General features: G+C 59.4%; 1 protein-coding gene across 6 annotated transcripts; it reads left to right on the forward strand.

Moving 5' to 3' along the window:
• The first annotated feature begins 14,867 nt into the window (after positions 1–14,867).
• Positions 14,868–115,853, forward strand: FGFR2 (fibroblast growth factor receptor 2). 6 transcript variants are annotated; one of them, XM_055118759.1, is made up of 18 exons: positions 14,868–15,336; positions 19,073–19,332; positions 38,996–39,262; positions 40,412–40,486; positions 53,166–53,335; positions 63,454–63,577; positions 82,063–82,253; positions 85,171–85,315; positions 87,442–87,644; positions 95,807–95,958; positions 99,091–99,212; positions 100,577–100,687; positions 102,013–102,203; positions 106,683–106,805; positions 107,212–107,282; positions 108,771–108,908; positions 110,310–110,415; positions 114,238–115,853. In XM_055118759.1, the coding sequence occupies exons 2-18, from the start codon at positions 19,167–19,169 to the stop codon at positions 114,400–114,402; spliced, it is 2,520 nt and encodes an 839-aa protein (XP_054974734.1). In that variant the 5' UTR covers positions 14,868–15,336; positions 19,073–19,166; the 3' UTR covers positions 114,403–115,853. The 6 variants fall into 6 exon arrangements, with proteins under 6 accessions (XP_054974734.1, XP_054974735.1, XP_054974736.1 ...); XM_055118760.1 differs by having other exon boundaries at positions 87,442–87,638; XM_055118761.1 differs by having other exon boundaries at positions 114,148–114,282.
• Positions 115,854–131,616: the final 15,763 nt, after the last annotated feature.

Genomic DNA, 131,616 nt, shown 5'->3' on the forward strand with positions numbered 1-131,616 from the left:
TGATCCCCCAGCCCAGAGCTGAGATTAGCCTCTGAGCGCCAGAAGCAAACAAATCACAAGAAACCCCCCGAACCAGTCGGGTGGGAACGGAATCCTGCAAGCCGGCATTCCCCCAGAAGGAGACCCTCCCTCAGGGCCAGGGTCTCTCTCTCTGCCAGACGGTTTTTGTTTGGTCTCGCTTTGTGTTTGGACCACCCCTGATGGGGTGCTCATGGCCCACTCCCGAATCCGCTCCCAGAGATCACTCCTGGGGGGCTCGTGCCAGGGATCCAACCCGGGTTGGCCACGTGCAAGGCAAGCGCCCCCTCGCCTGCCCTGCGGGATTCTCCCTCCAGCCCGCGCTGCCGCTCCGGGGCTGCTTCTCCCGGAGGTGGCACGGACGCGTCTCACTTGCGACCCTCCGCATAGACCTGAGCCTGTCCACAGACCCCCTGCGTCTCTCTCCCGGGCCCCTCTGAGTGGACGTGGCGTGGGCCCTGGACCAGGGAGGAAGGAAGGAAGGAAGGAAGGAAGGAAGGAAGGAAGGAAGGAAGGAAGGAAGGAAGGAAGGAAGGAAGGAAGGAAGGAAGGAAGGAAGGGAGGGAGGGAGGGAGGGAGGGAGGGAGGGAGGGAGGGAGAGAGGGAGGGAGGGCCTGTACTCAGGCCAGAGAAATGGCTAGTAGAGTTCGGTGATCTCCTCGCCCGTTCCCAGGAGTGAGCCCTGAGCACTACCGGGAGTGGCCCGCTCCCCTGTCACCCCTGTAGTGACTAGTGGAACGGGGGGGCACCTCTATTCCCTGGACCACTTGGGAGCGGCTGGATTCCGATCAGGCGTCTGTGCACACCTGGCACTGACGAGGTGGCATCTCTGGACCCTGGCACCTGCCCCGAGCAGAGGAAGGGTGGGCGGATGCGTGAGCCGCTGACCTCCCCGTGCATCCTGTGTCTCTTTCCTCAGCGGAGAGAGAAGCCGCCTGCCCCTGCTGCCCGTCCCAGCACCCACTGCTGTGTGTCCTCGGGCGAGTTCCTTAACTTCTCTGAGCTCTGTGGGAGTTCCTGTGCACAACGGGAGTTGGCGGCACCACTGTGAGAGAAGCCCCCTCGGCCCTCAGCAGAGACCTGGAAATGGGGTCTGGGCCAGTGTGACCCCAGCCCTGCGGAGTAGCAGAGACCTGAGCCCTCGGGTCCCTGTGTTAGGTTGGACAGGCGGGATCTGGTGACGGCGTGGGGCGTCCTTGCTGGACCGTGACAGCTAAGGGACCTCACGCCTCCTCTTTCCTGGCAGCTGCTGCGCCGAGGGATGATTCAGCACCCTGTTGGCCGCCCCCGGTGCCCCCCATTCCGCTAGCAGCATGTGGGGTCTCCAGTAGTCGCTACGGGTGACAGGGAAGTGGGCCACTCCCGGTAGTGCGCAGGGCTCACTCCTGGGAACGGGCGAGGCGGGTCACCGAACTCTACTAGCCGTTTCTCTGGCCTGAGTGCAGGCCCTCCCTCCCTCCTCCTCCCTCCTCCCTCTCTCCCTCCCTCCCTCTCTCCCTCCCTCCCTCCCTCGCTCCCTCCCTCCCTCCCTCCTCCCTCCCTCCCTCCTCCCCTCCTCCCTCTCTCCCTCCCTCCTCCCTCCCTCCCTTCTCTCCTTCCTTCCTTCCTTCCTTCCTTCCTTCCTTCCTTCCTTCCTTCCTTCCTTCCTTCCTTCCTTCCTTCCTTCCTTCCTTCCTTCCTTCCTTCCTTCCTTCCTTCCTTCCTCCCTTTCCCCTCCCTTCCTTCCTGAGCTGGCAATGCTCAGGGATTACTCCTGCACTCAGGAATCACTGCTGGTGGTGCTCAGGGGACCCTCTGGCAGGCCGGGGGTGAAATTCCGGTCAGCTGTGTGCAGGGCAAGTGCCCTCCCCGCCGGACTCCCTCTCCAGTCCCCTGCTCTCACCTCCGCCTCCCTGCCTGCCAGAGTCTGCACATTACAAATAGGATTTCACTGCCTCACGCCACTGTGGTTTAAGCTTTTAAGCTGATGAAGATATTAGCCAGGGGAGTTAGGTCGTGGGAGCGGGGGTCCGGGGCCCTAGGCCTGTCTCAAGTCCCCCAGTGCGGCCTGCCCTTCTCCCTGGCCCCGGGTTCTGGAGGTCCAGAAAGAGGGTTACAGCGCGTGGCCGGGCCGCCGGCTGGACAGCTGATGTGGGGACCCCGAGGGGCCAGTGGGCTCCCAGGGCGGCCCCTGCGTGCCCACGCGTGTGTGCGTGCGTGGTGCATACGTGCCTGTGCGCCATGCGTCTGTGTTCCCGGGAGACACACCCAGGCCCCGGAACCCCAGGCCCGCAGCACCGTCTCCGCCCGACTCGGGGACCCCACTCCTGTGAAGCACTCGCTAGGTGAAGCGCCAGTTAAGCCGGTGCGCACAGCGCGGGCATGTCCCGTCTTGATCACTGCTCTTCCCCATCCACAGATGTGGGTCGGGTTCCCAGGGGCCCAGCCCTGCCCGAAAAGCCGGCGGGAGGCCGGGCGGGGGCTTAAAGAGACAGCAGGGCCTCCGGGGGCAGAGGCCTCGGGGACGGGGTGCCGGGGGTGAGAGCGAGGAGGCCCCCCCACCCCACTGCTTCCTTCAGCCCCACTAAGCGTCTAGTGTAGGAGGGGCCTGGTCAGGGCATCTGGTGGCCGGGGCTGGCCTGACATCCGTCCCAGCCTGCACTCTCTCTGCAGCTGGAAAAGGGAGACAGAGGGGCCACAAAGAAGCTTCTCGCGGCTCTGGCCACGCAAGCCCCCCCCACCACCCACCTTCCTCTTTTCAGCCGTTTGACCGCACCACATTTCCCGCTGGAAAAGAATTTCATTATTTCCCGCAGAACCACAAGTTAAAAAAAAAAAAAAAGTATTATCGGGGCTGGATAGTCTAGTGGGTGGAGCGCTGGCCTTGCCATGTGGCAGACCCAGGTTCGCTTCCCAGCACCCCGCCTGGTCCCCCGAGCACGCCAGGAGTGATCCCTGGGAGCAGGGCGGGAGGCAGCCCTGGGCACCACCGGGTAATGACCCCAGAGAAAAGAAGAAGCGAAGTGACACTTTCTGGATAAATAAAGATACCGCTTTCTATTGGTCAAAAAAATGTATTTCATTATTTTCTTTTGTTATGGGGGCCACACCCTGCAGTGTTTGGGGCCCCTGAGGTCTTGCTGGGGGCCGGGGGGTCGGGGATGCGCAGCTATCAAACCGGGACTTTGCACGTGCCTGCGCCCAGCCCCAGGGGGCGGGAGGGGGGCGGAGGGGGGATCTTTTCCAGAAAAAGGAACGAAGTTTCTCTGCTTGTTCCCCCCAGTCTCGGTACCGAGTCAGGATGCTCAGGGGGAGGTTACGGGAGCCCAGGAGTGTATCCACTTCTCCCGCCTCTTCCATCTTGCAGCGTAAAGATGTTCAAACTCATCCCTGACGATCCTTTGAATTTCTTCAGTGTCCGTTGGGACGCCTCCCCTTTCATTTCCAGTTCTGTTTACGAGAGTTTTCTCTCTTCCACGAGTCTAGCTGACGGTCTGGGAATCCTGTTTATTCTTTCAAAGCTCTTGGTCGAGCTGGTCTTGGGATGATAGTTTTGGCTTCCGGTTCCCCGACTCCTGCTCTAAGTCTGAGGATTTCCTTCCGCTTACCTTGGTGCCTTGGGTCGGCCCCTTTCTACCTACTTAAACTGTTGTTGTTGTTAAGTTACATATGTGAGCCTTTCTTTTTTTTTTAATATATTTTTTATTCTTTTATAGAATCACCATGTGGAAAGTTACAAAGCTTTCAGGTTTAAGTCTCAGTTATACAATGCTCGAACACCCATCCCTTCACCAGTGCACATATTCCACCACCAAGAATCACAGTATACCTCCCCGCTTCCCCCCACCTCCCCAGCCCCCCACCCCGCCTGTGTAACTGGTAAATTTCACTTTACTTTCACTTTACTTTGATTACATTCAATATTTCAACCAAAAATTCACTATTATTGATTTGGAGTTTCTCCCCCCTAAAGTCGGACCTGCTGAAAAGGAAGCATTTGATAATTTGTTTTCCATTGCTGAGAATGAAGAGATATGAGGTCGAGAGGCCGCACTAGCAGCCCCATGGGTTTGGGATTTCTGTATTTTAGTATTTTAGTAACTAAGTCCAGAGAAATATCTGCCAGAAATCGCAACATTGTAAGCTTGTACCTCTCAGCTACACATATGTGAGTCTTTCTTTCTTTTTAATTATTTTTGTTGTTGTTACTGGGCTGGAGCGATAGCACAGCAGGTAGGGCGTTCGCCTTGCACGAGGCCGACCTGGGTTCGATTCCTCCACCCCTCTCGGAGAGCCCGGCAAGCTACCGAGAGTACCCGTGGCGTATTCGATATGCCAAAAACAGTAACAACAAGTCTCACAATGGAGACGTTACTGGTGCCCGCTTGAGCAAATCGATGAGCAACAGGATGACAGTGGCAGTGACAGTTGTTGTTACTGTTTTCGGCCATACCTGGTGATGCTCAGGAGTGACTCCTGGCTCTGTGCTCAGGAATTACTGCAGGCGGGGGTCAGCGGATGGAAGTCGGGTTGGCCCCGTGCAAGGCAAGTGCCCCGCTACGAACTTTCCTCTCAACTCTGCCTCTGCCGTTTCCTGTGTCCTGAACCTTTTGATTGCTTCTCGGATCCCCTCTCGGACCCGGGAGCGAGCTGTTTAACGTCCAGTCAACATTTCTGTTGGTGATTAACTTCCACTCCAGTGCATCTTGGTCTGAGAGGAGAGTTAACCCCGTCTTAGCCTCTCGGCGTTCTGGAGGTACGAGGCGTGGCCCGGCGTGGTCTGTCTTGGGGAGTGTCGCGAGAGAGGTGCCTCCCCCTCCCCGGCTCTCCTCTCCTCTCTCCCGCTCCCCACTCTGAACACTGAGCCCCACGCCCTGCGGGGGGCCGGAGTGCAGGGCGTGTGGGCCGCTGCCCCGCCAAGTTCCGTGCCCCGAGTCCGCTGCTTCTGCACTTTGCAGGCACGTCTCAGTCTCGGCCTCCCCTTCCAGGTGTCCTCTGGAGCCGGGTCCTGAGCCCCGACTTCCGTGTCTCTGCGCCGTAAGCCCCCGCAGGTGGCCATCAGCTCGCCCACTGCCGAGTGTCGGACACAGGCTGAGGGTGGGTGAGCTGGTGCCGTCCCCAGTGACCCGAGTCCTGGGTCCTCTCCGTAACCTGCGTGAGTATGTGAGCGGAGCAATGAGCAAAGATCCACATGGGGGTCCTAGGGGCCCGCCTGGGACGGAAGAGTGAGCGAGGGGGAGAGTGATGGGGTTCCTGGGCCCCGGCACCTCCTCCCACCGTCCACGTGCCCCGGAAGGTGGCAGGACCACCTCTCCAGGGGGACTCGGAAGCGCAGTAAGGAGGGCGCCCCTGCTAGGAGCCGGGGCAGGGACTCCCTAGCTCACCTGCCGTGGGCTGAGCAGAGGCAGGGAGGCTGCCTGGTGCGCCAGATTGTTCCAGAATCACCTGGAAGGGTCAGCGGCGAGAGTCCCCTCCACGCTATGGGGGATCAGGTCCCCGAGCGGAGTCCCGCCAGGCTGCAGGCGGGGAGCGGGCGGGCTCGGAGGGGCCGAGCCACTGGCTCACGTCCTACCAGCAGTACCACCTGCCCTGTCCGGCCGCCCCGGAGTTCTGGGACCCAGGGCGTGCAGAGAGCAAAGTGGGACTGCAAGTGGGGAGTGTCCAGAATCTTCTATGGAGGCCTCTGATCACATCCAGGTCCCCATCACTTTGTTCATCGAGCAAACGGCTATTGATGTCCCCGTAGCCCCGCGCTAGACCCTGGTCCTGCGAAAGTGATGGTCAGGGTCCCCGGGGTGGGGGGTGGGAGACTGGACGGGCGTGTCCAGAGGGGGCTTGAGGCTCTGCCCAAGGGCATCCTTGGCCCCAAATAAGTCAATACCACCCCCCTGCCCCCGCTGCAGCCACAGCCCACCTTGTCCTCCAAGCTCTGTTGTCCTGGAAGTTTCTGGAAGTGAGGCGAGATTGAGGAGATTGGGGAGTTGTACTCAGGACCCACCTCTGAGCATCTGCACCCCCCAAGCCTGGCGCTAGGGGAGGGGCTCCCTCCGGGCTTCCTCCTGCTGCTCAGGGGAGAGGGGGTGGGATGCTGGGACACAGGCCCCAGAGCCCTGACAACGGGCTCAGCGAGAGGGTCCCCGAGGCCGCAGTGTTCGCTGTGGGGACGGACAGAAGGTGCCGCCGGCCTGGCCTCGGTCTCCTCCTCTCTCCCCGTTTGTCTCCCCGGGCCGAGCTTTTTCCACCTGCCTTTCCCGAATCCCTGGATGGCTCCAATGCCCCGTCTCCGATCTTTCACTGGGGGAGCACGGCCCAAGAGGCACCTTTCAGAACGGGGGTGTCTCTGAAGAGCCGCCAGCAGGAGCCCCTCGGAGGGAGAGGGCGTTGGAGGGGGGGTGAGTGAGGGGCTGGAGGGGAGAGGCAGCTGGGGACGGGAGAGGGTTGGGGTGCAGGGCTGGTGCAGTCACCCCAGCTCCTGCTAGGCGACTCTTTGTCTGTCCTGTGTTCAGGACCACACCCAGCCATGCTCAGGGGCTCCTTGTGGCTCAGTGCTCAGAAGACTCACCCGGGACAACATGGGCACCGCCCCCGCCCCCCACTCCCTGCACCGTCTCCCCAGCCGCACCCCTACCCTGCCGGTGGCTTGCCCACAGACCAGAGGGCACACTGCCCGCCTGCTCAGTGCCAGCGGCCTCTGCTGACTGGCCCTGGCCGGGGCCAGCCTGTGCTGGTGTTGGCTGGGGCTGGACTCCGGCCCCACCGATGAATGTCCAGCTCCGACCTCAGCACCCTGGGATCGCCATCTCTCTAGGGCCTGGGCACGGGGCACCGGTTAAGATGATGTCAGGAGGGCCCCCTTCAGGGCGTCTTGGAAGGGAGGCAGGTTTGGACACAGAGCCAGAGGGACAAGGCCGGGGAGGACAGGGGTCAGCGGGGGTGGCTGCCAGCCCCGGGGTGCCGGTGCCAGCGGCTTGGACCCCCTGACCTGAGGGAAGCTTCCAGACATGGGGTTGGGACCCTGTGCGGCTGTTGCATGGCACGATCTCACGGCCCTGAATGTCAGCACCCTGGGCAAGGTTCTTCACGGCACAGCATCCCTGTCCCCGGGGCTGGCAGGAGGACTCGGAGGGTGGAGATGGGGCTCAGGATGTCAATATCAGGAGGTTACATTACAGCCCGGAAGGCACGGGGGTCCGTACCCCCCACACACACTCCCTGTTCCCTCTGCACACGGGCACCTGCGTGGCTGCTGTGAGCAGGAGCCGTGGGGGAGGCAGGTGGGGCTCAGGTAGAGCCTGATCAAGTCCCGCAGGGGGCGGGCTCTGGCCCGCAGAGCCCAGGAGCCTGGAGCAGCCCCTCCCCTCACCCCTTCCCCTGACTCTCGGGTCTGGGGCCCCCTTGCCCCTAAGGGCAAAGCACCCCGATGCCCCCGCCCAGGACTGCCCGCCCTGGGGAATGTTCTCGCCGTTCCCACTGCCTGGTCTGCAGAGTGGGGGCCCGGGCCCCTCCCTCCCGGTGCCAGCGTCCCCAGGTTCTTCTCCAGCAGTGGCCACAGTCACAGCTGCCCGGAGCAGAAGGGCACCCGAGGGGCAGCCCCAAGCGCCCCCTCTGTGCCTCGGGCCCTGCCATGATCCATCCTGGGGGGGGCTCCAGGGAAGAGCAGACGGACCTCGACTCCTCCCGGTCCCGCACAGCTGCCCTGACCCTGGGAAAAAGCAGACCCCCTCCTGCCCCCCCCCCCCCCCATTTAAAGGACTGAAACGGCCAGGTTGTGGTCGCAACGCCTGAGGGACGTTGACCTAACTGGACTCTGGGTCAGAAGCCCGAAGTCCGGGTCTAAGTGGGGGCTGGCTTAAGGGGGAGGCGGCAGGGGGTGCCCGGGCTGATGGTCTACCCAGATGGAGCGATGCCCCCGCGAGCTAGGAGTGGGGGGTCAGGGAGGTGTGGTGCACAGTTAGCAAGGTGCTGACCCTCCCTGGGGGGCGGGGAACTGCCCCCTCCCGCGCTGCCCCCTCCTCAGGCAGGTCGCCCCCTCCCAGCCCTGCCCGGCAAGAGCTCCAGCCGCAGGCGCGGGTCCCTCCGCGGGTCCCTGCGCCCCGCCGGGCGGGCGCCCCTCACTCACCCGCAGGGGCGCCCGCAGCCACACGGGGGCGCTGTCCCCCGCCGCGCGCCCGGGAGCGGCGCCCCGGGAACAAAGGCAGCGCGGGGGGCGGGCGGGGGGCGGGTCTCACCTGGAGCCACCTGCTCCCCTCCAGGGCGCCGCTTAGAGATCTGCTAAGCAAACGGTTCCCCGCCCCCCACGCCCACCCCGGCGGCCTGAGCGCGGGCACCCCGGGGCCTCTTCTGGGTTGGCCCCGCTGTGAGCTGGGGCAAAGCCCACCCCGGCCCTGGGAGGGGGAGGAAGAAACGGCGGAGGGGGGGAGCAAATAGACGCAGAACTTTCGAGAAAAGAGAGAGCAGCGCCGGGAGGACAGGGCCGGGACCCCGCCAGGTGCCGGGGGAGAAGCTGTGCTTATTTCCTAACTCCTGACTGCCCGGGGGGCTGGGGGCAGCCGTGCCAGGGTGCCCGACGTCTTAATTAGGAGCCCCCAAAGAGCCCAGTTACAGCCCCCATCAGTCAACAAGCAGCTATTGAGGGCCCGGCTCTGCGGGCACAAAGACGGCCCAGTTGCCGCCAAGGGGCGGCCAGGCAGGGTGCCAGCCTGGAACCCGGAGACGGCAGAGGCAGGCCCGGCTTTACTGGGTGTCAGAACTTAGGGGCCCCAATTAGCCCGTTTCCCACCCAGTTATGGCAGGGGGCCAGTTTCCACTGGGCTGTGTCCAAAGGCATGGCCGGCGTCTCGGGCCGCTCAGCCCTTGGCCCTCTGAGGGCGGGAGCGTGGCCCCCAGGTGGGTTCGAGAGGGCCGAGAGGGCTCCCGAGCAGAGAGGGGGCCCGAACCCCAGGACATCGACCGGCTCTGGCGCCTGCACGCGGTGCACTGCGTTTGTCCAGAGAAGCCGTGGACGTGTCCAGTTGGGTCCAGTATGGGTCCAGTAAGGGAGGAAGGGCCCGGGCCAGCCGTCCCAGTGAATTCTCCCCCCTGGCTAAGACAGTCCCAGAGGCGGATGGGATGGCGGGAAAGGTGTCCCCAACAACTGTGCTGTCCACTGTGGTGGCCTTGCTTGACCACACGTGGCTGCTGAGAGCCTCACAGGGCACGGACACACTGACGGGCAGGCGTGCACGTTTGCTTTTCACTTTAATGAACAGACCTCAGAGGGGGTCACCGTGGATCCCAGTGGTGGCCTCAGCCCTCGGCAGTGACGGGAGACGGAGGGGAAGCGGCAGGAGGCGTCACGCAGACGTCACAGCATCACTTCCTAGTGGCCCCACCAAACCTTGGTCCACTGGAACACCCCTTCTCCGTTGACAGCTGCCAGGGGTGATGCTAGGGGGCGGTGTTGAGGCCAAAGGCCAAGTTCCCCTCGTCCTTCCTGAGCCCTCATCCCCCTCTTAGGGAAAGTTTTGCTTTTCTTTTTTCTCTTTTTTTTGGATTTTGGGTCACACCTGGCGATGCACAGGGGTTACTCCTGGCTCTGCACTCAGGAATCACCCCTGACGGTGCTCAGGGGACCATATGGGATGCTGGGAATTGAACCCGGGTCGGCCACGTGCAAGGCAAACGCCCTACCCGCTGTGCTATTGCTCCAGCCCCCAATTTTTGCTTTTCTTGAAGCAGAATGCCAAGTCCCTAAATCATCCTTGCATGGAACTGTCCTTATATGGAATCTCAGACTCTGCTACCAGGTATAAAGAGCGAATCTATGGCAGGCTTTTAGTCTGATGTCTCAAAGACGAGTCAGTGGTTTTTGAGAATATTTCACTTCATCCCAAAAGGAGAGAGGGTGGGGGTAGGGGGTAGGGGGGTGGTGAGAGGGGAACTGGGGACATAGGTGGTGGGAAATAAACACAGATGGGTGTTAGAACATTGTATGACTGAAACCCGATCGCAGACAACTTTGTAACTGTTGTTACATGTACATATTTAATTGTATCTCATGGTGATTCAATTAAAAAAAAAAGGAATTTTCATTTCAGGCCTGAAGCCATAAGCCGGTTGGCTGCTGGGGCGCGGCTCTGCACGCGGGCGGCCTGGGTTGAATTCCGAGCACTGCCAGGAGTGAGCCCTCAGCACCGGGAGTCACCCCCTGGACATAACTGGGTCGGTCGGGCCATTTCAGATTCATTTCCTGTGCTCCGTTGGTCCTTCAACCTCCCTGTTCTGAAGTTTGTGCAAGCGCAGCTGGTAAACCCCTAGGTGTGAGAGAGGTGCCACGGAAGGCACACTCTCCCGGCAGTGCTCGGAGCGCTCAGGACCCGACACCTGTTCCCGGGGAACGTCGGGCCCCGTCACAGGAGGGGCAGGTGGGTGTGGGCTCATTCTCCGCTTGCCCACTTGCTGGCGACCACACGTTCTCCTCAAAACGTCCCATTCTCAGCAGAGTCGAGGAGCAAGCTGGAGGGCGTGGAGGGGCGAGTCCGAGACTCATGCGGGTGAGCTCAGCCTGGCCGGAGACAGATGTCTGGGTGTCCCGCCATGAGCCCAGTGGGGTGGCCTTGCATGGGCCACTCTCCCTCCATAAATCCCTAGTGCTGCGCACACGTATAAGACCCACTCTCTTACCCTGGGGCCCAGTCTCCTTGGGAAGAGCTTCCACGGTACGCAGGCCACGGGAACCCACGGCACACAGGCCACGGAAACCCATGGCACACAGGCCACGGAAACCCACGGCACACAGGCCACGGAAACCCATGGCACACAGGCCACGGAAACCCGCGGGCAGAGCCAGCAGTGAGTGTTTGTTTGCAGACGCTCCTGGGTTTGTAGAGAAACTCTTTTGGGGGATGAATTGCCGCCAGTGCTAAGGTGCCCTCGGCCAGTGCCCCCTCCCCGCCACCACCGGGAGTGCTTTTGGGGAGCAGCGGGACCGTGGCACTGCCTTCCATGTGGGTGGGCGTCTGTGTGACTGAGGCAGCCTTCCCAGGTGACCTGACCGCGGGGGGCTGGGCTTGGGGGTCCCTGCAGGCTTGTGGGGGCTCAGGCCTGTTGTATCTGGGTTCGTAATGGTGCCAGGAGCCCCCCGTCATGGTGTGCAAGCAGCCGCTCCCTGCCATTGGCTAGGGTCCCAGCCCCGAGACCCCACTGTGCTTTTGTGGTGCTCCTGGCTCTGCACTCAGGGGTCACTCCTGGCAGGGACTGGGGGGTCAGAGGGGTGTTGGGAATTGAACCCTGGGTGGATTGTGTGCAAGGCAAACACCGTCCCTGCTGTATTCTCACTCTGTGCCCCCCCCCCCACACACACACACTGCCTAAAGGAATTCTTTTGGAACCAACATCATGGCAGCCAGTGGCCCTCAGAGACAAATGGCATTTCCCCAGGGCTTCCTTCCTGGAGGACCTTGTGCCGGTGACATCTTGACCCACTCCATCCTCTTTGTGGCACTATTGAGTCTCTACCAGAAGGTGCCGTTCTTTTCCCCGTTGAGCCGTTCTGAGCAAGGAAAGGCTCAGAGAGATCAAGTCACTTGCCCAAGGTCACACAGCATGGAGTGGGGGGCTGGGAACCCAAGCCCTTCCCCGCCAAGTGAGGCGGGGTTCCCAGTGGGCCTTTGGCTCATGGTGAGTCTTGCTTCGAAGTTTCAGATCACGGAGAAGGTGGGAATGCCGGGTTTGCTTCACGTAGACCGCCCCCCTGAGCTGCAGGCTGCCCACCCGGAGTCATGTCCAGCCCACAGAGGGTGTCTGTGAGACCCCTCTGCCACCAACACCAGGAGTGGGGGCACTGCCAGGGACACCTGACTTGTGGGATGGTGCCTCAGCCCCCACGCCAGTGGCTTTGCCCATCTGCCCGCCAGGGCCTGGCACAGCCCCCCCCGTGAGAACCCCAAAGTATCATTGCTAGTTTTAGGACCACACTCAATGGTGCTCAGGGCTTACTCCTGGCTCTGTGCTCAGGGATCACTCCTGGTGGGGTGCCGGGGTGCTTACTCCTGGCTCTGTGCTCAGGGATCACTCCTGGTGGGTTGGCCGCGTGCAAGGCAAGTGCCACTGTCCTATCTCCAGCATCCCCCAAGGGCACCGGATTATTGAGAAATTCAGGCAGCCCCTAGCTACCCACCCCCGGGCTGTCTACAACTGGCTTCCAGAAGCTTCCAGAAGCTGGCGGACCTCAGGGCTCTGGTAGTTTTCTTCTTCCACTGATGTATCATGACCAGGGTGAAAAAAAGAAGGGCATCGGGAGGGCCTTGGGGGAAAGGCGGGGAGTGGGGGGGGGGGAGGCTGCTCCAGGCTTTCTGTAAAGAGGGGGGATTGTGAAGAAAAGGGGGCCTCAGCAGGGCGCAGGGCTCTGAATGTGCCTTGTCTGGGGGCCTTTCAGCTGAAACCTGGTGCTGGGGGGTGGCGTTCAGATCAAACTGTCACCTTCAGCTCTGCCTGCCTTTTCTGCCCCCGGTCCTGAACCTCAACAGACTGGGGCTTATTTACCTATTCACACTCGGCCGTGGAAGCTCATTAACAGGCTTATTAGCAACACCATTCACGGGAGGCCATTGACAAAAGGGGTTCCAGCCACTTGAAGAGGAAAGGGGGGGGAGAAAAAAAACTATAAAGAGATTATTTTCTCATTCAGAAGCCTCGCTGGTGTGAAAGCTTTCCTGGACCCTCTGAGGTCACTTGAAGCCTAAATATGATGACAGAATGAGTTTGCAAAAAAAAAAAAAAATTCCAAACATGCTTTTTTTGCTTTTCTGCAAAACGGGAGCCTTGGCCGCTGCGGGCTCGGAGCACTTAGCAAGTGGTCCTCTGGGGGAAGGAGGGCGCTTTTGATGGATGGGTGTCTTTTCATCCCCGTCTAGAATACATTCCGCGCGCTGTGGGGACATGAAAGTCGATGTCCTTATTTGTCATGTGCGTGGAAGGCTTCCTTTTCATTCAGCCCCCATCAGGCTGGTGATGAATGGCGTCAGGGACACCCTCTTCCTGAAGCGGTAATTTATGTGGGAATGTGTGCCCGGTGTTTTCAATGGCTGATGGATATGGGCCCGTCCCGAGACCCCCGGACTCCCCATTGGTGGGGAATATAACGATGGAAGTGCCACCCCCCAGGCAGGCCACTCAACCACCCCCTTTTTTTTTAGGGACCCGAGGTCTGGGAACTTGGAAAACTCCTGACAGGATCTGTACCCCCGGGTGCAAGGAGGGCCAAGGGTCACCTGGCTGGCTCTCAGCTCATTGAAGAGGTCCTGGGACCGGTCCAGGTTGGAGGCTGGATCCAGACTCTTTTCTTTCCTTCTTTTCTTCTTTTGGGGGGAGGTGGCACACCCCGTGATGCTCAGGGCCTACCAATGGCTCAGTGCTCAGGGCGTCTGTGGGCGATGATCAGGGGTGGAACCCGGGCCTCCTGCGGTGGTGCCAAGCCTGTGCCCCAGACTCTTTCGCTCTTTCTGGCCCTGGATGCCAAGTTCACCTGAGACTGTGTCCCAAGGCTGGGCAGGAGAACCCGACTGTGATTTGGCTGTTGATTTCCAAAATCTCCTTCCGGAAGCCTGGGTTCTAGTCCTTTCAAGTCCTTTGCCGCAAGTTTCCTAGGGTGAAGAAAAGGGATCTTCTGGGGCACCCTGAGAAAATATTTTCGGAAATGTTAGAAAGTGTGCCATGCCCGTGACCCGTGAACAGCGGCATTTCTCCAAAGCGGGAAAGCGGATTTTCCAGGCCGGGTTCGAGCTGACCGACCGCTCCAGGCCTTGAAAGCACTGAACGGCTCTGGTGGATTTAATGACCTTTTCTAAGGGAAAACAATGAAGGTGTTTATACTGTCTGTGCCTCAAGCATGACCGCTTAGGGGTGGATGAGTGAGGAGGCAGAGAACATGTATTAAAAAATAAATTATGCCGTAGACACAGCCCAGTGCAAAAGATAGCCGGGAAGCCGGGCTGGCGGGGGCTCTGACGAATCTGATTTTGCAGGTGAGGAAGCCAGAGAGAAGAATCGATTTGCGGAATGTCATGCAGCTATTTTTAAGAGTGGAGGAGTTAAACTATTCCTTTGGGGGGTTGGGGGGTGAGGGGGCGCATCAGGGCAAGACGTCTGGGGTTCAGGGGTGCTCTGGAGGGTGCTGGGGGTGGAATATGCCAAGCAAGGTCACTCACCCACCCAGAAGTGCTTCTCATGGACCCCAATGTTTGTAACCAAGTAACCATCTTGTCATTGTTGCAAGTTTTTTGCTTTTTTGTTTGCTGGTTTGGTTTTTGGGCCACACCCCGCCAAGCGATGCTCAGGGGTCCCTCCTGGCTCCGCACTCAGGACTCACTCCTGGCGGTGCTCAGGGGGCCACGGGGGCTCCTGGGCAACCGAACCTGGGTGAGCTGCGTGCCAGGCACCCCCCGCTGTGCTCTCTCCTGTCCTCCCCCCGACCCCCCCAGCTTTTCTGCAAGGAGAGCCAGATTCAAACTCTCCCAGTTTCCTGCCGCGTGACCCCGGGGAACCGACTTCACCCCTCTCGCTCGGTCCCCGCCGGAGGCCCGGGAAAACGTCCCCGGGCGGGGTGGTGGGCCCCGTCCCACCGAGGCGCCCGGTCGCCGGCGGGGGTCGGGGTGGGTGGGTGCGGGGGGCGGCCGGGAGGTCGTCGGGCCCGCGGCCGGCTGGCCGGGGAGCCGCGCGCGCGGCGGCCGGGGCGCGGCCGCGGGCCCGCGGGGTCCCCGCCGGGGGGTCGGGCCGGCCGCGGCGCGGCGCTGATTGGCCGCGCGGGCGCCGCCGTCCAGGAAACGGCTCGGGTTTCGGCGGGGGCGTGGCGGGCGGGCGCGGCGGGGAGCGCCCGGAGAGCGGCGCGGGCGGCCGGCGGGTGCGGAGCGGGCTCGGGCGCCGCGGGGTCTGCGCGCGCGGCGACTCCTCTGCAGGCGGCGGGGCCCGCGCGCCCGAGCCTCGGCGGGTGGCCGGCCCAGTCCGGGCGGGGGGCAGCGCCCGGCCCGCGTCCTTTCTTCCTCCGGCTCCCGGGGCCCCGGGGCAGCCGGCGGGCGACGTGCCCGCGCTCCTCCGCGGCGCGGGGTGCGCGTGAGGCCGCGGCGCCCGCCGGAGCAGCCCGCGAGCTCTTGGCTGTTCATCATCATCATCATCATCATCATCATCATCATCATCATCATCATCATCATCATCACCACCACCACTATTGGACCTTGGTTTTATTTTTGGGGTTTTGTTTTCCCCCCACTTCGTCTTTGGAGTTTGCCCCGGACCGGGTCCGCCTGCTGCATCCCCGCCGGGCGCGGGGACAGAACTGCGCGCCCAGGACTATTGCCATTCAAGGTAATCTCCGGGGAGCGTCGCCAGCCGGGACCGCGGGCACCGGCGCGGGCCCCCCGCCGCCGGGGAGCCGGGCGCGCGCCAGCCTCGGGGGTCGCGTCTGCGGCCGGCACCCCCTGCCAGAGGCTGACATCTGCCGCCGCCGCTGCCGCCCCCTTCCCGCCCCGCTGTCAAGCTCCGGCCGGCTCGGTGCGGGGGGCGCGATGCCCGGGCCCCGGGGCGGACGGCGAGTGGCGGGGACTGCCCGGCCGGGGTGTGTGTGTGTGTGTGTGTGTATGTGCGCGTGTCTGTGTGCGCGTGTGTGTGTGTGGGTGGGCGGGCACGGCCCCCGCGCAGGGCGCTGGGCTTCCTTCCCCGGGGGGGCTCCGGATCGCTGCCCCGGCCGGGGCGCCGCTGGGGTGGGGCCGCTCGGCGCCTGGTCCGCGGAGACTGCGCGTCCCGGCTTGGCACGGCGGGGCCCGCGGCGTGTGCGCGCGCGAGTGTGGACGCCCGGGTCCCGAGTCCAGAGCCGGGCGCCCGCCCGTCGGCGCCGGAGCCAGCGCCGCGCGCCTGGGGCTAGGGGGCGAGCTGGACCGACTTTTCCGAGGTGTCCGCCTGCCTGCTTCCCCGGCGGCCGCGCGGGGATGTCGAAAGCGCCGGCGAGTTGGAACTTGCGCGCTCATTCTTTCTGGCGGCCGGCCGGCGCGGGAGACGCGGGCGCAGGGCCCCGCGGGGCGCGGGCCCCCACCCTCGCCGTCGCCCCCCCGCTGCCCCCGCAGGGCCAGAGCCCGGGCGCCGAGCTCCCGGCTGCCCGCGAAGCCCGTGGCCGTGTAGCCAAGCCGCCTTCCCCTCCGGGTCTGCCTTCCTCGGGCCCGGCTCGGTGCGATCCAGCCTCCGGGGCCGACCTGCTTTCTCTCCGCGGCGGGGCGGGGGGTGGGGGGGGCGCACTTTAGGTGCTGGGCGTGAAGCATTATCAACATTTAAAACCCCGTTGGTGGCCCCCCCCCCCGCCCCGTCCCCATCTCAAATCCCTGTAAATCTTCCCCTGGCGTCGGCTCATTTTCATCTGAAAAGCCTGTTTAGTTTGAATAGAAAAGCAATCGGGCGCCCCTCTCCCTCTCCCGGGAATGTCAATTAAAATGCAGATTTTCTCCCCCCTGAGCTCTTTAGAGCCCGAGAAGGACATAAAACTAGGATATTTCAGGCCTGCAAATGAAAGAAAGAAGTGCCCCAGTGAAACCCGCTGCAGCGGGGAACGTGCGCCCCAAGCTGCAAGTTCTCACTTTCTTGCAAACTCTAAGTGGCTGTGAACCGGGGCTGTGGTCCCGGCCAGCCTGTACACGGTGTATATATTTATCACTTAAAAAGAAATTTTCATGTTGAGGAATCCCCTTTGGGGGGGAAGAGTGCTCCTCAAAGTAAATGCTGGACCCCTGCTTCAACTTGTTGATGGCTCTCTGCACCATCTCAGCCTTGGGGACCAGGGAGGCCTTTTGGGGTGAGGGTCCCTGGGCATTCCCTCCTCGCTGGCACTGCGAGGACTCCGGCTGAGACACGGAGCCCAAGTGCTGGATGCGGGGCGCCCCCCCCCCCCCCCCCGGGGTGGTCCCGAGAGCCTCAGAAGCTTGTCTCTGCAGGCTCAGTGTTGGCGTGCCTCCGGGTGGTGTGGGAGCGTTGTGAAGGTTCTGGTAAACTGAGGAGCCTGCTGTGGAGCGGGTGGGGGAACTGCACTGTCTTGCAGCCCGGCACTGTCACTTGTCACTGCTGACTTGCCCCGGGGTGAAGCCGGAGCCCAGGAGCTCCGTCCCCGGCCGGGGCCCGGAGGAGAGCTCCCTTTCAAGGTGAACACGCTTGAGCTAGGGCTGGTTCCGGGAAGGGTTGTGGTGTTGCCGGCAGGAAGCCGCGGTGTGCCGGGCCTGTGTTTCCAGCGCCCAGCCCGGCGGCACCTGATTATCCCGCCTCGCTGCTGTCCAGGCCCTTCCGAGATGGGAGGTGACCGCGGCAGGGTCTGGGGCTGGACGTGGCTGGCTTGAGAGTTTCTGACGCTAGTGGATGAGTGGAATGAAAGGCTTGTAGGTCACTGTCCACGTTTCTCAGCCTGGGGCAGGAGCAGGGGCCTCCGAAATGCTTGGGCAGGTGAGGGGAGCAAGTGCAGGGTGGCATCACCTCGCCAGGACTTCAGATCGCCCTGAAGTACCAGCCGAGGCCAGAGAGTCTCATGCATTCATGCATTCTGGAAATGCTTAAAATCTATGGGGGGGTGTGCGCACCTCCCCACCCTGTGTGTGGAGGACTTGCACGGAATTCTCTTCTGAGGAGTTTAACTTGGGGGGGTAATAAAAGTCAGGAGGGAAATCCTTCGAGCAGCTTGAGGACAGGACTTTGCCTGTGCATGTGCACACTCGTGTGTACACACACACACACACACACACACACACACACACACCACACACACGGCCTTTGCTGTGCATCGCGCCTGTTCCCATGGGCCTGGTGCGGAGCCCAGACTGTCCTTATTCCTGTTTTGGGAATGGGGCAATATGCTCCCGCACCCAGTTTATTCCTCAGTCAAAGCTGAAGGGAGGGACATTTCTTCCATGGCTTTGGGGGGGCTCAGGCGGTGTTGAAATCCTGCGTCATCGTCTGGAACGAGAAGCCAGCAAGTAAAGCAGCACTTTCAGAGATGTCTTACATGAAAGGGGCCCACCCCAGCCTCATAAAATGTGGTTCGTGCGTCTCGTTCCCAGATTGTAACATTCTCGAGTCCGTGCACCTCCGCTCTTAGTAACCGAGGCGACTGAGCAAATGCAAAGTTGCTTGGCGTATTTTCAGCTTGGAAAATTCTCTTTGCCTTTTGGAGCAAAGGGGGACAGAGAGTCATGAGTCGAGCGCCCCCTGGTACAGTTTCTCCTCTGATCCATCAGCCAATAGGTCGGCGCGGGGAAGAATCCCGACCCAATCATGGCTGGTGACAGGCCCCATCCCCTCCTTATGTAAATCATCATCATTCATAAGCAGCGCCGCTCAGCCAGGTCCGGAGAGGTCTGGACCGGCCGGGGTGGGCGCACCAGACCGGAGCTGTCGGTCCCCTGCCCCCACCCCCTCCACCCCGTTCCCCCCACTTTGGATCAGCTGCTTTGAATGCATTGCAGTTCTGTCCAGGCCTCGTAAGTGGCTGCTTGGCAAAAGATTGAAATACATTTCTGCGTCTGACAATGAATCTTGACAAGTGTAAACTGGCGGGAGTGTTGCCGAGCCTTCCCGGGCTTCTCTGCCTTTTGCTCGGCTCCCGGCTTTCCCGAGGGCTCCAGCGAGGGTGGAGCCACCCCCCTGGGCTCCATCTGTAAGCAGCCGCTCTCCCGGGCAGCCTGCTAAAGTCTCGGTGGCCTGGGAGACGCGAGCAAGGAGTCGGGCTGCGTGGCTTCGCTCTCGCCCTTGAAACTAAGGTCATGTCGCCTCCGGGGTGAGAGCGGAGAGAAGAGCCTGCGCTTGGCCGGACTCAAGTGGCCGCGCGTCCCCGTCCCCGAGCTGCCTCTTTATCTGTTGCTCGGAAATCTACCTCTGCGAAGATCAGCCCCGCACGTTTGGCCGAGGGTCCCCCCCGGACACACCTGGGCGCCCCCCCTCGCACACCCCGAGCTGCCGATGGGGGCTGTTCGTGTGTCTGCCACGGCCGCCGAGTGGCCCCGAGTGTCCCTCGGGGGCTGGACGGTGCTGCTTTGGGGAAGATCCCACTGACTCGCCCATCTCTCTCCTCCAGAGGCTGCAGCTGGGCGCCGGCCGCACCTTCTGCCTTGTGAGCCCCCCGCAGGCTGACGCTTGCTGCCGGCCAATGCTGTAGAGCCAGTGCGCAGATGGGATTTCCGTCCACATGGAGATATGGAAGAGGACGGGGGATCGGCACCGTGACCATGGTCAGCTGGGGGCGCGTCCTCTGCCTGGTTGTGGTCACCATGGCAACTCTGTCCCTGGCCCGGCCCTCCTTCAATTTAGTTGAGGGCACCACCTCCGAGCCAGAAGGTAAGTGACTGCGTGACCGTCTTCACGGGGGACCGAGTTTGTTTGGGGGACGGGCTTGGGGAGGGGGCAGCGGCGGGGGTCTGGCCTGTGTGCCCGTCAGCTGTTCGGACATTCAGGCTCCTGAGAGCAAGTGGGGTGCTGGGGGCTCGGGCACGGGGGCCGGGCGAGAAGGGCCTGGGCTGGCCCAGTGCCGGCCGAGCGGCGAGTTTGTGGTTCTGGTGTGTGTGTCTCTGTGTGCTGGGAGAGAGGCAGTGGGGGGCCTCTGGGGAGTCCAGGAGAGCAGGGGGGCACCTCAGAGGGGGCCGCCGTGCTCCCCGCCAGCTCCGTGCACCGCGGGAGGGCTTGTTCACCGAGTCCAGAACCGCTTTTTTTTTTTTTTTTTTTCTTTTCCCCTTTTCTACCCAAGGAACCCGTGGCGGGAATGTGAAATGCTGACATTTTGTTTTCATTGTGTCAGGAGGAAAAGCCTCTTCTGAAGTTCAGGGCTGGAGTCTTTTATTTAAAAAAAAAAAAAAAAGTTTTTTTTTTTTTTTTAAAGCCCTTGTCATTCATAATTCTTCAGTGCTCCGTCACCGGGCGGCAGATACTATTTTAGGTAAAATGGAGAGGGAGCGGCGCCCCCCACAGCTCTGAGGGCTTCCAGACCCCGAGAGGCAGGCCCGGGTGTTTGGGTTTGGAAAGCAGCCTCAGAGGGAGGGGGGGCGCCGGGGTCGGGGGTGGGGGGGTGCCTGAGTTTTCAGCAGGGCCGGCCGGGACCCTCGCCCAAGCCCGTCGGAGCTGGTGCTGCAGGAAGCTCTGTCTGTCGTCGGCCGGGAATATGGGACCCGCCGTAATCTGAGAGCTGACGGCAGAAGCCGCCTCTCAGCACCAGCCAATGAACCTGAGGGCCTGGCGCCCACCTGGTACCCCTGGCTGGGCTGGGGGGCCTCTGAGCCAGAGGAGCAGGCCGGGGTCAGCCCCGCTGCTGTGCTCCCTCACCTGGAGGGGCGCTGGCACAGAGCAGAAAGGCGGGTCCCCGCTGCGTCTGTACGTGCCGTGGTCTCGCGGGGAGTGGGGGGGTTCCCTCAGAAACGCCTCAGAGCAGGCGAAGGCAGATCTTTTCTGCTCGGGACTCTGGGTCCCAGAAGCCCCCAGGGGCTGGGGTGATGGGGCTGGGAACCTCCCCTGGCAGGGGAGGGGGTGTGGGCGTTCTGTCCTGACGAGACGCCAGGAAGGGGCTGGGGTCCGAGGCCACGGCCGGGTTGGGCACCTCGTTGGGGCAGAATGAAGGGAAACAGGTGGCCAGAGATGTTGGTCAGAGGCTCTGCGGGAAGGGACAGTCCCCCCAACCTCCCCCCCCGCTGGTTCTGAGCGTCCGCCTCTACTTCTTGCATTTTGAGGATCGTGAAAATGGTGCTCCCCTAATTGCTGGTTGTCCCTGGCCTGTACGGCAGCCGGGGTGAGAGAAAACTGTCATTTGTCACTTAGACGGACGCTGAGTGGAGCTTTGCTGGGAGTGGGTCTCAGGGCAGCGTGGGGAAGGGGCTGGAGGACGCTTGTGCCCACCGAGTTGCTGAGTGTGTTTCAGTCCGTGACGGCGGAGGGCGGGAGCGGGGAGGGGCAGGTTACCGGCAGCTGAGCCTGCGCAGGGGGCTTGCGGGGACGTCCCCGAATTCCTTCCAATTGCACGTGACGTTTTTCTGAGGGTCCTTTTGTGCTTTTTTGGGTTTGTTTTCTGGGCTCCTAGTTTCAAGTGGGGCTTCCATCCAAGTTTTGAGATACTATCAGATAAATAAATAGGTTTAGAGGGAGATCAAAAGCCTGCCAAGAGGAGACTCTGAAAACATAGCCACACCCCTGGACCCCGGCATCCCCGTGTGTCACTGGAGGGTCTGACAGAGATGGTCTTTGGAGGGTCTTTGTTGAAAGTGCGCGGGTGTGAATCACCTCAGAAGCCTCCGACTCGGCCCACGGGTGGGGTTTAGATGGGACCTGGCGGCTCCTCAGTGCTCAGGAGTCAGGATGCTTGTTTCCTGGGAGTGTGGTGCTTGCCCGTCCTGTGGGCAGGCCCGTCGGTTCCCATGATGCCAGGAAGCAGCGCGGCTCGGGAGGCCGTCGGAGAAAGGTGTTATCCGCTCTCCAGGCCACTGGCGTCGCTTTCTGGCGTCGCGGTTTTGTGTTCCCAGGCGGTGCTCTGGGTTGAGTCCTGGCTCCGCGTGTGGGTCGGAGCTACTCAGCTCACGGATGGAGAGAACGGACGTTCGAAGGTTCCAGAGGTTGTTCAGCTGCAGGTGACAGGGGAATCTTTTTCAGTAGGGCACGGCTGGGCGCAGGGCCCCGAGGAAGGGGGTCCACTCGTGCGGGTTAGTCCTGATTAATATTCATCACTCCCTCCTGACCCGACGGGATGCCAGGGAATGAACCGGGCTTGGCCATGTGCAAGGCAGACGCCCTCCCCGTCGTGCTATCTCTCCAGCCCCCGTGCGTGCGTGCGTGCGTGCATTCTCTGGGGTCTCCGCTTCCCTTGTCCAGCCCTGGCAGCTGATTGGGCCCTCAGGGGCTTCCCTTGCTGCACTTTAGCTTTGGGGCCCACAGTGTCCAGCACGGTAAGGGAGTAGAGAGGAGAGGGGAGATCTGTGCGCCCAGGGGTCTCTGCCCAGGGGCAGCTCTGTTTGGGCGTTGCGCCTGCCGGGGGGAGCTGTGTCTCCCCAGGCGTGCCCCTGTCCCTACCCCCAGCTTGGTTGGATGAGAGCTATGGTGGAATGTTGGCCCCTCCAGGAGCACACGGGATCATGTGGGTTTGCTCTGTGGAAGCTCAGTTTAGAGCAGGCCCCTGGGCCGGGCCAGAAGGGAGCCTGGCCCTCACCCACACTGGTGCGCTCGCTCGAGGCCCAGGGGTTGGGCTTTGGACGACGCTCCACCCCGCATCACCATATCCTGTCACCTGCCACCTAGCCTCGACTTCCCAGATTCCTCCCCCAGGGTCCCAGTGGGGTCGGGTCTCCTCAGCTCACGTATGAAGAAAACATACTGTGGGGGACTTCCGAGGCTGTGTGTGTGCAGCCTGCAGGTGACAGGTGAACCGTTTCAGCAGGGCACGGCCGGTTGCAGGACCCAGCTCGAGTGGGTTCACTCAGCTCTGGCTGGGCTCAGCCCTCAATGCCAACTGCTGCCCTGTGGGTTAGTAGTCGCGATGAATATTCATGAGTTCCAGTACTCGTGATTTAAAGCAGGGTGGAGATGGATCACCCTGGGGAGAGACAAGGGTCTCGCTTTCAAGTTCTGCCTGGCGTTGTCACCTTCTCTGGTCAGGCCGTTGTTGACATTAGTACCATCTTTGTTTATACCAGCCCAGTGGGAGCTCAAATGAAAGGGCCTTTCCAACCCCAAACACTTAATTACTTTCCCACCCTCCACAAAGTGTGATTCTGAAAAAGTGCAACCTGGGAAAATGCAGTTTGCGTGTTTTTTTTTTTTTTTGTAAACTGGTTCTGGGGAACCTTCCGAGAGAAGATGAGGCATTGGGCGATGTGGAGGGTCCCGAGCTTCCTAGCAGACTGAGAAGGCATTTGGGCCCCGGCCTCCGTCTCATTTCCCCTCGAAGGCTGAGGCCTTTTGTTGGAAGTATCATAAATGCCATAATATCAGCCATACGCATTTAATTGCAAGTTAAAAGCAACGAAAAAAAAAAAAAGAATATATCCGCATACCATGAGCGAATGATTTAAACTAATCCTCTGTTTTGTATTATCTGCATCTTTGTTCCCCAATATGAGTGTTAATATTTAAGAGTTGACTGTAACTTGATAGTTAGCTTAGGAACAAGGACTTATTCTTGAACAATTAGGCCAAATGCAGGCTTATGCAGTTACATACACAATGAAGTACACATTCCTTATTAGTATATAAAGCATTTCACAATTCATAGACAAAGAGCTGTGTTTAATAGTACTTTTTTTTTTTTTCCAAGCAAAAACCTGGCAAGCCCAAAGAATTGGTACTTGTGTCCTTTCTATACTGGCTGCCTGTGGCCCAGACAGAGTGAGAGAGTGTGAGTGAGTGTGGCATCTGTTACTCGGGTATTTGAACCAGAGTTGAAACAGTGAGCGTTCCCTCGGCCAGAAGGTCCCACCTGGGCAGAACTGAAACTTGTTTCTTTCCAACCAGATGAAGGTGAGAATTCAAACAAGCAGAGCGATTCAGCAGGAGATGTTTCCAATATCAGATTTAATGAATAATTACATGGTTATGAAATAACTAAGGGAGTGTTTAAACAGGAAGGGTTTTGTTTAATGTTCACATTCTCAATAAAACGGGTCCAGTAGCCCTTTAGCTTGTGTACTTGTCTGGGTGCTGACTCAGCCAGGGTGCTTGTCTTGCTTTGTTTTGGTCCAGTGCTGACTTAGCTCGGGCCTTTGCTAAAAGCCTGCTGACCCTCTTTCCTGAATCTGGCTTAGTTTTGGGTGTCCATTTCAGCTGATTTTTCTTGTCTTTTTCTTCTCTTTTTTTGAGGAGGGGCACACCTGGCTCAGAGGTTGCTTCTGGCTCTGGCCTCAGGAATCACTCCTGGTGATGCCAGGATCGAACCCACGTCGGCTATGTGCAAGGCAAGCACCTTACCTGCTATGCTATATCTCCAGCCCCTGATTTTTCTTTTCTCTTCTTTTCTTTTCTTTTTTTTTTTTTTTAAAAGCAGGGGACTTGGGGCAGGAGCAATAGCACAGCGGGTAGGGCGTTTGCCTTGCACATGACTGACCCGGGTTCAATTCCCAGCATCCCACATGGTCCCCCGAGCACTGCCAGGAATTATTCCTGAGTGCAGAGCCAGGAGTTAACCCCTGTGCATCACTTGGGTGTGACCCAAAAAGCCAAAAAAAAATAAAAAATAAAAAAGCAGGGGACTTGATTTGGGGCTGACTTTAGAAACCACAGCTGGGATGTCAGTCGCCTGGGTGCTGGCTTGGTTCATTCTAGGTTTAATAAACGGCCTGAACAGGCAGTTCAGAAATTGTTGTTCGAAGTTTTTCAGGTGCTGGTACAAGTGATTTGGACCCAGTAGCTTATTACAATTATTATTATTTACCTTTCGTTCCTTGCAGGATGTTAACCTTCAGTTTTGCTTAATCTTTTTTTTTTTTCCCAATATCCCTGGTCCTCGGTTAAGGGCTGGTGCTGCCTTTACAGCTTTCCTGGCTTTGAAGCCCTGGGTGTTGCTCACCCTAGTGTTTCTCCCGTGTGGTGGCTTTTCTGTGGCCAGGTAGGGCCTTAGCAGAGGGACCGCGTCTGGGTTTCTGAGTGCTCCAGGCTGCAGACCCACAGAGCTCTCCTTTGACCTGGCCGGGACTCTTGAACTTGAGCTTTTAAAGATCTTGGTGTCTTTTGGGGTCAGTGTTAATCTTTCTGGGAAGCCCAGGAGAATGCATGCAGGAGGGACCACTTCCTCCTGCTGGCCCCAGCCACCCCCTGGCCTTAGGATTAGGGAAGAGAGTGGCTGGGAAGCCCCAGGCGAGGTTCCCTGATGCTGCTGGTCGGAGGAGCGTTTGGCCATAGCACCGTGTTGGCCCGACATGTCTTGGACTTGCCTCCTGCGACTTCCCCAGCTCCGGGATTTCCTGATAAGAAGATCCAAGATGGTAGCCACACCCTTGGAGCTCTCTGGGCACCCCTCACTGGCCTCCGTCCCTTTGCCTTGACCTTCATTCCACTTAGCCCCTCACACCCCAGGATTCTTATCTGGGGGAGGGCTGAGCCCAGTTTGGTGTCCTGTCGCGATGGAGCGGACGGGCACCTTGAACTTGGAGGGTAGCGGAGGTGCACGTTGTGGGGAGTTGCCCTTGATTCCACGTGGGGATCCGAGACCCTCTCGGCCCCTCTCTGGACGCGGCGGTGTTTCCCGTGGGTCTTCCACCCTCAGTCCGGGGGCCGAGTGGCGGCGTCTCCTTTGCCGCCTCGTCCGACGCAGGAGACGGAGATTTCCAAGTCGTTTCCGAGAGGAACGCCCGGGTACAGCCTCTCAGGTGCTGGTGACGATGATGTTTTACGAGGAGGTTAAAATAGCTTAGAAGGAAAATGTGGACACATCCAGCAAGGAGGACAAAGGTCGTATTGATTTGTGTGATGGATGGCGGGCTTCTCCTGGAGAGAAAACTCAATGCCGAGCTCTGGCTTGGGTAAACTATAAATTGTCGTGGCGGCCTGCAGACACTGGGAGTCTGTGTTGCCTCGATGTGTGGCCTCTTTTCACACCAGATCCACCGTTAAGATTTTCCATACATGCCTGGTTGTCATGTCCTGACAGTGAGAAACTGGGGAGTCCACCTCTGAGCGTGGGGGGGAGGGGGGCGTCCTGTGTAATGAATGTAGCGGTCTTTGTAGGAGGTAAGTTTGGGGTTTAAACTCTTCGAAGACCCTTTCACTTCAGATTCACTTGGCCGTGAACTTGCCTCAGGGGGGCCTGGTCGCCTTGGGGTGGGCTCACCCCCCCTCCACACTGAAGTATGCGTTCATGCTGGGTGAACAATTAAGTATATGTATCCGAGGAGGCACATGGTTCATGTTGAAAATGACTTATGATGTTAAAAAGACCAAGAATCCCTTCTTTAATGAACCTGGATTCTACATCCTCAGTTTTCCTTTTTCCCCCTGATAGAGTTGGGGTCGTGGGGGGTTTGGGCCACATCCAGCTGTGCTCAGGGCTGGCTCTGTGCCTCCATCAGAATCACCCTTGGCAGGGCCTGGCAGGGTGGGGGTAGGCACACAATATTCTTATTTATTCCTATTATTATTTTTTAAATTAATTTTTATATTGGATCACTGGAAGATGCACAGTTACAAAGCTGTTCGTGGTTGAGTTTCAGTCAGACAGTTCCATCCCCTGCCCTGGGGGGACAATATTCTATACCAGGGATCGAACCAGGGTCAGCCACATGCAAGTACCTTAGTCCCTCTGGTACCTCTCTAGCCCCTCCCTCCCGTTCCCCCGCCCCCGCCAAAATAAATCCAACCCTTTTTTTCTGTTTGTTTTATGTTTGGATCCCACTGACCAATGATGGTTAGTGCCCAGGGGTCACTCCTGGGGGTGCTGGGGGCTTGTAGCATCACGGTCGAGCCCAGGCTGTCTCCTGCAAAGCAAATGCTCCTCCCCATCGCGCCCTTCCCCGGCCCCGAGCCCACTCAGTGTTGCTGTGCTCTTGGACACAGAAGCTTCCAGAAGGGGCTCGTCCTTGGAGAACTCAGCCAGTTGGGTTTGAAGCGCGCTCTGCACCGGTTCCGTGACCTTGGAGAAGTTAGATAACCTCCCTGCGTCTCCCTTTCTTTATCTCCCTCTCCTGGATGAGGGAATCTGGGGATTAATGGAAATAGCTCCCAGCCCTGCGCCCGGGCCTCCGGCCCCATTGTTGCTGCTGGGAAAGGCCGGTTTCCTCTCCGCCCCACCCCACTTCCTTGTCAAAGTAAAGGATTTGGAACCAATATTTCAGGGGCGTTTCCCCTAAAACGCCGCAGTGATAAATCCAGAAGGCATCGCCGCTCATTAGAATAGAAAGGAGTCCGAGCCTTCTCGCTATCTTGGCCTTGGCGGATCCTTCACCTTGGGGGGCTCCAGCTTCTTGCAGCCTCAAGAGTTCCGGGTTGATGTGGACACCTCCCCCCCCACCCCGCCCCCTGACCTTCTTCCCGGGCCCCACTGAACCCAGGGTGTTGTAGCTACACCGTGGCTGGGCTGGGCGGCCCTGAGGTGATGGGGCACGGAGCGTCGTGGCACGGGGTCTGCTGTGAGGTTTCTGAAGGGTGTTTCGGGGGGCTGGGGGGGTGCAGGGAGGCAGCTGGCCCCCATGGCAGCCAGCTTGCACCCCCGGGCACCGCACAGGGCCCCGACACCCTGCCAGGAGTCATCACCCAAGTGGAGAGCCAGGAGGGAGCCCCGGGCCCCAGCGGGCGTGGCCCTCAGACAAAACCCAGGTGTGAGGGTGCAGGGGGAGCGAGGGCAGGGCGGGCTCGGGCGTGCAGGGGCGGGGGCCGTGCCAGGCGGGCCCTGAGGTGTCGAGGCGGGAGCCCGAGCACGTCACGCCTTGGTTCTGTCCACTGCAGCCCGCTTCCCTGGTCGGACCGATGGGTGTCCGGCCTGCACGGTGCTGCCGGGCCCCGTGGAAGGGCGCCCTGAAACTTGCGAGAGACACCCCAGGCCGGACCACTGAGAGGCTGGCGGTCACAGGCAGGTGCGGCCCCCCGTGGGGTCATTTCATTCTGTGTGTTAGGTGCCCACGGTGGCTGCAGGGACCTGGACATGGATCGATTTATTTTATCTTTTTCGTGTTTGTTTTGGGCCACACTAGGTGGTACTCGGGGCCCCCAGGGGATACGCCTGGCTGGGTGCTGGGAGGTCGCCTAGCGGGCTGTGGCGTGGGGATGGCGCGGGCTGCCCGCACGGAAGGCCTCTAGGCAGCTCGCTGACCTTCTCTGTACTCCTCTTATCGCTGATCTGAAGATCCAGTGGCCCCCGGGCCCGCCATGCTCCTCCGGGGCTCCTGGGCCATGAAATGGTCCCTGCAGGACCCTAAAGTGAGGACCCGGGCCCCCCCGGGCAGAGGGTGGGTTTATTGGTCCATGCTTGCTGCCTGTCTCCTGAGAGAGGGACGTCAGCGGACTCCTGCTGGCCCTGTCACACGGCCAGTCCTGGGCCTGGCCCCGCTCGCCACACCCCTTCCCCTCCAGCTGTTTGTAGACGCAGCATGTCCTGTAAAAGCTGTTCCCACAGGCGCCTCTGTGAACATTCCAGAATGACCTCTGGAAGGTAGTGTACCGGGGTGGGTGCTCACCTCTGCCTGCCGCCCCAGGTGGTGACCCGCTCAGCAGGTGGCCGGTGTCCAGGAGTGGACGGCCGCCCTGCCCGCTGCTCCCCGCCCCCCGCCGGCTCGTGGTACGTGCTTCCGCCCCTGCCCAGGGCGCGCCTCCTGAGTGGTCCCCTGGACTTAGCGCCCACCTTATCTCCCCAGCTCATGGAGGACTGGGCTGCTGACCCCCAGACCTCTCGTGGTCGTGAAAACGGCCAAGATCAAGGCGTTTGTACAAAGACTTCCTGGTCTTTGTACCACCTGAGATGAGGACAGCCAAAAAAAAAAAAAAAAAGGAAAGAAATAATAGAAAAGGAAAAAGCATCCGAAGAATGAAAGGGCAGAACAGTCCACCCACGCTTCTCTCTGCTCGGCCCCGGCAGGGTGTCCCCAGGGGAACCAGGCCCGTCTGTAAAGCAAAGTTCAGTTCCGTGGTTTGCATGCGCCAGTGCCCTCCGGAGCGGAGCCGGGCTCCCTGGCTGCCCTCTGCACCGGGCACTGCATGGGGAAGGCAGAGCACCCAGGGGCCAGTGGCAGGGAGGGGCCTGGGGAGGGCAGAGGTCGGGAGCAGGACGCAGCTTCCCTCCTCCAGTGTCTGAGTGTCGGGCCACCCCCAGTGATGCTGGCGGCTCCTCCCAGCTCAGTGCTCAGGTGCCACCTCCACCACCCCAGGCGGTGCCCAAGGACCATGCGGGGTCGGGACTGGGCCCGGGCCTCCCGCGTGTGGCCCTTTGCTCCCGCTGCTGAGCCCTCTTGGGGGGTTGCCGGCCGGCCGGGGAGTGGGTCTGGGGCGCATTCCCGGGTGCTCCCGCTCTGATTTTGACCCCCCCACCGCCCCGATCGGTTGCGGGAGACTCCTGTGCCCGCCAGGTTCTGTGGGGCAGGCAAAAACAGTTCCAGGTCTTGTCTGCGAGCAGCGTTTGGCACATGCTCGCAGAAACGGGGGGCTGCTCCTGATGTGGGGTGAAGGTCCTGGCGGGGAGAGGCAGGCTTGTCTCAAGGCTCCCGGGGACCCTCGCTCCCGAGGACGCCAGTTTGCTGGGGGCGCAGGGCCAGGGCAGAGGGGCGCGAGGTGAGATCGGGGACACTGGTGGGACATACCGGGGATATATGGGGGGCAGGTCCTCCATCTGGGTCTCTCGGTCCAGGCTGGGCCTGGGGTGGGGGTTCCCCACTTGACCAGCAAGGACCGGCGGCCTGCGGCTTCCTTTCTGCTGCCTGCTCTCTGCTGTCACCTGTAGCTCCTGCCCCAGAGACCTTTCGAACCAGGGGACAGTCGGGGGGCAGCGCCCAGCTTGCACTAGGCGGGCGGCGGGGGGTGGTGGTGGTGGTGTCTCAGGGACATGAGCCAGGCAGCGAGTGGGGGTCCCCCCCCCAGCCCTGGGAGCTCTCAGCTGGGACCCCGAAACGCTTCTCCCTAAAGGGACACAGCTTGGGTTTAAAAGCGGGCCGGGCGGGCTGTGGTTCCCTTGTGGGCGCCTGCGCCTGGCCTTCCTCCCCGCCGACGGGGTCCTCCGGGGAGGCCGGACCTGGTGTCCAGGAGAGTTTACCTCTGTGCGAGTCGGGGCTGAGGGCCGCCGAGAAGGTTAACCGCGTGTCGCCTGTCTTGATTTGGAATTTCCGGAAGCAACATGGTTCCTCTCCTGCAGCCCAGACTCTCCTGCCTGCCTCAGCTCCTCTCTCTCTGCAAGCCACAGAGGGGAGGCAAGCATGGGGGGCCCCCAACACATAGGCCTCCCTGGGTCCCGCGGGCTCAAACCAGCTGGGAATGTGACCACCCCTGCGGGCCCGACAGCAGACCCTTCTCCGGGGCCACCCCCAGCCAGCTGCTCGCTGAAGGGCCTGGCGGCCAGGAATCCGCCTGCAGCCTGGGCCCGACTGCCTGCCGAGGCCAGGCCTGAACTCGCAGAGGCCGGCAGCCACATCAAACCCATTCAAATGAGGAGCACCATCTGTTCCCCACACCCAGCTGCTGGCCCTTCATTTGCAAATGGCTGCGCTGGGGCTCGGAGGGGCCACGGGGGTCACATCTGCAGGCCCGGGGGCTGCAGAGGAGCTGGGTCCTGCAGAGAGAAGAACGAACGACCCTTTAAGTAAACTTGCTGAACAATGACCCCCGAAGGGCCAGAGTTGAAAAAGCAGTAGGCTGCCTCGCCCTCCTAGAATAATGCTCAAGCCCCCCTTCCGGGGTCCCCCTTTTCTTCTGTCCAGGGTGTGTGTATGTGGGGGGGTGTCACTTTCATGCCTGATGGAGAGGAGTCAGGCCCCTAGGCTGGGGGTGGGGGGGGAGGGTTGGCGGCCGGGGGTGAGGCCATCACTCTAACCTTGCAGGGGCAGCTGGACCCAAGTAGGGAGTGTCCGGCCATGGTGCTGGGAGCCTCCGGGAGGTTCCTTGTGGCTCTCGCCCTCCAGGCCCTGGACGCTTGTGCCTGGAGTGTCCACTGACCTTGGGCTTGGGGCATGCTTGCCCTCTGATAGGCAATCTGGCGACTCTTCCTAAAACCCCAGTTCTCAGGCCTTGGGCCCCCCTGCCTGCGGGTATGCGGGTTTCCTGGCCCCCCCAAGGCCCCACCAGGAACCTTTTCCCCAAGGGATTTCTGGGGCGTGGGGGTTCCTGACGCCCACCGGTATCTCCTGGGGCTCCCGCACGGGCCGGGTCGATGGGAGACGGTGCCTCCGGCGCCAGCCCGCCTTCCCTTGAAGCCGACAGGACCCAGCAGGCACCCCGGGCCCCTGATGGTCCTTCAGGCCCCGGGGCCTTGATGAACTTTCCAGAAATCCCGGCTGGGGGAGCTTCCCTGGCCGTGACGTGACTGGCCTGCCGCAGTCAGGAGCGGGAACGGAGGGCCCCTGGGCAGAAGGACGAGCAGACACAGCTGGCCGGGCGGGCCCTGCGGGGAGGAGGGCTGTCTCCCGGGGGTGCGCCCCCCGGAGGGGCTCCCCGGAGACGTCCGGTGTTTTCTCTCCTTGGGGTGACCTTGATCCGCAGCTGGCCAGAAGGGGCTGCTTTCCTGTTCGTTCCTCGGGGTCGGGGAGGGAGGCTGGGCTACACGAGGGGGCTGCTGGCCTGGGCCGGCACATCAGTGGCCCCCAAACCCGGGACGGCCCGCGCCTCGGCCCCACCCAGGGCACCCAGAGACGTCAGACAGGGCCTCAGGCCGCCCTATGTGCTGGATCCTGCACCCCGCCAGGCCGAGATGGATGGGGGTGGGGGCATTGGTCTGTGCGGGCAGATAGTGGACAAAGGCGGGGTAAAGAGGGGGTGGACTGGACTTGGCCAGGCAGAGGAGCAGGATGGAAAGAATAGGTCCCTTTGCTGGGGGCGAGGGGAGGGCTGCCGGGGGCTCTGAAGTGGGGCTGTTAGTGGGGTGACATTCTCTGGGTCTGACCCCAGCAGGGGAAAGGTTGGTTTGGGTCCCCTCCCCCCTTTAGAAAAAGAGCAAACCAGAACCCAGTCCTGCTTCTCAGGATACCGGTCTGGTAGGGTCTGGGGGCTGCGGGATCCATGTTAGGGGGCTGGGCCTGGCCTCCGACCCGGGTTCCACCCCCGGCATCCCATAGAGTCCCCTGTGCCCCACCGGGACTGATTCCTGAGTGCAGAGCCAGGAGGAGCCCCTGAACATCTCTGCCAAACAAGCAGAAAACCAAGAAGCCACCCAGCCAAGGAAGCCAAGCTCAGGAGAGTGACAGGCGGCCGGATGGCGGTGGGAGTGAGGTCCTGCCTCGGAGGGGGGATTCACGGCGGAGGGGCGTGGGGGTGGTGTGGTGAGAGGCTGGGGGGGAGGGCGGGGGAGAGGGGCTGAGGGGCGGCCGTGAGCTGGGTTGATGGTCTGTGGCCAGTGAACAAGATGCCAGCTGAGGGGGAGGGGGAGGAGGAGGTGGAAGGTCACCTGCTTGTTTTTGGGCCTCTGCAGACATCCAGGTAACGTGTCCCTGGGGCAGGTAGGAATCTGAGCCTGCAAGCAGAGACTTGAGTGGCTGACTTGAGGGGGCGGGAACGCTGGAATCCGGAGCTCAGGCCGGGAGGGGGCGGGGGTGGCGGCGGAGAGGAGTTTCCTCGAAGGACCTCCCGTAGCATGTTGCGGGTAGGAAGGGCTGCACACACTCAGACACGTGCACACACGTGTGTACGCACAGGTTATGTGCCAACACGTCTGCACATAAGTCACGTGCACACACATGTCACGTGTGCGGACACGCACACATAGCTTGTGTGCGAACAGTGCGCTCAAGCCATGTAGACACACACGTCACAGACATGCAGACATGCATGCATGTACAGGTTACGTGCCAACACACGCACACAGGTCATGTCTGCATGCATTCATACATAGGTCAGATGCAGACACACATGAAGCGGGCGGCACTAGAGACGGCGGTGGAGAGACTCTCTCTTTCCCCCCTTCCCGTGTGTCCAGGCTGAGAGGACCTGGCTAGCCGCGTTTCCTCCCCTGCTGCTTAGTCTGCGGCCACAGACTAAGTTCTTCACCGAGAAGTTTCTGTCCATCTCTTCTCACTTTTTGACGGGGTTGGGTGGTGTGTTTTTCTTGCCGGGTTCTACTGGTGCTTCGTCCACCTTGGGTGTTGACCCTTGATGAGGTGAGTTAGTGAATAATAGTGTGTCCAGGGGCTGGAGCAATAGCACAGCGGGGAGGGCGTTTGCCTTGCACACGGCCGATCCGGGTTCGATTCCCAGCATCCCATAGGGTCCCCTGAGCACTGCCAGGAGTAATTCCTGAGTGCAGAGTCAGGAGGAACCTCTGTGCATTGCCGGTGTGACCCAAAAAAGCAAAGAAAAAAAAAAAAGGTGTGTCCCAGGCCGGGGGCTCTTTGTCCCCTGGTCTTCGGTGTCTTTGGGCCGTGGAAGCGTCGTGGCTTCCCGTAGTCCGGTTTGCGTGTCTTTGCCTCGCTTGCCTGCTCAGTGGCGGTGCTCATCCTTGCTGCCCGTGGCGCCCGCGTCACGGAGAGCCCAGCCGCGTTCCTTCCGTGTTCCCTCTGGATCCAGTCACTTCCTTTCTGGAGGGGTGTGCTTAGGGCTCGGATCCCCGGACTTTCCTTGAGGGGTGTGTGTGTGTGTGTGGGCGGGGGGGGGGGTATTCCAGAGAGATCCTGTGACTCCGTGATTCTGGGGTTCCTGTTTCTCCCCTGAGCTGATTAGTGTGTTTGCCTTCAGGCCACACCCGGTGAGTTCAGGGGCTCCGTGTGGTGCTTGAGGGTCTCGCCCTGCAGACCAGGCGGTGCTGGGGCTCGAACCCAGGCCTCCTGCCTGCAAAGCCTGTGCTCAGTCCACGGATTCCTCGCCTGGCTCCTAGCAGGGACAGTCGTGAGGTGGAGAAGTTCTGTCCCTCCCGAGGCGGCTCCGGCCAGTTGTGCTGGGCAGGGTCAGGAGTGCTGTGGCTTGGCGGCTGCATGGTGTGATGGTTGCATAGCTCTGTGGCTGTGTGGTACGGTGGCTGGCTTGGTGGTTCTGTGACCGTGTGGCTCCGTGGCTGCATGACCCTGTGACTGTGTGGCTCCGTGGCTGCGTGGCTGTGTGGCTGTGTGGCTCCATGGCTCTGTAGCTGTGTGGCTCCGTGGCTGCGTGACCCTATGGCTCTGTGGCTCTGTGGCTCCGTGGCCCTGCGTCTCTGTGGCTGCATGGATCTGTGGCTGCGTGACCCTGTGGCTGTGTGGTTCTGTCTGTGGCTCCATGGCTCCGTGGCTACATGGGTCTGTGGCTGCGTGACTCTGTGGCTGTGTGGTTCCGTGGCTCCGTGGCTGCATGGGTCTGTGGCTGCATGGCTCTGTAGCTGTGTGGTGCAGGGGCGCGGTGGCTAGGTGGTGGCACCTTTTCCTTCCCTGGCTCTCCCAGCCCGTCCCCCGCTCTCCACAGAGCCAGAGGACAGGGCACCACGCGGGCCTCCCATCTGGTCTCTGTTTGCATTTGGGCGTCATTTCAGAAACCACAGAGGGAGGTTTATAGGCAAACAGTATAAAAAGTGACAGTCTGAAGTGTGGCCGCGGCGGGCTGGCAGCGTCTGTGCTACCTGAAGCCCTGGGCGGCCACTCCCCCCACTGTCTGTCTCCAGGGGTGTCTCGGGCCCACCAGGTTCCTGAGCCCGAGATGCTTCCTTATGCTTGTGTCCCGAGAGGTGGCGGGTGACATCAGCCCGAGTCACACCTGGAGGTGGTGACCTCACCGGGGTTTGCAGAGTGACACAGGGGCCAGGGCACCTTCCTCAGTTTCCTTCCCATGTGTCCCTGATGAGCATCATGTGTGTGTACGTGCATGCATGTGCGTGCATGTTTGGAGTAGGCCTGGGCCCGCTTTCTTCCTTTTTGGAGAATTTTAATTTATAGTTGAAAGCCGCACAAAAACCGATTTCCTCTCTCTCTCTGGAAGCCTCTGAAAGGGCATTTGGTGGTGGTAGACGTGTTTCTAGAAGCTTCCTTAGGACCTTCCCTCTGTGCTTTGACAGGAGGGAGGAAGGGGGAGGGGGCGGAGGAGCTTTCTGGGCAGGGAAGGGGCCCCCTGCCAGGCTGTCGGAGTCCCTCGGCGTGGCCATGTGTGGAGCGGTTTATTGACCATTTATTGACCAGAAGCCTCTGATAACAGGCCCGGGTGCTTCCCAGGTGCTGGGAACCTCTGGGAGAAGGTTCACGTGAATGCAGTTTGCACCCCACTGCGAGCCGTCCGCACCCACTGCACGGTGCCTGCCAGCAGAAACACGGGGCCGGCCCGCCCGCAAAGTAAACGCCTCGCCCCGTCCGCCTCGCAGATGCGGGTCACATGGACCAGCAGTGGCCAGCCCTGGAAAGTGTGTGTGTGTGTGTGTGTGTGTGTGTGTGTGTGTGTGTATGTGTGTGTGTGTGTGTGAGAGAGAGAGAGAGAGAGAGAGAGAGAGAGAGAGAGACAGAGAGAGACAGAGAGAGACAGAGAGAGAGACAGAGAGAGACAGAGAGACAGAGAGAGATAGAGGGAGAGAGACAGAGAGAGAGACAGAGAGATCTCGAGAGAGAGAGAGACAGATAGACAGAGAGACAGAGAGAGAGATCTCGAGAGAGAGAGAGACAGATAGACAGAGAGACAGAGAGAGATCTCGAGAGAGACAGAGAGACAGAGAGAGACAGAGACAGAGACAGAGAGAGAGACAGAGAGAGACACAGAGACACAGACACAGAGAGACAGAGAGACAGAGACTTTCTTGCTTCCTGAATTCACTTTATATCCTGAAAGTTAGGAAGTTAGGGGGACCTTCCTTTCTCCTTGGGGTATTCCCGGAAAGAGCATTTGGTGTGTAGTGACTCGGCTTCCGGAGTTTCCCTCCATGGTGTGCTTTGCCCAGAAAGCACGAGGGACCCGTTGGCCTGTGCACTGGCCAGACCCTCCCCTCCCGCGTGCAGTGGGCCGGGAGGGGTCCCCCCGGGAAGGGCTGCATGACTATAAAAGGCAGCCCTGCCGTCTCCCGAGGAATCCTCTGCGTCTCCACTGTCATATTTCACGGGTCAGCGTGGGGCGGGAGGGGGGCCGGCCTGTGTCCGTGGGAGGAGATGCAGCTGGGGGCGGGGGGAGGCAGTTCGGGGACCACTTCCGGGTATCCTGGCCCTGCGGCCTGTCCGGGCTCGCGGAGAGCACTGCTGAGTGCAGGTGCACGGGGCTGAGTGTCCTCGGAGTCCCCCGGAGAACCCAGCATGGAGGAGCAAGCACACTCCAGCCCCTGGGCCCGCGTTCCCGCCGCTTCAGAGTTAACACCAGCTTTCCGCTCCGGGCTCCGGAGAGCGGATGGAGCAGCCCCCGGGGCTGGGGGCTGGGGGCTGGGGGCTGGCCCCCCACCACACACCTCCCCAGGCCCCTCCTTGTCTTCTTGGTTTGCTTCTCCCCGGCTGTTTCATCCTTCATCCCTTTCTGTCACCCGAAGGACACTCTTTGCTCCTCCTGGCAGGCTCGGGGAACTGCCTGACTTTGGGGGGGCTTCGCCAGGTGTCTGGGACCTGGTTGTCCAGGGCAGGGCGGGGGTGGGGGGGGAGCAGCCCGCGTCCTGAACCCACCGGGTGGTGTAGATGGGGGATGCTTCGGTGTTGCGCTCTGCCTGCGTGAGGGCATTGCCCGGTCTCGTTGCATCTGGCAGGCGGGGGCCTGACTGCAGAAATGGCCTTGCTGCCCCGGGGGTGGCGCTGGGCTCAAACCGGAAGCCTGTCCGGGCCCTGCAGCTCCAGAGTGGACGGTGGGATTGTCCTTGGCAAACAGGCGTGGGTGCGACCGTAGGGGTGCCCTGCACCCACAGTGGGGGCGTTCTGCAAGATGAGGTCACTGAGCGCCGCCTCGCTCTGCGGCAGTGCAGACAGAGTGAGTGAGGGGCAGGCAGTGTGGCCGGCGCTGGGTCCCCTCCTGCCTCTGCCCCGGCAGGCGCTGGTGCCCCGTGGCCCCTCCCAGGAGCTGTGGGACCCGGTGACGGGCCGGGGGCTGGAGAAGACCCGGGAAGGGGCCTTCCTTGCAAAGCGGGCGTCACGTCTCGTCCCGGTGCAGAGGCCCCAGCCTGACTGCGAGCGTGTCCGGGGAGAGGCTTGCAACTGTCCACGTGTGCCCCCACCCGCCCTGAGGCCGTGAGCCCAGACAGGGGTCCCAGACCCCCGCCAAGGGGTGGGCTGGGGGGAGTGCTGCCGTGTGCGCGCCCGCTTCCTGCTCAGTCATGCTGGAGTGCTAACGTAGCGCAGAGGGAAGCACATTCTAGAACATTCCGAGCGATGGTGGTCATCTGAAGTGTGCCTTGTTATATGAGCCTAGCGCACCCCGGCCGGTTCATTCTGGCCTTGAGGTTTATGAAGAGACTGGGTGGGGTCCTGTAGTCCCCCTCACCTCACTCCCCGCCCGGCTTTGCCCCCTTGCGGGCCCTTCGAGTCCCCTGTGGGATGGAGTGGCCGCCTGCCCTCAGAGCCACGCTGTGTGGGCTCAGCCTCGGGGTGCCGGCCGCGGTCTGCGGGCTGGCCAGCACGGTCCGGCTCCGGCAGGTCGTGGCTCTGGGCGTCGGGGATGGAGCTGGGGAGGTTTAATCCCCGTGGCTGCTGTCTTGCCAGATGCTTCCGTGGCCCCGCCCCCACCATGCTGTGTTACTGTCCAGCTGTTTTGTTGGCGCCTGTGGTGACAGGTCCCCCCTGCCCGGGACTTGCATGGCTGCGTCCCTCCCGCTGTCCCCTGGGGGGCCTGAGAGCGTCTGGAGGCCACGTCGGGGGGGGGGGTGTTTGTGTCTGTGTCTATGGGGGCGTCAGCCTCTGGGGGAGTCGCTGGCGCTGCCCTGCCCCCGCCCCCGCGTGGGCTGGTGGTCATGGGGAGACGAGCCCCAGCACGGCCGCTTCTCCCTCCGCACGAGCTTTGTCCTGGGTGCCCGACAGTGCTGGGGGTGGTGCTCCCCAGAGTGGGGAAGCCCAGTGGTTGGCGCCTGGGGTATCGTTCACGCCTCGGAGAGGGAGGGGTGGGTGAGGGGCACAGCACAAGGGGCTGCTGCGGTTCCTTAGAGCTGGGGCTACCGATGCCCCATCCCTGGGGCCAACACAGACTGGACGCCCCGGGGTCTCCCTGCACGGTGTCTCCGGAGCCTGCGGTCAGGTTTGACCTGGGCCACCTGCCACGCCGAGGGGCTCCCCGGAGCCTGAGACCCCCTCCCTCTCCGGTGCCGCCTGGACCTGGGCCTGCTGGCCAGAGGGTGGCGGGGGTGGCCGACGTGAGGAGGTGATGGGGGTCCCCGACTTCAGTGATGGAGGGTAGCGGGTCTCAGGGCAGGGGGGCAGGGAGGCCAGCGGAGGAAGGGGTCGCTGTCCGGGAAGCAGGCAGAGGCCTGGCGAAGCTGGCACCCGGGTGGGTGGGCGGGGCCAGCCCGAGGCCCCGCCCTCGGCTAGTTGTGGTCTCTGCAGTTTGTTACTGTCTGTTGTTTGGTTTTTTGGGGGGAGGGGTGTGGAAGGGTTCTTCAGCCTCCAGACTGTTTCACACAAAAAATGGCGCGTCCCAGTTCACCCCAGCACAGAGCCAAGTGCCCAGGTCAGCACGAGGCTGAGGGACAGGCAGGTGGCACGTGGCGCTGTTGAAGGGTCCACTCGCTCTCCTTGGGTTGGGACGTTTGGCTGGAGCAAGCTTGGCTTAGCGACAACCGGCCCCCTCTGGCACAGATAGGGGTGAGCGTGTGTCCACGCATGTGCGCACCTGTCCACGGCGTGTGTCCACGCGTGTGTGTACCTGTCCATGGCGTGTGTCCACGCGTGCACGCACCTGTCCACAGCGTGTGTCCACACGTGCGTGCGCCTCTCCACAGTGTGTCCATGCATGCACGCACCTGTCCACAGCGTGTGTCCACACGTGCGTGCGCCTCTCCACAGTGTGTCCACGCGTGCACGCACCTGTCCACAGCGTGTGTCCATGCGTGCATGCACCTGTCCACAGCATGTGTCCACACGTGCGTGCGCCTCTTCACGGCGTGTGTCCACACGTGTGCGCATCTGTCCACACAGCCACGGGGCGATGCCAAATGCCAGCCTGGGTTACGCGCACACTCTTGCACCACGTTAGTAGAATTTCTGGGCATTCCAAGCAGGCTTGGGGCCGGCAGCGGGCTGACGGGTGTCTGGTGTGTGGGTGCAGCCCCCCCCCCAGTGCCACGTGGGGCAGCTTTGCCGGGCGCCTCTTCCTCCAGCCGGTACTTCAGGTGCGCGGGCCGCTTCCTGGGGTGCGGGAGAGGCCAGCCACCCCCTGCCAGGGGCCGTGCGCCAAGGCCAGGGCTGTCTCTGCTGCGGATCCATGGGCCTCCACTGACCTTTGTCGGACCTTCTCTCCTCTTCCTCCTTTCCCATCTGTCTCCGTCTTCTTCTCTCCCACCTCTCTGCAGAGCCACCAACCAAATACCAAATCTCCCAGCCGGAAGTTTACGCGGCGGCGCCCGGGGAGTCGCTAGAGTTGCGCTGTCTGTTAGGAGACGTCGGCATGATCAGTTGGACTAAGGATGGGGTCCCCCTGGGGCGCGACAATAGGACAGTGCTTATTGGGGAACACTTGCAGATAAAAGGTGCCACGTCTAGAGACTCCGGCCTCTATGCTTGCACCGCCGCTAGGACCCTAGACAGCGCCACTGTCTATTTCGTGGTCAATGTCACAGGTGAGTGGGGCGCGCCCCCTGCTTCCCCTTCTCTGTCGCGCTTCTCGGGACACTTTCTGTTGGACGGGTGAGCTCCCAGTGGGACCCGGGCACTGGCCGCCACCGAGCGTCGCCGTTTGGTTTTGATTGGCATTTGAGGTTCTGGAGAGGCCGGCTGTTACAGACGGCCGACGCCCCCTCCGCCCCCGACATCTGCCCTCCCCACACACCCCGAACACCCCCGCCCCGCAGCCCCCTGCACCACCGGCACCTTTAGCATCTCGGACATAGGACTGAGAGGCGGGGGCTGGGGGTTTGTGACCCTCTGTTCAAGGGTGTGACTCTAGAGCACTTGCCCCGCACGCCTGAGGCCCTGGATTCGATCCTGCACCACCAAGGCCACCCCCCTAAATCACCAGTCGAGTCAAACTGGAGTTTCTCGGGCTGGAGCGACAGCACAGCGGGGAGGGCGTTTGCCTTGCACGCAGCCGACCCGGGTTCGATTCCCAGCATCCCATAGGGTCCCCTGAGCACTGCCAGGGGTAATTCCTGAGTGCAGAGCCAGGAGAAGCCCCTGTGAATCGCTCTGGGTGTGACCCTCAAAAATGCAAAAAAAAAACCAAACCAAAACAAAAAAAAAAACCCACACTGGAGTTTCTCTCCTTAATTTTTTTCCTCCCTTGTGGTTGAGGGGGGCGGGGGAGGGGGACTGCCTGTCCCTGTCTGTGGCCGCGTTGAAAGTGTTGGTTCCCGAGTGTTAGTAAACAGTCTGAGACCACACACACACACACACACACACACACACACACACACACACACACACACACACGCAGAGCTCAATCTTCCTGGGCTCTCATTCCTGCCTCCAAGGGGACCCCCAGCCGAGAGGGGGCACGGGAAGGAGTTTCCAGGAGAGGACTGGGATCTGGGGGGCACTTGGATATTGTTTGGGTTCTGTCCAGCTTCCTGGCCTGCTTGAAGTCACGTGCCTGCCCCAAGCCCACGGCAGGGAGAGAAAATGGGGTAACTCCCGTCTCCCCAAAACACAGACTCTGTGTGGGTTTCTGGGCGGCCGAGCCCCTTGCCCCCAGGACTGCGCTGACGCTGATGACAGCCCCTGGCCCCCCTCTGCTCCCCCCCACAACGCTGGCTGTGTTGTCTTGAATACAGATGCCATCTCGTCCGGAGATGACGAGGACGACTCGGACCCGGAAGATGCGCTCAGTGAGAACACTAACAGCAAGAGTAAGTAGAGGCCAAGCGCCCAGGAGAGCCGCCGGGCGGCCCGGGCCCTCCCCGTCTCCCTGTGGACCCCCCGGCGCCCGCGCTCCCGACTCTCAGATCTGGAATAAACTCTGCTCGCTGCACACCTCTGCCGCCTGTCTTTCTTCCTGTGTCTGTTGTCTCTTTCCGTGGGCCTCTCCCTCTCTCTGGCGTCTGGATGTGGGGGGGTGGTTTGATGCGCCACACGCCACCCTGATTTTCTCTGTAGCTATTGTGGGTTCTTTCCCCTGACCCTTCGGTTTAAATTCCGAGGCTTGCAAAGCTGTTCATGATGATTTGTTGCAGACACCTTGTCACCCTGTGTCCCAACCCCAAGCCCACCACCACTGTCGCCTTCCCGACACCCCGTCTCTATTTTCTCGACCACCCCTCAAGTCTGCCCCCGTAACAGGCCTGTGATCAATTTATTTGACATTGCTTGTTACCACTAAATGGCTAATGGGACTATCAAAAAAATAGTTTTGTAGAAGGAAATTTGTGAAAATTGTCATCTGCCAAAACCAGTAACCATGCTGGGTCTCATTCCCCTGACCTTGAGAGAGCCTCCAATGCGGCACCGTTGGGAAGGATGAGTAGAGAGAGGCTTCTAAAATCTCAGGGCTAGGACGGATGGAGATGTTACTGAGACCGCTCGAGAAAATCGACGATCAATGGGATGATGATGATGATGATGATGATGATGTTGTTGTTTCTCACCACAGGGACATAAAGTCCTCCTCTGAGGGTTAACTAAGCTGTTGTGGCAAGTTGAGCCTTGTGTGTCCATGTTAGTCGAGATTGGTTGGCCTCTACATTACATCCCATCCAGTCTGGCGACTCCTACGGGATTGTCAGTGTTGGAGAGTTTGGGGGTGTTGCTCCAGAAAACCCAGAATATTTAACTGGGCAGTCCAGCTGGGGACACGGTGGCAGCTTTGGGGTGTGGGAGTGAGAACACCTCGGAGGTCTCGGCCGGGACTGGGGAGTGAGAAATGTTGGTGGGTAGTCGATCTCTTTGGAGGCTTCCTGACGAGTCTCTGGGACACAGCCAAGGGGAGCTTATAAGGCCACAGCGGTGGGACGTGGGTCCCACCCAGGGGTTCTTAAAGGTGGTGTCTCCTGCTCTCCGTCCTTCCGGGGGTCCTGAGGACGCTGGGAGACGCTCTCAGTGAGACGGTAGCACAGCCCGCGACAGTGAAACAGCTGCTTCAGGAGGCTCAATGGGCAGCGTTTGAGACTCCGGCACCCTTTCATTTTGTTCAGGTCTTTTGTTTTTTGGGCCACAAAAGGAAGTGCTCAAAGCTTACTCCTGGCTCTGTTCAGGGGTCACTCGTGGCAGTAGTGGGGGGGTGTTGGGCCTTTATGGGGGGGCCGGGATTGATGCTAGGCCATCGCCCTCCCCATTCCCATCTCTCCGGCCCTTCGGAAACCCTTTAAGATGTTGCAGCATTTTAGAAGCTGTCGAAGGGGGTCAGCACTGCAGTTTGTGGACAGTGGTTAAAAGGACATCGGGGGCGTCGTAGAAGTCCCCCTGAGTGGGCCTGCTCTGGGTGGGAAGGTGGTTGTCTCGTGGCGATGGCAGACTGGGTTCTGGTCTGTCTCCTTTTTTGTGAGTGGGGGAGGTCTGGGGCAGGCCAGCGGTCCTGCAGGGCTCTTGCCTCTATTTCCTTAGCTGTGAAATGGGCACGCTGACAGTATCTGACAGTGACCCCGGCTGGTTGGGATCGGATGGCCAGTCTCTGCACAGCTCAGGTGCGTGCTTGAGGGTGTTTGTTCAATAAGGAGATCAAGCATCACCTCCGCTGTGTGTCCGCGCCCCCCTGCCGTGGCTGCAGTGCTCCCAGAGGGCCTGCACGTCGCGCGCTGGACTTCTTCGCCCGAGTTTTATCTTCTCCATTTCCTCAAAAGGGGCTTTCGCTGCCTTGATTTCAACAAGGCCTGAACATGAGGGCAGTTCGTTATTGACACAGGCCCCAGGGGTTGTTTTCCAAGGAAAAAGGGAGAATCCATGTGTTGGGGCTTCGGGGGGTAACGTGTCCTCACCTGGGGGGATTGATATTTGTCCCTGAGTCTCCGAGCAGCTGGGAGCAGAACGGGAAATCTTTTGACTTGTGGAGTGTTCAGAGGCGGCAAGAGGAAACTCGGGGGCTTGACTTCATGGGTCAGTCAGTCTCCTTTGGACATGTAGAAATGAAACTCCCTCAGGCCTCGTCCACAGCCCCTGGGGGTGTGCTGAGCGCCGGCCTCCGGGGGGCTGACCCACGGCTCCGGGTTGCAGGGCTCCACACCAAGGGTGGGAAGGAGGCGGGGACGGTGCCTCCTGCTGGGGGTTCCGGCTCCGTGGCGGGGGGCGTATGATTCCGTCACAGTCTGCCCGTGGTGTGTGCCCACGTCGCCCTGTGGTCAGCTGCCCAGTTGTTCTTTGGCGTGGCAGGGATGGGCCTGGCCACCCCCCGGGGCTCTGCGTGGGCTCCCCGCTCCTCTTCCTTCCTTGCTGGGGAACTGGTGATTCTGCCCCGGCAGCGCGTGGCTTGTGCTTGCGGGGTGGGGTGGGGGGCGGGCGGGAGCTGGTGATGGTGAGGGGCAGGGGGAGCGAGGGTACTGGGATACCCAGTCCTGCCAACTCGGCCTGGTGGCCAGTGCCACGCCGGGCCAGGAGGCGACGGGGCTCAGCCTGTGAGGGTACCGGGAGTGGCCCGCCACCCACCCACCAGGCTGCGTCGTCCTGCGGGTCCACCTGAGGCCCGGGAGCCCGGCGGCCGCCTGGCCAGGCCTTCCCCCTCGCCACCGGGGTTCTTTGTAATTAGCTCTCGAATGACACCAGCTCTGCCCCGAAACGGGTGCCCTGCAGCGATTAAGGGCTGGAGTTAACTGTACCGGCCAGATACGGCCATCGGAGCGGCCTCTGCGTGGTGCCTGTGAAACCTTAGACGCGATTTAAAGTGATCGCAGCTCTCAGCCGGCTGCGTGGCCGGTGCCATCTGTCGCGTGATTAGGCCGGTCTGATTCACAGCTGCAGCCCGGGGCGGCCGGGGCGGGCGGAGGAATGCCAGCGCCGAGGAGATGGGCAAGGCGGGCCAGGGGCTTCCCCACCGCCGTTCCTCGGCCACCTCGAGTGTCACATGCCTGCCCCGACTCACGGGGACAATTGCAGGAACCTCAACTTCTCTTGCGTTTTCTGCCTACCTGCCTGGCAAACACGTGTGTGCCAGGGTGATTGTTCGGACCCGCCTCTGTCTGGGTGGGGTCGGCACGTATCCCTGCGGTGACGCTAATGGAGCTCACTCCGTGGCCCCGGGTGACGTGACGTTGCTGAGGGGGGGTGGTGGGAGAGGTTAGGGCCACAACTTTGGACTTGCCAGAGGCGTTGCCGGACCTTTGCTCTGGCGACGTTTCTGTCCAGTGCCTTTAGGGGTGGCCGCTGGCCAGGAGCCAGACGGCCAGAGATCAGTCAACAGTTGAGGCAGGACTGTTGACTAGTGTCTGTAAACATAGTGGGTTGACTTGATTTTTATAAAATAATTTATTTTGGGGGCCACAGCTGGGCAGGTGCCTTGGGGTCACTCCTGGTTCTGTGTTCACAGGTGCCAGCGTTGAAGCCAGACCCAGTGGTTCTCCTGTCTGCTTGGACTATGTTGGCTCCTGATTTTTTTGGGGCGTGGGGTGGAGTGGGGGGCTGGGTTTGGGGGCACACCCAGCTGTGCTCAGGGCTTACTCCTGACTTTGTGCTCAGGGATCACTCCTGGGAGGTACTTGAGGGTCCATACGCAGTGCCAGAGGGTCCATTACACCTTGCCCACTGTGCTACCTTTCTGGCCCCTGGTTCAAATTCTCTAACAATGTCTGCAGTGTTGGGAGGGATCTGGGCTCTTGATCATCCCAGACCCAGGTCCCCTAGCGACTGTGTCCTGTGGCCCGGGCAGATGGACCCTTTGCGTGGTCAGCCTGGCTGGCTACACTTGGGGGGGTGCCTTAGACTAGTGTTTTTTCCAAGCTCCGTCTACAGACCGGTGCTGCCCCACTGGCAGAACGTCGCAAACAGTGTCTCGGGACCCCCTTTCCCAGGGGTGTTTGTGAAGGCGAAGGCCTGCCGGGATGTCTGGGCGTCCAGAGGGCCCGAATGTCCGATTGGTGCAATTCCAGCCCTCCTACGCTCCTCATTTTGTGAGTCCCATCACGCCTCACCACGCCAAGGCAGATTCCCAGGAATCCTAGTCTGGAATGGCTCTGCCCAACTGGTTTGTCTTTTGTCCTTTTAAAAAATTTTTAAAAATTAAAAAAAAAAAAAATCTGGGGCCACAGCCTTTTCCTGCCTCTGCTCAGGGATCGCTCCCGGCAGTGCTGGGAGACCAGCTACGGTGCTGGGGATTGAACCCGGACCGGCCGTGTGCAGGGCAAGCCCTGTGCCCCCTGCGCTAGCCCCCCCCACCCCCCCCCCCCGCCCCGGCCCCGCACGTGTCCCGTTCTATCTTTTCCCCTTTCAAACCGCGGCCCTTTGTGAAGCATGTGCTCCTGCCTGAGCCAGTCCCTGCGATGGGCCGATGTGTCTGATCGGCTTCCCCCGTGCTTTGACTCTGGTTCCAGCCCTCGCCCTGGTCATATCCTAGCAGCCGACTGACCTCACTCGCGCCTCGCCAGGGCTACACGTTTCCCAGATCGGAACGATCCTGTGACGTCACGGCAGCCGTGGAGCTGCTTGTGCCCTTTCAAGGAGCAGACAGATCTCGTGGGCCAGCGCGTGGCCATTTATTTCTAAGGGGGCTCATGCGGTGTGTGAGGTGGGTGGGGGGGGGGGCTTCGTGAGGCGTCCGGCGTACGCGCTAGCCTCCCAGAGCATCACTCGCCGCTTCCCGCCTTTCCGAGGGGCGCCCCCCCCCGTTCTTCCAGGCTGCTGGGAGCCAGGCAGGGGTTGTAGATGGCCGTCGTCTGCAGTGCCCCCACCCCCACCCCGCCCCCTTAGCTTGGGCCTAAGTGATTAATGATTAATGTTTCTGACCTGCTCGTGACTGAGTTCACGGGGAGACCGTGGTTGATGCATGGAGGTTCAGCCCGGGGAGGAGCCTGAGCAGACGGCATCGGGATTCCTCTGCTCTCTCCAGGAGAACAAAGTCAGCCCGTTGACCGCCACAGGGGTGGAACTAGGGGATCCCCGGCTGAGGGAAGTCAGCCAGGAGGAGAGGGGGAGCTGCAGAAGGGTCTCGTGTGGGGGACTTGAAGGTGCCCAGTGTGGGAGCGGCAGGGGCCAAAGGCAGCACAGCGGGAGGACTGAGCCCCACGGCGGGGGGCTATGATGGGTGTGGCTGTTGGGGTGGTGTGCAGGAAAACCCTCTTTATTTATTATTATTATTATTATTATTATTATTTTTTTGGGGTCATACCCGGCGATGCTCAGGGGTTCCTCCTGGCTCTGCACTCAGGAATTACTCCTGGCGGTGCTTGGGGGACCCTATGGGATGCTGGGAATCGAACCTGGGTCGGCTGTGTGCAAGGCAAATGCCCTCCCCGCTGTGCTATCACTCCAGCCCAGAAAACCCTCTTTAACAGTATTGTAAATAGAGGACCTTAAGTGATTAAAAAAAAAAAAGGTTTAAAAAAGTGAAAATACAAAAAAATAAACAAAGTCTTGCTGCTGGTGTAGTTCCATGTAGAGGAGAGCGAGAGTGAGTGAGCGAGAGAGATTTAGAGAGAGAGAGATTTAGAGAGAGAGGAGGGAGAGAGAGAGGGGAGGGAGAGGGAGGGAGAGAGAGGGAGAGAGAGAGAGAGAGAGAGAGAGAGGAGGGAGGGAGGGAGAAGGAGAGGGAGAGAGAGAGAGAGAGAGAGAGAGAGAGAGGAGGGAGGGAGGGAGAGGGAGAGGGAGAGAGAGAGCAAAGGAAAGGAGTTTGGGACTAGCAAGGGAGCAAGAGAGCAAGAGAGGGAGGGCGGGAGAGACTCTGGATGTTTATGCCTGTCGGAACCTGCAGATGCCCGTAGTCTCTAGCAGGCGAAAAGGCATTTTTTTTTTTTTTAAGTCACTAGGGAACATGCAGGTACTTGGCTTCGGCCTCCCGGCTCCTTTCATTGTGAACCTGGTCGCTTTGCTGTAATTGGGATCTTTTTCTCTCCCCCGGTGGGTAGAGATTCTATCTAAGTGGGTAAACTGTTGGTTTCATAGTCGTGCGGAAGGTTCCAGGAAATGAAAACAAACAAGCAAACAGAAACACAGTGCCTAGGTTCCCAAATGGTTTTGAAATTCCTTCGTGATGAAAACCTCATGCAAAGCCAGTTCGGGATCTTTACAGGGAGCCCAGCTCGGGGCTCGACTGAGGCTTGCTTGGGCCTCTCCTGGAGGGGTCCTGACCCACCCTGGGAACCCCTCCGGGGCCTCGGGGCCCCACAGTTGATCCAAGCCTTTCACTCCCTAAATGACTCGCTTGCCGGGTCTTTGTTTTGGGGCCACACCCGGTGGTGCTCGGGGCTGACGCTGTTCTCAGGAGTCACTCCTGGACCAGAGGGGGTCCTGGGGACCGAGTCCGGGCTGGCGGTGTGCAAGGCCAGTGCCCCCCCCCCACCCCCCCCCCCTGAACCAGCGCTCCAGCCCCTGCCTGGCGTTTTAAATGTGTTTCTTCCCACAATGCTTTGCCGGCGCAGCACGCTGTTTGCAGTGAGACTTTTCCAATAAAGCCCCGGCCTGCCCCCGTCATCACGCCCTCACTCGCATCTCCGTGGTGTGTGAGATTTGTTTTCTGCAAAACTGAAAACAGATGAATTGCGTTGTGCTGGGGGGCGGGGGGCTGGTAGTCTGAGCTGGCGGAGACCTCCCACCCCCCCCCCCACCCAGCCAGGGGCGAAATATTCAAATGTCATGATTAGTGATATTTTTAAATGCCCTAATTATAGACTTAAGGCAGAGGCCTTAGCGGGGCATTAGGGAGTTAGTTTGGGAGACTTCATCTAGGAGCTGAAACAGGGTTTGGGTTGTTGGTTTTTTTTTTTCTTTTGCATCAATAAAAATACAGTTGGCCGTCATTGCCGGGTTCAGTGCGCACATAAATCTTGAGCTTTTGACTTAATTGCCCCGGGAGTTCAAAGGGCAGTGTGGTGTGGTGGAAAGAGCACTGCCCAGGGATTTGGGGAAGGGGTTGAGCCTCGGCCCAGCCTCTGGCCGTGTGACCTTGATCAATATCTATTTTTCTTTTTTTTTCTTTTTTTTTTTTTTTTTGCTTTTTGAGTCACACCCAGTGAGGCTCAGGGGTTCCTCCTGGCTCAGCACTCAGGAATCACTCCTGGCAGTGCTTGGGGGACCATATGGGATGCCGGGGATCGAACCCGGGTCGGCCGCGTGCAAGGCAAACGCCCTACCCGCTATGCTATCGCTCCGGCCCCCGTGTGACCTTGATCAAATCACTGACCCTTTCCGACTGACCAGATCACCTCAGCCCTGGCCCAGATGGTCATCCAAGTGTCTTCTGCAACCGGGGTAACATGATTCCGCGGCTTCTCCGGGTTGCCTTCTCCGACTCTCTGGCTTGCGGAGAGGAGCGTGAGAACCGACTGCTGGAAGCCGTGTTCTCCGTGGGGGCAGCTCAGCGCTGCCCGCTTTCTCGTCAGGCCTCAGTGCCAGGATGCAAAGAGGCCCAACGGGCCGGTTGCCGGTGACGGTATCAGTATCGGCCTAGAACACACAGACGTGGCAGGTCCGGTGGGGAGGGACCTTATCACCGCACCCAGTTCAGTGCCTTAAGCGTTGAACAGCCGCCCACTGGGACCCTCCGTCTCTCCGGCCAGCTTGAGTGCCGACCTCCTAGGCAAAGACGATTCAGAGTGCACCCCCCCACCCCGGCTCCGGGGCTCCGCTCTTGTGCATCGGACACGGGAGGGAATCTCTTTCAGCACAGACACCTGGCCAGGAAGCACGTCATCGGCCCAACTAGAGGAAGCTGATGCCTGTTTCCGGGGATCCGTGGTGGGAGGGCGGGCGGGGAATGATTGGCAGGTGGGCCTGGAGGCTGGATTTCATTCCTTTCCTCATTCCAGCGGGGTCTTCTTGTCCTTTTCCCGGGGCTTGTGCGTGATCTGTGTTTTATGGTTAAGAAAACATGGGTTTGAGGGTCACTGGGTAGCCTCAGAGATCGAGAGTGGGTTGAGGAGAAAGGGCCAGCGCCATAGTATAGCGGGGAGGGCGTTTGCCTTGCACACGACTGGTCCGGGTTCGATCCCTGGCATCCCGTATGGTCTCCCCGAGCACCGCCAGGAGTGATTCCTGAGTGCAGAGCCAGGAGGAACCCCTGAGCATCACTGGGTGTGACCCAAAAAGCAAGACAAAAATAAAACAATCAAAGCAAGAGCCAGAGCTGTCATCGAGATCCCTGTTTACTCCTGGTTTGGGCGAATTCCTTTCCCCGTGTGCCATCAGAGGTGCCCTCCCCCCGACTCTTGTCAGCCCACTCCTCCCTGACCCCAGCGGTAGGGCAGGGAAGACGGATCCAAGGTCGCACTCGTGGACGGCTTCCCCTCAGCCCCCCTGTGGCCTGGGCTGCAGAGACCTTTCGGATAAAGGTGTTCCATCTACACTGTGCCGGGCACCGATGTCCGTCTACACGGTGGACACCATCTACAGGGCGCTGCTGGTGGGCGTGCTGTCTCTGCTCCTGTGTCCATCTGCCCTTGGAGATGGGGTTTGGTCTCCTGCTGGGAGCCCACCGGTGCCGAACCTTGCTGGGGAGGGGCTCCTTGAGGGGGATGCGGCCTGCCAGGAGCTTCCCATCCGTTGCCTGCTAGCCCTTGGGGGCCCGGGGGACGGGCTGGTCATTCTGTGCGTCCAGGCTGCAGAGGATGCGAGGCTGCCGGTGCAGGGAAGACCAGCAGTCGGCAGAGCCATGGCCTTCCCTTTCTGGTTGAGTTTTGGGGCCACCCCCAGTGGTGATGCTCAGGGCGTCCTCCTGGCTCTGTGCTCAGGGGTCCCTCTTGGTGGTGCGCGGGGGGAACTCTGTGGGATGCTGGGAATCGAACCCGGGTCAGCTGCTGCGTGCGAAGCAAACGCCCCATCTGCTCGCCTCTCTCTCTCTCTCTCTCCAGCCCAGGGTGTAATTATTTCTCTAGGCCTTACAGGTTCCGCAGGCTTTGCCTGGACGAAATGCACCGTGGCTGGATTGGGAAATCCTCCCTCCTCCCATGTCTGAGCAGAGCCCGTGAGCAGGCCACGCCAGAGGCAGGCAGGCCTGGTGGCAGAAGCAGGCCAGGGTGGGCCGTGAGTGGCCACCAGAGCCGGGGGCGGGAGGTGGGGGATGGGGGCGCAGGGATACAGGCTGTGGAGGGGGTCTCCTTGCCCCTCCCCTGCCCCCGGCGCACCTCTCCTGCTCCCCTCGGCGGCTTTTCCCGTGGAGCCGAGAGTCAGGAGCCTCTTCTTGTGATGGCGGATGCCTCTCCGCCTTGCCCGTCTGCTCCCGCCTGGTCATTGGATTTATGGGGCCCCCGTCCACCCCGCGTCCCTGAGACACGAGATAAGGAGCCCAGCGCCCAGCCCCTGCCCCCTGGCTGCATGTCTGCTGTGGCGTTTTTTATAGCCGTCGTGTGGAGGATTGCAGTTCCCCCCCCGGGGGGATTGGCTCTCTGCCAGGAATTCCCACGGAATTCTTTCACTCTTGTCTCGACATTGATGCCCAGGTGCCAAGACAAGGTGCCGGCTGCCCTGGTGTGGGGCGCCCGGGCCCGGGGTTCCTAGGGAACCTCAGCCACGGTTGAAACCAGTGAGTGGGACTTCGAGCGACAGATCTAGTCTTTAGCTAATGTCAACTTTCTTCTCCTCCTCCTCCTCCTCCTCCTCCTCCTCCTCCTCCTCCTTCTCCTCCTCCTCCTCCTCCTCTTCCTCTTCTTCTTCTTCTTCTTTCTAAGCACATATCTGTTGATTTTGTTTGTTTGCTGAATTTTGGGTCTGGGGCCATCCCCTGTCACGTGCTGCTCCCAGTGATGGGTCCAGAGGGACTCCAGGCTGCGCCAGGGGTTCCGGTGAGGTGCCCGGGCTGGAATCTGGCCTCCAGCATGTACTGGACCCAAGAGCCATCTCCCGGCTCTCTGCTGATTTCTTGGGACAAAAGGAAAGACATTCCAGAGGGTCGGCGTGGCGGTAATTGATGCTCTCTGAAAGAGTCGTTACATGAATATTTAGCTAAGTCACATGAATAGGCCATTGTGTGTACTGAAACCCACACCTGACCGCGTGAGGTATGCTTTTCATGTAGGTTGATTTGTAAGTCATTGTGCTTGGGCCACAGAGCTATTTATTTTGTGCCCCTAATGGTTTCTTTTTAGTGGCCGTGACGGTGAAGGGATTTTTCTAAGTGGCAAAGTTTTGCTTTTGTTTGGGGCCACAGCCAGCTGTGCCCGGGACTTACTTCTGGCGGTGCTCAGGCATCGTGCCCTGCAGACTGACTGACCATCTGTGGTGCTGGGGATCGAACCCAGGTCAGCCGTGAGCAAGGCAAGTGCCCTCCTCGGATGTTACTATGTCCCCGTTAGCAGCTTTTCAGATGAAAGGTGATGAGATCATTTCTCTGGCTGCCGGACCCTTCAAGGCTGGGGGTAGTGGATGGGGGGGGGGCATGGCAGCGGGGAGACACTCCCTGGGGAACCCTGCGGAGAAAGGCGTGTGTGTGTGTGGGTGTTTGGTACCCAAACGGGTGCTTCCCAAGTTGCCTACTCATTGCTGAAGCAACTGGACGCAGAGGCAAGAAACAGTCTCCTGTCTTCACCCCCTCCCCTCCGGCCTCTCTCTCCGGTGTTGGAGACTAATCTCGTGGGGTTGCTCTGTGCACTGTCTGGCATCTCGTCAGCATCCCTCTTCCCCTGCCTCCTCGGTACCCAGATGAGTAGAAGGATGAAGATGCACTTGCCTTTGTTAAGAAGTCTCGGGCCGGAGAGATGAGATAGTACAGCAGCGAAGGAACTTGCCTTGCATGAGGCCAATCCTGGTTCCACCCCAGCACCACATATGGTCCCGCGTGTAGCATAAAGTATGCTTCCCCCGCGCCTCCCCCTTTGGAAAACTCCCAGTTCCAATTCTAGTGCGAGGTTTCAGAACATAGAACATGGGCAGATGTGGGAGATGTTTCACCCCTGTCCCTCATTCTAGTGTGAAAACCTCACAGTCATTACTTTCCAGAGCATGATTTTAGCAGTCTAGAATGTTCTAGTCTTCGATGGGTGCTTCAGAGATTTTAGTCATCTCTTTGCTGCGACAAACAGCATACATTATGTGTTGAAAGTTGTCGGACAGACTTCAGTGGGTGTTCTGGGCTGTAGTAAGGTTGCTGTGTACTTTGGGTCCGGGCCAGCTCTGCGGGGCTCCGGCTTACACTCTGAGTAGTGGAAGGTACCGATTCCAGCCGTTAGCAGAACCGGCTCCTCCTGGCTGGGGAGGGCAGGGGTGTAGACAATGGGCTCTGGCTCTAACCCTGGGTTTCAATCCCAGCTGCGCCTCTTTCTAGTTCTGTAGTGTGAGGCAGGTTATGTACCTTCTGTGCCTTGGTTCCCCCATCTGCGAACAGGAGTTAGAACTGTGCTTTCTGGTTTGGACTCTCGTCAGGATTAGTGTGTTAAACGTACAAGGGCCTTTGGTGTTGTTTGGCAGAGTGGCATGAACGAAGATGCGCCATTACTGTGAATTGATGACTGCTGTTTTATTTAGGCAAAACCTTCCTTCCTCGACTATTTGAAACCATCTCTTTTTTTGGGGGAGAGGGGTGGTCACACCTGGCGATGCACAGGGGTTACTCCTGGCTTTGCACTCAGGACTTACTCCTGGTGGTGCTCAGGGAACCATATGAGATGCCAGGAATCGAACCCAGGTCGGCCGCATGCCAGGCAAACGCCCTCCCCGCTGTGCTATCGCTCCAGCGCACCATCTCTTTTCTTGAGCTTAAAAATTTGCTTCTGTCTCCTAACTTGGAGGATACTGTTCAGCGAAGTACACTTCTCTGTAATGAAGTAGCGTTTCACTGGTGAGAATGGTGGTAGACGTACTGGTAGAATGAAGGCCTAAACAACCACTAAAAGATTTTTTTTCCTAATTAAAAAAAAAAAAAGGTCAGTGACCATGGCTTTTGGACTTTGTTCTATAAAGTGTTGGGAAAGAACGTGAAGGACTTAATCCTATCGGGATGTGCCCGTTGTTCTGGTTGGGAGGGGGCATGGGGGTCCTCAGAAGGGGGCGGGGTACACTGGTGATGGGTGCGGTGTTGGAGTCATGTGCATGAGACATGATTAATCGCATGGTTAACCGCAGAATTTCAGTTGAACGCATTTAAGAAAAGCAATACAGTGAGGCACTGGTGGCTGAGGTGGTGGGCTTTCGAGCATGGCTTGTTTTTATTGGCACTTCCGTGCCGACGTGCCCCGTTTGGGGAGGACCCAGTTGGAATGGGGCTAGTGTTGGACTTCAAGTTGCGTCGTAGACTGTGATTGCACCCACTCTAGACCCGAGCCCGGTAAACAGGGGGGCAGAGGTGCCCCCGACAGCCGGAAGAGGCTGCAGGAGTTTGCCCCCAGCCCGATGCACGTTGCACCCCAAGAGTCTGAAAAATGTCGACTTGCTCCCAGGTGCCGCGGAAGGGCCTTACCTGCCGGGAGCTCAGTGGAGGGGTCCGGGCCGGGCATCTGTTCATGCCATTGCTTCCTCCCCACACAGGAGCGCCCTACTGGACCAACACGGAGAAGATGGAGAAGAGGCTGCACGCGGTCCCCGCCGCCAACACGGTCAAATTTCGCTGCCCCGCGGGGGGCAACCCGACTCCCACCATGAGATGGTTGAAGAACGGGAAGGAATTCAAGCAGGAGCATCGCATCGGCGGCTATAAGGTAGAAGGAACCTTCTGTTTCTTTCCCCCTCTCTCTCCAGCAATACCCAGAAGAGGTCATTCATACATGCATTTTTTTATTGGGTCCCCATGAATTTTTATTTGCTTTATTTTCCCTTGTTCTCTTTGTTTGGGGGCCGCACTTGGCTGTACTCCGGACTTCCTCCTCGTGCTGGCGTCTTCCTCAGGGGACTGTCGGGGGCCGGGGAGTGAACCTGAGTTGGCCAATGCAAGGTTTGCGCCCCACCCCCTCTGTGCTGTGGCCCCAGCTCCTGTTTCTTACATTTTTGTTTTGGTTTGGGGCCACACCCAGTGGTGCTTAGGGACGGTGTCAAGGGTCACTGCTGGGGGGGGTCCTGTGGGCTGCCAGGATTGAACCCAGGTTGGCTGCATGCAAGGCAAGTGCTTTAATCCCTGTCCTGTCTCTCAGCGCCTCCTTCTTACACTTTATTTATTTTTTTTTCTTTTTTCTTTTTTTTTTTTGGTCACACCCAGCAATGCACAGGGGTTACTCCTGGCTCTGCACTCAGGAATCACCCCTGGCGGTGCTCAGGGGACCATATGGGATGCTGGGATTTGAACCCAGGTCGGCCGCGTGCAAGGCAAACGCCCTCCCCGCTGTGCTATCACTCCACCTCCTTCTTACACTGTGTCAGTTCTTTACATGGTCAGAAGTCTATAGGAACTAGAAGAGGTTTTTTTTTTTTTTTTTTTTAGAAAAAGAAGTATAATTATCATAATCGATCGCTTCCATGTTTGATACCTTAAAAAAGGTGAATGACCCTAGACTTAACTATCATTTGAAAGCCTAATCCCCCTTCCCATTGTTCTTTGTGTAAGGAGAGTTTAATAACAGAAGGGTCGAAAGTTGAGAGTCTGTTTTCTGTACGCTTTATGGTCTGTAAAACTGAAACCGGAGCGGAATCTGAGAAGTGTAAGCGCGGAAGCTGCGTGCCAGCAGGGGCGGGGGGCTGGGGGGAGGGGGCCTGCCCAGGAGGTGGGGATTCAGCGGGGAAGCCCCCCACTGCCCTCCCGCTCCCTTCTGCTGGGGAGGGGTCTGCTCCTGGGTCATCTCGGTTCCTCAGTCGCCTGCCACAAGGGCCTGTCCCCAGGGTCCCTTCCTCCCCGTGGGTGACCGGGAAAAGCCAGAGACCCGGGGGGGTCGGAAGACGAGTCACGCCACTGTCACATTTCCTGGAAAGTGGCAGCTAGTGCTCCCGGTCACAAAGCAACTCGCCAGGAGCTGATTAGCCAAAGGTGGGGGGACTGGCAGGAGAATGGGGGTCCCGGGAGTTCTCAGTCCCTTAGGCTGGCTTCTTCCCAGTGCCCAGCAGACCTTGGCAGCTCTGCCCTCTACTTTATATTATTTTATTTTATTTTTGTTGCTTTTGGGTCACACCCGGCAATGCTTAGGGGATACTCCTGGCTCTGCGCTCAGGAATTACTCCTGGCAGTGCTCGAGGGACCCTATGGGATGCTGGGAATTGAACCCGGGTCGGCCGCATGCAAGGCAAATGCCCTACCCGCCGTGCTATCACTCCAGCCCCCTCTCTCTTTATTTTTTGATTTTGGGCCACTCCCAGTGGTTCTCAGGGCTCACTCCTGGGGGTGCTCAGGGGTCACCATATGGGTGCCGGGGTCAGTTCCAGGTTGTCACCGAACTGTCTCGGATCCCAGCCCTCACTTGTGAGGGGGTGGGGGGTCCCCGGAGGGCTCCCTTTGGCACCATGCAGGTCACGTGAGTCTTGGGGGGCCCCCCCCGCCAGTGCTCTGGGGCCTTGGCTGACGCCCACCGCCATGCGTCATCTTTAGAGGATGGTTTGCTTTGGAGAACAGACTCTAGTGAGTGTAGAGCCCAGACCCCGGGGGGCTGGCAGGGAAGGCCCCGAGGACGTTTTTTCGAGCCCATGGGGGCCGGGTTGTGTCTGAGACAGATGCGGGCCCCCGGGAAGCTGGAGAGACGCCGCTCCTGGGGGAGTCACCGTCTCTGCCTGGGTGTTGCCCCTCCGATGTCCTGGCAGGCCGGCCCTGACTGCTGACGCTCTCGGGTCAGCCCCCCTGCCCGGCCGGACCTTGCACACGGCACAGCCGCCTGCCCGGGAGAGCCGCGCCCCGGGCCGCTTCCTTTTTCCTACTTATTTTTGATTCGGGATCACACCCAGCAGTGCCCAGCGCTTACTCCCGGCGCTGCTCTCAGCGGGAGGCTGGGATCGAACCCGTGTTGGTCGTGTGCAAGGCAGGCGCCCTCCCCGCTGTGCTGTCCCTCCGGCCCCTGGCCTGGCTGCTGTGCGGGGAATGGAGGGCCCGGAGGTCGGGGTCCTGGGTCGCTCAGCCTCCAGAACGCCCTGTTCCCCAGCCCCGGACCCAGCGCCAGGGCAGCCGTGGGGAGCGCACTCGGGTTGGCACCTAGGTAGCTGCCCGTGTGCGGGAGAGCACTGGCTTCCGAGCAGGCACGGTGCCGAGCCCCCAGGCCTCCCCGCTGGTGCTGGGGGAAGACACTCGGGTTCCAGAAGCCGCCCGGAGCCCGCAGCCGGCACCCCGCGCGCGCCTGGAGTGCGACAGGCGGGGATTTGGAGCGCGTGGGAATATAAATCTGAATTTTTTTTTAATCTGATTTTTTTTTTTTTGATGGGGGTGCAAGAGAGAGCTGGTCGCCCCCGGGTATGTGCCGGGCGGGCCCTGGGGGCCATGCTGGCTCTTCGGGAAGGGCACTGTGGCCTGGGCGTGGGGCGGCAGCCTCACCCCACCTGGTGTCTCGGGAGTGACCCTGGACAGTCCTGGTTGTCAGTAAATGTGTCCTTGGACGTTCAGTGGGGGACTCAGAAGTTCCAAGCACCCGCAGGACTGGGCCAGGCCAACCAGGGTCAGACAGGGCGTCCAGCGAGCATGGGGCCATGGGGTCACCTCAGTGCCAGCCTCAGCAGGCAGCTGCTGGCCGCCCAGTCACTGGGTCCTGGGGCTCCCGGCAACCGTCCCCCGCTCCCCCCACAGGCCTGACTGGACCCGTGTTGGGGGCAGGGCCACTGCCTGGGCTGGGGTCTTCCTGTGCTCAGGGATCACTCCTGATTCTGTGCTCAGGACTTAGGCCTGGCCCTGTGCTCAGGGTCACTCCTGGCTCTGTGGTGAGAATTTAGTCCTGGTTTTGTGCTCAGGGATCACTGTTGGCTCTGTGGTCAGGACTGACTTCTGGCTCTCCTGGCTCAGTGCTCAGGGCTGGCTCCCGGCTCTGTGCTCAGGGCTCACTCCCAGCTCAGTGCTCAGGGCTCATTCCCAGCTCAGTGCTCAGGGCTCACTCCTGGCTCTGTGTTTAGGGTTCGCTCCTAGCTCTGTGCTCAGGGCTCACTCCTAGCTCAGAGCTTACTCCTGGCTCTGTGCTCAGGGCTCACTCCTGGCTCTGTGCTCAGGACTGACTCCTAGCTCTGTGCTCAGGGCTCATTCCTAGCTCTGCTCAGAGCTACTCCTGGCTCTGTGCTCAGGGCTCACTCCTGGCTCTGTGCTCAGGGCTCACTCCCGGCTCAGTGCTCAGGGCTGGCTCCTGGCTCTGTGCTCAGGGCTCACTCCTAGGACAAAAAGCCCAGCTCAGCCCTTGCAAGGCTGGGCCCCTGCGAGCCATCCTACCTCCCGGCCCTCTGTGATGAGTTCTGACCCAGGTAGACCAGGGTCGGGAGAGCAGACAGGGAGCTGATGGCGGCATCCAGTTTCCATGGCCCGTGTGAGGTTCATGTTGTCAAACATAACTGCAACTGTAATAGGAAATCTGCCATTTCTTTCCAAACCTTTCTCCTTTCCCTAAACAGAAACTGTATCCGTTAGGCAGTAGCCCCGCCCTCCTCCTTCCCCAGGTCCTGGAAGCCTCTCGTCTCTTCCCCAGGTCCTGGAAGCGTTTCCCTCTTTCCTTTCTCTATGTTTGCTTGCTTGGTGCCTCCTCCGTGGAACCACGAGCCTCGCCTGTGAGTTTTTCCCTCCTGTGTGCGGGACGCATTCCCAGTAGAAGCCCGGAGCAGTTCCAGGGCTCCCACGCTGCCCCATTCTGCTTGTCCGGCTTCTGGTACTGGACGCTCCAGTTCTGGGGGCAGAGGTGGCCGTGCACACAGGTGGCCACACAGTCCTTTCTGTGCCCTTGGGTCCATGCCTCACAGCCGGGCACCAGGTCCCGTGCTAGCTGAGGGCATGAGGAAGGCGATGCGCCTTCTAGAGCCTTCAGTCCAGCAGGCGGTGGACACCGTCCTCACGTCCTCAGAGTCTCACCCTGGTGCCTTGTGGGGAGGGGGTCCCTGATGTTGGTCTGGTGCTTGGGGAACAGGCGTTGGGATGAGCAGCTGCCCTTTTAGCATCCGCTTGGTACCCCTGGGGGGGCCCACTGGGCTTGGCTTCGGGGAGGGCATGTTTCTGCCCGAGTCCATGGTCCCTTGTCCGGTTGTCCTGCCTGAGAAGCAGCTGCTTGGAGTGTGCTCAAGCTGGTGTTTGTCCACACATCTGTTTTTGTTTGTTTGTTTTTGCTTTTTGGGTCACACCCAGCAATGCACAGGGGTTACTCCTGGCTCTGCACTCAAGAATTACCCTTGGCAGTGCTCAGGGGACCCTATGGGATGCTGGGATTCGAACCCGGGTTGGCCGCGTGCAAGGCAAACGCCCTACCCGCTGTGCTATCTCCCCAGCCCCATTGTCCACACGTCTGTGGGGCAGTGACTCCTCAGGGGGACGCCCAGGTGCGTCACGTTCTAAAGGGAGCTCTGGTCCCCAGACTGCAAGCACTGTTCCTGCATCCTCCAGGCCCAGGACGTCTTGAGTGGGGGTCGTGGGGCCAGGGCCCGTTATGCAGGCCGGGGTCCGAGTCAGTGTTTCCCAAAGCTGATGATCTGACACGCAGAGGGTCACCGGGGCTGTGGGCGGGAGGGGCCTGGGAGCAGTGGGCCAGCTCAGTTGGGGAAGCTCGGACTGAAGGGATTGCTGCCTTCTGGGGTTGGTTCCTGGGCGCTGGGGCGTCTTGGGAGCTCTTCTTTCCCCCCCCCCCCCGGGACACAGCGTTTATCCGAGTTTTATCCTTCGACTGGGTGTTTATTTCGCTTGTTCCTGAACACCTGTGTCTTTGGACATGTCCCGGGAGTTTTTTTGTGCAATGTGGAACCCAAATATGCAGGGAACAGGCTGGGGTGTGACCCTTGCCCTCTGCCTCGGCGTGCTGGCCTCTTGCCATCTAAGTCTCCATTCCCACTGGCCGCCAGGAGAGGTGGAGGGCCGACCTGCCCCCGGGGAGATCTAGGTAACAGGAATTCTGAAAAAACGAAACAAAACAAAACAAAAACCAAAAAACAAACAAAACAAAACAAAACAAAAAACCCAGCAGGAGCCACTTCTGCCTTTGTGTTGACTGGGCGTGTGGAATGTTTGTGCAATTCACTTTTTGTGCTACCTATAGGGGCTGAGCCCGTTTGCCATCTAAAAAGGTCTTGAGTGAGCTTGGCAGCCCCCCTGCCCTCGGACTCTGTTGCTGGGTTGATGAAAAGCAAGCGAAGAATTCCATCAAGAGTTTGCCACAGGCAGGCATGGGAAGGAGGAATCGAGCCTGTATTGGAGGGGCAGAATCTCCTCCGGCCTTCCGGGCCGGGCCTGCCGGAGAGTTCCCCGGACCTCGGGAAGGGACATCGGGCAGCTGCACGCCCAGGGTCTATGTGTGTGCTTGCGGGCATGCAGTTTCGGTTTGAGTTTGAAAAGTGAAAATGAGAAGCAAGTAAACAACATTCCTCGTCCCACCGCTTAATTATGGAAAGTAGAGTGCCAACCAGCTCGTGTATTTCCTTTCTGCTTTGAACAGCGTCTGTGCCACATGCCTGTAGAGCCGGCTCAGTGTGCCTCTCTGGGGCTGTGCGTGTGCGTTCGTGTATGTGTCTTTGTGTGTGTGTGTGTGTGTGTGTGTGTGTGTGAGTGCATGTGTATGCCTGCGTGTGCATGTGTGAGTGTGTCCTAGTTTGACAAGATGAAATCGCGGCTACGCATGTTTGAATCCAGCCTGCTTTTTTCATTTATCAATAGTTTTAGGATATCTTGCCAGGCCTGGACCTAAGAATACTCCGTTTGGAAGAGTACTTCCAGTCATTCTCTCCGAGTAGACTACTCTTCTGTCATCGGGAAGGAAGCATCCGTTAGCAGTGCTCCTTTTCTCGATGGGCTCGGAATTTTTATTATGACAAATAGCATTTGTGCTGTTTAGTCCCTTGAGTCCCTGCTCTTCGGGGTGGAAACTAGGTTTGTAGACGTGGAAACAATCTGGTTTCTCTACAACCCCCCCCCACCCCCCACCTCCTACCCTCCACCACACACCCCCCCAGACCCCAGTGTGGTGCTAACAAACGGTTTCACAGAGAGGTTTTCTCCAACCCTGTTTCCCTCCTTCTCCGTCTCCCCACACACTGGGTGACTCGGATCTTGCTAATGGCGGTTAATCAGCTAGTGAATAACAGCATCTCATTATCGTTCCAATTTGCATATCCCCAGCCTTAATGAGCCTGCTTTCCTCTGAGTCGGGCGCTCGCCTTCTCTCTCCTGGGGGGAGCGCCGCACAGGCAGCAGGACGGTGGTCCGAGAGGTGGGAGAGCACGTCGGAGAAGGCTCGCTTCTATTTTGGTGTAGAGGGAGTTTCTTTTTCTTTTTTTTTTCTTTTTCTTTTTGGATCACACCCAGCGATGCACAGGGGTTACTCCTGGCTCATGCACTCAGGAATTACTTACTCCTGGTGGTGCTTAGGGGACCATATGGGATGCTGGGAATCGAACCTGGGTCGGCTGCGTGCAAGGCAAAGGCCCTACCCGCTGTGCTGTCGCTCCAGCCCTGCAAAGGGAGTTTCTTGAGGTCCCCGTAAAGCGCGGGCGAGGCACCAGTATGGCTCTGAGGACCACACCTGGCTGGGTGCCTCTGTCCCGTCTTTATACAGCTGTGTTTGTGGTGCACGGCTTGGCATTAAGCACCCGCTAATGAATGGTCTACTATCCGCCCCCAGAAGTGTCAGACCGTCTCCCTGGGGCTCCTTGGGGTGCCCAGTGGGCAGAGGCCATGTCCAGCCTGGGCTCTGCGAGGCGCTGGGCACCCTCGGCAGCTCGTACACATTAACCCACTGCATGGGGCACTATTGATCGTGTGTCCCGGGCTCCAGAGGGCCCCGACAGCCTGCTGGGTGGGTGAGATTCTCGTTGTGAAATCACTTGGTAAATGTTAACCGCCGAGTATGTGCGGTGCCCTTCCAGGAAGTAAATAATTAGGGAGCATGGGACATGCTGACAGGGTCTTCCATTCGGAGCTGGTCCACCCCCCCCCCCCCCCCGAAAGAGAGTCCGGCCCGGCAGCCTGGCGTGAGAGGGCAGGGCTGCGTGCGTAAGATGTCACGTCTGGCCTGGGCTGGGCCGCTGCCTCCCTCCGAGGCTCGGGCGCGGCTCCCCGGGGGACGGGACTGTGCCCGGTGCCAGATCTGGGCCCAGGCGCGAGAAAGACATCGACAGTCTGGACGTGGCCCGGGGCCAGGCACTAGCCCCGATTAAGGGCTTACGGCCCTGACATTTGAGCGGGGGCTCAAAGAACTGAATATTTACAGCTGGGCTCAAGGCTGGATTATGTGGCTTGGTGACGTGAGGGCCGGTGGCTGTCGCCGCTCTTAACCCTCCGCGTGACGAGTTCTTCGGGGACCAGAGAGGCCTGTTTCTGCCTTCCCCGAGAGCTGGGGGTGGGGGGGGTGTGAGGTGGTCCCCTGGCGGGCGCAGTGCACTTCATTTTTCAGAGGAGCTGGTGCCGGCCTGTCCCGCAGGCTGGACACGCGGCCCTGCAGGGCCAGGCTTCCCCGGGGGAGACGTGCTGCTCCCCACCCCTGCACCCAGGGAGCGCCTCCCTGGAAGAGGACCCGGAGTGCTCCGCTCAGAGCCGGCGCAGGCAGACTCCCCAGGCCAGCGCTGCTCTGTCCAGCCCGGCCCTCCACGGTGTCTCTGACCCTGGCCACGCGTGGCGCATTGACTCCCTGGCTTGGGCTCAGAAACACCTCCACGGTGGGACCCGGGGCCGGCGGCGGTGGCGGCGGTGCAGGGACAGAACCCGGCTTTCCCCCCCCAGTGCCTGGCGCGGTGTGGAAACCAGCCTGCGTGCCCCAGAGCCTTTGCTCGACCGTCCGCCCCGAGCACGCGCTGGCCTGTGGACACGGCGTCTCTCTCTGTCCACTCTCCGCGGTGCCCACGTGCTCCCCCGGCTCTCCACGGTCCCCGGCTTTGCCTTCCAAGTGGACAGCTGCGGGGCCGTCCCGGGTGTCTGAGCGTCTGGGAGACGGTCTGCGGTCTCCAGTTTAGTTCCTTGAGTCACCCGTGTGCTGGTGAGGCTCGGCGGTATTATCGGATTTTATGTGATTAAGGCAGAGCAGCCTTGCCACGGGCAGGCCGTGGATTCCGAAGGTCAGCTGGGATTCCTGAGATAACAGTTCAGGAGGCCCCGACTTTGGATTTTTTTACCCCCCAGGCCGTGCCCCAAATTCCCTCTCTACTCGGTGGTGCTGAGGTGGGGGCTCAGGTCCTCGGCCCGAGCCGTCCCTGCCTGACTCCCGTTTATGGCCGTGGCACCAAGGAGAGCTTTGAATCCTGACGGTGAAAATTGCGCTTGTGTGTGTGTGTGTGTGTGTGTGTGTGTGTGTGTGTGTGTGTGTGTGTCTGTCTGTCTGTCTGTCTGTCTGTCCTGGGAAGGCAAAATCAGACTTGCTTGCAAGCGAGAGAGCCAGGTGGGACTAGGAAGCCGGCCGGTGTGCAGGCAGCTCAGGGTGCGGCTGTGGAGCCTGGGGTCTCCCACCCTGGCGCGTGTCTCTGGAGAGCCTCAAGGAGTGTCTGAGCAGATGGATATACAACTGGAGCTTCCGAGGGCTTCGTCGCTCCCATATTTGGAATTCTGGGTCCGTCTCCTGGGAATATGGGACATCTATCAGCCGCCCCTGGATGGGAGGGGCGAGTCTGTGCCCCCAGCTCCAGCTTGGTGAGACTTCTAGAAGCTTTCGAGGCCCTCAGGGAAAAGCATGTGGGGTGCTTGGACGCCAGGGCCCCGGGGGAAGCCGCAGGCCTGTGGACTGCAGTGTGGGCGCAGCTGAGGGGTGTGCCCAGAGCGAGCCTGTCTGGGGGGGCCTCGATCCCTGGCCCCAGTGCTGGGGGCTGCAGGTTCCCAGAGGTGGAGCCATTGCAGCCCACCTGCCCGGGCCACTGCGACTCTGCAGCCTGGTACTGGGGGTCCCCCCAAGACTCGGAGAGCCAAGCCCCCCTCTCGTGGACGTCGGTCACCATCACGCAGTTGACCTTCCCCATGAGAGCACCAGCTGTTTCCCAGGCTCTTCCCTTGCTTTGTTTTTGGGTCACACCTGGCCGTGTTCAGGGCTGATTCCTGGCTCTGTTCTCTGTGCTCAGTCCTGGCAAGCTTGGGGGACCACATGTGGGTGCCGGGGAGTGACCCAGGGGTGGCTGTGTGCAAGGCAAGGACCCTACCTGCTGCACCATCACTCTGGCCCGGACAGTGACTTCCTTTTCACCATCATGAGTACTTAGCATGGGGACACTGTAGAATTCAGATGATTCTTCTGTTTTTCAATCTTCCTCCCAACTCCTCCTCCTTCTCTTCCTTCTCTCCTTCTTCCTCCTCCTCCTCCTCTTATTTCTTCTTCTTCTTCTTCTTCTTCTTCTTCTTCTTCTTCTTCTTCTTCTTCTTCTTCTTCTTCTTCTTCTTCTTCTTCTTCTTCTTCTTCTTCCTCTTCTTCTTCTTCTTCTTCCTCTTCTTCTTCTTCTTCCTCTTCTTCTTCTTCTTCTTCCTCTTCTTCCTCTTCTTTCTCTTCCTCTTCTTCTTCTTCTTCTTCTTCTTCTTCTTCTTCTTCTTCTTCTTCTTCTTCTTCTTCTTCTTCTTCTTCTTCTTCTTCTTCTTCTTCTTCCTCCTCCTCCTCCTTCTCCTCCTCATCTTCCTCTTTCTCTTCCTCCTTTTCCTCCTCCTCATCTTCCTCTTCCTCCTCCTCCTTTTCCCCCTCCTCCTCCTCATTTTTCTTCTTTCTTCTTCTCCTCAAGAAAGCCAATAAGACCTAATATTCCATGCTAAGATGGTTCCCTTCTTGGATCTTTCCAGGTTCGGAACCAGCACTGGAGCCTGATCATGGAGAGCGTGGTCCCGTCCGACAAGGGGAACTACACCTGCGTGGTAGAGAACGAGTATGGGGCCATCAACCACACGTACCACCTTGACGTTGTGGGTGAGTTGGACTCGTTGAATTCTTGGTTCCCGGGGCTCCAGGAGTGCAGACCCCTGCCGGGACAGGAGCAGTCGCCTGCCACTTGATGAGTCCGTCACTGATGAGCCGGGCCCCTCGGGTTCTGTGTGATGCTCTGGTTCCCTGGGCGTCCTCTTGTGCTAAGTGAAGTGGTTTGAAATATGGGGACAGATTGGAAGCTCCACTTACTCTGAAAACCACCATGCCGGGAAAGGTGCAGATTTGCTCTAGAAGAACTTTGTTTTTGTTTCATTTTTATTTGGGGGTGCTCCCAGCGGTGCTCAGGAGAACTGGGGGGGCCCTCGCAGTGACTTCTGGCTAGGGTCCTATGATGCCGGGCACCTCCAGGGCTGTACCAGATGGTGCTGGGTGCTTCTAGGGCTGCATCCAATGACGCTCGGGATGATAATGTGCCAAGGACCAACCTGGGTGGGCCACAAGGCACATGTCCTAACCCCTGAACTATCTCTCTGGCCCAGGAATTCAGTTTTGTTGCTTCGGGGCCATACCTGGCTGTACTCAGGGCTTATTCCTGGCTGTATACTCTGAGATCACTCCTGACAGTATTCAGGGGACCATATGGGGTGCCAGGGATCGAACCCAGGTTGGTTGTGTGCATGGCAAGCACCCTGCTCACTCATTTATACTTCTCCTTCCCCAATAATTGCTTTTTTAAAAGGAGCAATATTATTTGAAGGGCACCAGGTGAGTGCTGCCTGAAGAATTAACGAGAAGACAGTTGACACATAACAGTGTTATGATACAGGGCTATGAAAAAAAGTTACGCTTTTAAAAGAATGAAGGAGAAGTTCAGGCAATGACGGAGCTTGTAGCTGGCTGGAAGAAGGTTCCTGTTATGTGGCCTTTCCCGTCTTTGTAGAGAAAGTCTCTGGATGCTGCGAATTCAGTGTCTGTTGGGGGCTCTTTCCTCCGAGGAAGGAGAGCTGCCAGAAGCATGTGAATACCTTTCTGTCCGAACGCTCAGGGGACTGGGCTAGATTAACTCGGCGTTTGTTTTTTTTTCTTTTTGGGTCACACCCAGCAATGCTCAGGGGTTACTCCTGGCTCTGCACTCAGGAATCACTCCTGGCGGTGCTCAGGGAACCATATGGGATGCTGGGAATCGAACCCGGGTCAGCCGTAATGGAGCGTTTTCATAGGCCATGGCTTATCGTCCTGAAAACTTGACTTCCTCTTCCCAGCTGGTTTATGGGGATGGGTTCTGTTGTACCCAGTAAAGAAAGGGTATGTGTGTGTGTGTGTGTGTGTGTGTGTGTGTGTGTGTGTATGTGTGTGTGTGTCTGTGTGTCTGTGTGTGTCTGTGTGTGGGGGGGACGGGCCATCTCAGAGGGGTGTGTTATCCCATGGCACCCTATGAGACTGCCTCTCCCTCTTGTAGGGATGCTGGGAGAACTTCTCTTTGCAGAGCTCCCCTCTCCGTCTTGGGCCCCCCCCAGCTCCCCCTCCCCCCAGGGCCTGGCCGTGCCTCATAGGTTTGCCCTTTTCCACAGGCATCTGGCTGACCCCAGCTCACTCTCGGCTCAAAGCTTGCCTTGATTCACTTTGCTTTCATGTGTGATCCTTTGTGACATCACCAGCCCCTGCCAGTCCTGCGTAAACAAAGCTCTGGCCTCCCCTTCCCTGGGCTTGCGTCCCCCGTGTCGTTTCTCAGTGGGCTTTTCTTCTCCTGCACTAAAATCAAAGCTTTGTTTTTTTAAAAGAAATTTTTATTGAACCACTGTGAGATCGACCTTTTCAAAGCTGTTCATGGTGAGGTTTCAGGCATACAGTGTTCCAACACCCGTCCCTCCCCCGGGGTACGTTTTCCAGCACCGGTGTCCCCAGTTTCTCTCCCATCACCCCCCACCCAGCCCCAGCAGGCCTCTGCTCTATGGCAGGTGCTTTTCTTCTCCCCTTCTCTCTCTCTCTCTCTCTCTCTCTCTCTCTCTCTCTCTCTCTCTGTCTGTCTCGCATTGTAGTTTGCAACACAGATACTGAAGGTTATCAGGAAAATCCCTTAGTTCTTTTTTTTTTTCTTTTTGGGTCACACCCGGTGATGCACAGGGGTTCCTCCTGACTCAGGAATTACTCCTGGCGGTGCTCAGGGGACCATATGGGATGCTGGGATTCGAACCTGGGTCGGCCGCATGCAAGACAAATGCCCTACCCGCTGTGCTATTGCACCAGCCCCCCAAAAGTCCCTTAGTTCTTGTCCACTGTAATCATTTCCAGCTTTTTTAGTAGAGAGAGACCATTTTAATATTTGAATTGTCCACGTTTTAAACAGTCTTCCTAAAAGCTTGATTAACCGTGTGACTTAGCTAGGGTTAGAGTTTTAGGTGAGAAAACGGTTCTGACTGCCTATCCACGTTAAACTAAGTTCCTGAGAAACTCTGCCTTGGAAAGAGCATGGCGGCGGTCTCTGCACCCCTGAAAAATGGAGTTTGTGGTACATGTTTCTCTGTGGGTTTCCAGAAGCCTCGTTCCCTATGACGTGCGATAGGATTCTCGGGAAGCTTGCCCCGGGTTGTTAGAACCCCCCACTCCCACCCGGGTACTTCCTGGGAATGACCACGATACCAATTTTACAAAATAAGCGCAGAGCCAAGTGATGCGTGGATGTGTGTGTGTGTGTGGGGGGGGGGGAATGCATTTCAGCATCATCTGGTGTCACGCCTCTGGATCAAATCCCTCGGGACTGTCACGCCGGGCCTTCTGCATCCTCTGCCGACCCCACGGCGTCTCTTAGGGGAAGCAAGACTTGGTGCTGGAAGCTCTGCACGCCTCCCGACTCGGAGCTGTTGGTGGTGGGAATGCAGGAACTGTGTTGGGAACTGTGTTGGGAACTGTGTTGGGAACTGTGTTGGGAACTGTGTCGGGCAATCTGCCGGGCTCGTAGCTTCCCACCGGGCTCTGCCCCGCTCCTGAGTAGCGTGGGGATCATTCTAGAATGGGAGGCTGGTCGGGGCCCGTTCAGCTCGGCTCCAGCTCAGGACAGCTTTTAGGCTAAGGGGGCTTTTAGGCTGACGTTCCGAAGCCCCCCCCCCCCCCCCCGCACCCCTCTTCCTGACAGCTCCCCTCTGCAGAGCCCTGAAGCCTCTCTGGGAGTGGGGGGGTGGGACCTGAGTGGGGGCCGCTGAGTAATGGGCTCGTGCTGTCCAGTGTTAATCCCCTGGCAGACAGTCTCGCTGGGGAGAGCGTGTGGTTCAGCGGCGCCGCACACAAGGCGTGGGGACGGCTCAGGGCAGGGCGGGGGGAGGCCTGATGATGTCACCAGGCTGGGCGGCCGCCCGGCTCAGCGCGGGCCAGTCCGTGACACAGCGGTGGTGGGGAACAGCCGTGGAAGCCCGAGGCCTGGCCGCGCCTTGCTTGTGAACAGAAGCCCCCCCCCCCAGGGCCACGGAGAAGCGTCGGGGAAGACAGAGGGGAGAGGCGCCCCCGTCGCTGCCCGGACCAAAGTGCTCATCAGAGGAGGAAAGCGCATCATGTCACGTGGGCTTGGCGGCCGTTCGCACGTCCTGACGAGGGACAGCTGGTGCCCGCGGGCCCCGCTGCCTCATGCCCGTCTCGGCGCCATCTCCGCCCGCAGGAGAGCCAGGCTCTGGCCCAGCCAGGCTCCTTCTCCAGGCGCTTGTGCTTTGGTCTCTCTGACCCTGGGCGTATGGCTCAGCCTCTAGGATGCGTTGAAATGGGTGCAAAGTTTTTTTTACCTCCCCACCCCTTTCCTCTGGGTCCACATCTGGCAGTATTCAGAGCTTACTTTTTTTTTTTTTTGAGGGGGCGGTCATACCTGGCGATGCTCAGGGGTTACTCCTGGCTCTGCACTCAGGAATTACTCCTGGCAGTGCTCGGGGGACCATATGGGATGCTGGGAATTGAACCCGGGTTGGCCGCGTGCAAGGCAAACGCCCTCCCTGCTGTGCTATCGCTCCAGCCCCCAGAGCTTACTCTTGACCGCACTCAGGGATCACCCCTGGTGGTGCTCGGGGGGACCATTGGTGGTGCCAGGACGGAGTGCAGGTTGGCTGCCTCGAAGGCACGCGGCTTACCTGCTGTGCTTTCTCCCCGGCTCGTGGGCACAGTCTTTGGGCTGAAACTGTTCCTTGGAGACGCCTTCCCCCTCCGTGCTTGAAAGTGAAAGGCGTGCGGTGTGTGTCACCCTAGTATTCTGGAGCTACATAGCTAGCTCCTGGGTGTGTGTGTGTGTGTGTGTGTGTGTGTGTGTGTGTGTGTGTGTGTGTGTAAGGACAGTGGGGAGAGGGGGGACAGGCCATGCCTTTGTTCACAGGAACTCTTCCAGGAGCTTCCCTTCATTCCCGGCTGACACCAGGTCCTGGCTGGCAAGGGAGGCTCAGCCCAGCAGTGTGTGGTGCTGGTGTGAGAATCAAACCCTCAGCGGGGCCCTCGTGCCTTGTCGCGGGCTCCAGTGCCTGGTTCCTCCCGGAGCTCTCCTGGCCCCCCGAGTCGGCCGTGCGGGGAGCTGAGCAGGGCTGCTGCCCCGAGCCCCGTTCCACACCCAGCCCAGCCCAGAGGAGCCGCGCCTCTGTCTAGGGCGTCCCCGCAGGAAGGACGGCTGGGCCACGGGGCATGTTTTGTCTCCCTTCTGGACGGGGATGTGCACACGAGCTGGGAGCAGTGCGTCTGCTGGGCGCTCTGAGGAACGGGGAGATGCGTTTCCTGCCTCTGTCCCCACGTTGGGGCGGCCCCGGCCTGGCCGCCTTTGACCCCGGAGCCCAGCCCGGCTGCCGTCTCCTCTCCTCCTCAGCCCTTCTCAGAGCTCCTCTCCCCGACACGGACCCCTGGCTCCGGGTTCGGGGGCCCTTGTCCGGCCCCTTAGTGACCAGGGCCTGGAGGGTGGGGAGGAGCCGGTCGGCGCCCGCAAGTACAGCCCCGGGCCGGGCTGTGTCCCACCGGATCCTCGTCTCGCTGTCGAGCTCGGCACAGTGCTCGGCCTGCTGGTGGGAGACGGGGCTGCACTGGGCGGGGCCCCACTGCTCGGGCCCCTCAGCTCCCGGGAGGAAGTTCAGGGGGGCGAGACGCTGGTGTCTGCCGAGCTGGGCCCCTGCCGAGAGCACTGGAGGCAGCAAGAGAGCAGCAGGGTGGGACTGTTGCACCTGGGCGCAGCTTGTGCTGCAGAAAATAAGGAGGGAGGGAGGGGGGAGAGTGAGGGAGGGACGGAGGGAGAGAGAGAGGATGGGAGGGAGGGAGAGAGAGAGGATGGGAGGGAGGGAGGGAGAGAGAGAGGATGGGAGGGAGGGAGGGAGAGAGAGAGGATGGGAGGGAGGGAGGGAGGGAGAGAGGATGGGAGGGAGGGAGGGAGGGAGAGTAAGGGAGGGACGGAAGGATGGAGGGAGGGAGGGAGAGAGGGAGAGGGTGGGAGGGAGGGAGAGGGAGGGAGAGTGAGGGAGGGACGGGTGGAAGGATGGAGGGAGAGAGGGTGGGAGGGAGGGAAGGAGGGAGGAAGAGAGGGAGGGAGGGAGAGGGAGGGAGGGATGGGAGGATGGAGGGAGGGAGGGAGAGAGAGAGGGTGGGAGGGAGGGAGGGAAGGAGAGAGAGGGAGGAGAGGGAGGGAGGGACGGGTGGAAGGATGGAGGGAGAGAGGGTGGGAGGGAGGGAAGGAGGGAGGAAGAGAGGGAGGGAGGGAGAGGGAGGGAGGGGTGGAAGGATGGAGGGAGGGAGGGAGAGAGAGAGGGTGGGAGGGAGGGAGGGAAGGAGGGAGAGGGAGGAGAGGGAGGGAGGGACGGTTGGAAGGATGAAGGGAGAGAGGGTAGGAGGGAGGGAGAGAGGGAGAGAGAGTGCATATGTGCATGGGTCGGAGAAGGAAGGAGCGAAGGGGAGCCGGTTTTATTTTGTGTTATTTATTATTTATGAGTTTGTTTGGGGGGCTGGAGCAATAGCACAGTGGGTAAGGCATTTGCCTTGCACGCAGTGGACCCGGGTTCGATTCCTCTGCCCCTCTCAGAGAGCCCGGCAAGCTACCGAGAGTATCCCGCCCGCATGGCAGAGCCTGGCAAGCTCCCCGTGGCGTATTCGATATGCCACAAACAGTAACAACAAGTCTCTCAATGGAGACGTTACTGGTGCCCACTTGAGCAAATCGATGAGCAACGGGATGACAGTGACAGTGGCAGTGTTTGTTTTGGGGACACACCCAGCGACACTCAGGGGTTATTCCTAGCTCTGCACTCAGGAGTCGCTCCTTGGGCTGCTCAGGGGACCTGAGGGGATGCCGGAGACCAAGCCTGGGTCGGCTGCACGCAAGGGTAGCGCCCTCCTGGTTGTACAGTCGCTCTGGGCCCAGAGAGCCGGTTTTAGGCCCGGCCAGTTGCTCTGCCTTTGGCAGACACACACCCGCTTTCGGGAGCTTCGAATTGGAATCTCTTCCCTCCTTTCGGCCCTGCACCCCCAGAGGCCAGCAGGTAACTTGAAGCTGTCCAGCTGACCTGGACGTTTGGGGGGTCAGTGCTCAGGCAGGGTGGAGTTGGCAGCCACCCCCGCCCCCACCCCCCGCCCATCTCAGTTCCCCGGACAGGAGCCCGCACGTGCCGGCAGCCTCTAGCGATGGCTTGGAGCAGGTCCGGGTCTGAACACCCATCAGGCTGAGTGGAGCTGGTGCGGGCCCATTTGCTGGCCCTGTCCACCAGCTCCGGGCGTTGGACACGGTGGGATGAGGCCCTGAGCTGCCCCAGGGGCTCGCTGTCCAGTGGGAGCTGGAGGCCGCATCCCTGCCACACAGTGGGCGGTTCTGAGCTTGGCTGGACCCCTGGTGCCCGGGCCCAGTGTGTGGAGGAGAAGTCGTGTGTGACCGTTGACCGCTAGGGGCGGTGGGGGAGGGCCCCCGAGGACACAGGGGTCCCCGAGCAGGGCACTGAGGTCAGGTACCGTCCCAGCACCGGTCCGATGCTTCGCAGGCTGAATTCGGGACTATTTGGGGGGGTGCGGGGCAGGGGGCAGTCGGGACAAAGCAGCTTTTGAGTCAGTGAAGACACGGCGACGTGATCCACTTGGCTTATGCCCGGAGCTGTCAAAGTTGGGATCGTCCCTCTGGTCCTTTTGGAAACCCCCGTCTGTCCTCACGCCCGGGCTTCTGTCTCCGCGTGATGAGTGGGCCGGGGTGGGGAGTGTCGGGGTCACGGCTGCTTGCAACGCCGGTGCCTTTCCCTGGAACACGCCCGGCCTCCGATCTCCGGAGCCCCCGGGGGGCCTGGGACGGGGAAGCAGCCGGACCCCGGAGCGCCCGGGTGGCCCCTCCCGGCCAGCTCGCTCGGCTTTGGCACGCTCTGTTCTGTGCTTCTCCAGGCTGGGTCGCGGGTGGGGGCGCCCGTGGGGGCTTCTCGAGTGGAGTCGGGCCCGGGGGCGGCAGCACGGTCGAGTGCTGCTTTGTGGCTCCCGTGGCCCTTCCCGTCTTTTGCTGAACGTTGTGTTTGCTGAGCTGGAGGCTGGGGGGTGGGGTGGGAAGTGGGGGGCGGGGTTCCCCTCTTAGTGTCACCTGGAGCCTCTGGAGGTTCCGGTGGGGGTGCTGGGGGACCGTTCCCCGTGCCGTTTCCACCCTCTGCCGGCCCGGAAGTCCGGGATCTCGGAACCTTTGTCTTCCAGCCCGTGAAATGGGGGTGCGGGGACACTGCGGAGGAGGACAGCGCTGTAGAGAACAGCGCCAGGCAGTGCAAGGGGGTCCACAGCCCCTCCCGGGAGCCGCGCGCACCCTGCCCTCCAAGGGAGGGGTCCGTCCGCTCCTCGCCCCCCAGGACAGAGACTTCCAAACTGCCTCTGGTGCAGCCTCTGTTCAGTGAGCTTTGGGGTTGCCGTTCCTATACCTGTTTCACAGTTCCCTGCAGCGGATTTGGGGGTTGGCGAGGTCAGCAGGCAGTCACGTTTCCCTCCCAGCCCCCCCCCCCCACCCCAACAGGTGCTTTCCTGGGAGGGGGTGGGAATTCCGGCCAGCAGGCGGCTTTCCCAGACCCGGGGCTGGTGGGGCCTGGGGCAGGAGCCTGCGTGCACTCCGGCTGAGTGTGACTTGCCGTGGTGGCATCTGGGCCGAGGTGTTGGCCACGCCCCCGCCGCCCTCTGCCCCAGTGTGGGGAAGGACACCGGATTGATCGCTGTGGGCCCTGGCAGGAGGCCTGGCTGAGGTGGCAGAGGAGAGAGCTAATATTTGAGCTTGTGTCTGGTCTTTGGCATGGAGTGCCCGGTGCGGGCAGGGAGGATGTGGCAGCATGACCGGGGAGCTAAGGACTTACAGCGTGCGGGGCCAGAGGGTCTTACCGCCCCCTACCTGGGTGTGACACGGTCGGGGCAGCTGACGGGGAGGGGGGGGGCGTGTGAGCTCCCCGATGGCCGTCAGGGCCGTCGAGCCCGTTGCCGTACCCGCGGGGACGTGTTGAGTGGGAGGGGCCAGAACAAGCCTGCGGAGCTCGTCACGGGGCCTTGCGGTTTTTGCTGGGTTGTAGACGCGGAGGTGAGAGAGTTTGGGGGGTCCTCACTGAGCACTGCCACAGCGGGCGTGGAGGGCCCAGCTCCCCCCGCTCCAGACGCTCAGGAGGGCATGTAAGGCTCGGGCCGAGCTGGGAGTGGCTCCGCGTCACCATCGTCTCCCCTCACGCCCTCTTTGGGACTCCCCGAGCGGTGCTCGGAGGCCCAAGGTCCCCGTGGTGAGCCTCAGCCCTGAGCCCCGGGACGGGACGCTGGTTAGTCTCTGCACTGCTGGGGGTGGCCAGGCCACACCCGGCGACGCTCGGGGAATCCTGGGGGGCCAGGGACAGGACAGGCACACCCCCAGCGCTGTCCCGCCCCGGCCACGCTGCCCCTTCACGTTATTTATGTGTTTGTGGTCTTGGTTGTTTGTTTTGGGGCTTCCTCCTGGCTCTGTGCCCCGGGATCACACCTGGTGGGTGCAGGGGGCCGTATACACGGGCAGGGATCCCGCTGGCTGCATCCGGCGGGGCACCTCACCCCGGCCCCTTCCCTCGTCACGGCGACACCCCCACCAGGCGGGTTTTATGGATCTCCTCTCCTTAGCCCACCCACGGCGTCTCCTCGACCCAGGAGAGAAGGAGGGGAGGAAGGGAGGGAGGGAAGGAGGGAAGGGAAGGAAGAGAGGAAGAAAGGGGGAGGGAAGGAGGGAGGGAGGAAGGAAGGGAGAGAAGGAGGAAAGGATGAAGGAAGGAAGGAAGGAAGGAAGGAAAGAAGGAAGGAGGGAAGGAAGGAGGGAAGGGAAGGAAGAGAGGAAGAAAGGGGGGTGGGAGGGAGGGAGGGAGGGAGGAAGGAAGGGAGAGAAGGAGGAAAGGAAGGAGTAAGGAAGGAAGGAAGGAAAGAAGGAAGGAAGGAGGGAAGGGAAGGAAGAGAGGAAGAAAGGGGGAGGGAAGGAGGGAGGGAGGGAGGAAGGAAGGGAGAGAAGGAGGAAAGGAAGAAGGAAGGAAGGAAGGAAGGAAGGAAGGAAGGAAGGAAGGAAGGAAGGAAGGGAAGAAGGAAGGGAGGGAGGAAGGAAAGGGGAGGGGAGGGAGGGTCTGGAGGATCATCTGCAGAACGACCCCGAGTTGCCAGTTAGAGGGGAAGGAAACAGGATGTTCGCTCCTGGGTCTTGCTGGAACATTCCCTCCAGCTCAGCTCGGCTTCTGAAGCCGGGGAGGACCCAGAGGGGCTCTCTGTGGCCCACCCGGAGCCCAGCGGGGCAGGTGCACTGTGTCTTGTCAGGCGAAAGGGGTCTCTGGCAGGACGAGCCCAGGACCGTTGTTCTGGAAGGCTCCCGGCCCCTTATTTCCGAGGAGAAGGCCTCACTTGGCTTTGGGGCAGCCCGTCCTCCGGGCCCAGCCTTGAAGGTTGATGCTTCTGCCCGATCTGACAGTTTTGTCGGGAAGAAAAACCATTCTGTGTCGGAATACACGGCGGGATGCGAGCGGGGGAGGGGCCGGGCTCCACAGCTGGGGATTTTGTGGGTGGCCTTTTGCGAGCCAGGGGGATTTCTTTGGAACCTTCCCCTGGGTCAGGAGAGAGAGTAAAGGTGGGTAGGGGGCTGGTCTTGCGTGCGGCTGACCCGGGTTCAATCCTTGGCACCCATATGGTCCCGCACGCCCTGCCAGGAGTGATGGTGAGCCCGCGGAGTTGGGAGTGAGCTCCGGGCAGAGCTGAGGATGGCCCCCACCCCAAGACGAATAAGTCAATAAATAAATAACACATGAAAGGAGCCTCCTCCTGGAAGCATGCTCACGCAGCCGGAGGGAGCACGGAGAATCCCGTTTCTCTGCACTGTGCGATCGGTCCTCTAAGAAAACAGATGAGGCTCCCCCCGCTCCTGCGGTCCACACCCAAGGGGGTGTTTCTTGTTTGCTCAGATGGGCCGAGAGCTCTGGCTGCGGCTTCAGCCACCCCAGGAGCGAGATAAGGGAGCCGGGCGCGGAGGCCGATTGTTTTTGCAGGACTTTCAGGAGGTGCGCTGGCAGGAGCTGACCAGAGCTGACCGCGTCCTTCCCGAGGCCCCAGGGTGCCCTGCGGGCCGCTGTTTCTTGCCCGAGAGGGCTGGGCTGATCCCCTGCCACCACGCGGGAGCCTGAGCCTGTTCTGTTCCGTCAGTTCCCGAGGACCAGCCTGGCGTGCTCCCGGGGGCTGGGCACCGGGGACATCCCTTTGCTAAGGCAGTTCCTGGGGTTGGAGCCACAAGCTCCTTCTCGCTGGCCCAACAGTTCCCACCCGTAGGCCTTCGTTCTGAAGGGCTGTTGTCTTTGGGGCGTCCTCCCCCCTCCGATGGCTTTGCATTTTACTTTTTTAAAAAAATTTTTACTTTTTGGGTCACACCTGGCAATGCACAGGGGTTATTCCTGGCTCATGCACTCAGGAATTACTCCTGGCGGTGCTTGGGAGACCCTATGGGATGCTGGGATTCGAACCCGGGTCAGCCGTGCAAGGCAAACGCCCTCCCCGCTGTGCTATTGCTCCAGCCCCTGCATTTTACTTCTTGACCAACTATTGAAAGAAGAAATTTGAATCCTGGGGTCCATCTCCTGAGAAGCAGACTTCTTCCACCCCCCCCCCCCCCCAAGTTCTGTAGCTTTTCCAGCCTGCACCCCCCACGGGGAGCCCTGCATTCCTGAGAGATGTCACTCCCCTCTGCGAGTGGCGGGTGTCCGGCTCCGGACGGGGGCTCCCCAGAGCGGCTCTGCTCAGCTGTGTTTACCCCAGCACCTCGGGCGGCCGCCTGACGTCAGCGTAGGGGTGAGGCGTGATGCGGGGAGCCCCCACCCCGCTTCCAGTGTCCAGTCCGCGGCCGGGAAAATTCCCTGAGAGGCCGCACGTGACCAAGATGCTTCACTGACCAGAAAGGCAGGTTTCCCGTGACCCTTTTTTCCCCCTCAGTGCTTGGGTCGTACCCGGCGATGCTCCGGACTCACTCCGGGCTCTGCACTCAGGGATTGCTCCCGGTGGGGCTGGGGGGGGGGCCTTACGGGGTGCCGGGGATTGAGCCTGGGCGTGGCTGGAGCCTGGCCCCCTTCCCGTGACCGCTGAAAGGGGCTTGTTTGCCTTGTGGGTGCCAGAGGTGGGAACCGGCCTTCCCGCACCTGTTCTGGGGGGCTGGAGCAGCGGCAGAGCACTGCCCTGCTCGTGGCCCACCAGGCTGCACCCCTGCCCTGCACCTCCTTCCTTCCTCCCTTCCTTCCTCCCTTCCTTCCTCCCTTCCTCCCTCCCTTCCTCCCTTCCTTCCTTCCTCCCTTCCTTCCTTCCTTCCTTCCTTCCTTCCTTCCTTCCTTCCTTCCTTCCTTCCTTCCTTCCTTCCTTCCTTCCTTCCTTCCTTCCTCCCTTCCTCCCTTCCTCCCTCCCTCCCTTCCTCCCTTCCTCCCTTCCTTCTTTCCTCCCTTCCTTCCTTCCTTCCTTCCTTCCTTCCTTCCTTCCTTCCTTCCTTCCTTCCTTCCTTCCTTCCTTCCTTCCTTTTCTTCCTCCCTCCCTCCCTCCCTCCTTTCCTCCCTTCCTCCCTTCCTTTCTTTCCCCTCTCCTCCCTCAATCCCTCCTTCCCTCCCCCTCCCTCCTTCTCTCTCCCTCCCTCCCTCCTTCCTTCCTTCCTTCCTTCCTTCCTTCCTTCCTTCCTTCCTTCCTTCCTTCCTTCCTTCCTTCCTTCCTTCCTTCCTTCCTTCCTTCCTTCTTCCTTTTCTTCCTCCCTCCCTCCCTCCCTCCTTTCCTCCCTTCCTTCCTTTCCCCTCTCCTCCCTCAATCCCTCCTTCCCTCCCCCTCCCTCCCTCCTTCTCTCCCCCTCCCTCCCTCCCTCCCTCCTTCCTTCCTTCCTTCCTTCCTTCCTTCCTTCCTTCCTTCCTTCCTTCCTTCCTTCCTTCCTTCCTTCCTTCCTTCCTTCCTTCCTTCCTTCCTTCCCTCCTTCCCTCCCTGTTCTAAAATGTACCTTCCTAAACTAGGTCAAAGAGGAAATCTGAAAAAATAATTGGCAACACAAAGACGTTTCTGAGTCCACAACAAATGAATTCGGCATCGAGTGGGCCCCGGCGTCTGTGGCCGTGGCTGGCTGGTCGCGTTTCTCGCCGTGCAGCCGCGTGAGGACCCGCTCTGGAGGGTGCCGGGCCAGCACGCCTGCTGGGGGCCCTCGGCCCACCCCGAGGCCCACCCCCGCCCTGCTCGCCCCTTTGCTCCTGAGCCCGTTTGGGCTCCCTGGTTTCTGCGCCCGTCTCTGGAGAGGTTCCCACGGGGGTCTTTCCAGAAGGACGGTGGCTCAGCACCCCCTGGGCATCTCCCTTCTGAAGCCAGCAAGCGGACGGTCCACCCAGGGCTGCGGCCGCCCCCCACCCACCCGGCCCGCCCGAGCAGGCGAGACCACGCCTGTCTGGGTGACTCTCGGCCGTGCTTGCCGGCAGTGAACTCATCCTGCTAATTGCGACTAGCTGAGGTCTTTAGCCGGTTACTGGGCGCCACGCTGCTGGCGTCGGATCACCCTCCCCTAATAGCCCTGCCGCATGCTAACCGGTTTAGTGCGTTTTTTTTTTCTTTTTTCAATGCAACTAAAGCAACTGTGGGCTACTCTTTAGAAAAAACAAAAAAACAAAAAAAGAAATGAAAAGGAAGACCAGGCTGGGCTTTAGAAGAAGTAGTTCTCGGTGGCCGTGACTTGGCTCACCCCATCCAGCCCCTCCGAGTTGCTAAGGAACTGCCACTTTCTAGGGAGGTAATTACATTTTGATTTTAATTTAAAGAGAGAGCAGGCGGGGAGCTCCACGCTTCTTGAATGAGAAAGGAGACTGGAGGAGCCCAGAGCCGTCCCTCTCCTCGCCACTCTCCTCACCCCTCTCCTGGCCCCTCTCCTCGCCACTCTCCTCACCCCTCTCCTGGCCCCTCTCCTCGCCCCTCTCCTCACCCCTCCACTCGCCCCTCTCCTCGCCCCTCCACTCACCCCTCCACTCGCCCCTCTCCTCGCCCCTCCACTCACCCCTCCACTCGCCCCTCTCCTCGCCCCTCCACTCACTCCTCCACTCACCCCTCTCCTCGCCCCTCCACTCACCCCTCCCCTCTCCCCTCTCCTCGACCCTCTCCTCGCCCCTCCACTCATCCCTCCACTCACCCCTCTCCTCGCCCCTCTCCTCGCCCCGCCACTCACCCCTCCCCTCTCCTCTCTCCTCGACCCTCTCCTTGCCCCTCTCCTCGCCCCTCCACTCACCCCTCCACTCACCCCTCCCCTCGCCCCTCTCCTGGCCCCTCCACTCACCCCTCCCCTCGCCCCTCTCCTCGCCCCTCCACTCACCCCTCCACTCACCCCTCCACTCACCCCTCTCCTCACCCCTCCACTCACCCCCCCACTCACCCCTCTCCTCGCCCCTCCACTCACCCCTCTCCTCGCCCCTCCATTCTCCCCTCTCCTCGCCCCTCTCCTCGCCCCTCTCCTCGCCCCTCTCCTTGCCCCTCTCCTCGCAGGGGTGGAGAGCGCCAGAGCCCAGCTCTGTGGCTGGGGAGAGGAAGGAGGCCGGGCCGGCGCTGGTGGGTGAATTTATGGGTGTAATTTAAGGAGCCGCCTCTCCCCAGGCCGGGGGTGCTGTGCTCACTGGCCTGAGACTGGGGGCCTGGGCTTGGGGCTTTTTTTTTTTTTTCTTTTCGTGACCTTTGCTGTGTCAGAGCAAAGTCGTAGATCTTTGAGGAGAAAACGTATTATTATGTCCAGGGAGGGCCGGTGTGTTATAAAGTTTCACTGGTCAATTAACAGAGATTTATTCTTTGTCACTCAGGTATCCACTTTCTCTCTCTCTCTCTCTTTCTCTCTCTCTCCCTCTCTCTCCCCCCTCCTCGCTCTCTCTTTTTTCTCTCTCTCCTCTCTCTCCCCTCCTTCTCCCTCTCTCTCCCCTCTCCTCCCTTTCTCTCTCCCTCTCTCTCTCCCACCTTCTTCTCCCTCTCTTTCTCTCTCTCTCCCCCTCCTACCCTCTCTCTCCCTCCTTCTCTCCCTCTCCCTCTCTCCCTCTCTCTCTCCCCACTTCTCTCTCTCTCTCTCTCTCTCTCTCTCTCTCTCCCTCTCTCTCTCTCCCTTCCCAGGGCACAGGATTTGAGTCTCGGCAGTGAGTTGGACTCTTAGTAATGGGGTGGGGGGCTGTCGTCTCCACTTAGGGGGCTTCTTTCCAAGCCCTTGATTAAGGAGCGCCGAGAGGTGCGTGCGTCTCTTCGCCCCCGACTCCTGCTTCTACTCTGTGGCCCCTCATTCCAGCGCTGCCCCCAGTGTCCCCCCGGAAACCCCCCACCGGGCCCCACCTGCGGCTCGCTCTGCACCTTGGGGTTGGCTCCCTCGGGGAGGCGAGGGGCGGCTTTCTGCTCCCCGTCTGTGTGTCCCCCAGGAGGACAGCTTTCTCTGGTGTCTGTGTCTCAGCTGCTGCAGGGGCCCTCGCCCGAGTGACCAGCCCCTCCGGGGACCAGTGGGATTCATCCAGATTCTGTTCTTACATTCGCTGTTGCTTCCCCCTCGCCCAAGTTGGGAATGCCCAAGGGACTCGGCTTCCAGGGGCTGGTGAGGTGCCGGCGGGGGGAGCACTCGGGCTCCCAGGGGTCTCGGCCCCCAGCACCCTCCCTGGCCCCTCGGAAGTCACTGCCCAGCGTGTAGATGCGCCAGCTGCCGTCTACACTGAGGGCCCCTCCAGTTTCACAGGATCCACAACTACTGGCCCCTTCCTTCTGGTCCCTGGTGGCACAGAGGGGAGGGAGGGATGGAGGAGAAATGGCCGCCGGCATGCGGAGGGCAGAGGCTGGCACCCCGGGGCCCATCCCAGGCCTCCCCAGGCTCATCCGCCCACTGGCGCCAGGGCAGAGACCAAGGTCGCAGAGGAAACCGGAGCCCGCTGCGTAGACACGAAACAGGAGGCCCATGACTCTCTCCAAACATTGGCCGTGGCGTTCTCTGAAGTCCCGCTTTGTACTGAGGCAGCTGTAATAAGTTTTGGAAGACAGGGGAAGGTTTCGATTACGGAGCAAGGCTGCTCGTGGTCGTGTGTGTGTGTGTGTGTGTGTGTGTGTGTGTGTGTGTGTGTGTGTGTGTGTGCAGGGGCGGAGAAGGGGGAGGTTAAGATGTTCTTCTGAATCAAGGTGAGAAAATTTGGCACACTGTCATTGGCAAATGCCGTAACATCGAGCCATTGCAAAGGCTTTGAGTGTGTGTGTGTGTGTGTGTGTGTGTGTGTGTGTGTGTGTGTGTGTGTGTGTGTGTGAATAAGGGGGACAGCAGTGGAATCAGTTCATAACTGGCACTCGGCAGCCCGCTCGACCACAAGTAAAACAAGCCCTCAGCTGTGCCTCGGCCCCGGTGTTCCCCGGCGCTGGCGTCCCTGCTGGAAGCCGGCACGGCGGAGTCGCGGGGCTCATGAAAGCGCCCATTGTCCGCGGGCAGCGTTACTGCGCGCTACACGCACAGTGTTTGCTTGTGAAACGATTTATTAGAAACAAGTATGTTTCAGAAAGAGGGCTCGGTTTGAGACTCAGCTGATCTGGCTTATGACATTTAAGATTTTAGAGAGCCTTTGTTTCGAAGAATAAATATTTAGGGCCACTGTAAATATTTATCGGGAAACACGCAAACACACACGCATGTGCCGGCAACACTGGGACACGGAGCCAAGGAATGAATTGATCCCCACGGTTTGCTCGAGGCAGGAAGGAGGCAACTTCTCCAAGGCTGCCGGGCGTGGGGGACGCCTCGGAGCAGGGCTGGTAGCACCCAGCCCGTGGGCAGCCCTGGGGAGGGGGCTGGGACCGTGTCTGAATGTGTGTGTATGTGTGTGTGTGTGTGTGTGTGTGTGTGTGTGTGTGTGTCTGAGTATCTGGGATATGAGTGTCTCAGTGTGTGTAATGTGTGTATCTGAGTGTGTGGGTGTGGGTGTGTCTGAGTGTGTGTGTGCCGTGAGCGTGTGTGAAGGGAATTGGCAGCGGTGTGTAAGCAGACCTTGGGTGCTGGCTCCTCAGCGTGGCCCGCCCGCCAGAGTGAGCATTTCTGCTGAGTTTCCTCCTTTGTGGGGGGCCTCGGCCAGCAGTACCGGGGGCTGCACCTGGTGGTCCTTGGGGGACCAGTTGTGATGTTGGGATTCGAATGAGGGTCGTGCCTGTAGCCACACGCTAGGCAAGTCCCTTCTCCTCTGTCCCCTACTCATGCTTATGCCTTGGGGTTGTCAGGGATCGGACCCAGGGCCTCGCCAGTGCTCTCCCCTGACCTCCACCCCCAGCCCTCTTCCGGGATTCGGGCCGGGAGACCCTGTCCCTCACTTCTAGCTTAGAAGGTGACCAGTGAGCAAGGGGACTCCCGCAGGCCCAAGGCACAGAGGATGCTCGCCCCGGGCACTGAGCGTCCTGAGCACTGGACAGGGAGCACCCATCGGAGAGAAGACAGCTAAGCCCGCTAGAGTGTCCAGTGGTCACTGCGTGGAACTGACTGCACCAGACCGGATGTGTGCAGACAGACCCCCCAGCTGGAGCTGGCCCGCAGCTCTTCACAAACTTAAGGCCAAACACAAAGAAAACATGGGTGCCCTTAGCCGGCCCCGGGCCCGGGGAGAAGAAGTTGCTAAGAACCCCGGGTTGGGGCTCCGGCACCGGGCAGCCCGGGCTTTTGTCTCTGGGGCGTCATGGCCCAGTCGGCGCTGCCCTGTGAGCCCCCACATGTGGTGCCTGTGACCCCCGGGCTGTCTCGGGGACCCCAGTTAGCAGGAAGAGGAAGCGGAGTGAGTTCCACGGGGGGGAGATGAGTCCAGGTGCTCCCTGGTCTTCTCACCGCTTTGGGCTTTCAGTTGCTCTTCCTATCTATCTATTTATTTATTTATTTATTTCTTGTTAAAAATTTGGGGCAGGGGGAGGCGGAATTGTGGGGAAGGGTGGTTGGACCACATACAGCAGTGCTCAGGGGCTACTCCTGCCTCTGTGCTCAGGGGTCAAGCTACTCGTGCCGTACTCGATATGCCAAGAACAGTAACAACGACGGTCCTCGTTCCCCTGACCCTGAATGAGCCTCCAATATGCCATCGGGCGACACCAGCATGACAGGGACGAGTGGAGACATTTCTGGCATCCGCTCGAGCAAATCGATGAGTAATGGGATGACAGTGATAGCGTGATAAAAATTTGGGTGGGGGAGGCAGAATTATGGGAACAGGTGGTTGGACCACGTACAGTGGTGCCCAGGGGATACTCCTGCCTCTGTGCTCAGGGTTCACTCCCGGCAGTGTTAGGGGGACCCAGGGGTGCCTGGGATCAAACTGGGGCTGGCCGTTTGCAGGGCAAGCCGTGTCCCTCGAGCCATCTCTCTATCCCAGGTTTTTTCCTTTTTTTTTTTTTTTTTTGTGCTTTTTGGGTCACACCCGGCGATGCACAGGGGTTACTCCTGGCTCTGCACTCAGGAATTACTCCTGGCGGTGCTCAGGGGACCATATGGGATGCTGGGAATCGAACCTGGGTCGGCCTCGTGCAAGGCAAACACCCTCCCCGCTGTGCTATCACTCACTCCAGCCCTCCCAGGTTTCCATTTTTTAAAATAAGGGTTAAAGCTTCTCTCACGCACCCAGAAGTGAGACCGGCAGGGGTTCGAGCCACTTTGGGGATCCTGGTGACCTTTAAACTTTTACTGTTGCGATGATTTAGTTTGGGGGCCGCACCTGGTGGTGCTCAGGGCTTAGTCCTGGCTCTGTGCTCAGGGGTCATCCCCAGAGGGCGCGAAGGACCGTAAGGGGCGCTGGGGATCAGACACGTGTCGGCTCCTTACCTGCTGGACTATCGCTTCGGCCCTGGGTGACCTTTAACCCTTGACGTGGGGTGTTGAACTGACAGCGCAGATCAGGCTGTTGATTGATCGTCCGGAGGTTTGGGGTAAATCTCCGAAGGGAACAGATGTCGGGGGAGGGGCCCGTCCCCCTGCCGCTCGCTCGGCAGCTGAACTGTCCGAGTGACGTCGTCGAGCCTCGGCTGGCCCGGCGGCCACAGGCAGCCCCGTGCGTGGAGCGCTGGTAAACTCTCTCTCTCTCCCGCAGAGCGCTCCCCGCACCGGCCCATCCTGCAGGCCGGGCTGCCCGCGAACGCCTCCACGGTGGTGGGCGGTGATGTGGAGTTTGTCTGCAAAGTGTACAGCGACGCGCAGCCCCACATCCAGTGGATCAAGCACGTGGAGAAGAACGGCAGCAAGTACGGCCCCGACGGGCTGCCCTACCTCAAAGTGCTCAAGGTGAGAAGCCTCTGGGTCCTGGGGCCCCCAGAGCCGGGGGCGGTCGGTGGGGGGGGCAGCTCCTGCGGGGGATATCGGCCCCACGGGGGTCCGGCATCCACCTGCTCCCTTCAGCCGTTTCTCCACGCCGAGACCCTCGACGGGACCCCGAGGCGTGGCCGCGTGTCTGAATGTGGGGGTGACCGTCGACGCCCTCTTCCTTGCAGGCTGCCGGGGTGCGCTGGGTGCAGAGCGCCCAGCTCCGGGTCCGGCCGCCGTCGACTGCTCTCACGCTGCTCCTTCCTCCCCCAGGCTGCTCACTCGGGCGCTAGCCAGTTCTTGCAAACCAGTTAGAGTTTCCTCTTAGTTTTTAATCGTGGTGCCGGAGACCTCACGCCGGCGGCGAGGCGGGTACTCACCTCCACAGTGCTCCCTGGGGCTTCTGCTCTCGAAAGAAAACCCTTTCACCTTCGAAATGGGGTTCCCACACCGCCGAGACGACCAACTTCCGCAAATATTGCCACGCTCAGAAAACATTGAACAAGGAAACCTTTAAAAATTGTTTCAAAAATTTTATTTTTATTTATTTATTTTATTTTCCTTTTTGGGTCACACACGGCGATGCACAGGGGTTCCTCCTGGCTCATGCACTCAGGAATCACTCCTGGAGGTGCTCGGGGGACCGTATGGGATGCTGGGAATCGACCCGGGTCGGCCGAGTGCGAGGCAAATGCCCTCCCTGCTGTGTTATCGCTCCAGCCCTGAAAAAATTTTATTCTTAAATGGATTTATTTATTTATTTATTTTTTTATCCAATCACCGTGAATTACAAAGCAGCAGAGAGATGGGTGACTGAGTTTCGGGCATACGTGTCCCAACCCCGGGCCCCATCTGCCAGGCCCTCTGCCCTGCACGATATTCCCAGTTTTGCTCCTGCCCCCAGCTCGCCTCTGTGGCCGGCACTTCCCCTCCCCACTGCCCCAGTGGTCCCTTCCCTGACTTGGCCCCCTCCGTGCCAGGCTTCCCACGGAACCCTGGTTCTCCTGCTCCTCGTTTCTGTTGCCTTTGGGCACTTGACCTTCCCCTGGACGTGTCTTTCCAGCCCACAAGTGAGGGAGACGGCTCTGGGTCCATGGGGCTCCCTGCCGGTCCCCCACTCCCCTCCCATGCAACACGTCGGCCCCCTTTGCTTTCGAGGTCTGTGTCACTGACCGCCAGCCGTAACCGAGGCTGCCCAGTGCCTCCTGGCTCCCTGGCATGTCCAGGCGCCTGGGGACACGCCCCCGAAGGACCATTTCTAGCAGCCGGGGTTGCTTGGCCCAGAGCTAAGCCCGCGCGCGCGCTCTGGTTCCTTGCCGCTGAGAATGCTCAGGGCCCCAAGTCTGGGCGGGACGGTCCCCGCTCTGCCGCTAGGTATCGCTCCCCCGTTTGCTCCCCTCTCCCCCCAGGTCACCCTCCGGAACCCACCGACGGACTGATTCTGTGCTTCCTAAGCCCCACAGCCCCCTTTTGTCGTCTGACTTTTGTTCCCGTGGTGTTCTGGTGGTGGGAACCCTCGAGAGTGCCCGTCCTTCCTGGCCGGCCGTTACACCGTTCTCCTGTGTTTGTTCCAGCACTCGGGGATAAATAGTTCCAATGCAGAAGTGCTGGCTCTGTTCAATGTCACGGAGGCTGACGCTGGGGAGTATATATGTAAGGTCTCCAATTATATAGGGCAGGCCAACCAGTCTGCCTGGCTCACGGTCCTGCCCAAAGAGCAAGGTAACAATGCTTTTGGTTTTGTTTTTGTTTGTTTGTTTTTTTTTTTTATTATTTTTCCTCCCCCCCCAAAAGAAGGCTGGATATAGAAGCTGAAAAAGGAGTTGGTGCTTTGGGAAACTGCAGACGGCTTATAGGATAACTCTGTGGCCTGGGGACATTCACGGTCGTCTCTCTCTGGGGATGTAGCTGGCCTCCGCCCGGCAGCCATGGAAAAATGCCCACCATGTTCAAAGTGCTCGCAATTATTTCCTCTCAAGATGGCCCGCTCCCCTCCCCCACCGCCCGGTTTTTGAGGTGCTCCTTCTGGTCTGGCTGGTTTGGGCTGCTCGGGCCCCCATCATTAAGGCATCATTTTGAGCGTTTAAGCACACACCTACTCTTGTGTTGAATTGGGCGCGTTGGCTTATCAGCAGAACGCACACCTCCTCCGGCCCCCTGGCTCGAGGGGAAGTATCGGCACCTTCTCGTCTGTTCGGCCCAAACACCCTTTTCTCTGTGATTGAATACAGACTCTCTGTGCTCCCCTGAACTCACGGCGTGTCCATATCGCCAAGCGGATGTACCGCTGGACGCCCTCGAAGGCCACGGGTTGGTTTTCACACGCACGTCCCTGGAATCCTGATAGGGAAAGAAGCGCAGCCTCGATTCTTGGCAGCCCACCTCCTGCCTGTGCAGGGCAGAGCAAGTCAAGGTGGTCGGTAACGCTGGAGTGAAGACCCCCAGATCTGGGTCTCCACCGTGGCCTTCCCCCCCACTTTCCCCCCAACTGCGCCCAGCATTGGACTTCACGGCCCTTTCGAGAGCCCTCAACCAGCTGGACCAGAAAGCAACTCAACCCTCCGGGCGACCCCCCTTTTGGAAAACCCTCCCCTGAGCCCCAGGCAAAGCAACACTCAACAGACACGGATCCGTGGGTTGATTTTTCCATGAGTTGGACTGCATGCATGTGTAGGTGGTGAGCCGGTGTGGTGACGGGCCTGTGGCGGTGAGCTGGTGGGTCAGTGTCGCTCCCTGTCTCTCGGCTGTGGGCTTTGCGGATGGGGCTGCAGTCGGAGTGGCCCGCCGCCGGCCAGCCCCCCACGCTGGGCCCCCGGTGCGGTGCCTCATGGTTCCGTGGCCTCCTCCACCGTCATCCCTGTGTCGTCTAGCCTGTTCTCTCGCTCCCCTTCTCTTCTAGGCCGCCGGTGTTAATACCACGGACAAAGAGATTGAGGTTCTCTATATTCGGAATGTAACTTTTGAGGATGCTGGGGAATATACGTGCTTGGCGGGTAATTCTATTGGGATATCCTTTCACTCTGCATGGTTGACAGTTCTGCCAGGTATATACTGCTCTTTCTCTCCATGGGTTGTTTTTTTTCCCTTTTCTTGGTTGATTGCTATAAAATTAACACAGCTTCTGTTCTCAGAAATGGTCCCTTTGATCCTGGTGTAAAAAAGATTTTATTTTCGTTTTTTCTCCAAATGTTTGAAATGGCCTCCCTCCCCCACCCCCGGGGATTAAAAAAAATAATAATAATAATGTTGTCTTGAAATTCACTTATCACGAGATCCCACACTCACGTTTTCAAGTGAGATTCCAGAGATTTGCCCCGGAGAGCCCCAAGGGGTGGGGAGCCCCTCTTTCCCACGAGTCCTTGAGTTGTGGTAGAAACTCACTCCCCTTCTCAATTTGGTCCACAAAGAAGTTCGAATTACTTCGTGCACTACCAAGTAATTCGCGCTGGTCCCAAACGCCAATGTGCTGCCATCCCAGATGCACCCTGATGGATTTTGTTCCACTTTCTGTTGTCAACATGATGGAGAGAGTAGGGGGAAGCGGAGGTGCCTGGGGAGAAGGCTCTGGAATGGAGGGTGGACAGAAGCAGTGTGTTGACCTACCTGGGGAATCGGTGGCTTGCTGCATGTCGCGATAGAATGAGCTCTCAGCTTGCTTTTCTGCCAAGCATGAACTACCATCTCGGGCTCGATGTTATTTCTGCTGACAGAGAAATGAACATCGCTGCAGCCCCTGGTGCCTCCGTGTTGCCGCTGTCTGAATCTTTCTCCGTCCTCATCACTTACCCAATAATCCCCCTCTCTGCTGATGCTTCTCTCTCATTGTCATTTCATTTGTGAAAACTGCCTCGACTGTGGTTGGCTGGCGTGTGATGTTTTTACTCCAGTTATTAATTCCCTGTGTGTAGGGTGCTGGCCTGCATGCTCTTTATATACATACATATATATATTTATATCTAGTCCCCAAACAAAACAAAACAAAAATATCGATCATCTCATTTTGTGCTGTGCTGCTTAGAGTTTTACTATCTTGCAAGGGATTTTTTTTTTTTTTCTGATTAAAACGGATAAGCTTCCGGGAATCCCATTGCATTCATTTCGCCCTTTGGTGGTGAATCTGCTCTCTGAGTATTTGCTTTGAAACAATGAAATGCCTCTAATGTTGAGCTTGCTTTTCGACTTGCAGTTTTGATTTTGCCCGTGCTGGATGGGCACTTAACCGACTTGCCTGGCAGTACTAGCACCGTTAATAAGAACCCAGTTTGAGGGAAATGGCATTTGGAAATGCACTGCTTGTAGATGAACCGTTGAGGGTTCGAGAGGGAGTTCCCCGAGATGATCGAAAATTGGCATAAGAGCCTAATTCTCAGGAAGTAATTGTATAGGCACCCATGCAATACCACTTCTGTTTTTTCCCCTCTAAGAGAAAGGGGGTAGATACCAGTAGAACCAGATGCCCCCAAAATAGGAGTGGTTACTGGTGAAGGACCCGGCAAGCTTTTACAGCATGGCGTTAACGTTCTCTATTCTAAACAGCTCAGTCTTGACTGTAAATGTTTTTGTTGAATGATAGACTCAGCAATTGTAAGGCATTTGAAATTGCTTGGAACTAGCTACGTTGAGGAAGTTGGTATTGCATCTCAGAGGGGGCTGTGTTTCACCGGGGATAAATCCCTGCACAGCTCCCTTGGAAAGTGCCCACCCTAGTAAGCTGGCGGGCATTGTCACAGCCCCCAGGGAAACGGAAGTGGGCATGGTGTCGGCATCAGGATTCTACAGTTGGTGGGCTATAGAGCCCACGGGGAGGTGGTCCTTCAGGTTGTGGCTGGTGACTTGCCCTGGTGCAGAATGCAGCCATGCCACCCTCCCTTCATACTCTGATAGCAGCCAACCCATCACTACCTTCCAGGTGCCCCCTAAGATTAGGACTAATGACCTTCTGGGCCCTGGACGGGGAAAGCCAAGAGCCCTGGGCTAGTCACCTCCACTTGTGAGAGAGGTGGGGGCCGTACCCCAGGCCACCCTGACATTCTGTAGGAGGGCCGAGTCCTTGGGAAGCCCATTTGGCTGGGGGAGTGCTGGTTTAACGTTGGTTCTGCCTCGACGCCTGCCCGCAGGGTCCTAACTCTGTGGCCTGCTTATCCATTCCTCCCCGCGACCTGCAATCTAGCGCCCGTAAGAGAGAAGGAGATCCCGGCCTCCCCAGATTACCTGGAGATCGCCATTTACTGCATAGGGGTCTTCCTCATCATCTGCATGGTGGTCACGGTCATCCTCTGCCGCATGAAGAACACCACCAAGAAGCCCGACTTCGGCAGCCAGCCCGCCGTGCACAAACTCACCAAGCGCATCCCCCTGCGGAGACAGGTAACAGAAAGTAGATAAAGAGTTTGAAAAACTTTACTGCGCCCCCACATCCCAGCCAGTGGGTGGGTCCTTTTCTCTGCACGGAGCTTCCCTGGGTGAGGCGGCCCTTGCGTGCTGCTTGCTGGGTCTTTGAGAGTTGGTGTGTGTGTGGGGGGGTCCCCGGATGGAGTTTTGGTTTCCAGACTGCATCGCAGAGAGAGAGGTGGAACTGTCGGGTGGGCTGGACCTTGCCCGGGGTGGGGGTGGGGGTGGAGGTGGGGGCAGTGTGTAGGGTGTTGGGTAAGACTCAACTGCCAAGGCCTCCTTGTAGCTCTAGTTGCTCTTGTCCCCTTGTGGTTGGTGGAACGCACCTTTGGAGCGTGGTGCACGCCTCTCGTTGGAAAGGGGGGGGCCCTGGTTCTCCGCCACCATCGGGAATCTGCCCTGTCGTTGAGTCTGGAGTGCTCCTTGCTCCCAGCCGGCTTCACGTCTTTCTAGAGGAAAGGGCTGTTGTTTGCCTGAGTCACATCCTTGTGAGTTGCCCACAGGTTGTGGTGGCGGCGTTGGCGGTCGAATTGAGAGTTACGTGTTGAGTAGGTTCTAGCGGGTTTGTGATTTGCTTTATTTTATTTCTGTGGCATTGAGCAGCGCCACACTCAGCCTTTCTCAGGGTTCACTCCTGAGCGATAGCACAGCGGGTAGGGTGTTTGCCTTATGTGCGGTCAACCCGGGTTCGATTCCTCCGACCCTCTCGGAGAGCCCGGCAAGCTGCTGAGAGTATCCCGCCCGCACGGCAGAGCCTGGCAAACTACCCGTGGCGTATTCGATATGCCCAAAACAGTAACAGGTCTCTCCATGGAGACGTTACTGGTGCCCGCTCGAGCAAATCGATGAGCAACGAGATGACAGTGACAGTGACAGTGACTCCTGGCTCTGTGCTGAAGGACTGTTACATGCGGTGTTGGGGATGGGACCAGGGTCGGCTGCATTCGAGGCAAAAGCCTTCCCTCTCCTTGGCCTGTCTCTGCAGCCTTCCTGGCGTGCTTTTACCCTCCTGTTGCGTTGCACCCCTTGAAGAGTTTGTTTTACTTTGGGGAGACGGGGGGGACAGTAAAGCCTGCAGAGCTGCTTCGGTCCCTCCCTGCAGAGTTCAGGGGGACAGGAAGTGCCCGCCTCCTGCCTCTGTGCTCCTGCAGATGGCCGGGGCTGAGAAGGGCAGGAACCCAGAAGGCTCCTGAGCTTGACTCCCGTAAAGTTACCTTTTCTGGAGCCGGCCAGCCCCCGGGCCTTGTCTCCGGGTGTGTTTCTCTAGAACATTCAGCTGGCTCCAGCCTCAGCCCTGCATGTCAGCCCCGGGACCTCCAGCGGGTCACCTGCAGGGCCAGCCTTTCCACGTGCATCCCTGGCAAGTCTCAGCAGCACTTGGAGAAGACCCCGGCCCCTTCGGCCCCGCCTCCTCCAGGGCTGCAGGTGACGAGCCCAGTGTCTGGCCTGGGCGGTCAGCTGGTCAGCCGGCGCTCTGGCCTGCTCAGCGGGTCCCCCGGGGAAGCTGCGTTGCTCATTCTTCACGGAGACGGAGCGTCAGTGGGGGTGGGCCTGAGTGAGGCGAACGCCAAGCCCCCCCCCCCGCCCGTGTACACAGCAGGGGTTCAGGGGTCCCCGGGGCCCCGCCCGCCCTCCCCAAGGCCGTTGCTATTAAAGTGATGTCGCCGTCGTTCTCGGCGACACCCAGGCGCTGACAGTGCCCCCCCCGACTCTGGAAAGCCCCGAGGAAGGCGACTCTGGTGACCCCGAGGGACCGTCAGTGACCTTGAGGCGGGCCCCGTGCCTCCTCCCTGTCCTCTCGGCCTCACTCTTCTCCTTTCCTTCTTTGTGGCTTGTGTCTTTGGGCCACTCCCAGCAGCCCTTAGTTCTTAGTCCTGGCTCTGCACTCAGGGGTCACTGGCGGCCTTGGGGGACCCTCTGGGGGACCCTCTGGGGGACCCTCTGGGGGACCCGGGATCAAACCCAGGCTGGCCATGTGCAGGGCACGCACTTACCCACTCTACTGCCTCTCTGGCCCTCTGAGCCATTCGTGCCTCCACCCCCTGGGAGCGGGCCTGGGTGGGGAGGCTGCAGAAGGGGGTGGCCCTGCCCGTCTGTCTGTCTGTCTGTCTGTCAGGGAAGGTGCTCCTTCCGGGAGGAAACCCTGGGTTAGGCAGAGCTGGACCGTGTCCCATTATCCTTTCATCATCTTGTTTTCTGGCGACTCTTCCAGAACCTTTTGCCCCCTTTCCTGGCTCTTCGAGTCCTGGGACCCGCTCTTCCCTTCCCTTCCCTTCTCTGTCTTTCTGGTCCACGGGCCTTTTTCAGGGGCTGGAGAGGACTCTTGGGGTCCTGCAGTCTCTCTCCTCCCCGCCTTCTTCCTTCCTCCGTCACCCCCGGGCAGTGCCTCAGTGGCCCTGCCTTTGACCTGTCCTTGGTGACGGCTGGAGAGAGGAAGGGGCAGGGGACGGAGCCCGGCCCCCGAGAGAAACCTGTAGGCTGGAGTTAGTGGGAGTGGGGCCCACCGGACCCACCTTCTCTCTCTCCATCAACGTGGGGCTCGTGGTGCCTCCCTGAGAGACACCGGCCAGCCCGGTGAGGGCTCGGGTACCTGGATCAGGGGCTGCGGGGCTGTGGCAGCCACGCGTGCCCAGGAGGGCCTGCACGGGGGTTGGGCCCAGAGAGAAACGCCAGGGGGTACCTTTCCCTGGCGTCAGGCGAGCCAGCGGCCCCCACCCCCCGCCCCCCGTCATGGCACAGAGCGTGGACGGTCCTCAGCACGGTGACTGCCCGGCCCGAGGTCATGGCGCTCACCGAAGGGCCATTTCTCTGTTCGGGACAAGAGAATGGGGAGTGTGACTGTGTGTGGGAGAGTGTGGGAATGAGAACGGGAATGTGTTTGCAGGTATGTGAGTGTGCGTATGTGAATTAATATGCGAATGTGTGTGGATGTGTGGATGAGTATGTGAATGTGTGTATCACGAATCACAAATCCCCGTTAATCGTCGATTTCTCGGGCGGGCTCAGTAACTTCTCCATGCGTCCTTTCCCTGAGATCTTAGAAGTCTCTCTCGGCTCGGCCCTCCCAATGATGCCGCACTGGAGGCTCTTTCAGGGTCAGGGGAATGGGATCCAGCTTGTTACTGGATTTAGCATATGGATACACCATGGGAAGCTTGCAAGGCTGTCCCATGTGGGCAGGAAACTCCCAGAAGATCACCAGTTTCTCCCGGAGGGAGAAGTAGGCTAAAGATATCGCTTCTGGGAGCTTGCTTTTAAGTCTCTGGGTGCTGATCGTTGATGGGATTACACACACCTGGGTTCCTCTGCCGTACGTTCATGCGTGAGGCCTGTCCGAACGTGTGGAGAGGGGCCTCGAGCATGGCTGTGGCGAGGTTTCGGTAGTCTTCGGCCGCCGGGAGCTCTGCTCGGGGTGGGGAGGGAAGCTGGAGCCCATCCCCTCCGAGGGGCCCCGGGGAGGATAGCCAGGTATGTGGGCTAGAGACTCTCTGTGTGTGTATGAATTAATACATGACTGTATGTCTGTGTGTGAGTGTGTGAGTGTGTGTGTATGTGAATGAGTATGCAAATGAATGTGAGGGTGTGTGACTGAATGAGTATATGAATGGTTCTGTGTGTGGATGTATGTATATGAGTGTGTGTGAATGTGTGTAAGTGTGCATGCGTGTCTATAGGGGTGTGGGTGTCAGTGTGTTTAAGTGTGTATGAATTAGTATGTGTGAATGTGTGTGTTAATGAGTGTGAAGGTGTGTAAGTGTGCATGTGTGTATAAGGGTGTGTGAGTGTCAATGTGTGTGTATGTGTGTGTGAATGTGAATGAGTGTGAATGTGTGTAAGTGTACGTATGCATGTGTGAGTGTGTGGGTGTCAGTGTGTGTGAATGTGAGTGTGTGATCGTGTGTTGGGAGTGTGAGTGTGGCTGTCTGGCCTGGCCTGTCCTCTCGGGGCCGCAGCAGACGTTCTGAGTTGATGTGACTGGTTTGTTATCTGGGGGCTGGGGGCTCCCAACAGCTGCTCGGGCCCCTGGGGCCACTCCCAGCAGTCCTTGGCCCACGGGGCTGGACCCCAGGGTGTGGTGCTGCTCCTGACTGTGCTTCAGGGGGACCCCTGGTGGGGCCACCCTAATCCCCGCCCCGTCCCCCCAGCCCTCAGTCCTAGGTGCCAGGGCTGGTGAGCGCCTCAGGGAGACTGTGAGGACCCCCCCCCCCCCGCGTCTCGGCACGGCCCCGTGTCGGGGTGCGGAGGGCTGAGGGCGCTTGCTCAGGAGGCCTGACGTGCTCTCGCTTGGGTCTTCCGGCTCTTTCTCTGGAGCCAGGGGCGTCTAGCAGGTGGCGTGGAGCTGTGTCACGTCAGCCTCGGGTCCCGTCCCCAGGCCTGGAGGGGCACGTGTGTGCGGGGGTGCGGGCTCCCCCGAGCCCGGCTGGAGCCCGGCTTTGCTCTTAATCCCCGTCACTGCCCGGTCCCCTGAGCACTGACTCGAGTGGCCGCCGGGCCTCAGCTCTCCCCACCGACGTGCTCCCCCAGCCGGGGGCGGTGCGGGACGGGCCCCAGCTGCGCTTTCTCCCGGTCACACACTCGCACACTGACGCAGCCTGGTTGGAAACAGGGAAAAGTCCAGGGCAGACACGGGCCCCTGTCATGAGACCTTTGGGGAAAAAGCATGTTCCGGGGACATGTGAGCAAGAAGACGGAAGAGTGTGTGTGTGTGTGTGTGTGTGTGTGTGTGTGTGTGTGTGTGTGTGCGTGCACACACGAGCATGTGTGTGAATGTGCATATGTGTCTGTGTGTCTGAGTGTGTATATTTGGATGTGTTTGTGTGTGCATGTGTGTATACGTGTGCATGTAGGTCTCTGCATATGTGTGTACATATGTTTGTTGTTATGTGTGTCTCTTGTATATCTATGTCTCTGTCTGTGTTTGTCTATGTCTATGTGTGTGTATGTCAGTGTGTGTCTTTCTCTGTGTGTGTCTGTCTCCCTGTGAGTGTGTGTGTGTGTCTCTCTCTCTCTCTGTATATCTGTCTCTGTGTTTGTGTGTCTCGGGTGTGTCTGTTGCAGGGATGGTGGTCATTCATACCAGTTCTTGAGGCTGTGCCTTATGGTGCTTAAACACCAAATTCCTGAAGCAAAATTCCGTTTCTGGAGCCCACTGGCTGCTCAGAGCTGGTGCCCTCGGCCGCCTGCGCCCTGAGAAGCTGCTTGGGCAGGACTGTGAGGCGGTAGCTACGGAGAGGGTGGACGCGCAGGGCCTTGGGGTTCTGCGACCCCAGAGGAGGGAAGCGCCCATAGCAGCCGAGGGTCCCATGAACAAAACGGTTCACAGCGAGGGGGCCAGGGGTCTCTGGGGCTGGGCTCCCGTGCCCCCAGGCTGGGGGGTGTGGGTGGGAATGGCTGAGGGGACTCTTGGGGCAGAAGTGGGGGTGCTGCCAGTGCTGGAGGGGGGCTTGTCTCCAGGTAGCGCAGATGGCGAGCTCACGGCCCCGGAGGGGCTTTTAAACACGCTGTAAAACGGCACAGGCGGACTCTGGGATGCTACTTGTGGCGTTCTCTTACCCTTTACCCTGCTGCGTCCTACAAAAGCGTTTTCCAGATTTGCGCTGTGAATTTGATCCCCCCCTCCCCCCGACGGGCTGTGCACCCCTGCGCCGTGAGCCACCCTTATGGCAACACATGCTTCCATCCCCCCGCTCTTTCTGCTTTTGTGGGGCATCTGGGGGCACCCCCAGCAGTACTCAGGGGCTCCTTCTGAGGGACATGCCGAGGACTGCTCCCAGGGGCCTCCCGCCTGCAGGACCTGCGTTCCAGCCCGTGGAGTTTGCATCCAGCCCGCTCGGGGTGGTCTGAGAGTTTTAATAAATAATGATGGCCACGGAGGCTGCGGAGATCCCCACTTCAGAGCCTTCTCCTTAAACCCTCTTGAGTCACTTTTTTTTGGGGGGGGGAAGGAGGTGTGTGATTGGGAACGTTAGCTCGAGGGCTTCTTTGGGGTGCTGGGTCGCTGCAGAGTGAGCAGATGTTTGGGGTTTCCTTTGGTTCTGAAGCCTTCTTGCTATTCCAATTCTCCGCCTGCTGGATCCCCGCCCCCCACCCCGACCCCTGGACTCGTGATTTCTGAGGTGGAGAAATTTGGTCTTTGGTTCCGCTGGGCTGAGTCGGGGCAGGGGTCCTCAACTCCTGACTCCCGAAGTCCTCCCCGAGACACAGGGAACCCCCTTTCAGCTCTCGGCAGCCTCCTTTGCAGACTGGAGTTGCTGGTGTACCCCGGGACGAGTCTGTACCCCACTACACCAGGCTCCAAAGGTCCCCCACTCCCGGGAAGGTACCCTCGCAGACGGGCCGGGCTCTGGGCAGCCGGACGCTCTTGGGGTTGGCAGCAAACACTCTGTGAGTCCCTCAGTGTAAGACTCTGCATGACCCGTTGCATGGAGACTCACCCCACTCCAGACGTGAGCTCTCCTGCCGCCCAGTCACAGACGGAGAGCGGGAAGGTGCCTCGACCCCTGAGGCCCTCAGACTCTGTGCTCAGAGATCATTCCTGCAGGGCGTGGGGGACCCAGCGGGGTGCTGGGAATCGAACCTGGGTTGGCTGCATGCAAGACAAGCATCCTGCCCGCTGTTCCATCTCTCTAGCCCCACAACTTCCTGTTTCTGAGATGACACCCCACCCTGGCCCCCCAGTTCATTCTTGGGCCCCGCGCAGGCTTCCTGCCCACAGCCAGGACGGCCTCGCTGGCAGAGGAGAGTCACTCAGTTCCCGAGTAGGACACTTCTGCAGAAGGGCAGTGTGCCCGTCCCACGACGAGAGCCAGCTCCCCCTGCCCCGGCCCCTCAGTCCACAGGGATTGGGGTTTGCCCTGGGTTGGGAGCCGTTCGTGGGCACAGCACTGTTCCCTGGCAGCCTGCTGGGCCGGGCGACCTTTGACTTTATGGAGGTGGTTTAGGACAGGCTGGTGGGCTGGTGGCCCCAAACGGTGCTATCACCCTCTGCAGTGCCTTTTGACAGTTCTCTAGGCAACTTTTCCTCCCGAGCTGGAGGAGGCCTGTGCCCCTGTTAGGGTAGGGGCCTCGCCTGGGGCCGGGCGGGGGGAGGAAGCCAGTCAGGAAATGCTTCCTACACGGGGAGGAGAAGGACACACTTGTTGGGGGCCGTTTCATCCCCCAGGTTTAGCCGTGGGTGGTGCTCAGCAGAAGGCCCGGGCACCCGGTGGCCCCCGAGGCTTGGCAGGAGGTAGAGTCTGCAGCCCGATGCCCAGTTAGCTCGCCGGGACCCACCGTTCGGCTCCCAGTTCTGGGGTCAGTTCCTAGGGCCCTCGAAGAGCTGAGTTTTCAGAGGGTCCCGATGGGCTTCCCTTCCCTTCCCTTCCCTTCCCTTCCCTTCCCTTCCCTTCCCTTCCCTTCCCTTCCCTTCCCTTCCCTTCCCTTCCCTTCCCTTCCCTCCCCTCCCCTCCCCTCCCCTCCCCTCCCCTCCCCTCCCCTCCCCTCCCCTCCCCTCCCCTCCCCTCCCCTCCCCTCCCCTCCCCTCCCCTCCCCTCCCCTCCCCTCCCCTCCCCTCCCCTTCCCTTCCCTTCTCTTCCTTTCCCTTGTCACACCCGGCGATGCTCAGGGGTTACTCCTGGCTCTGCACTCAGGAACCACTCCTGGTGGAACCCTATGGGATGCCGGGGATTGAACCCGGGCCGGCAGCATGCAAGGCAAACGCCCTCCCCACTAAACTATCACTCCAGCCACTGCCGTTGATGAACTTCTAGAGGGACAGCAGTGACCGCTGGCCACCGGTCTCTGGGGACACTGGGCTCCAGGGTCTCTGCTCCAGGGACGGGCTGAAGAGATGTTCCGGAATCCCAGCAACGGCCCATCCTCAAGGGCTTGTGTTGTGAGATGAAGACTGGAAAATGACTCCTCTTCCGCCACTGGCCCCACAGAACACGTTGGCAGAGTTGTCACGGGGGCATCTCGCCTGGAGGCTACAGCGGGGGGGACCAAGGGGCTGGAGTCGGGGGGGGGGGGTTCCTCCTTCAGTGAGGTCTAGGCCAGGCCTCCCCCTCTCCTTTCTAAGGTCTGACCACCTGGCTGGGTCCTGACCTGCTTCCCGCCCCGCCGGCTGGAACCAGGATCACATCTGTGCCCACGCCTGGCCCGTGCAGGTCTCCGCGGAGTCCAGCTCGTCCATGAACTCCAACACCCCGCTCGTGAGAATCACCACCCGCCTCTCCTCCACGGCCGACACCCCCATGCTGGCCGGGGTCTCCGAGTACGAGCTGCCCGAGGACCCGAAGTGGGAGTTCCCAAGAGACAAGTGAGTCCTTCCTGTCCCTCCCCGCCAGGGACCCAGGGAGCAGGGACGGGGGGGTGAGGGTCTCTCTTCCCGAGTCCTTCCTGCAGTGGGCAGAGGCTGCCAGTGGGAGTGAGTGAGCTTGCAGTTCTGAATCACCAACTCTCGTGAAAAAAATAGAATGTGGCTCCGTCTCTCTCTCCCTTTCTCTCTCTCTCTCTCTCTCTCTCTCTCTCTCTCTCTCTCCCTCTCTCTCTCTTCCCCCTCTCTCTCTCTCTTCCTCTCTCTCTCTCCCTCTCTCTCTCTCCCCCCTCTCTCTCTATCTCTCTCCCTTTCTCTCTCTTATTCTTTTAAAAACAGACTCACTGAGCCATGATTGATTCCCAAACAAGATGGCACCTTGTCAGCATTTTTTCACTTTCTAGACCATTGAAAGCCAGTCAAATGGAATAAAGTGGAATTATCCCATGTAGGAAAGCGAGCTGACATTCCAGCTTCTGGCTACTCGGTTGTGGCTCTTCTGTCCTGGGCGCTTTGAGAATACCGATGGCCTCAGGACTCTTCCTGGGCTGTTGCCGTTTTTCATGACGAGTGATGTGCTATGGAGCCCCCAAGCTCTGACCGGGACACCCGACATCAACTCTCCCTTGGCCCCCCGATACCGTCCTTCTGGGTTGCTGTAGCCCCAGTGAAATGAGCAGGTGTGGCCCCACGGGCTGTGTTCCGGGCTTTGGACGGAGCTGTGCGCTTCTTGGTCTGGCTTTGGGTCCCTGTGTCTGGGTTCAGGGTTGCCTTGGGTGTGGGCAGCCTGCCCCACATCACCTGATTTTTCTGAAAACATGAAGGTCACGGTCCAGATTTGCCAGGCCTGAGCAGAGCGCCGGCCCCATGGGGTTTCCCTCCCCTCCGTGTGCCGCTCGCCCGGGAAGTTGGACTCACAGGCGTCTACACTGGCACGGAGCACCAGGTCCATGAAATGAGTCCTGGGGGTCCAGTCCTCACCTGCCTAGGCAGCGCTCACCCCTACCTTGGAGTTGGAATATCGGGGTCCTTTCAGGGCTCACCCCCAGGGTTTTCCTTGGAATCGTTAGACCACGCGAGAGTGAAGGGAGGCTGAATTCACTGGCTCGAACATCGGAGCCTAATCCACCGGAATAAGCTCCTGACTCCACACCGGGCGCCTGTTTACCGGTGCTTGGGCAGCACGTCCTGACACCAGGTCAGAGAAGCGCTTAATCACCGACGGGAACTCAGCCACACGGATGGAAGACAAAGACCCGCTTTTCCGGGCAACTGGCTTTTCCAGAACTCTGTTTGGAGGGAGATGCACTTTCTGCAGGCCTGGTTTGGAGTCGCGCAACTCTGCCCGGCCAGTGGAGAGGTTGCTGCAAGCGCCATAAGCCAGGCCCAGAGCAAAGGGGCGGCCAGCGAGAGGGCTGGCAGCAGAAATTGCTAAGTTAGCTCGTAGAGCATGACGGAAAGACCATCCCTCCCTCCGGTCATTTAGTCCTTCATTTGGGACGTGCTTATTGGACGGTTGGGAGCATGTATATTTCGGAACGTTTCGGGAACATTCGGGACGTGTACTTTGAACATCGAGCCTTCGTGGTGAGGCACAGAAAAAAACACAGTGAATCGTTTCTTTACACTTGGATGGTTGAAAGGGGCCGGAGAGATAGTCCAGTGGGCAGAGCCCTTGCCTGGCACGCAGCCAGCCTAAGTTCGATCCCCAGCATCCTATATGGCACTACCAGGAGTAATTCCTGAGTGCAGAGCCAGAGGAACTCCTGAGCATCACTGGACACGTTCCCCAACCCCCCAACCAAAGGGCAGAAGGTCAAGAGAGAAAGGGGTATTTCTCAAGCTTGGATTACCCCAGTGGGTGGGTCCCCAGAACAGAGCAGAGCCTGCGAGTAGGGACGGAGCTGAGAGATCACACTTGACGACAGCTCTTAGCTTGGCCCCGAAGCTTTTGTCACTGGTGATACGTGTGGTGTCTGTGACCAACCAATGGGTGCCTTTACCTGCCCGAAGGTTTGCCCCCACTGGGCTGCCCGAGGGTGGAAAAATCACCGCATTTCAGCATTTTCAAAACCGGGCTTAGCACAAATGTAGGTGGAGCAGATTTCCGATGAATGAAGGCTTTTTAGAAACCATTTATTAGATCGCAGGCTGGAGTCATACAAAGAAAGGATTGTTGCACTTATAGAAACAGGGCAATTGGACATAAATTAGCCGTTTTTCCAACGCAAATGTTTACTTTCTGCCAAGATATTAAATTTAATTTTAGCTTAGGACAGAGGCAGAATGACCTCAGCCAGCATCCACCACCCTCAGTTCAGCTTCTGCAGACTATTGTGTCTGTGTACCGTAAATACTGGTGACTGAGGACAGCTCCGTATTTCTCTGTGCTGTGCTCATGTGGAAAACTTACCGGAGAAGTATTCCAAGGCCTTCTCCATTCCTTTGGCTTCTGGAATGCCCATGGGAAATCTACGCTGATTAGAACGATGTGCATAAAGCTTCTGAGCTTAGCAGTGTCGTTAGTTGTGTTCACTTTGGATGCGCACGATTAATTCCAGGTAATCAAAAGGATTTCCACGCGGTTTCGAAAACATTCTACAACTTCATGCACACCGAAGAAATTTTGCTCTTTCCGCAACTTTCTTTTAGTGAAGTTAGAGATTCCTGGAAGTATGTATAAGATTCCTGTCATGCAGGTTGGTGACTTTCAAAGATGTCGTAGAGACCCCAAGGGAAAACCCAAACAGCTTCAGACCCTTCCCTGGAGCCCTTGGCTACATCACACGTACATCCAGTGGCTGCAGATTGCAAACGCCTCCTTGTCAGTGTTCAGGAAGGCTGACCGCCTCCCTTGCAGGGGGACCTTCCCTAAAGAAAATAAATGGAGACCACAAATGTGAAACTTAATCGCTGTCTCGTTATTGACAGTCTCTAAAAAAAAGTCACTAAGAAAATACTGGAGCTGGTTATGCCCGGTCTCATTAGCTCCATATGAGAGCCCGGCGTGCTTGCAAGCTGCTGAAAAGTTGGGTTTTTTTTTTTTTTTTTTCGTGGCATTCTGGAATCTCCCTCACCGGCCCCCGTCACCAGATGCCGTGTAGTGGCTAATCGGCTCTTCCCCCCCCCCTTTAGGCTGACGCTGGGCAAACCCCTGGGAGAAGGCTGCTTTGGGCAGGTGGTCATGGCGGAAGCCGTGGGAATCGATAAGGAGAAGCCCAAAGAAGCCGTGACGGTGGCCGTGAAGATGCTGAAAGGTGAGGGGGCCCGTGTGCTCAGCGGGGACGGCTGGGGAATGCGCCTTTGTGGCATGTGACCTCTACCCGGGCAGGGGTCAGAGGGCACATAGTTGACCTGGGGGTGGAGGCGTTTTCAGGATAAATCAGCGTCCTGGACACACTATTTATCTTGAGCTGTGTGTGTTTGGAGAAGGCCAGGCTCCTTCGGGGAGGGAGTGGGGGGGCGGGGGGCAGGGCAGGGAGTCGGGGGCACCCACAGATCTGCTCTGTCTCTTCTTATTGCTGCCTGGGAGATAGCCAGGGCCCACCCAGGGGACTTATGAGACTTTTAACCATTGGTGTCCCCACCCCCCGGTTTGGGCACCACTCGTGGCTCAATGTCAGGGAATCACATGGGTTCTGGGGGTGTTACACACACACACACACACACACACACACACGCTACATTGGGGGGGGGGGGGCGCCAGCCCTGTCCAGGCCTGTGGTCTTCTGTGAGCCATCACCCCGAGTGCCCGCGTGCCTGGGCAGGAAGTTCTGATGGGGGTGGGAGGCACCTCATGGTCGGCAGGGTGCTGGGAGATCTCCCTTCTTCTGTGCCCCCACCCTTTGTTGGCTTCTCTTGGGATAGAGGCTGAGCCCCCTCCTCTAAGGAGAAATCGACTGGATGTAAGTCAAAACAGAGCAGACATGGCAAGTGGATACAGGGTGGTAAGGCACGTGCTAGTGCGTGGCTGATCCTGGTTCCGACCCAGCACTGTACGGTCCCTGGAGCATCACTGGGTGATGAGTCCCCGTGGGGTGACCTGAGTCCCCGTGGGGTGACCCAGGTTCTCCCCGGCACCGAGGGTCCTGCCAGCACTGCATCCTCAGGCCTCACACCAAACCAGCGGCTTGATTGACGGTTGTCAGGCCCCGGGGCCTCCTGAGCACTGTTCGGGAAGGCTCCCCCCCACGTGTGGCCTCAGTTCTGGGGTGCTTCTGAGCCTGTCTCTGCAGGCACTCGGGCCGCAGGGAGCCCTTGGCTCTGGGGGATGATGCCGCTGTCCTCTCCTTGCCTTCTCCCTTCTCCCCACCGGTGCTTCCGGGCTCCCGGATGTGGCGGGGGGGGGGTGGGGCTCTCATCACACCGAAGGTCTGCGGAGGACGGGATGATTCCACAGTAGTGGGGAAACTCCGCACTTGTGGGGTTTGCTGTCAAAGAAGGGGGGGCCTTTGCCGCAGAGTCCGACCCCCACTGACCCCAGATGAGCTCTTTTGACCTGGAGCGGGGGTGTGGGGGGTGCCCTGGGCCTCTGTCCCCTTCCCCGCCTGGGGACGCTCTCTCAGAAATCGCTTTATGCCATCCCGGAAGCTGGATTGGTAACTTGGCCTGATGTTTGCAGACGATGCCACAGACAAGGACCTCTCGGACCTCGTGTCGGAGATGGAGATGATGAAGATGATCGGAAAACACAAGAACATCATCAACCTGCTGGGGGCCTGCACGCAGGACGGTGAGTGGGAGCAGGCACCGCCTTGGGGCACCCCTGGGTGTGGGCCCCCGGGAATGTTCAGAGTTCTCCTTTCGTTGGGGGAGAGCTCAGAGACATTCCCCAGCACGCGACCCTGTACTTGGCTTGCCAAGCTCCCTTTCCGGGGGGACGGGAGACCCCGTCTGGGTAGGACCCGGTGACTGAACCCCCCAAGAGCGGCTTGATGGAGAGAGCGTGTGAGGGAGCACTTTGGTCCCCACGGGAGTGAGTGTGCCCGTCTGACCCTGAAGATGCCGGCTTCGGTCCCGGTCCTTTCTCTTGCGTTCACGCGAGAGAAACTCAGCAGACTTTCTGCAGAGACTTGGCGCTGTGTGTCTTCAGGGTGTTGTGGCAGCCCCTGCGAGTCCCTGCCTGGTGGAGGGAGAGAGAAACCCCTAGAGCTGGCGATGGCCGGAGAGTGGTGTGGGCTAGGTCGAGCCTGGGAGCTGGCCTGTGCCTGTCTCTGCTCTGTGCCCCGCAGTGCCCGGGAGAGGAGCTGACACTAATGTGCGTCCACCGGGTGCTGCTTGCTGTGGTCCAGCCCTGAAAGTCGCCCAGGGGGGCAGGGACTAGTCAGGGGCTAGAACACAAGGAAGAAATGCTCTGTCTGGGTCGTTTCTTCTCAGCTGAGCTTGGCTCCGTCAGGTCATAGGTGGGGAAAAAGGGGAGGAGAAGATTTCAATCATGCCCTTATCCTCCGACGGCCTGTTTGGGATCACGTGATCACGGGATGGCGCTGGCAGATGTGAGGTCATTAGAAAGAATGGGAAGAAGGGCTGGAGCGATAGCACAACGGGGAGGGCGTTTGCCTTGCATGCAGCCAACCCGGGTTCGATTCCCAGCATCCCATATGGTCCCCTGAGCACCGCCAGGAGTAATTCCTGAGTGCATGAGCCAGGAGTAACCCTTGAGCATTGTTGGGTGTGACCCAAAAATAAGAAAGAAAGGAAAGAGGCTGTTTTTGTTTGGGGGCCATGCCCAGCGGTCCTCAGCGCTTACTCCTGGCTCTGCGCTCAGGAATAACTCCTGGTGGTGCCTGGGTGACCGTCTGGGGTGCCGGGATTGAACCTGGGCTGGCCGCCTGCAAGGCAAGCGCCCTCCCCGCTGTCTTGCACCTGTGGCTCGGAAGACGCTTCTTTCTGCGGCTGCCGTCCTGCAGACGGGCTCCGTGGCCAGAGGCGGGCCGGTCCTCCGCTGCATCTCGGTTGATGTCTAAGCGCCAGGTCGTAGCTGCCGGCAGCCGAGGCCCAGCGCCCAGAGCCCAGTGCTGGCCTCGCAGGCTCAGGCGCGCCCGTGTCCGTCCACAGGGCCTTTGTACGTGATCGTGGAGTACGCCTCCAAGGGCAACCTGCGCGAGTACCTGCGGGCCCGGCGGCCGCCCGGGATGGAGTATTCCTACGACATCAACCGCGTCCCTGAGGAGCAGATGACCTTCAAGGACTTGGTGTCCTGCACCTACCAGCTGGCCAGAGGCATGGAGTACTTGGCCTCCCAAAAAGTGAGTCCTTCGCACGCTCCTCGGGCAGGGCAGGGGCGGGGGGGGGGGGAGGTGTTGGAGGCAGTTAAAAATGACTCTGCCGCGAGCAGGCAGCTGGAGGGACACCTCTGCTCCCGCGAGCCCGGGCCTGTCCTGTGCAACCTGGAAAGTATTTAGCGCGCGGTTTCCCTCCGGGTTTAATGAACCCTTTACAAGCCAGAGCAGCCAGACAGACACGCCTGGAGCGACGCGTGGGAACGGGGCACTCTGCTCCCACGGGGGCAGCTGGCCCGGGGCGCGAGCCTCCTTCCCGATAATGGAAACTGGGGGCGCGGGGGGCAGGGGACGGTGCTGTGTGCGCCTGTGGCTCTTGGCTCTGGGGACTTGGTGTGGGGTGTTGTGCGGGCCCTTCTGCAATGGCATGGAACGCCCTGGCAGGAGAGACGGTGCCCGGGGGTGTCGTTTTTCTGTAGCGCTGTGCTCGGGACATTATCTGGGCACGCCGTGCCTCCCTCGTGGAATGGCCCTCTGCGGCTGTACGTTGTCCAGGTCCCCTGAGGTGACTCGCCCGCATTCCAGGCGTGCCTCCTGCCCTGGAACGTGAAGCATCTGAGCTATTCAGAAAGCGGTTAGGCAGGTGCCCGGTGGCCCCGGGCCTCGGGGAGACCTGGACGCCCTTTCTGAGCCAGATCTCTGGGGCCACCAAAGCGCCGCCCAGGATGGGGGCTTCCTTCTTGACTATAATGAAAGTTGATGCTACCCCAGAGTCCCCCAGCTTCCCTCCACCCCCCACCACCAAAAGTCTCAGGGCCTGCGGGACCACGTGGCATCGAGCCAGAGCACCCACCCACGGGCATGTGGCTTTGTCTCTTCAGTGGCACCTCAGGTTGGCCTTTCCTGGACCAGCTTTGCTGCCAGGGCCCTTCTGGATAGATTCTAGGAGGGGGGCCAGGGGGGAAGGTGGGTGGTTAGAGAGGAAATAGGTGGTTAGGGAGGAAGTGGATGGTTAGGGAGGATGATGGGTAGGGAGGAAGGGGATGGTTAGGGAGGAAGGGGATGGTTAGGGAGGAAGTGGATGGTTAGGGGAGGAAGTGGATGGTTAGGGAGGATGATGGGTAGTTAGGAAGTGGATGGTTGGGGAGGAAGTGGATGGCTAGGGAGGAAGTGGATGGTTAGGGAGGATGATGGGTAGTTAGGAAGTGGATGGTTAGGGAGGAAGTGGATGGGTAGGGGAGGAAGTGGGGAGGAGCTGGATGGTTAGGGAGGATGATGGGTAGTTAGGAAGTGGATGATTAGGAAAGATGTGGATGGTTAGGGGAGGAAGTGGATGGTTAGGGAGGAAGTGGATGGTTAGGGAGGAAGTGGATGGTTAGGGAGGAAGTGGATGTTAGGGAGGAAGGCGCGTGCTTAGCGAGGGCGTGGACAGTTAGGGAAGCGGCTGTGGTGCTGGACAGGAGCCTCTTTGCTCAGACCAGCCCCACAGACCTGACAGTGACCCCAGTGAGGGTGAGGGGCGGGGGGAGGAGACGCCGAGAAGAGGATTCTAGAAGCCTGAATCATACACCGGGAACCCCTTGATGTTTCCGCTTTGATGAAACTCTTCGATGTGGGCAGGTGACGCGGGCGGACTTCAGAAGCACAGGGCAGGCCGGCGGGAGAGAAGGTGAGGTGGGAGGGGGCGGCCAGGAGCATGGGAGCGGGGAGAGAGGAGGAGGCGAGCTGGCAGAGGGAGCACAGTGCTCCTGTTGCCGCAGACGGCGGGGAGGGGCGCCGGGCCCAGCACCCCCCATGCCTCTCAGTACCCGCAGTGAGCTGGTCAGGCACCCGCTTCCGGAGGGAGAGAACAGAAGTGCCCCCCGGGTCTTGGTGGCCCCTCCACTTCCCTCGAGGGCAGCGGGCAGCGGGCAGCGGGCATCGGGCTGTGCCCATGAGCTGCTTCCTCCTCGGCCAGAGCCAGGCAGACGCGCACAAGGGCGAGGCCCGGGTGCTCAGGGAGAAAGTGCCAGAGCGAGTGTGCGGGTGGCACGCGCGCGTGCAAAGCCAGCCCTGCTCCCGTGTGTAAAGCAGGAGCCAGCCACGTCAGGGCGCCCCAGAGGGGGGCCCGCCCCGGATCCTGCAGGGGTGGCCCACGTGCTGGCAAGAGCCCGGCTGCCCTGCGCCCAGTGGCACACGGGACGGGCCCCAGGCCTGCAGACAGGCTCCTGGCCCGGCCGCCTGCCCCCCGGGGCTCCAGCTCTCGCGCCGCCCAGAGTGTGGGCCTCGCGCTCCCGAGCACCCGGCGGGGAGGGCAGTCAGTGGGCGCCGGAGAGAGGAGGCGTCCGGTGCGTGGTCGGAGCCCGGCCAGCAGGAAGTGGACACACTCTGGCGGGGAGCACCACGGGGGAGCCTGGTCCCAGGAGACCTCCATGCCCAGGACCCGGCCGCGGCTGGCCTCTGGGGATGCTCACGTTTCCTGCGTCCAGTCCGGCGCGTCAGCTCGATGCTTGGGCCCTTCCAGGGGGCACCGTGGTGGGGAGGGGAGATTGAGCCTGCGTGCCCAGGGCCCGGGCTTGGGAGCTGGTGCCGGCACAGCGAGGTCAGCCGGGCTCTTCGGGGAGAGAAACTGGAAGGTTCCCTGGAGCAGAGCTTTGCGGGAGGCGTGGACGGTGCTGTGGGTTCCGGAGCGCCAGAGGGGGGAGGCCCGCTCGGCCGTGGCCCCGTGTGTGGCCCTGGGCTCAGGGCTCAGGGGTGGGAATGGAAAGCCGAGTCTGATGGAAGGAGCAGTCGGGGAGGGAGTGGACAGAGGGGGCGGGGCTGACCAGGATCCTGGCGTGGGGGAGCACTGCCCGGTGAGTCCTGGTGGCCCTCCACGCCCCTGAGCACCACTGGCCGTGGCTCCCAGGACAGAGAAGAATCCAGCCTTAGGATTAGGGGAGCTGGGAGTTGAGTTGGGGCCCCAGGGACCTCAGCCTGGCTGTCCCCTAGCTGCGGAGATCCAGGGGTCCCGGGGCGGGGTGGGGGCTAGATGCGGGGCCTTCCTGTGTCCTGAGCTGTAAGGCCGTCAGGACTGCTGGCCTCCGTGCCGTGAGGGCCAGCCCTCTGTCTGTCTGAGGGGCAGAATGAGGAGAGGAGCCACGTGTCTGGGAGGGAGGGAAGGAGGACAGGGAGGAGCCCGGGGGGTCCACAGTGGGGTGGGGGCAGCTTTCGCAGCTGATCCGCCAAGCGCCAGGACAGCCCGAGGGGGTGGGCAGTTGAGAGGTCGGCGCCCCCAGGAGAGCAGGCCTGGAAGGGGGGGTGCTTAAGGAGGGAGCAGGAAGGGGGCAGAGTGCGGGTTTGTGGGTCCCCACAGCAAGAAGGGACTGTGGTAGTTTGTCTCCCTCGCTGTTGGGAGTAGTTGCCTCCCTTACTCACGAACAAGTCCCGGTGTTGACCTAAGGCCCACTTTCTGTCCGGTGGTAGAGGAGCATGCGCCCTTTCCAGCCCTCCGGGCCTTTAAAAATATATGTATATATAACCTAGCTTGGTTTTTTTGTTTTTAATTTTTTTTTTTATTGAATCGCTGTGAGATACACAGTTACAAAGTTGTTCATGATCGGGTTTCAGTGATACAATGTTCCAATTCCCACCCCCTCACCAGTGCACATGTCCCACCACCAGTGTCCCCAGATTCCTACCACAGTCTCCATCCCTTACCCCAGCGTGGCACCTTTCCTCTCTCTCTCCTCCTCCTCCTCTCTCTCCCCTCCTCTCTGTCTTTCCTCCTCCTCCTCTCTCTTCTCCTCTTCCTCCTCCCCTCTCTCTCTCCTCCTCCTCTCTCTTTTCCTCCTCTCTCTCTCCCCCTCCTCTCTCTCTTCTCCTCCTCTCTCTCTCCCCCTCCTCTCTCCTCCTCCTCTCTCTCCCCTCCTCTCTGTCTCTTCTCCTCTCTCTCTCCCCTCTCTCTCTCTTCTCCTCTTCCTCCTCCTCCTCCTCTCTCTCTCTCTCTCTCTCTCTCTTTCTCTCTCTCCCCCCCTCCTTTACTCTCACTCCCCCACCCCTCTCTCAACGCCCCCTCCCCACCCCGGCCCCTTTCCCGTCCCTTCTGGCAGTAATGGTTTGCAATACAAGTACCTAAAAAGGTTGTGACGTTTGTCCCTTTACCGACTCTCAGCCCTTAATTCTCCTCCAGACTGGTGGTCTCACCCATCATCGTCAGAGTGGTCCCTTCTCTATTCTGCCTGCCCTCCTCTGCCTGTGGCAAGCTGCCAGCAGTGACCTGTCCTCCGGCCCTGTTCCCGCTGTCCTTGGATATTAGTCCCACACTGTGTGTTTTGGTTTCTGCTTTATATCCCACAGATGAGCGCTCTCATTCTGTGTCTGTCTCTTTCCTCTGACTCACGTCTCCCAGCGTGATATTCTCCATGGCCGTCCACTTACAAGCAAGTTTCATGCCTTGGTTTTTCCCGGTGGCTGTGTAGTATTCCGCTGTGTAGATGTGCCGTAGTTTCTCCGAGCCTTTTGAAAGACGCTTTTCTCCCTTTTCAGTGCATCCACCGAGACTTAGCAGCCAGGAATGTTTTGGTCACAGAAAACAACGTGATGAAAATAGCCGACTTCGGGCTGGCCAGAGACATAAACAATATCGACTATTACAAGAAGACCACCAATGTGAGTCGCTGGCAGTTTACGGGGGCGGGAGGGGTGCATGGAACATTCTAGATGGAAGTCGTGAGATGCTTGCAGGGCTCATTCTCTGCTCCTCTTTCCTGCGGTTCTGCCGTTTTCCCGCGATGCTCATCCGGCTCTCTCCGAGCTGGTTCTGGGTCGGAGGCTCCCGGCCCCCATATAGCAGCCTGTCCACTGTTCTGTCCGTCCAGAGAGTGCCTTACAGGGACTGGAACTTGGGAACTTTGGGTTTATTTCATTTTTTGCCCAGGCTTTGGTGATTGTGTCTGGACGTGGGTCACTGGGGGCTGGGCTGGAAGGACTGCCCCCACTGGCCGTCCAGCACGCGCCCGCCAGAGCCGAGTGGTCCTCACAGTTTGGCTTTTGTGTTTCTTCCGCTTGCTTGCAGGGGCGACTTCCGGTCAAGTGGATGGCCCCGGAGGCACTCTTTGACCGAGTCTACACCCACCAGAGTGACGTGTAAGTGGCTTCTTTCCCTGGGCTGCCCTCTGCATCCAGCCGGGTGACACAGAGTGGAGACACCACCTTCCTCTGTGTCCGTGACAGAGATCCGAGGGTGCGGGCCCCGGCCTTCTGGGGAACAGCCTGACGGCAGGCTGTAAGGGAGCCAGTGCTCTGGGGGGGGGTCTGCCCGGCTCCAGAGTGCGGTGTGGTGGCCCCAGAGAAAAGCAGCTCCTCCAGCATGCCCAGGCGGCCTGCTCCTCCATGGCCCTTGAAGGAGTCCTGGCGGGTGGGTGCCTGTTCAGTTACCCCTGGGGCTGCTTTATCTTGCGGAGCCAAGGTGAGCGGGACATGGGGGGCACATAGCCGTCCTCGCTCCCCTCCCGCTATGGGCCCCGTGCCCTCTGTTTTTTTTTTTTTTTTTTTTTTTGCTTTTTGGGTCACACCTGGCGATGCTCAGGGGTTACTCCTGGCTCGGCACTCAGGAATTACTCCTGGCGGTGCTCGGGAGACCCGATGGGATGCTGGGGATTGAATGTGGGTCGGCTGCGTGCAAGGCATACGCCCTCCCCGCTGGGCTATCGCCCCAGCCCTCTCCTGCCTAATTTTGCACCAGGCAAACTTCTCCGGTTGCGCTGCTGCACTGGCACTAAACTGGAGACAGTTTCTGTTCTGAAACTCTCCCTCCCGCCGGAGCCGGTGGGGACGTGTGTCTGGCTCCCTGGAGGTGACAGGGAGAAGTGAGGAGCCCACTGGGTTATTCTGGGAGTCACGAGTCTGGTGAGCCCACCTCAGAAAGCACCACCCAGGGCAGCGGGGGATGGATGCAGTGTCCGGACCTGGGTCCTGCCAGCTGCCGGTCAGTCCGGGCCCTGGGCTCGGGCACAGAGACTGAAGCCAGAGCTGAACAGGAGCGTGGGAAGCAGGTGACTTGGTGGCCGTGGCCTGGCCGTGCTGATGGCAGCGTGACAAGGAGCAGCTGAACTGGCTGGACCGTCCAGATGGCCACCCAGGCAGAACAGGGCCACGGTGCTCAGCCGTCTCGTCCGTGGGTGGACAGTCCCTCGAGGACACCCCGTGGGGGCGGGGAGCCCAGGAGGAGTCAGACCACATGCCTGGCCTCCACTTGCCCCTCCACTCACCTCCCGATTCATGCTTTTTTTTTTTTTTTTTTTTTTTGCTTTTTGGGTCACACCTGGCGAGGCACAGGGGTTACTCCTGGCTCTGCACTCAGGAATTATTCCTGGCGGTGCTCAGGGGACCCTGTGGGATGCTGGGAATTGAACGTGGGTCAGCTGCATGCAGGGCAAACGCCCTCCCCGCTGTGCTATCCCTCCAGCCTCTCCTGCCTGATTTTGCACCAGGCAAACTTCTCCAGTTGTGCTGCTGAACCTCTTTGAACCTAAGAAACGTGGGGTGGGGGGTGGTTCTTTTCTTCCCCCCCCCCCCCCGCAGGGTCTGGGTGTTGTGAGTTCGAGTGACGCCCTGTTTTCTCCCTTCCCGCAGCTGGTCCTTCGGGGTGTTGATGTGGGAGATCTTCACTCTGGGGGGCTCGCCCTACCCCGGCATCCCCGTGGAGGAACTGTTTAAGCTGCTCAAGGAAGGGCACAGGATGGACAAGCCTGCGAACTGCACCAACGAATTGTAAGCGGCCTCGGACCCCTGGGCCGTGCCCGGCCAGCAGCCCCCACCCCCACCCCGTGATGGACACATCCCCCCGCTGGCTTAGTTTGAATTTCTGGGGCCTCCAGGCTTCGGAGCCTTCCCTAAGAAGGAGACTCCTGCAGCTCTCTGGACCCCAGCCCAGAGCTGAGGTAGTTACGGCCGTGGCCGTCTCTGTCCCCGGCAGAGAGCGTCGTCCTGGGGCTAGACGATGAGCAGAGTGACCCACCAGGGGTCGGGGGACCGTGCTGGGTCTGGCCACTGTCCCTCTTCAGAGTGACTGAAGCTGGACCAGCCTCCCCGCAGGCGTGGGCCCTGAAGTCAGTGTGTGTGTGTGTGTGTGTGTGTGTGTGTATCACACATGCAGCCTCTGAGCAGACACTGGGTGGGGTTCCCTCAGCGGAGTCTAGGAAAGGTGTCCGCCGCCTGCCGTGGCTTCGGGCTCTTTAGGGCCTGTGTTTCGGGGGGGTGAAATCCGCGCTTCCCTCCCGCCCTCCCCACCGAGGAGGCGGCCCGGGTTTCGCTGGCGATCCTGGGGACGCTCTGTGGCTCTGTTGAGTGGCTCGTCTCCCACTGTACCATAAAGGCATTTATTGTGCGCCTGTCATCCCCGTCGCTTTCCCCAATACCGAGGGGCCGTCGAAACCCATAATCAAGATAAGGCCCGGGACGCGGGGCCCTCTCCAGGAGTTAATCAGGAAGTGAGCGCCCGGCCGGTGATGGCAGATTAATACATGGAAACCGTGCCTGAAAGTTGTGGTTTTCTAACTTCGTTATTGAAAACTGAGGAACCTTTGTCCACTCGGATCTTTTAAACAAAACCCGAAGTGTCAGGCAGATTAAAAAACAAAAGGAGCTGCTTGGGCTAGGCAGGGGTGGGGAGGGGGTGGGGAGGAAGCCTTGCCCGCCACCCCCCCCACTTCCTAACTCCCCAAGGTGCCCTAATTGTGTGATAAGGTCGGGATCAGCCTCTGCGCGCCCCCCCCCTCCCCCCGAAGTCGGCTGTGGGGGCTGTGGCGTTGAGTCCTCCCTCTTGGACTTTGGATGAAAGGATGGATGTTGTGAGTCGGTGCCTGCAGGGGGGCTGGGGGGACGGGGGTGCCCGGCTCTGAAAGTTCTCAGACACCTTCATCCCGGGCACTGTCTCTCGAGTGACTCATCCGAAGGGACTTGTTGGGGCCCGGGACACAGGCCGCAGGGCAGGCGCTGGCTCTGCAGGGGGCCGGCCCAGGCTGGACCCTCGGAACCATGCGTCGTCCTGCGCGGCCAGGCGTAGCTGCCGAGCCCCCCGGGGTGGGGTCCCGAGCCCAGACGCAGAAGGAGATCGAGAAAGGCGGCAGGGCTGGTGGGTGGGCGCCGGGCTCACGGGTCCCGTGTTTCCAGGTACATGATGATGAGGGACTGCTGGCACGCGGTGCCCTCACAGAGACCCACGTTCAAGCAGTTGGTGGAGGACCTGGACCGCATCCTCACGCTCACCACCAACGAGGTAAGCGGCGGCGCCCCCCAGAGGGCCGCGCGGCCTCTCCCGAGTGGGGTCGGCCGCCTCGTGCTCGGCTGCACAGGCCCAGTCCCGGTTTCCCCCAGAGCCCGTGAGTGCTGACCCCTGGGCCCAGCAGGCCACGGCCGTGTCCTTACAGGGGTGGGCCCAGGGTGGACGGGTGGGAGCAGGGGGAGGCGGGGAAGGGTCTGACTCCAGTGTGGGGGCTGGCGGGGGCCATGAAGTGTGTGTCCGGGTTGGTCGTGGGAGTTGCTGGGGTCAGAGGCAGTGACACCCTGCAAGTCCCCTGCTTCTCGGTCACACGGGACAGTCCTGCTGGTGCTGCCCAGTCACAGCGGGGCTCGTGTGTGTGTGTATGTGAGTGTGTGTTAGTGTGTGAGTGTGAGTATGTGTGTGTGAGTGTGTGTATGTGTGAGAGTGTGAGTGAATGAGAGTGAGTGTGTAAGAGTGTGTGAGTGTGAGCGTATGTGTGTGTGGGTGTGTGAGTGTATGTGAGTGAGTGTGAGAGTGTGTTTGTGTGAGAGTGTGAGTGTGAGAGTGAGTGTGAGTGTATGTGTGTGTGAGTGTATGTGAGTGTGTGAGAGTGAGTGTATGTGTGAGAGTGTGTGTGAGTGTGTCAGTGTATGTGTGAGAGTGTGTGTGTGAGTGTGTGTGAGTGTGTGTGAGTGTGTGAGTGAGAGTGTGTGAGTGTGCATGTGAGAGAGTGTGTATTTGTGTAAGTGAGTGTGTGTGTTAGTGTGTGAGTGTATGTGTGAGTGTGTGAGTGTGAGAGTGAGTGTGAGCATGTGTATGTGTGTGAGTGTGTGAGTGTATGTGAGTGAGTGTGTGAGAGTGTGTGAGTGTGAGTGTATGTATGTGTGTGAGTGTGAGTATATGAGAGTGAGTGTGTGTGAGTGTGTGAGTGAATGTGTGTGAGTGTATGTGAGTGTGAGTGTGTGCGAGTGCGTGAGTGAGTGTGAGTGTGTGAGTGTGTGTAAGTGTATGTGAGTGTGTGTGTACGTGTGTAAGTGTGTGTGTGAACGTGCTCATAGATTGCCTAGTAGGGATGAGGCAATTGGGGGGAAATTCCAGAAATCGGACTTGTGAAATGAGAAACAAATGCATCCAAGTCACATCAGCGTTTCTGACGGTGGGGGTGGCCCGGCCCTGCTGTGCTTGTCTGACACGTGTGAGGCACCACAACCAGGAGAAATGCTTCTCCCCGGCCTTGGCCTGGGCACCGTCATTCTGCTCGGCCTGCGTCCAACTCCCACCAAAGGCCCTTTCCCACAAGTGGCTTTGTGGGGATTTTTTTAGAGAGAACTTATACCTTTCATTAAATGCTCATTTTCTGTCAACTAGGTCTAATCTATTGCCCCCTGCCCCCCGCTCCCTCTCTCATTCCATCTGAGTTGAGTGTGTGTCCAGCCATTCCCGTGTCCGGGAAGTGGGGGTGTGCTCGGAGCCAAAGGCCCGGAGCTCACCCGGGCCAGAGCAGTGGGCCAGGGGTGGTGGGAGGCAGGGAAGAAAGTGGCAGAATTGACTCCTCCTCCGGGAGAGGGGAAGGACCCCCCTAGCTGTCTCCCGAAGGCCTCGGGAGGAAAAGAGTCCATTTCTTTCTAAAACCATAATAGCTTTAGAACGATTCTGTTTTTTCATAAATCCTCAGATGTGATGAGGAGCCTTCAGCCGCGGACATTCTCTGTCTGTGCTGATAAGGGCAGAGATTGCGTTTAAATGAATGCAGCTGCCCGGCCTTCAGAAGTTGAAAAGGACCAGTTCAAGGGAAAGGAAAAAACAACAACTTTCTTCTCCTGCCAAAACTGTTGTTTCTAGCCTCAGTTCCTTTACCCCTCGGCTGGGGATCCGCTGACATCCCCGGGTTTGGGGCTGTTCCTATCAGATCTGAACGAGGGGGTGGGAGGGCTGCATTCAGCCACGGGCAGCCGGCCTGCCCGGATGCCCAGTGCACCCTGCCAATCTGCTGGCCTGTCCCCTGGGCCCAGCCCGAGTGGGCGTTGTGTCTCGAACCCTCCGCTTGAAGGGAAGAAGGCTAAAACAGATCGAAAAATCGAAATTTCTTTCCTTCTGAAAATCATTACCAGATGCTAGAGGAAAGTGGTCCCATTTAGGGCGAAATTTCATTTTTATCATTGTAAGCAGAAAGTTCTCTTTTGATGTGGCGGGTGTGGTGGTTCCCAGTCTTGCGGTCGATGCTGCTGGAGTGGACACATCCCCCTGCCCCGAGCCTGGGTCTCTCTCCCCTGCCAGCCCCGGTGGTGAATGATAATGGGGTCGGTGGTTTTTGCTTTTTTTTTCTTTTTTTGTCTTTTAAAATGTACAGTTGCCCACCTGCCGTGGCTTTCCTTCTGATTAAGCCCGAGGCAGGCCATGTAAGAGAGGAGGGGGGGTTCCTGGGCTGGCCCACAGAGACAAGAGACCCTCAGGAACTGTGTCCTAGCGCTGGAGACCTTTCCTGGAGAGGCCCAGTAAATACGTCCTGTCTAATGACCGCTACGTCTGTCACCACCTGGAACAAGGAGGCGGCCGCACGGCCTGGACAGAACTGTGTTTGCTCTCTGGGTCCAGTGGGGCGGACCCTGAATGTGGATTTCCTATGATTTTTGATAAGTTAGAGGCCCACTAAACAATTCTTTTAATTGTTCCGTGGCTGGGCAGCCCCTCCAAGCCCCCGGCATCCATCCAGTTAAATGTGTTACAACACATGGACCCCTGGGAGATAGCGCAGGGGTCTGTGCCTGACCCCAGTCCCATCCCTGGTAGTTTCTGGTCCACTGAGCATCACCGGATATAGCCTAGGAGACTCCTGAGCACTGTAGCGTTCAAATGGCACCACATACTCAGACCTGGTGCTGAGCCGGAGCATCCTGGGACGCCTATCTGAGGCCCCTGCTCACTGCTTGGAAGACTCAACATGTGAAAATGAACTCGATGTTGCAAAGCCATTCTTTTTTATTTATTTTTTTCTTTGGTGGGGGGGCAACTCTGGGTCAGATCCAGTGGTGCTCAGGGAGAAGAACAGCTGGGAGACATGTGAGTCAGGGCGTCCCCCTGTCCCCTTCCTCCCCAACCGGCCCCCCAGAATGCTCGAGGGCACAGTCCTTTCGGAATTTCAAAGGTACGAACCTTGAAACTTCACCTCTGTTTCCCAAACAAACCCCTTTGCCGATTCTTTTCGGGTGAAACGTGCCTGCATATGTCCAAGACGGTTTTGAAGCTATTTACATTTCCAACTCGGAGAGCTTCTGAGAGTAATGAATGACATCTGGGAAATTACCCGCCGAATGAAGACACGCTCCCTTGAAATTAGCCTAGAAACGACACTAGGAGAATGTAATTCTTAAAATAAATATTCGTGGTCTCAGCTCTTCTGAGGGGTCCCGAGCTAGTTCTTCATTGCACTGGGGCTCCCCCCGGGGGTTCATGTGCCCCGGGATGGGGGTTGGGCTCAGGAGAGCTCCCAAGCAAGGGAAGTGGACCTCGGGTCACCTGGGTGCTGGATGGACCAAGCTGACCGTCTGGCACCGTGGGCTTGTCAAGGGTTCAATCTCGATGGTTCTAAGAGAAAAGGGAGGAAGTACCTCCGACCGCGGGGGTGGTGCTTTGAGGGGGCCAGGGTGGGCTTCTAACCTTCCAGGGGTGCCCCCTCCCCGGGCCCCATCTCCGCCTGGCGTTTAGGAGACTGCGTTTGAAATAAACGTCTCTCTTCCCTTCTTTTAGGACTACTTGGACCTCACTCAGCCTCTCGAACCGTATTCACCTTGTCCTGACCCGCGATGAAATAAAAACGTCTCTCTTCCCTTCTTTTAGGAATACTTGGACCTCACTCAGCCTCTTGAACAGTACTCACCAACTTACCCCGACACAAGGAGTTCTTGCTCTTCGGGTGATGATTCTGTTTTCTCTCCGGACCCCATGCCTTACGAGCCGTGCCTGCCTCGGTTCCCACACATAAATGGCAGTGTAAAAACCTGAGGGGCCTGCGTCCCGTCCCCCAGCCCGGGGACCGCCCAGGACCCTGACCAGGGCTGCCCGCACGGCTGTGGAGTCTAATCTCCGCATGTACATATGGATCAGAGGAGTAAATAATTGGAAAATAATCGGCACACGTGTAAAGAGTTTCTCCGCGGGGAGATGTCTCACCTTCGCCAGGAGAGGAATGTTTTGGGGGCAGCGGTCCGCTGGGCCCCCCCCGTCTGCCTGGGACCCGCCATCAGGAGCGGGCCGTGGGCTGGCCGGACTCAAGGCAAACATATGGTTCTGCCTTCTTTGTGAATTTTGTAAGAATTGGAGAAAATATATGTCAGTACACACTTACTGAGCACAATGGCAGTATATAGGTGCTGGATGTATGTAAATATATTCAAATTATGTATAAATATATATTATATATTTACAAGGAATTATTTTTTGTATTGATTTTAAATGGATGTCCCGAGGCACCTAAAAAAAAATTGGACTCTTTTTTTTTTTTTTAAATAACTATTTGCTAAATACTGTTGTTCTTACACAGAATTTCTTAATTTTCACCCGACAGAGGTGGAAACATACTTTGCTTTCAGGGAAAAAAAATGGTATAACATTAATTTATTAATGAATTGGTAATATACAAAACACTTAATCATTTATTGGTTTTTGTAATTTAAGTGACATGTCTATGCAGGCAATGTATCGGGGCTAGTTAAGCTACTATTCACACTTAACTAGTTCTCTAACCTGGAGAAGAGGAATATCGACAGGATCTGACTCGCGGGGGGTGGGGATGAAGGTGGGATTTATTTGTGTTGGAATTCTGCTGTCAGCGGATGTCTCTGGAAGCCCGGCGGCGGGAAGGAACCCGGCGGGGAAGGTGTCTGGTCGGGGCAGATGGTGTGCGGCTTGGGATGGACTTGCCCAGGAAGTGGCGGCCCAAAGTCTCTTCAAAAGATGGTTCGGTCCTCCTGGGGCGAACTTGGCCGAGTCCATGGCGGCGTACGCTCTCCGGGCAGCTGGCCTTCTGCCCCGATGGCGCCTTCGTCAGAGAGGCCCGTCGCCGATGGGTTTGGAGAGTGGCTTTGGGATCACCTGACGTCACAGCAGCCTTTTTGCATCCGCTCGTCTCGCCCTGCACCTCGGAGCTGCTCTGCTGGTGGCGGGGGCCGTGGCTGGCGGGGCCGGTCCATCTCTCGAAGGGATTGCTTCCGTCTGATGCTGCCAGGATCTCACGTTCCTTCCCGTCTGATGAAAGCCTGGAGGGCTGCTGGGGAGAGAGGCCTCGTCACTGCTGTGGCCATGAACAGGGGTGCAGACCACACTGATTTGACCTGTTCTATAATTGGAGAAAGTATTTAATAAAACCTGTTAATTTTTATACTGACAATAAAAATGTTTCTACAGATATTAATGTTAACAAGACAAAATAAATGTCACGCAGCTTATTTTTCTAACCCGCTTGTCTTCCCAAATGGTTTCCGGTGCTTGGGTGGGTGTGTGGTCCTGGGGCCGTGGGCTCACGGCTGGGCCCTGTGAGGGCACCAAAAGGCCCACCTGGCTTTTGCTGTCAGTGGGGGTGTCTTCCAGAGCGCAGGGCCTGGGACAGGTGGGTGTGAGCTCTGGCTCTGTTGCTTCCTGGAGCTGTAGGAACCTTCTTGGGCAGAGCGGGGGTGGGGTGTGTGTGTGTGTGTGTGTGTGTGTGTGTGTGTGTGTGTGTGGCGGTCGGGGGAGCTGTGCGTTCTTAGGATGCAGTGTTGGGGGAAAAGGGAGATCTGGGTTCTGGGACCTTGACATCCTTCTGGTTGATTCCCTCCTGAGAAAGAGACTTCACCGGTTCAGCAAGACCGTTTGAGCAAGCTCCAGCCTGACTGACTTCCCTGCCGCTAAGAGTCTGAAGAGAGAAACGGCCTTTGGCCTGTCCATATGCCAAAGCGGGTCTCGCGTTCCATGAAGGGCTGCAGGCTCACGTCTGCACCAAGAGTCTTGGGAGCTGGGGTTGGGTGGCGTGGCTCCCCCAGGCGGCCAGAACGCGGCTGGCCTTCCTGCTCCTGGGCCTTAGACCTCCCGAGTGTCTTCGTAGGAGAGGGGGGCAGTAATCCCAAGGCAGAGGCTGGTTATTTATTTTGGGTTTGGTGCCTGAATGGAGCCCAGGCCCCCGAAGGTGAAGCCTGTGTTTCAGCACTTTGAGCCGGCGTGGAGGAGGGTCTTGCACATGTAGGGCAACCCCCCTGTCCCTGCCAGTCTTGCCTATGACGGTCAACATTGTCTTCCGCCGCTTCTGAGACAGAAGGGGCAGTTGGGAACTTTCTTCCTTTTTGGGTCACACCCAGTGACGCTCAGGGGTTACTCTTTACTCCTGGTGGTGATCGGGGAGCCATATTGGATGCCAGGGATCGAACCCAGGTCGGCCGCATACAAGGCTAATGCCCAGATGCCTGTTGTACTATGGCGACAGCCCAGTTGGTGGCTTTTTAGTGGACACTGTCCATTGCAACCCAGAGCAGCTGTCGGCCTTTAGCTTTAGAACGGAGAGATTTGGGGCTGGAGCGATAGCACAGCGGGTAGGGCGTTTGCCTTGCACGCGGCCGACCTGGGTTCGAATCCCAGCATCCCATAGGGTCCCCTGAGCACCGCCAGGAGTAATTCCTGAGTGCAGAGCCAGGAGTGACCCCTGTGCATCGCCGGGTGTGACCCAAAAAAGCAAAAAAAAAAAAAATCGCCTCCCAGGCTAGCCTCAGAGGTCACGTGAGGTGCGGTGGGACCAAAGCACAAGAGGGGCCGATCCCCCGGGTGATTGGGCCCCTGTAGTGGGTTGGCTGTCCTCTGGGCACCTGTGAAATCAGAGGGGGTGGATTTCTCCTCAGGGCAAAGCAGAATCCAAAGGTGGATCTCAGTTCAGTGACAGAACTCGGCTCCGACCCCATCTGCACAGGCGTCATACAAGGGTCCAGTACAAGGGTGCTTGCCTGGTGAGCAGCTCACCCCGAGTCCATCCCGACAATGCCAGAGTAGCCCCTGAGCCCAGAACTAAGAGTATCCCCCACCCCCACCCAAATCTTTGACCTCTACTAGCGTTTTGGTCTCCGTTTTGTCTTCTGATTGCTTTGAAAGGTCACCCTGGTGGGTCTGTTGAGAACAGAGCAGGTGGGCCGGGGAGACCACTGATTGGACAATGCAGACGATCGAGGTTTGGTCCCCGGGGTCCCCTGGTCTCTGAGCACTGCTGGTGGGCATGAATCCAAGCATTGAGCTCCGAGTAGTCCCTGGGACCATGGGTTAGGACCCTCAAGATGAAACCAAAAAGAAGGGAGGAGGAAATGTTTTCTGGGTCTTGACACAGCATGATCATGGGGGTAGGGAGAGAGGACAGAGGGGACGGCCTCCCAGATGGCCCCCTGAGCACTGCCAGGAGTGATTTCCCGAGAGCAGAGCCAGGAGTAACCCCTGAGCATCACCATATGTGGCCGACAAACAAAGCGCGCGCACACACACACACACACACACACACACACACACACACACACACACACACACACACACACACGCACCCTGAATGAACCTTGAGTTTCAGCTGACCTTCCCTGTAAGACCTGAAGCCCAGCCCTGCTGCCTGGTGCTCCGGCACGGCCGCCGGCTCTCTCTGCCTCTGCGCTCCCTCCCAAACAGTGCTCTCTCTATCCAGACGGAGGCACGGGCACTGACGCGGATAGAAGTGGAGAAGAATAGGTCGCAAGCCATAGAACTCATCCAAGACATTGCCAGTCCGTTGTGAATTTCACTGGGACTCTCTTTCCCCTCCGAACCCGCACTTTTGATAAGGGCAACCCTCAGCCGAGCTCGGGGGGCCCAAGACCACCCTCAAAGATGCTCATCATCCCAGCATCCCCAGAGCCCACCTAGGCCACTCCTGGTGGTGCTCAGGGAGCCACGAGTTGCCAGGAATGGGCCCCCGAACCCGGTGCAGGTGAGGCCTGTGCCCCAGCAGTGGATATCACGGTCCCGGCCTCTCTCCTCCCCACTTTTATTTTATTTTTATTATTTTATTTATTTTATAAGGTTTTTATTTCATTTATTTATTTATTTATTTATTTATTTTTGCTTTTTGGGTCACACCCAGCAATGCACAGGGGTTAGTCCTGGCTCATGCACTCAGAAATTACTCCTGGCGGTGCTCAGGGGACCATATAGGATGCTGGATTTGAACCCGGGTCAATCGAGTGCAAGGCAAACGCCCTCCCCGCTGTGCTATCGCTCCAGCCCCTCTCCTCCCCACTTTTAAACACTTTTGTTAAGTTTCAAGTCGGTAAAAATTATGCTCCTCGTCGTAAGGAATCAGGAAATTGTATTTGTAAGATTCAACCTGTCAGCTTCTGCCTTTGAAAGAAGCGTTTCTGGGCTCGATGCCTGCCATGGCCTCGTTTCCCCAAGCACCCTGGGGAGTGAGCCTGAGTCGGGAGTAGCACTGAGCACCCCCAGGTGTGGCCCCCAAACTAATTAGATGAGTAAATGTTTAATAATAATTAAACGTTATTGGTGCCTGCTCGAGCAAATCGATGAACAAAGGGATGACAGTGATACAGTGATATAGTAAATAATAATATTTTGGTTATTTGGGAGCCCCACCTGTGGCACTCAGGACTTACTCCCGGTGGTCCGAGGGGGTCTCTGCAGTGCTGGGGATTGAACTAGGGTCATTTGCATGCAAGGCAATGCCTTGTCAGCTGTACAACTCTGGGGCTCATATGTATGTTTAGTTATTTTTAATTTGGGGGCCACACCTGGTGGTTCTCGGGACTTACTCCTGGCTCTGTGCTCAGGGGGTCACTCCTGGCAGGATTTGGGGAGCCATGTAGGCTACCAGGGACAGAACCCAGGTAAGCCTTGTTCAAGGCAAGCACTCTACCCGCTGTGCTATCACTGCAGCCTCTTCTTTTGGGTTCCATATATATTTTTATTTTATTTTATTTTTTTTTTGCTTTTTGGGTCACACCTGGCAATGCACAGGGGTTACTCCTGGCTCTGCACTCAGGAATTACTCCTGGCGGTGCTCAGGGGACCATATGGGATGCTGGGAATTGAACCTGGGTCAGCCGCGTGCAAGGCAAACGCCCTCCCCGCTGTGCTATCGCTCCAGCCCCACCATATATCTTTTTAAAAGAACCACTTTAGCCCTGAGCGTAGCCAGGCCCTGCTGTACATGAGCTGTCAGAGCTGTAAGAGCACTGTGAGAGCTGCACAGTGAGCTGGCGAGAGGCAGAAAGGACACGAGGGAAGCTGTGAAGGTGACTGCAAGGGAAGACTTTTCTCTGGCCTGCGGGAGGTGTTGTCACAAGCAAATTCAAGTGGGGACCGTGACAGAAGGAAGTATCAGGGGCAGACATAAAGTGGCCTCCTGCCAGGGTCTCCCGAGGGCTTCGATTGTGCATTCTTCAGAACCTGGCCACGGGTCTTCGGGAACTGGGAAACAAGTGGAAGTATGCCGACAAGGCGGGAGGGGCTGGAGGGGCTGCTCCCTTCTGCCGGGGACGCTCCGGGGAGTTCTGGTCGACCCACCTGCACTGTGGCTCCCTCCTGCCAGCGCCTGCCTGGGCGGAGGCGGGTGGGTCTCCTGCAGAAGACCCCTGGAACGGGGAGAGGGCATTCACACACCAGACAGCTGACGGAGGCGAATAGCTAAGATTCATGACGAACCCACAGAACTCAACCCCAAGCAGAAAGAGCTGAACAGACACTTCTGCAGGGAAGAGAGACGGACAGCCAACGAGGCCATGAAAAATGCTCCTTATCACGGATTATCAGGGCAGTGCAAATCCGAACAAGCTCTGAGGTCCTCCTGGGGCCAGAGAGCGAGTACAGCAGGCAGACGCTAGCCTGGCACACAGCTGACCTGGGGTTCATCCCGGGCACCGCCTATGGTCTCTGAGCCCTGCCACGAGAGACCGCTGAGTGGAGGGCCAGGAGTGGCCCAATAGAAGGAAACAGACAATGAGGTTCCCCCCCCCCCCCGCCCCCGCCACCTCCCGTCTCTCTGAGCTAGATAGACCTGCCTCTGACGGGAGAAACAGCCAGTGCTCCAGGGATGTGGTTAAAAAGAAATCCTACGTGCCATGGGTGGGCATGGAAACTGGCTCAGCTGCTCTGGAGACATCTCTATAGCACTGGAGCACTGTCGTCCCGTTGTTCATCGATTTGCTCGATCGGGCACCAGTAACGTCTCCATTGTAAGACTTGTTGTTACTGTTTCTGGCATATTGAATATGCCACGGGGAGCTTGCCAGGCTCTGCCATGCGGGCGGGATACTCTCGGTAGCTTGCCGGGCTCTCCGAGAGGGATGGAGGAATCAAACCCAGGTCGGCCACGTGCAAGGCAAATGCCCTACCTGCTGTGCTATCGCTCCAGTCCAAACAAAACAAAAAATCTGGGAGTCTACCTTTAAATTGAACATCTCAGAAAATAAGAACAATTCTGCAGTCCCAGCCCTAGGGATGTATCCCAGGGTCGCAGAAACGCTCTGGATATCTCCGTGCCTACCAGGGACCCTGGCAGCGCTGCTGACAGCAGCCGAGACCAGAACACAGACCGTGCCCTCTGCCAGGGGGAGGGAGAAGCTGTGGTCAGGAGCCGCGGGGAGCGGCGTGGGCACCCTCAGCTAGAACAAAGCCCGAGACCCCCCAAGGGCTGTGACGACAGGGGTGGCGCCGGGAGGGGTGGTGCTCGGGTAGGAGGACGGGTGCTGGACGGCCTCCCACATGTGGGACAGAACAGCGAGGCTGGACCCAAACCACCCCTTTGAGGGAGATTCCAGGGGTGGCTCTTTGAGGGGGGTGTGTGGCATGGAAGCGCTGTACCTCTCAAACGGGTGCATCTCAATACAAAAATAAAAATGAGAAAAAACGCCTAACAAAGAAATAGCGGTATCATAAAATATATATAATAAAATTTAAAAATAGCGGTATCATAAAAGATATATTATAAAACTGTAAGAAATAGGATGGCCCTGTGGTGGCTGGCTGCCCTCCTGGAGGAGGTGGCCAGGCCTTTGGTGTCAGATGCAGAAAAAGCGGGAAGCAAACTCTTCCTGGCAAGGGCTGTGGTCTTTTTGGCTGAGACAAGTATTCTTTTGGTGCTTGGGGGCCACCAGGGCCATGTCCAGTAGGGGAAGGGGGACACAAGGGGAAGGGGGCTGTGTCCCACTGGGTTGGAACTCAGGGCTTCACACACACCAGCCTGTGCTCCACCACAAAGCCCAGCCAGGGGCCTGGTCTCTCTTTCCTCTTTGTACCTGTACCCCAGGACCTTTGCACGCTTGATGCCAAATTCCAATTGAACTACAGTGCAGAAGCTCCCAACTTAGCTGGGTCAGAACCACACCAGAGACTGGGATGGGTGAAGGTGAGACATGAGCCCTCCCAGGAGGCTGTGAGGCTGGGGGGGAGCAGTGATGGCCTCCGGGCACCCCCCACCCACCCAGCCCGTACCCTGTGCAGGTCACTTCCTTCATTGGGACTGCCTGCCTGGGGTTTTGGTCGGCTGAAAGAAAAGTCGTAAACGCCCTATCTCAGGCCCCGGGAGGCATCTGGAAATCAAAGTCCCTCGTCTTTATTGGAATCAAGCTCGGCTGGCCCCTAGCCAGGCTCGTTCGTTTGCTGGGGTGTGTCGGGGGGACAGGAGTGGAGCCAGATCTCAGGGGCCAACCATCTGGCCCGCAAGACTGACAGTATTTACTCTCTGCTGCTCTCACTGTGATTTCTAAAGATGACTGCTCCCTTTGGGGCCTTCCCGTTGGTGCCTGGGCGTTTCTGGCCGCCCTTGTCTGGGAAACGCAGGTCGACGGCCAGTTGTTCAGGCCGGAGGACCAGCACAGCTGTGGGGACGGGGCAGGGCATGTGGTTTCCGGGATCGGACGTTCGAGGCGTGTGCTCCGACCCTCCGCGTTCCCTCCCCGGCCCGCCTGAGACTCTTCAGGTTGCCGGGGACCAGCTGGGCACATGTTCACGCAGGTGGCGGGTGGGCAAGGAAAACAACAGACAACAAGCCCTGAAGTGGGGCGATGCTTTCCCAGAAGGGGTCCCCTTGAAAGAGAGGCCTGGGGGTGGAGATGCAAGCCAGGGAAAATAGCCGCGGGCCCCAGCGGGATGTTTTCAGAGCCTATGGAGATAAGAAATGGCCAGCGGTGTTTGAACGTGTCTCCCTGGCACCCTCCGGGCCCCGGAGCTCCGTGTAGCAACACGCCCAGGGCGCTGCCAAGCCAGGTTGCCCCAGAGATGCCAGAAGCAAAGGCTAAGTCAACAGTGCGACTCTCCTCGGAGGGAGGGCGAGAGGCTCGTGAGCCGGTTCGAGGGTGCGTGTTGGGTGGGAAAGCAGCATGGATCTTGCCCCGAGGTGTCCCTGGGCTCTCTGGGCCCCGTCAGCGGGGGACAGGCTGGCTCCCTGTCCCGCGGGGAGTTTTACGGAGAACATGGCGGGCACACGCCCCGGTGCAGCTCATCACGGAAAGGCAGACTTAGGGACCAGGCCGCCGACGGCCTGAAAGGACCAAGCTGCTTGCTCCCCCATCGGCGGGAGGCTGCCTGCAGCAGCATGGGGGTGTGGGGGTGTGCTGTGCCCTCCACCAGGGTCACGCAGCCATGCAGCGAGACCCTTGGGTCACACAACTGTGCAGCAAGACGCTTGGGTCTCATTTCAGTGTTTCCCGTCTTCCAAACGAGCTTTGGCCCGTCAAGCACGAAGCTCTTCTTTTTCTGACCTGAGGGCAGGTGGAGGAGGGAGCCCGCGAAGGGGCACCCGGGCACCCGGGGGTGAAAGCCTCGACCTTGCAAAGAGAGGGCGGTGCAGGGCAGGTGTGTGAGCTCGTGAGCGGGGTTCCTCGGAAGACGCGTGCTGCCGGCCAGCCCTGGGTACCACCTCCTCGGGGAGGGGCCAAGAAGGGGGTCCTGGGCAGCGGATGGCGGGGGGGGGGGGGCCGGGTGTGTGATTATATCTGTATGTGAGTATGGGTGTATGTGTGCATCAGTGCATTCGTGTGTGGAGTCTGTGGGATTGTGTATGTGTGTGTGTGTGCATCTGAATGTATGTATACATATGTGACATTATGTGTATTATGTACATGTATGTCTGCATAGGCATGTATATAATACTGTGTGTTGTAACTATGTTGTGCATGTGTGTCTGTGCGTGCATATGCATATATGTGACAGTGTGTGTTGTAAATATATCGTGCTTGTGTGCGTGGAGGGTTGGGGCACTGGGGAGCTGACCGAGACCCGCGGTGCTTTTTCAGAAGTCAAGTGATTTGGCTTTTGCATTTAGCTGGAGATTGGACAGGAGCCTCAGAAACTCTCCCAGCTGTGCCCGGGGTCACCGCTACTGGGGGTGCAGCGGGCCTGAGTCTCGGCCGAGAAGCCTCCCCCTACTCCCCTGCTCGTCCCCTCGAAGGCTCCTGCCCCATCCAGGCAAATCCACCTCTCTGGAGTCAGGGGGAACCCAGAACCCCTCCTTCCCTCTGCCAGGCTGTGGGGTGATCCCAGAACCCCTCCCTCCCTCTGCCAGGCTGTGGGTGATCCCAGAACCCCTCCTTCTGTCTGCCAGGCCATGGGAGCCCAGAACCCCACCCTCCCTCTGCCAGGCTGTGGGGTAATCCCAGAACCCCACCCTCCCTCTGCCAGGCTGTGGGAGCCCAGAACCCCACCCTCCCTCTGCCAACCTGTGAGAGCCCAGAACCCCACCCTCCCTCCGTCTGCGAGGCTGTGGGTGATCCCAGAACCTCACCGTACCTCTGCCAGGCTGTGGGGTGATCCCAGAACCTCACCCCCTCTTTGTCTACCAAGCCGAGAGGAGCCCGGGGTGCGGAGTGAGCCCAGAATCCCCCAGCCCGCCCCGTCTGTGAGCCTGCCTTGCTGCCCTCCTTGGCGGCTGTTCTGGGGAGGCTTCTGCGGGGCGGGGAGGTGGGGGAGGGGGGCTGCAGGCTGGTCGTGCCTTGGTTCTGTGTGGCAGGTGCTTCCACGCTTGGCCGCTCAGAGGGCCATGGCACTTTCTAGAAAGTGTGCCGGCGTCCTCCTCCCAGGCCCTCCTCTGGGTTAAGCTGGCGTGGGGCGGGAGAAGGGGAGGGTCACCTTCAGACTGACTGTTGGAGCCAGTTTGTGATTTTGTCCTGTGAGGCGCTGACTGGGGGCGTTGTCTGGGCTCATTCTCCGCTTCCTACCCCAGGCCCCGGCAGGCAGCTCTGGGACCCAGCGTGGCACCAGGGGCGGGAGCTAGAGTCGCTCTCACCCTTCCCGAAACAGCCTTCTGCGGGGGCGAGTGCGTCTCCTAGGGCCACCGTAAGCGCTTTCCCCGAGCCCTTGGCTCTAAACCATAGACTTGATTGTCAGCGTCCCCGTTGTGGGTCCCCTGGGAGCGTGGCTGTCTGCTTCTTCTGGCTTCGAGGGCTCCGGGTGTCCTGTGGCTTGTGTCTGTCTAAGGCCCCGTGGTCCTCCCTCAGCTCCACATGGATTACCCTGGCTGTGCCGGGGAGAGTTGTTTGGGGCCTTTACGGGGTCACTCACATCATCTAGGTGGAGCTGAACCCCAAGAACCTTTTAAAAAATGTTCTTAAAAAATGTTCTTATAACACAGTCATTTACCAAGTTGTGCATAATACGGTTATTGCAGGCATTGAGTGTCCCAACCCCAATCCTACCACCAGCGTGACCTTCCCTCCACCAACATCCCCAGTTTCCACCCCACCCCCACCCCCGCCCAGCCCACCCCCTGCAGGCGCAAACAAGTTGACTTCATATTGTTTGTTACAAGGCAAAGGCAAACGAACTGATCAAAACTTAGATCGATAAGCGTCCACTTGCGATCACGGTGATAGCTCGCAGGGGTGTGACTCGTCATTGGGGAGCTGCCGGGCTGGAAGGTGCCAGCTGAGCCCCTGGCCCAGTGCTTAGACTCACTGGGCTCGGTGGGCTTCTATATCCTGTTCCCATCAGATCTGCTATGATCCGACTGGGCTGGCGATACAATGAAACTTGGAGGTTGTCGCTGACACCAGGAGCTCTAAGGCCGGAGCGATTCGGTGTCGTGGCAGGTGGTGAGGTTCCGTGGAGCTGGGCTGCTCCTATATCCCACGTCGGGCAGGAAGCAGAGTCTGCCTGCCCCCTTCTGAGAAGGCCCCAGACTCCTCGGCCCGGCCCAGTCGCCCTGGGGAGCTTCAGTGGCATCTTGCTCTTTGGGAGACGTGGCACTGGGCCGTTTCTCTGATGGAAGACGGCAGGGGTGTGGGTGTGTGTGTGAGGGGGTGAGGGGCTGGGTTTCCTGGTGATGGGGTGTGTGTGTGGGGGGAGGAAGCTGCCCACCCCCAATTCCCAGAATGCCCTGGGGTTTTCAACTGTAGACTGGTCCCTCCTGGGACGATTCAGGTGTTCGTCATCCTGTTTGCGATTAGCCACAGAGCTGGACCCATTCTCTGCCGGCAAGATGGCTGTTGTTCAAAGAGCCTTTGGGGGGGAGTTTTTGGCCATACCTCGCTGTGCTCAGGGCTTACTCCTGACTCTGTGCTCAGGGGTCACTCCAGGTGGGGATTGGGGGAACTTCTGGTCATTGAACCTGCATTGGCCATGAGCAAAGCATGTGCTCTACTCTCTGGACACTCTCCGGCCCCTGAAAGGTAAGTTTTTTAAATTTTATTTAATCTTATTTTATTTTATTTTATTTATTTCTTTTTTCTTTCTGTTTTTTTTTTTTTTGGCTTTTTGGGTCACACCCGGTGATGCACAGGGGTTACTCCTGGCTCTGCACTCAGGAATTACTCCTGGCGGTGCTCGGGGGGACCCTATGGGATGCTGGGAATCAAACCTGGGTCGGCCACGTGCAAGGCAAACGCCCTACCCGCTGTGCTATTGCTCCAGCCCCTATTTTTTTTTCTTTATGGGTCACAGCTGGCAATGCTCAGGGGTTACTCCTGGCTCTGCACTCAAGAATCATTCCTGGCAGTGCTCAGGGGACCCCATGGGATGCTGGGAATCAAAACTGGGTCGGCCACGTGCAAGGCAAACGCCCTACCTGCTGTGCTATTGCTCCAGCCCCTATTTTTTTTTCTTTTTGGGTCACATCTGGCAATGCTCAGGGGTTAGTCCTGGCTTTGCACTCAAGAATCACTCCTAGCAGTGCTCAGGGGACCCCATGGGATGCTGGGAGTAAAATCCGGGTCGGCCGCATGCAAGGCAAAAGAAGGCACCTGGGCGTGTCAGTGATGGAGTGGGTGGGGGGTGAGAGAGCCCTGACGCCCCCCCCTGGGTGGTGCCTGTCTTCCGGGCGCGGGGAGCTACGCCACTGAAGAATTTGTTGGGGAGGAAAGTGACTCTTTGTGTGCGGGACCTGGGAGTGTTGGACTCAAGGGCTTTGGAAAACTCTCCAAACGCAAGAGCGCCTGGTTCGTGGCCACCCGCCCGCGTTAGGGGTTTTGATTCCAGCAGCACAACCTTCCTTCCTTTCATGGGAAGCCACGGTCCCCGGGCTTGGTTGCCACGGAGAAAGTGGCTCTCGGGATCCCCCGCTGGTGGCCTCTCTGCTCACCTCATCTCCCCTTAAGTCTGAGCGCCTTGAAATGGGGCTTCCGGCTCTTTCCTCACCTCTGACCTTCCATCTCCTCCCACGGTGTCTGAGCAGAGTACGAGCCCCAGCCTTGTCCTGTAAACGGAACCGTGGCGGCTACTCTTCCTAAAGTGCTCGGTGCGTCCCCGGTGTGGAATGTCGAGTCTCCGTGTGTGCAGGCACCAAGGGGACCCGAGCACCAGACACACACCCCCCCCCACTCGCTGATGAGATGGCCCAGAGGGGTGACATGAGTTCCCGGAGGTGGCACAGCCTGGATGGAATCCAGAACCCAGAGGCTGCCTGTTGGCTGAATCCTGACGTGGTCTGTGCCTGCCGGGGGCGGGGACCCTCGGTGAGGGGCTTCCGTAGAAGGGGGCTCCGCATCTCGCACTGTTGACCCTAGCTGACCCGCAGCTTTATATCCGTGCTTCTCGGTGAGGCTAGGAGCCCCCAGGGAAGCAGGCGGCATCTGGCCTGCTTGGGGGGGAGCAAATCACCCCAAGACCCGCCCCGGCTGAGCGGACTCACCTGGGAGGCTCAGAACGCTCAGAACACTCGACCCTTCATCATCACTTCACCATCATCAGGAAATCCACCAAGGGCAGGTCCTACCACCCAACCCTTGGCCCAGGGCCCGGGCCCAGGCTGCAGCACCCACTGCTTGGCCCACGGTGTGGCTATTGGGTTCCCTGGAATGCCGGTCAGGAGGACCGGGCGAGGCCCCCACCCCGAGAGGCTGTGTGTGGGGGGGTGCTCTGTCTGCAGGGTACGGTCATCTCGGGAGGTCTGAATCGCACTTTCTCCCGGCCTCTCCCACTGGCTGCGGGAAGGGTCTTTCAGAAGGTGGGCTGCAGAAGAGAGAGGAGGGGGTCCCCGGACATGAACTGCCGCTGCAGCAGGCCTTGGTGTCTCCAGCCCAGGGCCCTCCTTGGTCCTGGCTGACAGTGTCCACTCCGGGTGGCACAGGCGAGTCAAGCTCCGGACAAGCCCGGTCAGCCCCAGCTGCGGAGATGAAGATCAGGACGCCCTTTCTCAGGGTGGGGACAGGGTGGCCCTGAGACCTCCGCGAGCCCGTCGTGCCCCTTCCCTCCCCACCGACTGTGGGCATCACGGGTCCCCAGACCTGCTGCCCGCCCGCTGGGTGGCACGTGGCGGCCCGGGCCCCAGTTCTGTGCTCAGCCCCACGGTGCTGGTCGCATTCCAAGTACAGATGTTGGGAAAGGAACCGGGAAAGGGAATCCACGGATCCCGTGGCTGGTGCTGGGGGCGGCAGCTGGGGGCCAACCCCATCACTAGCCGCCCTCCCCCAAGCGCTGAGCTGTCTGAGTCACGCTGGGCTCCCCAGGAGGGTGCCCAGTGGTCCTCACCGGACACGGGGCTCCGGGAAGCCCTTAGAGGGGGCTGCAGGGACCCCCACCTGCGGGAACAGGCCACGGGGGACCTGTCAGACGCCCCTAGAGACGGGGTGTGGGCCCCCCGCGGCCAGACAGGGCCACGTCCTGCCGGAAGACGCGGGCTGGGTGGGCCGGGAGCGGGGGCCACGGTGACGCGGGGTGGCCCTGCCGCCTTCCAGGCGGGCGCCCTCTGCACCCGCGCCCGCGCCGCCGTGCGTGTTTGGGTGGTGGTGCCGAGCCAGGCGCGGAGTCCAGGCGTAGCCCAGTCTGGCTCTGGCTCCCCAATGCCATATTAGGCGCCCCCTCCGAGGGGCGGAATCTCTGACTCACCCGCTCCCCCTCACTCCTGCCGCTTCTGGCCAAGATTCGAATTCCGTCAGATCTGTGGGTTCCGGGGACGAGGTGCTGCAGCCTCGCCGGTGCCTCCGAGGCTCTTCCAAGGCAGAGACGGGGAGCCCTTCCCGGGGGCCGGGGGCCCTGGCGATGGGGGCTCAGCAGGGGAGGGGCGGGGTGGAGGAGAAGCTCTGAGCCTCACTGGGGTGAGGGGGCGGGACCCCAGCTGCTGCCCGTCCCCTTCCCGAGGCTCCAGCCTGTGTCCGAGCTCTCCTGCCTGCACATCCGTGCTCGGTGCAACACACACACACACACACTCACATATGCTCACAGTCACACACACTCACACACACACTTACATACACTCACACACACTCAACACTCACACACTCAAACACACTCACACACATACACATGCTCACATACACACACACACTCACACATACACTCTCTCATAACCATCACACATTGACACACACTCGCACACACACACTCTCACTCTCACACACCCTCACACACTCACACATACACACTCTCACTCTCACACACCCTCACACTCTCACACACACACATATACATTCTCACATACACACGTTCATGCATATACTCACACATACTCTCACTTTCACACTCACACACTCACACTCGAACACACACACATACGCATGCTCACACACTCACACATACACTCACACACTCTCACACTCACATTCACACACACTCTCACACTCACAAACTCACACACGTACACACACGCGTACACTCACACATTCTCACATGAGTACATGTATGGACGTGTGTGTAGACCAGCATGCTTGTGTGTATGCGTGCAGGTGTGCTCTTCCCTGTACAGTTGTGTAAACACGTGTGCACACACCTCCACTTGTTAGCACTTGTGAGCACGTACGTACGTGCCTCTGTGTGGGCGTGTGTGGCTAAGGCCTTGGACCTTTCTCTCCGCTCCCCTTCTGGGGGCTGCAGAGCCGCTAATGGGGAGCACTGGCTGTTGGAGCTGAGCCCGAGGTTTCGGGGCTTTCCGGGGTGACACGCATTTTCAGTCTTGGCTCGGCCACTGCGTTTCAAAATGAAGACTTGGGCAATTCTCTGGCCACGGCGTTTCCACCTGGCCTGGCGGCCTCTGTCCAGCACTCAGCGCGGGGCTCATCCTCTCCCGGGTGGGGGGGTGGAGGAGGGGACTCCCCCTGGAGAGCAAATGCGGGCTCCCCTCTCTAGAGCGCCCCTGTTGGCCCTCCGTTCCCCGTTGTCTACCTACTGCGCAAACATCCCGGTCCTCTGGGCACCGAGCAGGGAGAAACTGTCTTCATGCAAGTGCCCAGGGTGCCCAGGGCTGCATGGAGGGTTTGGTGTGGCCGTCCAAATGCCCCACGGGACTCCGTAGGCCTTAGTTTACCTCTCTGTGAAAGGGACAGGATGCACAGGGCTCTCTCCCAGGGGAAGTGAGGCTCAAACGCAGAAGTGGCCTGGCAGAGCCCGGGGTCAGGACTACGGGCCCCTGGACGCAGCCTGTCCAGAGAAGAACAAGGCCCGCCGCCCTAATCTCTCTGATAAAAAGAGGAAGAAAGAGAAAAGACAAGACAGCAATCTGGTAACCTGGGTCCTTGTGGGTTTATCTAAACCATGGCTTCTCATCTAGCCAGAAAGGCCCCGGGGGAGAGAAGGGATAATTTTTGGGTGGGGGTGAGGGGTCGTTTCTGAGAGGGTGGGGGAAACTTATCTCAGCCTCAGAGCTGGGTGACCTTGGGGGCCGGAGCGGTAGCACAGCGGGGAGGGTGTTTGCCCTGCATGCAGCCGACCCGGGTTTGATTCCCAGCATCCCATAGGGTCCCCTGAGCATAGCCAGGAGTAGAGTGCAGAGCCAGGAGTAACCCCTGTGCATCACCGGGTGTGACCCAAAAAGAAAAAAAAAAGAGCTGGGTGACTTCCCAGGGCCCGGGCCCCCACCTGCAACAAACATGTCGGGGTTTGGTCTGGGACCAGCACTCGAACCCCCACTCGGGCCCTGGAGAGTGCTGGGACCCGGTTTGCTCCCACGAAGCTGACTCACCAACCAGATTCAGCTCTGGCACCCCGAGGTGGGTGGCAGAGAGGACAGACACAGTGGGTGGAGGTGGACGCTGACCCCCATCACACCAGAGAGGAAAAGCTGGGAGAATGGGGGTCTTTAGATTCGTTTTTTGGTTCCCCTTCCAGTTTTACAACTTGGGGCTGCAGTCCTAAAGGTGCCTGATACAGTTGAGGCACCTCAGTAGGCGGGTCCTTGGGAGCACCCTTGGGAGCACCCCCAGACTGCCCTCCGGTGGAATGACCAGTTAGAGGGGGATGGGAGGAAGGGATGAGGAAGGGAGGGCCTGGGTCTCAGCCAGTCCTCGCCCTCTCTGAGCCTTTCAGGAACCCAGGAACCCCCCCCCCCCAAACACACACACCTCGAAGGGCCCCCGGGGGTCCCCGGGACAACCCGGAGCTGCTTTGAATACGCCAGCCACTGAGGTGGGGGAGGAGCCTGGGGGTCTGCATGGGCTTCGGCTGTTCTGGGCTGCCGTGGGGAAGCCCGGGTGTCCCACGGGGCGCCTTTGCTACCGTCCTGCCCCGTGCCAGCCCGGCAGAGGCTGCGCTTGCTTCCCTGGGGCGGGAGGGGGGGAGCCGGAAGCAGATTTGGGGTGACTGTCATGGCCCCGCTGTGCACACACACTCCGCAGCTCCCTGGGAGGTGTGCTGGGCGGACCGGCCCCCACCGAATCCCGTGACACATCCCTGGTCCTTCCCGGGAGGAGGCCGTGAGCCCGCCAGTCTCCAGCTCCCCTTCCCAGGCCGGTTGCTGACCCCCCTGGAGCCTGGACCTCAGCACTGCCCCCTGTGCCCGGGGGGGGGGGGAGCGGGGACGCGGGGCCT

The sequence above is a fragment of the Sorex araneus genome, chromosome 11 (genome assembly GCF_027595985.1).
Source record: "Sorex araneus isolate mSorAra2 chromosome 11, mSorAra2.pri, whole genome shotgun sequence".
In the NCBI taxonomy this organism is placed as follows: domain Eukaryota; kingdom Metazoa; phylum Chordata; class Mammalia; order Eulipotyphla; family Soricidae; genus Sorex; species Sorex araneus.

What these genes read in the sequence shown, in the direction of transcription:
- FGFR2 (XM_055118759.1), top strand. Translation starts at nt 19,167, where the DNA reads ATGGGATTTCCGTCCACATGGAGATATGGAAGAGGACGGGGGATCGGC. An exon ending in TTTCGTGGTCAATGTCACAG is followed by an intron (nt 39,263 to 40,411) that starts GTGAGTGGGGCG and finishes TCTTGAATACAG; the next exon opens with ATGCCATCTCGTCCGGAGAT. An exon ending in GGCCGTGAAGATGCTGAAAG is followed by an intron (nt 99,213 to 100,576) that starts GTGAGGGGGCCC and finishes TGATGTTTGCAG; the next exon opens with ACGATGCCACAGACAAGGAC.